We start from the raw sequence: 142,670 nt of genomic DNA on the forward strand, positions 1-142,670 counted from the left end.
ACAGGAGCTGAAGCTACAACTAAGACCATATCCTGGGCTACAGATGGTGGGGGAAGAAAGGGTGCAGGCAACCAAAAAACTGATCAACATGGAAGCTTGGAGAGGAGGAGGATGAAACACCCACATAAGATAAACCTTCAACTAAAATTTCAAAGAAAATGGGGAAAATTAACACTAGGAAACACAGCAAATAAACTTAACAACCAGAACATTAATAACTAACAAAGAATATGATGCAGCCATTAACTGTGGAAGACTATTTAACAACGTGAAAATATTCACGTGTGAAAAACGTGTTAAGGGAAGATATATGTTTTAAAGACTGGTCTGCTTGTTGGCCATTCGCTTGTGGTTGCATTTCCACATTTCTATGCTTCCCACCCCCCTCCGGAAAAACCCTGCCACTGCAGGAAGCCAGAAGTCTGTATATGCCAGTCTTTTCCACATTCCCTGGCAGAGTGGAAATGTGGAGGATTTCCCTTCTTCTGGAGGCAGCTCCCACACACAGCAGCAGCAGGTAAGCCTGAGCTCCTGACAAGCAAAAAGGTTTGAACAGGAGGGTTCCTAGAATCCTGTAACATCGGCAGGATGTTTTGTTTCATTTCATTTTTAATTTTAACTACATTCCATTTCCATCCAGGTCAAGGGACAATTGAGAAAAAGGTTCTATCCTAAATACACAACCAAGGAAGCGTAGAAGGGCTCTCGATGCCATTGTTTTGAAGTTAGCCTATCAGTAATCATGATTGAAACGTAACCCCGATGGCTTGCACAAGCGGAATAAAATGCCCCGCACTGTAGGATGTTGTAAAGGCTGCGTAGCTTCATTTCCAGTGCTGCACAACCCCCTGCTCCCTGTACATCAGCTGCAGCGGGGTTCCAGCAGCCTCAAGGCATGTGACTGTGGCTGGGGTCTGGGCAGCAGCATCTTCCTTCCTGCTTCTCCCGTCTTAGGCATGGCAGTGGCTGCCAGCAGTTACTATTGTTTAGGTAAACTTAACAGCTTCCTTTTTTTGCTCCTCCAATCTTTCCAACCACTCTTCTGCACTGTATTTCCTCTACTGGTCCTCACTGCCTGAGCGGACAATGACTGACTGTTGGCTTCACCAGCAGAATACAGATGGCATTCGGCAGTGTCATAAGTGCTGAAAAATTGGAGGAGCAATGATACTTGAGGAACTGTGAATGCCAGCAGGAACTGACCTTTTTTTCTTTTTTTTTTTTTTTTTGGCCACACCTCACAGCATGTGGGAACGTCCCTGACCAGGGATCAAACCCGCACCCCCTGCAGTGGAAGCATGGTGTCTTAACTGCAGGACTACCAGGGAACTATTATGCTAAAGAAGTAAGCAACTTACACAGTACAGCTGTTTTAGCATATCTACGGAGAGGAGGCCGGTTTTATCTGGTTAGCAGGATTACAGGTGATTTTTATGTGGCAAGAAGATCACAAATGCTGGAACCAGCCTATCTATAGACTCACATCCCAGCCCTGCCACTTTCTAGGTGTGTAGCCTTGGGCAGGATTTTTAACCTCTCTGCCTGGTTTCTCCAAATGCAAAGTGGTTGTGGTTGATATAATATCTCAAAAAGTTATTTGAAGAAAAAAAGTGGGTTAATGAAGTTGAAGAACATAGAAGAGAGCCTGACATATAGTATTACATAAGTGAATTTTAGAAATTATTTTTTTAAATTTTCTTTATTTTCCAATTTTAAAAAAGGATATATAATTGACCAGAAAACATGTCATATGTAAAAAGAAAAATGTGACATTCATAGAAAGTAAATATAAATGATCTTAAAGTTATTGTTAAATTTGTAATTTTTACCGTGTCACAGAGCTGTAGCAGCGACTCTGGCAGACTGTGGGAGGGGACTGCACAAGGGTGTGAAGGAGGCGGGGATCATTGTGGGCCATCTTGGAGACTGGCCACCGCAAATCTGGAATATGAAGACCACTGTCATGCTTATTGCCAAATTAAATTTTTCCTTGAGTCAGTTAGTAATGCATGCAGCTAGGAGTAATAGGAGTCCCAGCCAATGGTGATTTAAACAAGGAAGGGGTTTCTTTATTTCACATCACAAGGAGTCCCACAGTAGGCAGTCCGTAGCTAGTATGGTGGTCCAGGATACCTTCAAGGACCCAGGCTCCTGGCTTTTAGCTTTATCACCCTTAGTGATGACAGCAGCACTTCCAGGGCCCTTTGGCAGAAAGAGACCATGTGGCACCAGCAGCCTTCCTTCCCTTTACACGTCATTGGCCATAATCCCATCACGCAACTTCTAGCTGTAAGGCAAGCTGGGTCATTGAGTTTTTAGATATTCTAGCCTCTATAGTAGATGAAGGCAAGAAAAGCCAGGAAAACTGTACTGATGGAGGTCACAAGTTTCTAGCATGTTTCCTAAGTTCAGATTTTGAATGCTGCATTTTCTTTAGATCACGAGGTAAAAAATTATAGGAGCTACATTATGACATAAAAGAAGCACGGGGCCTTACATGTAACAGGTTCTTATTAATCATTTCTTGAGTGGATATGTTAGATAAGCATTAACCCTATACAAGCTTTTCCTGAAATTACTTTGTATTCTATTTGCATTCATTGGGAAAAATGGGTTTTCCATCACTAGGAAGTAAAAAAACACACTAATTCTATGTAGTCTACTTTTCTCTTAATTTTAGGACTTTATTTCGGGCTTTGATCTGTGCATGAAATGCTAAGCCCAGCTACACTTCAGCTCTATGCTTCCCCTGACACCCCCAGGCTTCCAAATCTTTTCTGCTACCCTACAGCCCTGTCCTCAGACATAAGTTCTTTTTCTTTAATTGTTCTTTTTGGTTCAGAATTTTCTTTCTTAAATAACATAAAAATAAAAGTGATAGGGCAAGATGATTAAATATATTCCCTTCAGAAAGACAAAATGTTTTTTTGTTTTGTTTAGGCCAAAGAAACTAACTTTGTAAATAGACAACCTGAAAAACAAACTGCATTCTGAAAAGACCATGAAAGGCCAACATAGCATTTTTGTACTTCAAAAAAATGTCTTCTACTTTCATACCAAAATTGACTCTAAAATTGAAGCTGTTAAAAATACACACTTAATTTAGTAGCTTTTAATTCACAGAGCTTTTTCATGGGTGGGGTGCAAAGTGGTGAGCTTAATTTTGCCACAGAGGAATATACTGCCTGTGTACAAGTCAGGCTGTTTACTAAGAATAGACTGTGGGCAGCTGGATAATTAAAAAGTGCTTCACATAATTGAAGTTCTGGTGAGGAAGTGATTAAAGTCATGGCCTTGCCTGCTGGGTGTATACAAACTACTTTAAAACCTGGATACTGGAATGTATGGCCTTAAAAGGATTGCATTAAGATGAAAAACATGTAAAAGGCCACTGATTAAACCATACTTTCATTTTTAAATAGAACTTGAATCACTAAAATTTTACACTGATTTTACATGAATAGTGAAACTTGCTACACCTATTAGAAATATAGAAAAACATCTTTTTAAAAAGGGTAGCTTATGCTTTTACTCAATACAAAGGAAAATAAATTGCAGACAAATTTTTACTTAGCCATTTCAGCATTAACAAACATTTTAAATATTATTCAGTAATCTCTAGCTTTGTGAGTTACTAAAATTTAAAAGTATTGAAAATTAATTTTTGTTAGTTGTAAAGGAACCAGCTACTGTTTCTTTCTTAGACTAAATTACTTAAAGAATTAGGTTATCTTTTAAAGGTTAAACAGTATGATTAGGCAACTATTATCAGTGGCTACTTTGGGGAGTGGAATCTGGGATGAGAAGCAGCTGAAGTAATACTTGTCACATCATATTCTTCGGTACCCTCTGAATTTGTTTTTAAACAAACATATATTATCTTCATAATTAAATTATTAATGATAAAATTAAGTTAAAAACTGTGTGAGACCAACAATCACTGAAGAAACTGAAAAAGAAGTCATGAAAAAGAATTACCTTGACTGAAACTTGAAAAGGAGCTTCATATATAAGAACAAGTTTCAAAACAGTAAGGTCCAACCTAGATCTAGAATTATCTTAAGACCAAACAGAAAAACTGAAATGATTTTATGTTATTTTATGTTAGTTTTTTTTTTTTTAATCTATCCTAAAAATCAAGAAGCCCCAAATTCCTTCTTACTAAATGTCAGTTTACCTGTTAACAAAAGGAAAGAGCATTTTCCTCATCTTCTTCATAGTAATTTTGAAGTCTCATTAGCATGCTTTTATTACGAGACTCAGGGTTTCCAGGCTAGGTGTGGACCCCTATGAAGTCAGTTAAAGATAAAAATATAAATTTAAATAATTATTTTACAACATTAAGTTTTATTTTTAAAGTAATTTTATATTGCACTATTATAAAACCAATAAATGATGGAGTTTACAGTCCCAGACTAAATTATCAAGGACTGAGAAGGGGAGAGGATGGGAAAAGTAGCAAATTCCTTGTTTCCATGAAAAGTCACTGAAACAAAATAAAACCAATGGAATAGGCACAATTTATCAGACAAATATGAAGAAAAAAGTATGCAGAGGTACATATTTATACCATCTAATTATAATTCAAGGCAAAAAAAGCATAAAATAAGACAATGAAGCCTATTTAAATAGTATAATCTGTAATAAAGACATAAGTCATCAACCTTGTGGCTACCCTGAAAGGATTAGAAAGTGAATGGCCTTAGCCATCATTTAACAGGCATAGATAATATCCAAATAACAACATTAAATTACATAGAATAAAAATATTTCATGCAGAAGGAAAAATGGACAGAAGTAGACATGCAGTAGAAGACTTTAATATACATCAGCATTACTCTATGACAGATAAAATGGACAAAATAAGGAAGATTTAGAAAATAAATAATGAAGTAAAAAAGATACTTAATGAATTCCCAACAGCAGAAATTACAAAGACCATATTTTTACTATAATATAAAAATGAAAGCAAGGAAATCTTTAAGAACACATATATGAAATAAGAAAAATACAAACAAGCCAAAAAATGAAAACCAGGCACACACACACACACACCCACCTACACACCTCACTCACTAGTACAGGAAATGGCCAGATATAAATTGAAAGCGTTAGAGTCTTTCATTACTTAAACAGAATAAAAATAAATTACTGCAATGGGTTAAAATAGACATATATATACATATATAATCTGTCTGTAAGAATATACTGAAGAACCCAAAATCTTATTTGTCACTTTTGGAGGCTGCTAGGCACTCACTCATTATTCTAAAAACTGAATCAAGCATTTCAGCTTTCTGTGTCAGGATAATTAAAGAGTTGACGAGGTAAAGTATTTTTTTTTTAATAGAAAAGGTGTAACGAATAAATGCAGAATAATAATAGAATTAGAAAATCACCATATTAAGATTTTCTAATAAAATAACAGACTTGTCAGTGATCATCAATGGCTGCTTAAAAGCATTTGATAAAAAGTTGATGTAATTATTTTTTAATGAATGAATCAGTCTGACATCATCTGAATCCACTGATCCATTTTAATGTTAATAATAGTAGGACAACCAGATATTACATGGCTCCTAACGTGATGCAATTGAAAGCATACAGCACCACCAATGAAGTGTTCTTGCCAAAAACACTGAAAGCTGAATTCAATCAAGATTTTGGACCTAACTACCAGTTTACAGGAAAGACAGGAGATGGAGAAACATGTTAAATAATGTCATGAGGATATAATCAGCCAAGTACAGACTGTAAGAAATTCTCTAGGGCAAATGACCCAATGTATTCCATAAATAAATGCAAATGTTCCATAAATAAATGAAAAATAAAGGAAGGGAAACTGTTATAGACTTAGGAGACATGCCCACCAAATGCAATGTGTGGATTTTGTCTGTATCCTGATATAAATAAATCATTTGTAAAAAGACATTTTAAACACAAATGATACTTAACAAAAGTACAGCGTTAAATAGTAATACTGCTAATTACAATCTTATACTGCCTATTTAGAAAAGGCAAGAGTATCAGCTGGAAAACTAACAGAATTAATTAGTAACGTGACTAAAAACAATGTAAAAATTATTACTAATAATATTCGTATATACTATTCGTCAGTAGTTAGAAGCTAACAATTCTTAATAGCTACACAAAAACTCCAAATACTTAGAAATAATTTTACAGAGAAGTATGTGTAAGCAGTTTGAAGAAAACTATAAAACTTATACTGATAGATACAAATACTTAAATTAATTGGGAACTAGGGTTAAGAAACTCCATTTTATACTCTCTCCCATTGCCTTAATAATCATTAAACATTAAATGTGCTCCATCTTACCATACACCTCATTCTTTACTCTTATCAATCCATTAATCAATAACATATGATAAGTAACTTATTCGTTTCTTTTAGTAAAAATGTCTCCCTTTACTTGGGAACCCAAAATCATTAACTGAAGTAAATGGTTACAGAATTGCCTCATTATTACCAGTTAGATAGAGAATCATAACTGGATCCTTTTGCCTTTAAGGATTTGGGGTTTGCTAATCTATTTCTGAACTATTTATTAGGAAGTTATTGCAGCCTCATAAAGCTTTATCATGGGGGCCAAAGTCTTCATTATTTCCTATGGCCTAGATTCATTAAACAGCTCTGCTTGGCTAATGCTCACAACTAACATACACACAGCAGCCCATCATTTATAATGCTCCCACCATCAGCACCAACCCCATGACTGTAAATCAGCTTAGGGAATCTTGTTGTCCTAGCCATTCCAGTTACCCCCAACTGACCATTTACGGTGAATTACTGTCTCATTATAATCTACTTATAGCAGGAATTAAAGCCATAATCATAGGCTATTGCTCTCTTTACATATTTATCAAGCCATAAAAGGACATCGCATTGAATCAATTAAACTCTAATGTGTGAATACATTCTAATAATCTTGCACATCACCAGCTATCACAGTAAACTCTCAATTTATTATTGGTTCAATTATTTATAAATTAAACACTTGTGACTAGACATAAGCTTACATTTTTAATAAAGCAAGAGGTTTTCTGAGAACTGTAGAGAGAACCTGCATTTATCAACTGTAAAATACTAAAAAAGTTATCCACAGACTTAGAATTTAAAAAGTTAATAAAATTACAAATAAGTGTAAAACTCAACCATACATATTATTTTGCTTCAATCATTTTCCCATTGCAAATGATAACTTTACCCCCGCTATTTCAAAGCCAAACCACACTGCACACCATACAATGTAAACTATGTGTTTCTCTGGAAGAGAAAAAAATATGGGAACTTCCCTGGTGGCACAGTGGATAAGACTTCACACTCCCAATGCAGGGGGCCTGGGGTTCGACCCCTGGTCTGGGAACTAGATCCCACATGCATGCCACAACTAAGAGTTCGCATGCCACAACTAAGGAACCCACAAGCACAACTAGGGAGCCCGCCTGCCACAACTAAGGAGCCCACGTGCTGCAACTAAGGAGCTAGCAAGCTGCAACTAAGACCCAGCGCAACCAAATAAATAAAATAAATAAATAAATATTAAAAAATATATGTACCATGCAGAGAGAGAACAGAGGAGAAACTGAGGTGGTAAACAGGCTAACAATACACCAATTTCTGCTTCCATATAACAGGTTATATAAGTAGTCTGGATGAGCCATGGATTAGAGAGCCTGATTGAGGAAGGGCATAGGGATTCTGGCCCACACATCTACCATCTCAGATCCAAAGGCATCTGGAGTTAGTACCAGTTCTCCCCCAAGGGGCATAAGAAGAAATTCACAGTGTCTTTCACAAGAGAAAGGCTAGAACATAAAAGCAAATACCAGCTCAGCATGAATTTCTTAAGGCAAAGGGTCCCAATCAGTGCCACAAGTGGGTTACAGATATGGAGATACTGATCTTCTCAACCCGTAAAGTGATCTCGTCAAGACCTATGTGGGCTAGAGCTCTGGGCCAGAAACTTCTGGCTATAAGCACCCTCCTCTATTTACTATAATTTCACATAAAGAATATTATTTTCCATATGTGTTATGGTTTTTAAAAGGTTAGCAAGCACCGTTGTAAGGGGAGGAAATAGGTCTTAATCATCTTTGTACGTTCAATAAGTCATATTTTCTGAGGGGGCAGTTGCCAGTGCTGGACATGGCTAGACACTGAGAATTCAGGCTTGGCCCCTGGCAGAAGACTGCTTCTGGGGGTCAGAGAAACCAGCAGAGATTTGGGTGGGTTGGTGAGAAATGGAGGAAAACACTGGAGACTTAAGGGTCTCAAACATACAGCATGTTTGCTCATAAAGCCATTTCCTGAACTCTGAAGCCTAGGTGGGGCAAACTGGCTAAAATCTTAACCTGAAAATCTGTGAAGAACAGAATTACCTGCACTCAATCAATGCTGAAGAGAAAAAGACCCAACAGATTCTTAGTTCAAAGTCCAAAAGAGACATGTCATAGAAAAAGTGATGACCAGAGGTAGACTTAGACTGAGTCTTACCAAAACAATAGCCCAGCCTTGAATCAGCTGATTGGATTAAAGCAATTGGCCTGTCCTCACTCAGTCTACTTAACAGAAAAAGGGTAGACCTTCTTTGGTGAAATATAAAGCATCTTTAGCTTCTACAGCTTTTTTAATAGAAGAAAATTTAGAATAAATGATATTTGACTGATCTAGAAGAGGAATCAAAGGAGAGAAAAAGGAACATAAAACAGGTGGGTCAAATAGAGAAAAACGATCAATATAAATCCAACTATATTGGAAATTACATTAAATGCAAATACGCTAAGATATTCAGATAGGGATTATCAAACTGATAAAGCAACAAGCAAACAAACAAAATATATTTTGTGACTTACAAAATAAAATATAAAGCCACAGAGGGGTTGAAAATAAAAGCATGGAAAAAGATACACTATGTAACCACTAAATGAACGAAAGCTGGTAGGACTACACTAATATCAGACAACACAGGCATTAGGGCAAGAAGCATTATTAGAGATCAATAAAGACATTTAATAATGATAAGAGGAGTTAACCACAGGAAAACATCACAATTCTAAATTTGTATGCATACAGTAACAAAGGTCAAAACAGAAACAGAGAAAACTGACAATTAAAATGAGAGATAGAAAAACATACAATAGTAGGAGATTTTTACACACCTTTACTATTAGAAATTTGATACAACTGGGAGACGTAGAGAAAACTGCTTTCCTGACTTACTTCCTACCCCACCTCCCAACACACAGATAAAAAGCAGAATTTGGCTGCCATAAGGAGGAAGAAAAGGAACACTGATAACCCTCCCCACCATGAGGCCCTAAAGGACTGCTGAAGACTGAGGCAGGACCAGCAAAGCGGAGACAGCCTCTTGCTTCATCACAAGCTTAGCACTGAGTAGCAAACAACAGTCTATTGGGGAAGGGACAAGAGAGTGGAGAATGACACCCTCTATGGTGCAGGTGTGCAGGGACTGCTGAAAGTTGAGAGGGGAGGGGCATACTGAGAAAAACTGTTTGGCACCCCCAAACCCCACAATAAACACAAGGTAACTGCTGAAGAGATTTGAAATTTGTGGGCTCTGAAGGTAATCACAACAAGGATACTCAAACCAAGTTAAACTACTGAGTACATTGATTCATCCCTCCACACGAATGGCATGACAGAAGAAGGGTTGTACCCAATCCTGGGCATAAATACTATGTATATGTCTACTATTTGTCTACCCACAATGTACATTGTTCAATCAAAAATTATAAGATGCAGAAAAAAGCAAGATTAAAAAAAATCCATTGTCAAGATAACAGAACTAGAGCTAGCAATGATCTAAATGTTGGCATTATTAGACAGCAACTTAAAAATAACTATGATTACTGCGTTAAAGGAACTAGTGAAAAAATGGAGACAATATGCATAAACAAATGGGAAATTTCAGCAAATGGAAACTATAAAAAAGTTAAACAGATATGCTACAAATTTAAAAAAAAGCACAACATCAGAGATAAAGAACTTCTTCAAAAGACTTATTAATAGACCAGACCCAACCAAGAAAAGAATCAGTGAACCGAAAGATAGATCAATAGAAAGTATCCAGACCAAAATGAAGAAAAAAGAGAAAGAGACAGAAAAAAGAGAGAGAGAGAGAGATGGGGGGGGGGGCGGGATGGGGGTTGGGGGAGAAAGGAAGGGAGGGAGGGAGGGAGAGAAAGAGAGGGAGAGAAAGAGAAGACAGAGCATCCAAGACCTGTGGGACAATATCAAAAGTCTAACATACATGAAATGAGAGTCCCAGAATGAGGAGAAAGAGAGAACAAAGCAGGAGAAACGTTTGAAAACGCAATGGCTAAAAATTTTCTGAAATTAATGAAAGACAAAAACCCTCCAAGATCTAAGAAGCCTAGAGAACACTAAGGATGATTTTTTAAAAATAAAATAAAAAGGAAAAATCTAGACACATCATAGTTAAACTATAGAAAATCAAAGATAAAGAGAAAATCTTGAAAGTAGCGGGGTGGGGAAAAAAAAAACAAGAATCAATGCAGAGACAAAGATAGGATTGACACTGTACTTCTTGTCAGAAGTTATGGAAATCAGAAGACAACGAATTCCATTAGAGAAATTAAAGAAAAACAAAAGTCAACCTAAAATTCTATGCAAAGTGAAAATATCTTTCAAAATGAAGACTAAATATTTTTTTCCAGAAAAAGATAAAGTGGGAGACCTTACTTCTAACAGAATTACACTGCAAAACACATTAAAGGGTTTTTCAGACATAAGGAGTATGATACCAACTGGAAAAATGGATCAAAAAAAAAGAAATAAAAAGTGCCAGAAATGGTAAGAATGAGGGTAAACATAAAACACATTTTTTCTTATTTTTAATCACTTTGAAAGATAACTGTCAAAGCAAATATAGTAACAATGTATTGTGAGGTTTATAGCAAATACAGGAGTAAAATGTTATAACAATAATAGCAAAATGGATGGGAGAGAGACAATGAAATTATACCATTTTAAAGTTCTTAGGTTATAGGTAAAGTGTTATGTTATTACGTGAAGGTAGACTGTAAGGACTTAAAGATGTATGTTTTAAACTGCTAAAACAAAAAAACAAAAAACTAATAAGCCAATAGTGGAGATACAAATTAAATAGTAAAACAATATTTAATTAATCCAAAAGATGGAAGGAAAAGAGAGAAAAAGGAAACTAAACAAATGGGACAATTAGAAAATTAACAAGATGGTAGATTTAAATTCAACCATATTATTAATTATATTAAAAGCAAATCGTCTAAACACCTCAATTAAAAAGCAGAGACTGTCATATTGCTATCTACAAGAAAATTCCTTTAAATATAAAGGCATAGATAGCCTAAAATAAAAGTATTAAAAGTAAATATAGCATGCAATCACTAATCAAAAGAAAGCTGGAGTGGCTCTATTAATACGAAACAAGGTAGACTTTAGAACAATGAATATTATCAAAGATAAAGAGGGACATTATATAATATTAACTGTCAATTCAACAAGATATAACAAGACTACTTGTATATACACTTAACAATAGAGCTTCAAAATATGTAATGCAAAAACTGATCAAACTGAAAGGAAAAACAGGCAAATTCCCAATTATAGTTGGGGACTTTAATACAACTCTTTCAGTAATTGAAACAAGTAGACAGAAAATAGCTAAGAATATAAGAAGACCTGAAAAATACTATCAACTAATTTGACCTAAAACAAATCAAAACAAACTTCAAAGGACTGAAACCATTCAAGGTACATTCTCTAACCACAAAAGAATTTAACTGGAAACCAACTATAGAAAGATATCTGAAACATCTCCATGTGTTAGGAAGTTAGAAATTAGATAAGCAGAAAATAACCAACTGCCTGGAAACTAGGATTACATTCATAAATAATCCATGGATTAAATATTAAGTCAAAATAGAAATCTAAAATTATTTTAAACTGAATGATAATGAAGATATGATATACCAAACCTTGTGGGATACAGATAACCAGTGCTTAGAGGGAAATTCCATATCCAGAGCGCATATATAAAGCAGACTGTCCTCTCCAGTGTAGGTGGGCATCATCCAATCCATTGAGGGCCAGAACAGAACAAAAACAGTGGAGGAAGGGAGGATTCATTGGCTCTTTGCCTGACTACATGAGCTGGGACATCAATCTTCTTTTGCCCTCAGCACTCTTGGCTTTCAGGCCTTTAGACTCAGACTGGAATCTATACCACTGGCTCTCAGGCCTTTGAGGAATGCCACTGGCATTCCCAGGACTCCAGCCTGCAGACAGCAGATCATGGGACTTTTCAGTCTCCATACATAATCACATGAGCCAATACCATATATATTGTTTTTCTGGAGAATACTAACACAACCTAGAATCTGTCATACAGAGTGAAGTAAGTCAGAAAGAGAAAAACAAATACCGTATGCTAACGCATATATATGGAATTTTAAAAAGCGGCACTGATGAATCTAGTGCCAGGGCAGGAATAAAGACGCACACGTAAAGAACAGACTTGAGGGCATGGCGGGGGGGGAAGGGGAACCTGGGATGAAGTGCAAGAGTAGCACTGACATATATATACTACCAAATGTAAAATGGATGGCTATTGGGAAGCTGCTGCACAGCACAGGGAGATCAGCTCAGTGCTTTGTGACGACCTAGAGGGATGGGATAGGGAGGGTGGGAGGGAGGCTCAAGAGGGAGGGGATATGGGGATATATGTATATGTATAGCTGATTCACTTTGTTGCACAGCAGAAACTAACACATTGTAAAGCATTCATACTCCCAAAAAGATGTGGGAAAAAAAATTTTAAACTCTGATTAAGAAGGACAAACTTCCAGTTACAAAATAAATGAGTCATGGGGATGGAATGTACAACATGGGGAATACAGTCAGTAATATTGTAATAATTCTGTATGGTGACAGATGGTAAGTAGACTTATTGTGGTGATCATTTTATAATGTATAGAAATATCAAATCATTATGTTGTATACCTGGAAGTAACATCGTTTATAGGTCAATTACACTTCAATTAAAAAAAAAAAATCTGGACTTCCTTGGTGGCACAGCCGTTAAGAATCCGCCCGCTAATGCAGGGAACACAGGTCTGATCCTTGGTCCAGGAAGATCCCATATGCTGCAGAACAACTAAGCTTGTGCACCACAACTACTGAGCCTGCGCTCTAGAGCCCACAAGCCACAACTACTGAGCCCACATGCCACAACTACTGAAGCTTGTGCGCCTAGAGCCCGTGCTCCGCAACGAGAAGCTGCCACAATGAAAAGCCCGCACACCATAACAAAGAGTAGCCCCCGCTTGCCGCAACTAGAGAAAGCCCGCGCACAGCAACCAAGACCCAACACAGCCATAAATAAATAAATAAATAAATAAGTAAATTTATTAAAAAAAAAAAGTTGTACACCTTAAACTAACACAATGTTAATAAAAAAAAAATCTGTTACTCAGGCAGTTCCAAAGTAAATGAAGGAGGGGGAAAAAAGAACCAGAGATATGACTAAACCCCTCATGACCACAAATATTATTGATATTTATTTTAAAAGACTGGTTAGTTAACATCTTAATAAACTTCACGTAGAATTAAAAGACCAAACAAAAATACTGATCAGCAAGTCCTAATTAAGAAAGTGAAAAAGCAATTCACAGAGAAGTAGAAACTAGTTTATATAACTCCAATGAAAATTCATATCTGGAATTCATTTTATACTAACTACAACCTAACCTGACTTTTAACAACAAAAGAAAATTTTTAATACAAATGGATAATACAATAAATAGAGATGTGGGAGAATAAACACCAGCTTCAGGTATTACTTAAACTGCTAACAACTAAATATTAGTGAAAAATAAAAATATAGCCTTCTAAAATTATGAACAAATATTAATATTTACAATTACAGAATTCCATATAATTTTCAAAGCATGTTCACATTTCTACTTGACAGTTATAACTAAATCGAGAGATGATGTGACCAAATTTATATTCATTTTAATGTCGAATGAGAAGATTTGTTTTTACTAGATGCCAGGCACTGGCTAAGCAGTGGAATGGCATAACAGAAGTAGTTCTGCCAGCATTGAATTGTTACTCCAGGACAAATGGCTAAATTGCAGATTATTGTAGCAAATGGCATGAACAATTCTGTGTTTCAAGAACCTTGAAATTTCTCATGGCATTTGATACAATAATTCACATCTGGGCATTTGTCTTAAAGTCATAACTCGATGCAGGCAATGAATTGTACATGATGATGATATTCACTGCAGAAACATGGAAACAACTATGCAACAATGGAGCAATAATTATTATGATGTATCCAGAGGTAATGGGACAGTAAGTTTATTGGTAGTGCGTGATCATTCTCATGTGACCCTATCTTGTCAATACTAGGATTACCCCTTTTAAATTATTGTAGGGAAAAAAGATTCGTTTTCATTTACAGTTCTTTACTAATAAATCTGAACATCTTGTAAAAATGTTTATTGGTCATTAGTAATTCTTATTTTATGAGTTGTCTGTTTTTATCCTTTGGCCATTTTATCTGATGGACCTTTATATTTTATTAATTTGTAACAGCTCTCTATATGTTGGGCAGGAAAAAGAAAGTATAGAAATCTTTGTGTCTGTTTTACCCTCAAGTGTTATGCTTGGAGTTTTAGCACGAATCAGATCATTAGAAATTACAATTCCTGTTTCTTAAGATGCTTCAACTTCTGATAGTTTTCACCTTCATGGATACTATCAGAAAGGTTAAAATACAATTTTTCAAGTAAGATAAGTTCAAAATAGTAAAAGCCAAGATAGACTTCTAGCATAGAAATGAAAATTTATAGTTTTAAGGTAATTAAGTGTGCTTATCTGTAGAAGTGAAAACAAATCTTTTAAAAATAAAAAAGTTTTAGGTAATATTACATTCAGGTAACATTCAAGAAGTTTTATTATTTTATTATTCAAGACGTTTAATTATTAAGATGAAATTATTTATTTTTACTTAAGGACCATTTACACATATCTTACCACCTTGGGTTTAGATGTCCTCTTTAGTTAGTTCTTTTTTTTAAGTGATAGGGAAAGATATCTATTTTACTAAAAAGCTGCAAAAAATAAACTTTAAGCTTGCCAAAAGCATTCACAGTATATAATTAAAATGTTTCTAATCAAATAATGTATGATAGTTAATCACAGGTTTACTTTTTATAGTTTTAGCAATAATCAATTGTCAATATTTTCATCTACTAATAACAAACTAGATATAAAGGGCTCCTAACAGTTCTTCCCTCCAGTGCCCACCCCAAACTATGCCTACATAAGAAGAAAAGAAGAAAGATACGAAAGTTATTTTTAAAAATAAGACTAAACTTTAACATTTTAAGGAAATCTTAAATTTCAAGGAAAATATTATTTTTAAATGTTTGTGTGTGCATTTGCGTGTGTGTGTGTTATCTGAAAGTACTGCAACTAGTTGTAATGTTAAATAAATCAAAACTACTAAGTTACACTTGGGATTTAATCAATTCCCAATTCAGTAGCATCAAAAGAAAAGAAGACAACATATGGGATTTTTAAATTAATTCTTAGACAGGAAAAAAAGAGAGAAATTCCAGTTAAATTATCTGAAGCAAACAGCTATTAAGTGAACCCATTCTATTGAATACCTTCCTGACTCCCAATACCAGCTCCCTCCCATTTTCCACTGTGGCCTCTGGAAAGCATATCTGATTATAAACAAGGTCTCTACATCCTAGTCTCTTCAGTCTCTACCTCTGCCTGAACAGAAACCTGACCCCTCACCTAGGAAACTGCTTCCCTTGCAGCCCTCAGGAATGAAAGCTACTCATTCTCCCAGACTCCATATAATTTCCCTTTAGTAGGCAAATCCCCTCTCCCTACTTTGAAGATCAGATCTAGTGGCAATATCACTAACCCATCATCTATCTGTCCATCCAACAAATACGTACTTAAGTGCCTGTTACGTGCCAGGCACTGTGTTAGCTATAGGCTACAGAACAGTAAATCCTCATAAGGGTTAAAATCTAGTGAGACAAATATGAAACATAATTACACTGAGGAGGGGGACAAGGCCTTACGGCCATGAATGTGAGGGCCAGGACACGCAGGGCCTTGAGGGTCATGTTGAGGACTCTGGATTTTATTCTAAATCCAATCAGAAACCACTGATAAGAGTTTCAAGGCTTCATTCCTCCCTGGAGTCATTACTCATCCACTCACATTTAACCAGGATGCTTGTCCTTCAGCTCTACCCAACGCCTTCTTCATCCCAGAAAGCTTCACACCCAAGGCTGCTCAGCTCAACATCCTGGACTCCAGTGACCTCCAGCTCCTCCTCAAGCAGGATTCTCTCCACTTTCTCCTTGTCCCAAATTACTCCACCTCTGAAAATCAAATTCCAGTATTCCATTCTCAGGCCATAACCTCTCACCAAGCCTACTCTTCTTCCACTCTATACCTATTATGCCTGTCCTTCAACCTTTAAATTATTATTTGACTAGAAAAAACAACTGAAATATAATCTCATCAGAATAAGTGAAAAGTTACTACTACTTCCTCCACCCCTACCAAGGCATGTAGGCTTTTCTACGCCTTCCTCCATGCCCATACCAACATATGTGAACTTATATACACAAATGGAGGGATGCTTGTTTTGATTACAAAAAGGGAATCATACCTAATACAAAATTCTGTGATTTTTTTACCCTAAAAATAAAAATCACGCACAAATCTCAGGCCAGTAGATATAGACTGAATTCATTCTTTAAAGTGCTACACATTGCTCCAGGTACAGATACTGCCTGGGGCTCCCCTCCAACGTGAACTTCACTTGTTTCTGCAACAAACTTGCTGACCCCAGAAAACCTCGAAGGAGACTCTTCAGTGGAGTAAAGTGCTTCCATTACTGGTAGTTGGAAAAACACTGATACTTGTGACTGAAAAAGTCTGGGAGCAGAATGGCTGCTCACAGCACCGCAGCAGAGGGTAAGAGGTTTCAGGCCCATGAGTATTGAAGTCATCATGCCTTTCACCACTTAGTTTGATACTGCCCCAGAAATGTGCAAGGCTGGCTGCTGGCAGGTACTGAGGGAAACACAACCATGAGCAGGCAAGGAAAATTAAAACTCACTTACGGCTCTTGCTCTCGGAAAGAAAGATGGCCAACACAACAGAAACAGGAGATGGTTGCTGAGGTAGGACCAATGGAAGAAATAAGAGAATTTTAATGAACATAGAATGGAATTACAGTGCTGAAAAACAAAAAAACGAGAAAAATCCCAACACTTACGGGAACTAAAAATCAATCCTGACTTCTTATTTAGAAATTCAGTACCCAACAGAAAAAGAGAATGACTGCCCTTGAGAACCATGTAAGTGGTTAGAAAAATCAGGTGGAAGAAATACCTCACAAGAAACCCAGTGACAGATACCCTGAGGGAAAAGGTAAGCTGTGTGGAGGTCAGATCCAGGAGACAAATCAAGGAAGAGGAAAGGAACATGTGGAGAGGTAATAATCCCATAAATAATGGAAGGAAACTTTTAGAACTTAAGAAAGTCATGAGGCCCTGAGTATCAAGGATAAAGAGAATATCCTGCCAGCCTGTTAGTGCTGTGGGAACAAGGGCTTTTTGGGATGATGGGACGTTGGAAGCAAACACTACTTGGGGACTCCAGGGGACTGACTCTGAATCTGACGCTGAGTTTGGTTCAAACGTCAGAAGAGCAGAATGTCTGTGCTTAATGTTTCACATGGAAACATTAAGCACAGAGACTGTTACAGTTCTCCTGGCTCCCACAAACTTCCTTTGTTATTCTGTGTCACTAGCATCTGAGTACTAACCTTAGGGACTTTGCAGTAAGTCTTTTCCTTCCACAGTCCAGCTGAAATATTGTGGGGACCAATTTTTAAACGTCATATGCACAAATTACTTTGATAAAAATTAAAAATATAAAAAAGAGAAAGTGTTCATCGATGAAGCAATGCATGATTGTTAAAAGAAACCATTACCTTTATTTATGAAATATACATGAAGGTAGTACAGTCATAGTTAAGAGCAGAGACTCTGGATGCCTGCTACTTACTAGCTGTGTGACCTTGTGCAAGTTACTTAACTTTTCTGTGTTTTGGTTTCCTGAAGAGTAAACCTAATTAATAGCACCTTTCTCATCAGACATAAAGATTAAATGAATTAATACATGTACTACACTCAGAACTTTGGCACAGACTAGTACTCAATAAATAACAGCAATGCTGCTGCTTATATCACAGCCACAGAAGTTAATCCCTCTATGCTTACATTTTGTCATATCTAAGGGAGGAATATGAATACCTCCCTCTCTTAACACCCATCTATCTACCTATTCACAAACATCAACTGAGTATCCATATCAGGTATTATGTGGTGGCTGAAACAGAATCATAAATAAGATACAGTTCTGCCCTTAAAGAGTTCACAGTCTAGTGGGATATACTCAAGAACCTTAGTTTTCTTTCACGTGAGTATTTCCTAAGGCTGTCTTTGCCTTAGGAGATGAAGAAAGGACCACAAGGGTCAAGCATGTGTTTTAGTACCACAAGTACTATGATTTAAAATTAAAAGGCAACTCTAATATTGTTGGCAATTGCTGGGAAAGAAATGTGGCCAGTTTCCGAAATTACTGTATTTTGCTATTTGGGTCACAGGGAAGTAAGCCCCTGCAGATGATATGGCAGTCTTAGGAGTGAGGGGACCAGAGATAAGCAGGCCCCCATTTCTGGTCAGAAGTGGATAAAACACCTTGGGGGGACTAAGCTCTGTTCATAGGCTGGACTGTGTAGTACACAACTTGCCTCTTTGAACAATCTTTTGAGACCTGAGTGTTCTTTGAATAAACAGCTCTCAAGCCTTTCTCTGAGAGGAGTCACTACTACTTGATCCCTTGTCAATTACATCCATCCCCTTTTAGAGTATCTTGCCTTGACACATAGGCTAGGAGGTTACAGAGAACATGTTCTTGGTAGCTCTTCTACGTCATCCCAATAACAAACACCTTATTCTAAAGCTTCCTGGGATTAAGAGTGTTTATTTTGATCATCCCACGTGAGTTGGCCATGGGTAGGGGTGGGACAAGTTATTCCCCTTTCATCTTTCACTTAACTCAGGGGTTTCAGAATGTCTACACTAATAATATCAGACAATCACTAACATAAGATGAAGAACAAAAGAGACTATGAATTTATAGGAGAACCTAAATGCCTACTCTTTATAAAGAAACAATGCATGCCAACATATTTTCACCTGTTACCATCAGTTGGCATTTAGTAGCCATGACTTAAAATTCTATATTTAAAACCTCACAGGAATTATAATGGCATCTCAGCATATTTGAAACAATATTAAGTACACTGAGACCTTTGGTATCTTTAGAAAGTATGCAATTATATCATTATTAAAAATAATATCCAGAATATTTTCCTTTATTATATTAATATATAAATATACAGCACCATAATGTAAAACAGTTATATACATTATTTAAAATCATGTATTTGGCTCATAATTGGCCTAGGTTTATTACAAATTCACTTGAGTGGTTGCTACAAAGAATGATTCTGGCTTCTTTTCTGTGTGTAAAATATTCCAAAAACCAAAATAAATAGATATTAATCCAGAGCTAAGTGAAGATTATCCAGCAAAAAAGGAATACTAACATGTATCTTGTTTTAAAGTTTCAACTGGATCATAAATTATGTTTCAAAAATCTTTACATAAAAACCCTAATAGGGGGCTTCCCTGGTGGCGCAGTGGTTGGGAGTCCGCCTGCCGATGCAGGGGACACGGGTTCGTGCCCCGGTGCAGGAAGATCCCACATGCCGCGGAGCGGCTGGGCCCGTGAGCCATGGCCGCTGAGCCTGCGCGTCCGGAGCCTGTGCTTCACAACGGGAGAGGCCACAGCAGTGAGAGGCCCGCGTACCGCAAAAAAAAAAAAAAAAAAAAAAAAACCCTAATAGTACCACCCATAAATCATAAAATATAGCAAGATAGTATATTTAATTTTTATCTAATTACTTTTTAGACTCATAGTAAAAACCTATTGCTTATAGAAAATAAATCCAACAATTTATCCAAACATTGTTACATAAGAAGTTTTAAGAAACTGTAAATAATTCTTAATACTCTCATTTTGATTCTCCGACTTTTCAAGACTATGCTGTATTTCTTTCAAACATACTTCCTGATGTTGTGCTTTCTAAATAAAAAAAGAAATAAAGATAATTAATAATGACATTCATATCAAAGGATAGTCATAATATAAAATTTATATACACAATAATTGAATACATGGTTTTTAATTTTTTTAAAGAATCCTAACATCTGATGTGTTGATTAACTTAGAGCTCACTTTTCTTTAAAATCTAGAATAAAGCACATACATGGTTGATCTCTACTGTGACAGAGTTTGTTGTAATACATCTTCACTTAGCCCCAAATTATTACATATTTAACATGATTAACTCAAATGAATTTTACTTAAAACTGTCACAATTAATTTCTATTACATTTAACATGACATATTTTAATACTAGTTTTTGCCATTTTCTTTGCCTAAAAGAATGACTTTTGCTATCTTAAAAACTGATAGAATTCTAGTTTTGATAACATGAATATTTTATTTTTAGAATCTTTTAAAAAATAAAATGAACTCAATATCATAGGTATTCTTTGAGGAAAAAATTTTAAATGTAATGTATTTTTAAAATATTCAGCTGCATATAAATTCCCAAGAGATCTGTTCATTGAAAATACTTTAGATAGACAGGCTGCAAATATCACCTAGCTTCCAACTAAAATGTAGGCACCTTGAGAAGAAAAAATCTTTTATATCCTTCCTATCAGGTGTTCAATGACACCCAATACCTTGTGAAACTGAGCGATGCCCCCAGGGGAAGTGTGGTGGGTGGTATGAAACAACTTGCTAGGCTGAGCTACACAAAGTCACAGAATGGATACAGTGAATCTTTGAGGAACATTGATTTTACTCAACAACTTGGGACGGAAAAATATTAATACAAACACACATACTGTAAGGTAGAAAGCAAAATATACATGGATTTTAGTATAATATATAAGACTCCAAAGACATTTCAGGCTTCTTGGTCTGAGGTAAGCTGCTGAGGGTCACCCTTGGGTCTGTGCAAGCACTCCGCCCTCCCCCGGAGCACCTGGGCAGAAAATCTGTAGAGGCCTGCCACTGTGGGCAGGGCACCCTAGAAGACACCAGCATACAATTAACTATGAGACAGCCTCTCAGGGTGCTTACGGTTCAGATGGAGCTAAGGCTTGTATACAAAACAAATACTGAATTGCCAACTAAACTGCCCCCTGGAAGGGAAAGAACTCATAAACCCATTTTCCAGCAATGTCTAAATCTATGGTTAGAATTCTAGTTTTTTACTACTGTAAAAATGATCAGGTTTAGCAAAACATCAGATCTTAAATCTACCTATTTTAGCAGCTTTAATATTCCCAAGTACTGGGAATATTATAGCAAACACACCTCATCTTAATACTTATTTTATTTTTTCATAAGTTTCAATTACACAAAGAATGTCACACATATTTTACAACAGAAAGTCTGACAGTGAGTTTAAAAAAAAAGTTTTGAAATAAAGGGAAGGCCTGTGCTAAATTAAAGATGAGAAATGTTTTGTTCTGATTAAATTGCCATGGAACTTTTGATGGCAATAAAATTAAAATATTGCACGTCAAAACTCATTTAACTTTTGAACCTTTCAGGTTTTCAATGATTTAGATGCTTGGGAATGAAAAAATAGTTTTCATGGAGTTTGGCTCCTGGAAAAAATAAAGTATTATTTCCTGTGTCACTGTTAAGTAGATAGTTTTCAAGTAATTCAGTCCCAACTAGTGCCAGCTTTCACAGTTTGTTATGTCATCTGACTGTTTCATGAATAGTTAGGAAAAAACATTAGAAGACTAATTAAACACAGCCAATTTGGTATTCTCATCTCATGGCTGAGTGGACCAAAGCATCCACTTCACATGCAGATGTAAAATGTTTACTTAACACCAACTTATAACTTTCTAAAATATAATATGCATTATTTAAGACATATCAAAATCTAACTCATAATAAGTGTTTATCTTAAAAACTGAAAAATTCATATTAGAAAGAAAATAAGTCAATGATATCTGTAACTTTCATGAAGCATTTGTCATGTAAAAGTAATATGCAGGGAAAGGGCCTGATGAGACTTCGGGGGAAATGTAATAGATGCTACCAAGGATGCAGGATAATAATTCTTTGCTCAAATGCTGACTTTTTTCTTTTTTTTTTTTTTTTTGCGGTACGTGGACCTCTCACTGGTGTGGCCTCTCCCGTTGCGGAGCACAGGCTCTGGACGCGCAGGCTCAGCAGCCACGGGCCCAGCCGCTCAGCGGCATGTGGGATCTTCCCGGACCGGGACACGAACCCGTGTCCCCTGCATCGGCAGGCAGACTCTCAACCACTGTGCCACCAGGGAAGCCCCCATTTTTATTTTTTATGATTTATATTATTTGTTATTTTTAATACTATCAGTAAAGCAATAGCCTTGATTCCCCTCACTTTGTATTTTAATTGTTTATAACTAAACTCCAAGGTAAGAATGCTAAATGCTAACTTATTTTTAATGAAAATACATTAAGCCATACTAATACTTACACTGTTCATTTTGCAAATAAGTTGATTTTGTTCTTCATTTTTCTTTCTAAGCTCAGTTTCCAGATCTAATATTTTAATTTGTAAAGCCCTTTCTCTAGATGACATTTTCTCTATTTCTTCAGAAACCTGTAATTTTAATTAAAAGAAAAAACTAAATGTGCTTTCTTTAAAATATGATTTAAAGCCTTGACATAGTTATACTGTATCGCTTCTTTCCAAACAGGTATTATTTGGATATTAGACAATTTAATTAGAAAGTGTTTAAAGATGTTCTATCTTGAGAAACGCATAGTGTAAGCATGTATTCTCCTCTTTGCTGTGTAAGTACCTGAAAAATTAGCTTGAAGTGGAAGAGGTATACGTATTTGCACTGCTCTGTGACGTTGGTAGGTTTTCCCCAATACTATATTTCTATAACCTGTTGACCAATTGCCATGTTTTACAGTATTTATATTTACCATGGTGTCTGGAGTGGTGGTGGGACATATAAAGTCCACAACCAACGCTGATTATAGACTTGGATGGACATAACTGGGGGCAGGGTAGGTGAGATTTACAACACACACACACACACACACACACACACACACGAGATTGGTCTTTCATTCATTCACTTCCAAAATGTTCTGAATTTGAGTTTTCATATTTCTCCGATGGCTTATTTTAGCAGAAAGTCTAGCTTAGCTACATTCATCCAAGGATTCAGATACTTTGGAGCCTATTTGCAGGAATGCTGGGTTGGATCCATAAGAATGACAGTGGACACAGGGACTAGTTCAGGAGCAAGGAGCTAGTAGAAAGGACTGTCCTCTAATCTCACTCCCATGGACTAAGTTCTAAGTTATTTACAAAGATTTCTTGTGCACAAATTCCAAGGGTGATTGTGAGGATAGCAGGATTTGAAGCTGTGGGAGAAAGGGCCCTCAGGACAAGTATCTGTGTCCTTTACAATGTCCAGCAGTGTAGACAATGGTGACAGTGCAGTGATGGCACTCCTCATGTGGTAGGAACTAAAGACAACCCCATATTCCATTGTAGCAGGAAAGAAAGGAGAGGGCAGACACATCTCTGGGAACTGAACTCTTGTGAGAAGGAATCTGAGAGCACCTAGCATTTCCAAAGTCCATTTAGTCTGAACCCAGGATAAAGTCACTTCTTATTTTCCTCCCAAAGGTTGGGACTGAGAAATCTGGATTACACATCTATCATTGGCAGTACATTTCACTACTTAGCTTTCATTCAATGATGTGTCTTTCAAAGTCAATTTAAATTGCTTTCCTGGAGTTAAAAAAAAAAATCAAAATATATCTATATGACACTTACAATTTAAGAGCCACATTTCAAGGATATCATATGTTATCTCACCCTTGTGGAACTGCCTTTAACAGGCTTGGGAAAGGCCATGGGTGGAAGAGAGTCTAGAGAGATAGATTCAAAATTTGGTGCTGGACATGTTAAGTTTGAGATGCCTATGTTAAGTGGAGATGTCAAATAAGAGCAGAATATATGAATTTAGATGTCAGGATAGAGAAAAGTCTGGGGCGGAGATATACTTCTGAGAGTCATCAGGGTATAGACAATCTCCTTTTGGCGTCATTCAATCCTATGAGGAAATTCATCATCCCCATTTTATCAATTAAAAAACTAAAGTTTAGAAAGTAGCTTGCCCTGGGTCAGGGTATAATGTGTCAGAGCCAGAATTCAAATCTACTTCTTGTGGATTCCAAAGCCCACCTCATGTCTTTCAAGATTACATTTTCAAATCACTTGATAAATTTACCTCTTCTTTGAGATCTTCCTGAATCATTTTCCCCCCCTCTCCAGATTGAACTAACCACACCCCCTCGGTGTACCTTGTATCTTCCCTGCATTGTAGCACCTACTTGCTGGATGACATTTGTTTGTTCACATGTTATCTCCCTACTGGACTGTGAGTGTCCTGAGAGCTGAGGCCAGGTCTTATTCATCTTTGCATCATAAGCACTAGCAGAATGCTTGACAGACAGTGAGATATTTATTAAATGCTATCCAGATGGATTTAACCGGAAATTAATTCTTGTCTGTATTTATTTATACAACAACATTTGCCAAAAGAAAAGGGAGTTGAGCTTTATAGCTCACTGAATCCTGATCAAAACCAAAAGGTTCAATAATTTGCATATTTGCTGTGGTTTCATTTAAAAAAAAAAGAGGGGGGACTTCTTTAAAGTGTTTTCCATCTCTGCTCTTTACCCTGCCACATCATCATTTATTTAGTGAAGTAACTCTGGACCAGTAATCTATCTGTTTAGCTCCAAAAGGGAAAAGCAGGTAAAAAACAAAAATGTAATTGCTCCCTTCACCCTGTCATCAGGATAAAAACAATAACTGTAGGTTTGGCAAGATGAGATACTGTCTGTTTCAAAAGATGACTCTTTGGTAAACTAATTAAAAAGGTTCTGAATAAAGGCCATCTGTACCTTTTGTCTTCCTTCTTCTACAGCAGCTTCCAGCTGTCTGGCCAATGCTCTGTATTCTGCAGATTTCTCTTTAAACTCAAGATTGGTATGCTTAAGACATCCTTCTTGGTTTGCCAGCTTCTTTTCAAGCTCTTTATTTTCTGCATCCATCTGTTCTAATTTTCTTTTTACAGAAGACATATATTTTAAAATTATACTGTGTAGAAAAAAAGGTAACACCAATTTTAAGTCAATTTAATACTTACTGTTTAAGGTTTTCACATTTCAACTGAATAAGATAATTTTCCTCTTCCAGAGAAAGCTTTGTCAGAAGATCATGATTTTCATCAACCTAAAAGAGAAAAAAGTTTTCTTGGTTATCTTCTTTATAATCAACTTCCGAAGAAATCTATATAGTTTATCATTAGAACAATTATAAAAAAGAAGAAGGTATAAATATTATTATTACTCCTATACAGAGAGACACCAAGAAATATTACATTGTTAAAATACAAGTTCTTAAATTCCTGGTTAATTTAAAAAAAACTACGTTGCCTCACGGAAAATCTACGAAAAATTTTACTGAAAGATGGCAATTAAAACATTCTGAGTAATGTTTTATTGAAAAAGAACATTTATTAAGTAAATGTGAAGATTTTAAACAGTATTCTCCTATTGTTGGATACTTAGGGTTACTCTTACAGTTTTCTGTTTCACTTACAGATAGTGATTGATAATTGAATATCTGTGAAGTTGTAACTCTGAGTAAAAACCATATTTGTGAGAAGCAAAATAAAATAGATAAGCAAATCAACCAAAGACACACCTGCCCATGCCAAGACAGAATATTCTTCCCATTGCTTCAAAAGCTATATTTAAATAGTTTAAGATGTTTTGAAAAATAAAAATAGAATTTTTCTTATAATTTCAATTAGTAATTTAGGTTATCTATGTGATCTGACATTTTCCTAGAAAGATCTCTTTTCAGGAACTTAAACTCAGCAAAGTTTTGTTTGCCTGTTTTTAAAATGAGGATGCATTTCAATATTAAATCCAGATTACATTTGAAAGATAGGGAATCCTTCCTAAAATTATTCTGCAGATAAAGAAAAAGACTTGCCACCACCTTTGAACAAGCTTCTTTGAAAAATAATTAATTAAAAAAATATTTATTGTTTACTATGTGCTAGGCATTGAGTTAAGAGATGGCTGTATGGCACCCACGATCTTTCTTCTGATCGAGTAAAAAAAGTATATGTTGAAAAAAATAATTGAGAATAATACAAATAAACTTGGTACATAATTCTAATTGAAAGAAATTCTAGTTTTTGTAAGGTAAATTACAATAATTTACCTTATCCTAACATCAAAAAATATACATGTAAACATAGCTTTGTTCCTTCACTCATGCTATTACTATGTCCTCAAATGTCTAAATACAGATTTGTATGAATAAACTAAATCAGCAAATTTAATTACCAATATTTTTAAAAATACCTTGAAAATAATATAGTATTTGCATGAAACTGACCTTTTATCAACTTATTTAGATGAGAGTAAAATAATCACCCCCTGACATGAGTGCCCTCAACTGGTGAAATTATTCCAAAGCATTTAACACATCTAGCAAAAATCAAAATGATGGCTGGACACCTGGCCCTGAAGCTCCCTAATGGCGTGTGCTTGGTCTGCACATTTCCCCTTGTGGTGCTGCAGGCTCTCCTGACACTCGTGAAGCCTCTGTTCTGCTGCTGTCAAGGAATCGCGGTCGTGCTCTAACTCCTTCAGATGAGACTCCATCTGGGCTCTCACCTGAGTTGCAGCATTAGGGAAATAAGTGCAAGATCACACATTCAGCATTAACGTTTTTACTATCTTAAATACTAGATATGATTGCAATATAGTAAATGTTTTAGGTATAATAGTTTTTTAAAAAAGATTTAACCAAATAAATAAGAATAAACTTAAGTTAGCCTCTGCTAAATAAGAATGTATGACTCAAAAGTGGGCTGGACTTCAATTAGTTTCCAAAAAGTTTGCTGAATAAACGACTATGGTAATATTAGCTTGCAGGGAGACTGTTTAAATTACTTAGGGAAGTAACCTTTTTTGAATTCTGTCATTTATATTCAAGTATGGATATTACTAAGAAAGCTGGTATGGTAGTTTTCTGCTGTCCAGCCATCAGGCTAAAGTAACTTTAGACTCTCCGTCATTCGATCTGGTAACTCAGATATTTCAATTAGAGCAGCCTTGCGGTGCTCAGCTTAGTCCAAATCAGTGGGTTTACTGTATATAAATTCAAAATAGCTAATATCATCAGTACTCAGTAGACTATAATTTCATCATTAATGTTATATGTTACTAAGAACAAATCTAACTGTATCTATATTAATCTCTTTGGCTGCTGCAATTCTTCACTGTGGCACTTTTGTGGAGATGTGACAAGAAGCAGCCCTAAAAAAATGCTTGTACTGCTAGTTAAGAAAAAATAACAAGACATAGGGCACTTAGGATGTTCATAGGGAGGGAAAACAAGAGCTAGACTCTTTCCCTGAGACAGGAAACACACAGAGCTGCTGTGCAACATCTGGCATTCTTGATCACAAAAGATAAAAGTAGAACAAAGCCTACCTCTGGGTCCCCAAACATCTAAGAGCCCATGAGAAAACCAGGAGACTTAAAACAGTAGGAAAGAAAAAGGATGCATTTCATTAGAAAAAAAAATAATAATGGCTTGTCTGGTCTAGTACCAGTAAGAAAACATTGTGACCTCACAGTATTTGAAAACCACAGGCTCCTGCCCCATTGGCCTTTTGAATAGGCTTTTTAAATAGACATTTATTTAGAGTGCTGCCTACAAAAGAGGAGACATTTGCATTGGTATGTCTCATGAGAAAAACTGATCAAGAGGTATGAAATGATTTCTTCTCTGCTCTGCTAAAAATAGGTGAAAAGTATTGATAATTCTAAGTAGTAAGTTGCACATTTGATAGGCTACCTTTATCTCTTTTAACCAGCAGAATGTCTGCTCTGGCTGACCTCTTCACATTGGTGCCTCACTCAGACGTCTCAATTCCAAGATGTGGGGACGACCCAGAGACAGTCACCTTATTACACTCAGTTGGAACTGACCAGTAACATCCCATGATGTCCCCAGCCGGGAGTCAGGGGAGTCAGCGTCCTACAACTTTTGCTGCTTCCTTACCAAAACAACGTGAAAAGACCCAAAAAGGGATGCAGTTTCATTTAAAAACTTAAAAATATTCACAAAAACATCATAACTTGCCAACACTGAACTTCCCCTCATTCTTTGGCAATAGGGTGAAAAGAAAAGTAAATGATGTTGGGTTTTTTAATGTTATTTTTCTTCCATAAAAGCATTTAGCAGAGAATATTTACTTTGCTTTTTTACACAAAAGATTTACTACCAGAATAAAAAGGTAAGATTAAAAATGAAAGGTATTCAACTTTGCATGAAGCTCAGTGACAAATAACCATTTTTTCTGCTACTTAAGTCTGCTCTTGTATCAGAAAAATTATACATTTATGTTATTTCCCAAATATTTTGGAAAAAGTAAAAAAAAATATTCACACAAACAAACATTTCAAGCCTGGACAAAACATCATGTCCTTAGAAAACAAACTGCCACAGAAATCGAGAACAGATAATTTCTAGGTCTAAACTAAAGAAAATGACCAAATTAAAGAATTTATATAAAATTCATAAAGTATAAAACATACATAAAACATTATTTTATTGTTTAAAATGTCAAACTTACCTTCTTTAATTTTTTATTTTTGTTTTTTGTTATTAGGTTATTCTCTTGTAGCAAACTTTCACATCTGCTTTCCACCATTTCAGCTGCTTCTTGCAACTTCTGTATCTGAAAATAAAATATATTATTAGAGTAAGATGCATTATTTTATTATTAGGACCACTGTATGAAATAAAAAGCTAAAAGTTTGAATTTAAATTTTAAAATTTCAATTTTAAACCCATTATCATTTTCCTATTAATACTCTCAGTATGTTTATCTAATGTTATTCCTTCTTTAAATACAGGAATCACTCAGTGCTCTACTCTAATCCACAATCCTTTTATGATTTACCTGTCTTTTCCCATCAATACTTCTAGAATCTTCACCTGAGCTCTGAATATCAGAGAGAGATCCTCATTTGCAGGTCCACGTCACTTTAAAGAATCAGTCTCTGGTCCAAACTAGCTCCCAAACCAACTATTTCACACTCCGAATCAAACTCTGCTCAAAAAATATCTGAGCACTTTATACAAGGCCCAGAGTCAAGAATATGGTAACTCATCTACAGTATTCTTGATGGGGGATTAAACCAGAACAACCAGCTGGAAGACCCAGATGACATTCCCGGTAACGCACTGCACAGTCCATCACAGCCTCCATTCTTACCTCCAGCTGGGATGACGGCAATATTCTAACTGGATGTCTCAACTCCAATTTCCTATCTAAACCATTGGGATGGAGTGCTTCCTACTTACCTACATTATGCCCCTCCTTAAGTTTTAACCTTTAGTTCATTATTCTTCAATTCAAACACTCTCTTCCAAGAAAATCAAGCTCTTTATTGACAGTTTGTTACCCATCACTCAAGGACCTACATAAGTCCCATCCTTCAAATGAAGTTTTTCTTAAACTTTCTAATACTTAAGCTTTTCTATAAATTACCAATTAACACACTCTCTATTCCATACATATTGTCATCTGTTCTTTTCCAGGTCTTTCATGTGAGTAAATCTGAATTATACTTTATTTATTTGGAAAGAGGAAATATTGTGCTTTAATGACCCTTGAAGGGAGTCATTATTCTAAATCAATACCATTAAAAATACAAGATGACAAATATAACCAAAATTAACTAACAGGATTATTATAGGTTCACATTACACCTGTGTAATTAATTTTAGATCTACTTTTAGGAATAACCAATATAAACACAGGATATTTAAATCAGGAATCAGCAGAATGATCATTTTATAAAAGTATTTGGGACCTTAAGAAATATTTGGGATGTATCATATTTTATCACAAATAATAACTCCACCTTTCTTCAGTTCTGCTTTTTTAGATCATAAACAAATGCAGTGTTTTAAATTATCTACCAGATTTAACAAACATTAAAATAAATGCAATGATCACCTGAGTTTTATAAACTTCAATAAGGGTTTTCTGTTGTTTTTCTACTTCTTGCAATTCTAAGAGCTCATTTTCAACAGAGGCAATCTCGTCCTTCAAAGCAGCTAGTGTAGCCTATTAAGGAATATATAAATAGATTTTATAAATCATTAGAATTCATTTGTACTCCAGTGCTATAGCATTAAAAAGCATAACTCATTTATCAATGAAGCTAATAAAATAATTATTTCTGATTGCATATAATTACCATCTAAAATTAGGAATTTCAGGAAGTTAGTAATATTTATGAGCAACCTTAATAAGACTTATTCAAGACCTTTTTTTTTTTTTGCGGTACGTGGGCCTCTCACTGTTGTGGCCTCTCCCGTTGCAGAGCACAGGCTCCAGACGCACAGGCTCAGCGGCCATGGCTCACGGGCCCAGCCGCTCCGCGGCATGTGGGATTTTCCCGGACCGGGGCACGAACCCGTGTCCCCTGCGTCGGCAGGCGGACTCTCAACCACTGTGCCACCAGGGAAGCCCCAAGACCTATTTTTAAACTTTAAAAATTTACTGATGAAAAAGACTTGGAAAATAGAAAGACCATGTTCCTGGAAGGGAGGACTCAATACTCTTGACATATCAGTTTTTTCCAAATCAATAAAACTTTACTGTAATTACAACCAAAAGTATAACAGTTGAGGGTAAGAGGAATATGACAAAATTAATTTAAAATTCATATGGAAAAATAAAGAGACTAATAAAAATTTTAAAAGATACTAGAGAATCTCAGTACTTATTAGATATTAAAATATATAAAGAACTAAAATTATTAAGACATTAACATAATAATATAGAGGTCTATGGAACAGAAAAAGAAAAATACACTAAGATTATATTTAGTATATGACAAATGTTGGATTTTTGAATAAATGGGGAAAATATGGATCACTATATAATGGTAATAAGACAACCATTTATTAGGAAAAAAGCAGATTTAACTATTTGCCTTCAGCAAACATGATTTTTATATTAAACAATTATATATTTATTTTAATGTATTAAATATTTAAAAGTTAAGCTTAAAGTTTTTCACAGAAGATCCAGGTAAAATTTGATTTGATTTTAAGATAGCAAAAACCTAACAGCATAAAATCAAAAGATGATATCATGAACTGTAAGAGTCTGAGATTTTATCCTCCAAGTTTACCAGTTAGCCTAGCACAGTTTCATGCATGCTAGCAGAAGACACAAGACTCCTGGGTCAGAGTCTTAATTTCTTTATTACTCAAAGCAATAGCAGTAGCCAGATATTAGCATTTGTTTTTGTTTCCAAAGCCCCACTTCCCGCAGAGCAACACCAAGAGGGCCAGATGACACCTGTACATGCGGTGGGTTGTATACAGAAGCAACTCTGAGTTTAGGGAACCCAAATCTCTTATAACAGGCAGTAATCATGCCTTTTGGTAGGAGGAAACATTGTTATCTTCCAAGGATGTTCACTATACAAACATCCTTGAAAAGACAGTCTGTATCTGGATCACAGGCAGTCAGATGTGCAGAAATGTGAGACTCCCAACAGAAGCCGAAAAGGAAAAAAAGATATAATATACACACACACAGATACGAACACACACATGCATATATATACATGCATATGTACATGTACATATATCTCCAAAATTTCATAGCCCCTCAAAAAACTAAAGAGCCTAACAAAATGTGAAAAAAGTAGAAGTTTATGACAAAAGATTAATACAGAGAGAGGTCTTATATAATAATTAGGAAAAAAGACATGTAAAGGATAATGCGTAGGTAATTCCAAAAGGCAGAAATGTAAATGATCAACAAATACATGAAAAATTATACTTACTAGTTATTAAAAAATGCTCTAGGCAATGGATAGTCTTCTAGTAGTGAACATAAGAAGCAAAAATCCCTTCCATTGTGAGCTTAATGTACTCCATGTATAGATAGACACAAATAAGGGGTATATAGACAAAAAACAAGAAGTAAAATATATCATACACAAAAGCAAGACAGTAAGGACAAGTTGGGAATGGGCCAGGGAGGCCTCCTGAGAAAGGGACTTTGGAGTAAACACCAAAAGGAAGTATGGCTCTTTGAGGGAAGAGGATTCCTGTAGAGAGAGGCAATGGTGGGAGAAAGCCTGGCCAGTTAGGGGAAAAAGCAAGAAGGCCAATGTGGCAGAAAGCAAGAAAACAAAGGGAAGCGTGGAAGGATATGAGGTCAGAGAGGTAATGGAAAGCCAGATAGTATAATGCCTTGTAGATATCTACTCTATTAATCAAGGTATCACTGAAGGGTTTTGAGCAGAGCAGTGACATGGTCTGACTTACATTTTTATAGGAACTACTTTACTGCTACACTGAATGCTGACTGCAGGGCCAGGGGCAAGGGCAGAAGCAAAGAGAAGAGGTAGGAAGTCACTATAACAACGAGACATGATGGTGGCTTGAACCAGGATGACAGGGATGCTGGTGAGAAGTGGTCAAATTCTGGATATATTTGAAGTAGATCTGCTGACAAACTGGAAGCAGGTGTGAGAGAATCCTTTCAAGTAACAGAAAGGATGACTGCCATTAACTGAGACAAGGAAAACTGTAGGATGAACCATACTGGGGAATATAGGAACTCTATTTGGGACATGATAACTTTGAGACACCTATGAAATATCCAAGTGGAGATTTCAAGTAAGCAGTAGAATACATGTCTGGAATTCAGCGGCAAGGTCTAGGCTAGAGATATAAATTTGAGAGCCCCCAGGATATAGATGGTATTTAAATCCCCAAAACTAGATAAGATCACTTATCAAATTTGGAGAGATTTGTTTTAAAATTGCCTATTACTGGAAAAAGTACAGGGACCCATTTACGATGGGTGACCTGGAAATATATAAAACTAACATTAAGAATGGGTCTTCCTTTTGACCATATAATTCCACTTGCAGACATTTATCCTAAGAAAATATACATGCAAAAAGACTAAACGTATCCACATTTTTATTTATATTATAATAGCAAAAAAAAAAAAAACCAAAACTGGAAGTAGTCCAAAATCCCCCAAATTATATATATATGCTAAAAGAGTAACTTTACTTATCTTTCAGTTGTGAGATTATAGGTGATTTTTAAATTTTTCCTTTTGTGCTTTTCTGTTTTTCAAACTTTCTATAATGAACAAATAGAACTTTGTAACCTTCCAAAAAACTTTTGTTGTTTTTAATAGAGGAGGTCACTGGGGCCCTAGAAACAGTATCAGCTAGTATCTTCTTCATTTGAAACTAAAATCTAAAATAATTGAAAGTAACAAAATACAACATCTAGGCAATTTTACATTGTACATAACATATGCCAAATATACCTAGATGTTTTTCCTTAAACAAAATTCAGAGTTAAAAATACATGTTTTTCAATTATTTATAGAATATAATATGTAAACTTTAACTCAATGATTTTTATATGTAATTTAAAATTGATTCTATTACCATGTAATTAAAAACCAGACTTAAAATTAATGAAATATCCTTCTAATCCCCTCTCTGAAGGATACCAAGGAAATTAAGAAAATAAACATAATAAATAAAATTGCTTCCTCTTCTAGAATAAAATATTTAAAGAATTAATTCAATAAATATTGAATAAGAGCTAACTATATGTCACACCTCCCCTGATTATCCTGTGCATACAAAGATGGGAGTTTATGAGGAAAGATTCATCCTAATTGAGAAGACTTTGGGAGGAAGCAGCATTTAAACTGAACTTTAAAGGAAAGGTAGGATTTATATACTGAGAAAAAACGCATTCCAAACTGTAAGAACAGTAAAACTACAGGAATAGAGGAAAACATAAACAAGTTGCAGGAAATAAGGAGTATTCGTATTTGGCTAGAGTTCAGGATAACTAGAAGGCTACATTCTCTAGTCTCCCCTGTAACTAGGTGGGGCCATATACCTAAACAAGAAGAAGAGTCGACTGGTATGGAACTTTCAGGAAGTCTCTCTAAAGAGGAGGAGATGGAGAAAAAGGGGGAGATAATTCTTTTGTTTCCTTCCATCCTGTTATCTGAATCTTGACTATAATGGATGGAGCCCCATCAGCCATTTGAATGGCAGAGTAGAGAGCTAAAAAGTAGCTAGGTTCTCTGATGCTGTATCTGGTTTTGAACTGCCAATTCTTGCCTTCTTTTCCATAAACAGATTCTTTTCTGTCTTCTATTTACTGTCCTCCAAAAACAGTATTAAGGAACAGAAAATGATGCCATCATCTTTAGTCAAGTCTCATCAGGTTACATGTATCTATGACTAGGAACTCAAATACCCTTTTCCTCAGAATGTATAAAAAGCTTCTTCCCCATCTTTACTCTGGGTACACATAAAAACCAGTCATCCCTTGGATTTGACTAAGTTGGAAAATTCTTTCCGGTTATGAAGCAGCCAAGAACATACTTTCTGGTTTCAAACGGATCATGACTGAGGCTATATCCTATTGTAACCGTGACACCTAGAAATAATCTTATGCATTAAAGTTAATGTAATTTTGGATGATTCACCTAAATGCTAAAATTGGAGAGTAAATAAACTTTTTTAGGTTGAGACAAAGAGACAGTTATTCAACTTCATAAATCTTAGTACTGCTGAAAACAACCTTTACATGTATTTGTATATACAACTATAAACAGCTAAATATCTCTATATAAGTATGTGTGCATATATGTGTACATACAGATATATAGATATAGTTTTAGAAGTTACTTATAATGATACTCTAAAACTCTGAGAAACATAAAGGAAAAAAATGATACAAGAGCACTACTCTAAACCTGCTGTTATTTCAAGTTACTTCTACCAAGTAGACTAAGTTGTCATTATACTATACATATACACATACACACATACACATAGTACCTTTAATTTTGTATTCTCAAGATTCAGAGTTTCATTTTCATATTCAATTGAGTGAAGTTTTCTAAGAATTTCTTCGCATGAATTTTTTCCATGGTCTTCCATTTTCTTCAGGTCTTCCAAAAGATTAATAATTTGCCTTTATAAAAGTCATAGAAATTTTCATTCAAACAGTGTGTTTCTGAAATTATTTTTGTAGGGTAGTTTCAAAAGTTACTAGAACTCATACAGCAAAGGAAATAGGAAGCCGTAATCTATATATAAGGTTACTACTACTGAGTAACTGATTAGAAATAATTATCCATTGATGACGCCAATGAAAAATTACACAACATTCTCTTTGCTAGTCAGTAGAACATCTAAACTATGATCCACAGGTAGGTCTGTCTTTCTATCATTCATACATGTGCACACACATACACACAATTTCAGGGAAAAGGTTAAATAAAAGGATCAAGTGAGGCAATAAATAATCTTTAGAAGCAAATCATATACACTAGTTTTCAATGATAAAACTGAAGAAAATATACAGAAAGTAAAACATTCAAAAACAAATATATAGTTATTTATTGTTAGCTTAATAATAAATTACAAAGTATAGAATATATGTATTTTTACTTCCCTGGTGGCGCAGTGGTTAAGACTCCATGCTCCCAATGCAGGAAGCCCGGGGTCGATCCCTGGTCAGGGAACTAGATCCCACGTGCATGCTGCAACTAAAAGGCCCACCCACCACAACTAAGACCCGGTGCAACCAAAAAAATAAAATAAAATAAATTAATTTAAAAACTTGCTGTTGTTGCTGATGTTGTTGTTAAAAACATTTTTAAAAATCTGCTTATATATAAAAAAATACATTATACTACATATATAAATATATGTAAATACATATATTTATAAAATATGTGCATTTTTGATTTTTCTTTGTTATGCATGTAAGACACTTAAAGGAACAATAATTTGTGAACACCAATGCAGTTTTAATGGGTAATCCTTTTTATTGTATTTTTAAAGTAGACTAAGGAAAGTTTATAAATTATAAATAGCAAAAATAGCCAAACATATAGAAAACAGCTTTACCACATGTAATCCATAAGAACCAAAGTACAAATTACTCAAGTTGGAAAGAACAGAAAACACTTCTTATGAAACAGTAAAAAGGCTCCAAATTTTTTTTCTTACTTTTTCATTGTTTCGATCTGAACTTCCAATTCAGCTTTTTCTATTACAATTTTCTCATAATGACTTTTCCAGACGTTGGAAGCTGAAACTGTTTCAGACAACTTGGCTTCCTAAAACATACATAAAGTACTCATCTTGTAATTTCATAACACTGGTTTTGTCCAGGGTCCTAAAAATAAATACATTATAAACAAGGAAACACTCATCCTATAAAGTATGGAACTTTTGTTACAGAAAATTTCAGCGTACAAATCTGAACACAGGAAAACTTTAAAGTAAATTTTAATAATGACGATAATACTATTACTTTATATGCACATAGTGGTAGTTCCAAGTTAACATATTAAGGATGTTGATGGAACTATTTTCAAAAAATGTTTCATAATTACTGAAGATAATTCCCTTTATATTTACTGAACTCTTATTTGTCTTTCTGTCTGACTTATTTCATGCAGCATAATACCCTCCAAGTCTATCCATGTTGTTGCAAATGGCAAAACTTCATTTTTTTTTATAGCTGAGTAATAGTCACCCGTGTGTGTGTGTGTGTGTGTGTGTGTGTGTGTGTGTATGTGTATACACACACACACACCACATCTTCTCTATCCATTCATCTGTTGATGGACACTTAGGTTGCTTCCATATCTTGGTAATTATAAATAATGCTGCTATGAACATTAGGGTTCATATATCTTTCTGAATTAGTGTTTTCAGTTTTTTTCGGATAAATACCCAGGAATGAAATTGCTGGGTCATATGGTAGTTCTATGCCAAGCTGTTTTGTAGAGTCACCCCATTGGCTTTCAAACACTAGTACTGTCAGCAAGAAAGTAAGAGTGGTAGTGGTTGGTTACCCACACTGAATGTGAGCTACCAGAGGTAGAAATTTTTGTCTGTTTTGTTCATTACTAGGGCTTGAACAGTGCCTGGCATAAAGCAGATTCTCAATAAATAACTGTCAAATAAATAAATAAATAAATAAATAAATAAATAAATAACTGTCAAATGAATCTACTCTTTACAAATCCACCTAGAGATCTGTAGCCATTGTACCCCTTCTCTACAATCTACAGAAAAACAAATTCACTAGAATGACAACAGTGCCAATAATTATTAATCAGAAGACTCAGAAGTAGTGATATGAACAGTTAACATTTATTGGGTGTTTCCTTCTTTCCCTCCATCATTTATGCACTCACTGAACAAGTATTTATTCAGCATCTATTATGTGCAAGACATTTGTTTATATTTTTTAAAGCAATATTTTTAATATATTGAAAAAAGACTAGTTTTCTATTTTTATATTGTATGTAAATGAATATTAAGATGCATTATAAAGTGTAAGTTGGGCAATTATATTAGAATATAAATTAAGATATTTAGAAATTTTACCTATAAAATAAGGGCTAAGAAGAAAATTTAAGACCTTGATGCAATTAATTGTTGTGGGACTACTTCTAAAGGAGTAGTCAAGGAAGGCCCCTCTGAAGAGGTGTCAAGTAAAAAGATACCAGAATGATTTTTAAAAGAATCAGCTATTATTGAGCCTGAGAAGAACATTTCAGCCACAGGCAACAGCACAAAACAATGAAACAAACACACTCCATGCATTAGAGGAATAGAAAGGAGGCCAATATGGCAAAAATGTAGTCTGGCCAGGCACTGTGCTTTGACATATATTTTCTCCTTTATTCCTCCTTACAATCATATGAGACAGGCAGTATTATTATCCCCTATTTTATCAATAAGGAAACTGAAGCTTAGAGAGGTTAAGAAGCTTACCCAAAGTCACAAGGTTAACAAATGGAGAAGTCTTCCTATACTACGATCTGGGGCATGGGTGACATGGTGCTAGTTAAACAGGAAAATCCCAAGAATGTTAATGACTCAATTAGTTTTTACCACTCAAAAATATTTTCAGGCATTCAACTAGGCCTACAGCCTTATAGATTTTGCACTTAATGCTCAATTCTTTCATCTAATTAAATTCTTCTGAATGTAGCTTAAATATTAAGAGTTTTAAAATGTTAACAGTTGAGCTTATAAAATATTAGGTTGTTTTGTTTATACAAGCATTTATGCATGTCTGTTTTCATTTCTAAAAGCCTCTGATAATTCTACAATCCACAGTGTAAGTTCTTAAGAGGTAGAACACCAGTGAGACATTAAAAAGAGTAAATATTTTATTAACTGGTAATTGAATAAATATAATTCATCAAAAACAACAAAACGCTAAGTCCGTTTTTCAACTTTGTTAATACACCCAAAGATAACTTTCACATGGTGGGTTTATGTCAGCAAATGGTTTTAAATGCATTACGGAGTTTAAGTGAAGTGAATTACTGAATGAAGTCATACGGTCTAATAACATAAATCAGCATTTCCCAATCTGGTATTCCTCAGAACCAGTTCCAAGAGTTGCTTTGTGGGTAGAACAAGAGTTCTGTGGTTAAATAAGTGGTGGAAAATTCTGAATTCAATACCCTCCTTGGCACTGCTTTATGTTTTCTGAAGGCCTTCTCAGAGCCTTTAATATTATGTTAATGTGCTTTAATTCAATGTTAATATGCTATTAGCACTGAAGTGGTGTTACCCTTAGTTGACCACAGATGCTTTGGGACTTAACATATCCTTTAAATAAAGCCCCAAGGAAATGCTGATATAATTCAATATGCAAATCTGTCATTTTACATAATCTTTCAAAATAAAGGCTAAAGCAAAAATGTATGAGTAAAGTTTTTCTAACAAAATTATTATCTTAAGCATTATGAGGTTAACTACATAAACTAAGTACATAAAACAATTCTTTAAGGAAGAATGTATATAACTTACCTGCTCTCTAATTTGGGAAGTAAGGTTTTCCACATCTCCAGTAAAATGTTTAATCCTTTGTTTGTAAATTTTAGATGCCTTTTTTAGAGCTATAGCTTTTTGCCTACTTGATTCTTTCATCGTTACAGCCTCATGCGTACTCTTTTTCAATTGCAAGTTCCATTCTGATATTTTGGTTTCTAAGCTCTAAAATAACATTAGCAGTAATTAAATTATTTTAGAATGCCAACGTTTACATAAACATTGTGAAAATATGTAAAATCTTCCACACAGAATTTATCAAAAGGATTAATCATAAGATTAATAAAAAGCAAAACGGTGAAGAAAGGTGATTTCACCAATGTTTATTTGTAACCAGTTATAGAATGCAAATTTAAAATGTATAAACCTATATAAAACTAATACTCCTCTTACTAAAGATACTAATATTGGTGATTATAGTAAAAACACTAATTTCCTTAAAACTTTTTTGATTAACTAGAATTTAAAAAAATTTTCCCATCTAGATTATACGTAGTACTAGTTACTGCAAATCGAAAAAACATAATTTAGCTGGAGACAATTCAAACAACAGGTACAAAAAGCTCAAAGGAATCAGTAGCTCCCCAAATATATTAGGACTCTTTAGTTAAAATAATAAATGCTTAAAGGATATATGATCAAAATCTATAGATCATGAAGAGTATAGATGAGATAAACATAAACTTATTTACCAAATTTTAATTTACTAGAATTAAGGAGCATGCTTTGACATTTGAAAGAGTTACATCAAGGACAATAAAAGTACTACTTTGCCTAATAAGTAGTAAGTTTGTGGAAGTTATTATTCTAAAACTACACAGGGTTCAATAAGAGTTGGGATAAAAAAGTTAGGATTAAAAAAAGGGTAAAAAGATGTTTGACGGCATGTTTCTATCCATTGAATTTGATAGTGTTAATTGACATAACTGTTTCCTTACGTATTTCTTAAGGCTATAACTAGACACAGAACATTAGGTTGGGTGAAAGATGGATATGATTTAGTGTGATAACGCTCATGTTTTCACTTCAAATTATCTTAAGACTTTCTATTTAAAAGTATTTGAGTACTATCTAAGAATTTAAAGACTTAAGATTTTAATGCCTTAACATTTTTTGAAAGTTGTGTAATTCTGAAAAGAATGTAAAATTATTACAGAATTTAAGTTTTAGTCTTCCATTCCTTGGACATTTTAATAAAAAAAAATTAAAGGACTCACAGTAAAAGATGGAGTTTCTCTACTTTTTGATCAACAAAAAGTATGCTTAATTTCCACTAAAATTGAGATTAAGAAGTACATGCAAATCAAAACTACAATGAAGTATCATCTCACACCAGTCAGAATGGCCATCATCAAAAAATCTACAAACAATAGGGCTTCCCTGGTGGCGCAGTGGTTGAGAGTCCGCCTGCCGATGCAGGGCACACGGGTTCGTGCCCCGGTCCGGGAAGATCCCACATGCTGCTGAGAGGCTGGGCCCGTGAGCCATGGCCGCTGAGCCTGCGCGTCTGGAGCCTGTGCTCCGCACCGGGAGAGGCCACGACAGTGAGAGGCCCGCGTACCGCAAAAAAAAAAAAAAAAAAAAAAAAAAAAAACTACAAACAATAAATGCTGGAGAGGGTGTGGAGAAAAGGGAACCCTCTTGCACTGTTGGTGGGAATGTAAATTGATACATCCACTATGGGGAACAGTATGAAGATTCTGTAAAAAACTAAAAATAGAACTACCATATGACCCAGCAATCCCACCACTGGGCATATGCCCTGCGAACACCATAATTCGAAAAGATACATGTACCCCAATGTTCACTGTAGCACTATTTACAATAGCCAGGACATGGAAGCAACCTAAGCGCCCATCGACCGATGAATGGATAAAGAAGATGTGGCACATATATACAATGGAATATTACTCAACCATAAAAAGAAACAAAATTGCGTTATTTGTAGTGAGGTGGATGGACCTAGAGTCTGTCCTACAGAGTGAAGTCAGTCAGAAAGAAAAAAACAAATACCATATACTAACACATATACATGGAATCTAAAAAGAAGGTTCTGAAGAACCTAGGGGCAGGGCAGGAATAAAGATGCAGATGTAGAGAATGGACTTGAGGACACGGGGCGGGAGAAGGGTAAGCTGGGACGAAGTGAGAGAGTGGCATGGACATATATACACTACCAAATGTAAAATAGATAGCTAGTGGGAAGCAGCTGCATAGCACAGGGAGATCAGCTCAGTGCTTTGTGACCACCTAGAGGGGTGGGATAGGGAGGGTGGGAGGGAGATGCAAGAGGGAGGAGATATGGGGATACATGTATATGTATAGCTGATTCACTTTGTTATAAAGCAGAAACTAACACAGCATTGTAAAGCAATTATACTCCAATAAAGATGTTAAAAAAGTAAAATTTAATTTAAAAAAAAGAAGTACATCTTAAACAAGATCTAAAGATTTGATCTCTTTGAAAAGTAACTTGGTAGACTAAGAGAAGAAGCAAAACATTCCTAAATTGTCTTTAAAAATCTATCTAAACTGAAAAATCCCACGAAACGTTTTAATACGTAGTTGGGGAAAACATTTTAAATAAGTATAAAAAGTCTACTTAAGAGAAGCGAAGAACCCTCTCCACCAACCCAAGAAATACAGCTGTCATTCCTCTAAAAAACCGCAGGGTGTCACCATCACATCATGAATAACAGCTACGCTTTCAGTTGAAAAACCTTTATCACTAAAGGTGAAATAAAATTTTTTGAACAAGGTTCCAGTAAAGACTTTCCCACTAGATTTATCAAATTCCATGCCTGAACACTATTAGGAAGTGTGCTGAAACTACCAAATTATTTTTATAGTTTCAAAATAACCCCTTCACAGTCATTTGCCAAACGAATGGACGTATATTTAGAGTCAACTATTTGCCTTTTCCTATTTCCTAAGAATTATATTTGCAGCATATTATAAAGATAATTATTCTCTGTCTCTTCTAAAATGTGAAAATATTCTAACTCTAATTACTATAGTTTAAAGATCTAGGAAGAAAAATGAGTTCAAAGTACCTTTGGGGTAGTTCTCAGAGAATTATAATGTAATTAAAAATTTTAAAAGACCCAATACAATTTTTGAGTCATCAACAATACTAAAAAAATGAAATTTATATTGCTAAACTGAGTTCGTTCATTGTGTTTGTAGTCTTAAAGAAAAAAAAAAAAACTTGTTAAACCTAAATAAATTCCAAAACTGTGTGTTAGAAGGAATGTAAAAAAATCCATGACCTAACGCAACTTCTTCTAATCATTTCTAAACAGTAGCGTTTTGTAAGGGGATGTGAACTCAAAGTATTAGACGGGTGAATATCATGGCAAAACTTAGGATTTTAGCCTTATATTCACTCTCCTAATTATCTAAAAAGGAACTGTTAAACTTAACTTTAAAAAGTTATTTAATATTTTATTTTTAAACTGAAGAAAGTATTTTCAAGAACTTCCCCAACTTCTATTTGAGGACAAAATTAAAAATTGTGTAAGTAAGATAAACTGAAGTATATGATCTGAGATGTTAAATTACATGTATTCTCTTGTATTTACCATGACAGAGCAAGACAATTTCAACTTTAGTTCATCTGCAGTGCCCTAGGACACCGATGCAAAAAACACAGGGAATCTTTGGGGGAAAGTGCTTAAAAGCACCTGTAGGCAGACAAAAGACAAAATTTATATCCCACATAAGCCTGCTTAATGTCCCTTTGATGGGCAAAAGCTTTTTGCCATTGAAGAAAAAATAAACAATCCCCCATATGCAGTCTTGAAACATGTGCCTGGACTGCAGACATCTGCCATGATTCAGGAGGATAAAAGCAAACAGAAATTTAACACAGAAGTCCTCACGCTCAGTGAGGTTTGTCTTTACACACTTCTTCCAAAAGTGAGAACACACTTCTTCCAAAAGCGAGAACACTGCTTCTTTTCCGTTGACAAAAATAACGACAGTAGATCCAGTTAGCTTGTGTCATACCACAGCAACCTCAAACTCTCATCTCAAAGTGACTGTGAGACTTCCACAAGAATATTTAAACTGCTCAGTTTAAACCAGAAAATTCCTCTTAATTAACCTGCTAAACTGTGTAACAAGGAGGTTACTCAATTATCTAAACACCAAGGCAAGGTTAACTGATCTTAACGTTATTACCATTAGTATATTGTCTGCTTACTAAATATGGGTGAGAGTACGTATGTATATGTATAGATGCATAAAAGACTAAATACTATATACCAAATATTAATGGTTTCAGTATTTTAATTTTCTTTTATATTTAACAAATTTTCCAAATTAATTTTCCAAGTTAATATAAATTAACTGATAATAGGAGAGATTTTTAAAGTAATTCGAACTTTATAAATCCTTCCCAGATTGGTACTAAAAAGTCACAGCATTTTTCTTTTTTTTATATTGGTATTTGGAGCCAAATCTTTAGACAGAGCAGAAATCTTAAGATTTACCTCAAATATGTACTTCCCATGGTAACACTTAAATTGAATTCTTTCAAAACCACTAAATTCCAGAATTAAGCAAAGACTTTATTGTTGTCCATTAGTTTTATCAATTAAACTATAAAAATGGGTGAATATTTATAACCTTTATGTGTTCTTTTAATTTATCATTCTCTGCTTCCTTTTTATGAATTTGGAACTGTAGTCGTTCATGTACTACTTTTACTGATTGTGACAAACGGCTTGCTTTCAAAGCATTTGCCTGTAAGAGAAAACAAAACAAAGCAAAAATGTGTTATTTGATGTATTTTTTCACAATATTAAACTTTACCGTACTTAGACATGATCTAAAAAGTTGCTAAAGAGCAAAGTACAACACTTCCCCAATTACAAATGGATTTTATATAAAACCAGGGGGATGTTTTCTCCTCCCCTTTTTTATTTAATAACTCCTAATTATCTTTTTTTAAAAGTTCCTGTCTATCCTTCAAAGTAAAATTATGGGTATGTCTAAAATGCTCCTACAAACACAGAAATTCCTTAATTTATACTAAAATTGAAATATATATTTATACATAGGTCCCTGACTTAGGCCAAGTACCCTGAATGAAATACCACAAAAATCTAAAAAGAAAAAAAAAACTCTAAAAAATTAAGATATTATATTTGATGCATAAACTTGTAAAAATGTCCAAATAATCTAAAAATATTTCTATATGTATTTATGAGGATATGGGGGCCAGGATGGAAAGAAGAGAAAGGGGGAGTCAATATTAAGAAGATTTGATGAATTAGCTCAAATTTTGCTTACCTTTTCATTCTGAAACAAACAAGAAAGTTCTTGGATACAGGTCTCCTTTTCAAGTACCTTCGTCTTAAGAGTCTTCAGCAAATATAATGTAAAAGTTAGAAATATCACAACTTGGATAATGTTGGCTAATTTTATAAAACCAACCAGCATACAAACAAAAAATTTCAGAAAAATAGACACCAAGTCTAAAAAGACTTACAGTGTTTTCACTTTCTTTATCAGCTAGCTTCTCTAACAAGTTGGATAAACTGTCCCCTCTCTGTGGAAAAAAGAAGTTGTAAATCAGTGTTCACAAACTATATTTCTCTACATAAAAAAGTAGAAAATGGAATAAGCATCACCTAAGAAATTAATATGGACAACTACTATGCATAGTTCAGTTTTTTTAAAAGTTAACCATCAGTTAGAGGAAAACATAGGCAGAACACTCTATGACATAAATCACAGCAAGATCCTTTCTGACCCACCTCCTAGAGTAATGGAAATAAAAACAAAAATAAACAAATGGGACCTAATGAAACTTCAAAGCTTTTGCACAGCAAAGGAAACCATAACCAAGACCAAAAGACAACCCTCAGAATGGGAGAAAATATTTGCAAATGAAGCAACTGACAAAGGATTAATCTCCAAAATTTACAAGCAGCTCATGCAGCTCAATAACAAAAAAACAAACAACCCCATCCAAAAATGGGCAGAAGACCTAAATAGACATTTCTCCAAAGAAGATATACAGAATGCCAACAAACACATGAAAGAATGCTCAACATCATTAATCATTAGAGAAATGCAAATCAAAACTACAATGAGATATCATCTCACACCAGTCAGAATGGCCATCATCAAAAAATCTAGAAACAATAAATGCTGGAGAGGGTGTGGAGCAAAGGGAACACTCTTGCACTGCTGGTGGGAATGTGAATTGGTTCAGCCACTACGGAGAACAGTATGGAGGTTCCTTAAAAAACTACAAATAGAATTACCATATGACCCAGCAATCCCACTACTGGGCATATACCCTGAGAAAACCAAAATTCAAAAAGAGTCATGTACCAAAATGTTCATTGCAGCTCTATTTACAATAGCCCGGAGATGGAAACAACCTAAGCGCCCATCATCGGATGAATGGATAAGGAAGATGTGGCACATATACACAATGGAATATTACTCAGCCTTAAAAAGAAATGAAATTGAGCTATTTGTAATGAGATGGATAGACCTAGAGTCTGTCATACAGAGTGAAGTAAGTCAGAAAGAAAAAGACAAATACTGTATGCTAACACATATATATGGAATTTAAGGGGAAAAAAATGTCATGAAGAACCTAGGGGTAAGACAGGAATAAAGACACAGACCTAATGGAGAACGGACTTGAGGATATGGGGGGGGGAAGGGTGAGCTTTCACAGGGCGAGAGAGAGTCATGGACATATACACACTAACAAACGTAGTAAGGTAGATAGCTAGTGGGAAGCAGCCGCATGGCACAGGGATATTAGCTCGGTGCTTTGTGACAGCCTGGAGGGGTGGGATAGGGAGAGTGGGAGGGAGGGAGACGCAAGAGGGAAGACATATGGGAACATATGTATATGTATAACTGATTCACTTTGTTATAAAGCAGAAACTGACACACCATTGTAGGGCAATTATACCCCAATAAAGATGTTAAAAAAAAAAAAAAGGTAACCATCAGAAAGATTTTTGCTTAAGTGTTCCAAATCAATTTTTAATCCATAATTTATGGAATCAGTTAATTTACTAAATTAATTTCTAAGTAATGACTCATAAAGTACAAGCCAATGAAATAAAAATCTTGTATACAAAGGAGGCTCACAATGCTGATTGTAAACGGGTAAAAATTATAAACAGCCTAAAGTCTAGCAAAACGAAATGTTTTAAAGAATTACAGCAGGGGGCTTCCCTGGTGGCACAGTGGTTGAGAATCTGCCTGCCAATGCAGGGGACACGGGTTCGAGCCCTGGTCTGGGAAGATCCCACATGCTGCGGAGCAACTAGGCCCGTGAGCCACAACTACTGAGCCTGCGCATCTGGAGCCTGTGCTCCGCAACAAGAGAGGCCACGACAGTGAGAGGCCCGCGCACCGCGATGAAGAGTGGCCCCCGCTTGCCGCAACTAGAGAAAGCCCTCGCACAGAAACGAAGACCCAACACAGCCAAAAATAAATAAATAAAATAAAAAATTTTTTTTAAATTACAGCAAATCAATAACAGAATTCCATGTAGATATTTTAAATGAGAATGAAAAATGTTTATTCATTTTGAGGGTCATACATACTGTATGACTTCATTTATATGAAATATCTGAAATCAGCAAATTCATAGAGAAAAAGTAGATAATGGGCTAAAGAGGGGTAGTGGGGATGGGAAGTAAAATTCTAAAGGGCAATGGGTTTCTTTTTGTAGTGATGAAAATGCTCTAAGGTTGACAGTGGTGATGGCTACACAATTCTGTGAATATACTAAAAATCACTGAATTGCATACTTTAAACCGGTGAACTGTACGGTATGTGAATTATATCTCAGTGAAACTGTTAAAAAAGGAATATATGAATGCATAAATACAATGTACACAAGGGCTTAAATTCTAAGAGTATTTTATTGTAATCAATTGAAATGAAGTGTAACAAATGAAAGTTTTTGAGCTTGAAAATAAAAATATATTTTCTATAAAAATATGCTGCTTTCATGTAAAACTATTTATGAAACATTGAAAGTGGGGGTTAATGACTGCCATTTCAAACAAAAATTCAAGAATCATTTCCATTTCAAATATACCAATATTTTAATTTCAAGAAATAATATACCCTTCAAGCGAGAAATATCGCTATTAAAATAGTGCTTAGTATTTCTTACCTGTTGGTGTTCTGTCTTTCTAAGAAGATGTTCCAAAGTTTGTTTTAAATGTTTAAAAGAGTCTAATTCTTTTCTTAATATTTCCTTCTGTTTAGAAATCTTCAAATTGGATGCAGAAAGATCAGTCTGACAAAATATAAGAAGCACATACACATTTTAAGACATAGCATTAAGACACTCTAAAATATAATACTACTATTATCAAAGAATACTTTTCCTAGTAATAAAATCATTCTTTTGCACATAGAAGTAGTAAGATATGCCAGGTTTTTCAGCAGTAAATAGTATATGTTACATGGCTCTAAAGTAAAATGAAATCAAAATGAGGGCTTAAACCCTAAAGTATTTCAGGCATTTATATTAATAAAACTAATAGAATACAATCTATTTTTTTTGTCCTTAACTCAAACTTTAGTACACTGAACTTTTAGAATAGAGGTTTCTATTCCACACAATACTATAGAAAATATATTTCATTTCTCAAGAGTGAAAGTGAAGAGTGAGAGTGAAGAATATTTTAAATTCACTCTTGAGAAAAGCTGACTCTAGTTCAACTCAGGTAAGGCAAGCATCAAGGTACTTTCTAGTCAAGCACCAAGGTACTTTCTAGCTTAGCGTCTCATCAAATACATGCCTGAGATTATCTTTGAGAAAAATAATTGCAATTAATGACACAGGAATGAAGAACACTAATAAACCTGCATTTTTTATATCAAATACCAGTATGTGAGCATAAGATATGAGACCTCAGTTAATGAATTCTGAGTATCATCCTAGCTTCTCATTTTATTACACGTTCACTAGGCAAGTACTCACATTTTCAAAACTAATCTCTTCAATGGTGTCCTTAAATAATGGCAAAAGTAATTCTACAGAACAAGTTGCTAACTCGGCTTCCTTAAATGTTGCTTCCAATTTGGTCTTCTCAAATAGGATGTCCTGCTTTAGGCTAATTAGATATGCACAAATAAAATTTAATTTAAAGCCGTTACATAAACTAGTTATGCTTTTAATGCAAAGCATGATTAAATACTACAGTTCCATAAACTGCTCTGCAAAGTATAACAGTAAATTTTCACTGAAAATGAATTTTTTCTGTACTTCCATATTTTTTCTACACTTAACTATACATGGAAAGACAGTTTTTAAAATGTTAAGATATGTAAAACACAAAGACTACCAACAGCAATTATCCCTGTGCTATTTGATAATTATTGAACATCTCCTCTCCTGTTTGTAAAATGATTTGTGTGAATGTGTTCGTGTCTTTTTTTCTTCCCTTACTCCAAAGCCAAAAGATTTGTCTTCCTAGACCTTATTCCAAAACGCTTTCTTGAAACCTACTGTTTTTCACAAAAAAAATTCCTCCAGAGAAATGTGTATGCTAAACAAATGGAACACAAAAAACTAAACCTATCCAAATATCTAAAAATCCTTCACATTTGGCTTTATAAAACATTATTATCATTCAAAACAAAACTGATAATATTTGCTTTCTTGATTACGTTTTACACAGACATTACTGTGTATCACTGTAAGATACATCTTTGGGTATGGGGGCTCACATTTTTACATCCCGAAATTGGGATGCTTCTTACAATCTCTGTCAGTCTGGAAGCAAGTCCTTAGCTGTCTTTCCTGTACAGGTCCAGAACTTACAGAATGAGCATCCAATGTTTTGAAGAACATCCCAGAGATGGGGTACAGCACTTTTTTAACACGTAACAGCAAAGGGTCATAGAGAGGGATTGGAGGAGTTGTTGATGTAGGAATGTTTAGCAACATTCTAGAAGCAAGACCCCAAGGTAGGCTTGCTGTATATTGTAAGAGCCCATCACCAATAAATTTCATTTCAGTTTTAGATGCTCCTAAGAAATACCAGTACATATCACCAATACTCTTAATAGCAAGGATAACTCTGAGTCAAAAAGTAACTCATAAGAGTTGGGCTTTGAGTATAAAGAAGTTTTGAGAATACCTTACCTACTTTATTTCATTCACATTTTATTTTTATATAAGTGCAGAGTTATTTGGACTAAAAATCTATGTATAAGTTTGAAGGAGTTTCTTCAATATTTATAAATAAAATTCCAAGCCATAAGAAAGCATTGTGTCTTTCTTTAATTGACACCTTTTTTCTTTTATGGAACATAATGTAATGGCTCAGCAACAATGAATGGCATCTTAGAGGCTATGTCTCTAAGAAGTAGACTGTATTCTTAAGCACCACTTAAGATGTCTTAAAATGATGGGCCCAGTGAAGATGGTTGCTACAAAAGACAGTTATCATTATTAAAAACCATGTACAGAAAGTCAAGAATGATTATATATGACCAAACATCATTTTCATTTAAGCTAAACTAGAAGTTGGACTATAGTATCCACAGCAACAAGCATGGTATTTTAAGACTTATTTTGGGGAGCAATGAGTCATACAAATAACAAGTGCACTCTCCATACTAAAGAAGCAAAATATGACAGGTATTTGTTAGATAGCAATATCCCAAATGACAGTGAAGTAGTACTCATTAACTATATTTCCAATATTCCATAGTATTTATATTTTCATTTACATTAGTTAGAAAGATATATACTTTACAAATTTTTTTATAGGTAAGGTTTTCATTTTTAATTGCTTTCACTAAAATTCCAAAATAACTAGGCAAATTCTGCTAAATGAGTACATCTGTAATCAGATTAAATAAATATAAATTACTAGGCTGTTAGATGATATTCTTGAAAGAATGCTGTATTTGATTCAAATAATTTACAGTATGGACAAAACATGAAACCCTGAAATCAAAAAATTAAGCTATCCCCTGCTATTGTTGAGAATACCAGCTGAGATGACTTTCACTGGCATGCCGTGGTAAATGTTCTTTCTCTGGTATACTTTTAAAATGGGAAAAGAGTTCTTCTGAATGACTTCCATCATTTATAGGCTTCTCCATAAATTCGGTAAATGGATTTATAGGTGGCTTCCGCAACAAGTTCTCCACATAAGCTGAAATCTAGGAAATATTTTAATTATTAAACATCATTTCAGTAGATTCTTTTTTTCTGCTATTACCCAATAAGATAAAAATCCTAAAGACCTGTAAAAGAATAATACTTCACAGACAAACTTGAAATTAAAACTGCTACTCATTGTGATACTAATTCAAAATAGTATCAAAATTGCATAGCATAATCATCCAACTTCCATACACAGTTTCCGAAAGGCCCACTATTTTCTACATACTCACAAGAATGTATAAATTACTATTAGTCTATTTCTTGAAGTATTATAATAATATCCTAATCCAATCAGACTAGAAAAGGGATATAAAAACCACAGAATATCATTCTCAGTTGCATTAGATTTATCCAATAGGAAATGTATGTTATTCATGCCTGTAACAGTAAAAATTTAAGATACTTTTGAAAGTATTTGGCAACAATAGCTACAAAGAAGTTATTTTCTTAAAGTAGACTTTTCAATATTAAATTCATTTATTCCTATAAATAAATCATATTTTTTAAAAAAGCTCAATCTAAGTTATTCTTTGGTAATAATGAATGGACAGATGACATTACTTCTAAGTTTTACTAAATAATCTCATTGTTTTCTCTCAAACTTGGAGATGTCATTTTTAAAATGTGAATATTTATGAATTTCTTCAAAATGATTCCATTTTAAGTAATGAGTTAGTGCTTTGGCAATCATTAAGGCTGTAGTTTTTCAAATCTAATATATGGAAATGTGTCTCCCTAACTTTGTTTATACAAAATCAAATTGTCATATTTAAGGTTTTCTGCATTTTTTCAGGGATATTTTACCTCTTTGTAATTTATTTTTATTTATCTGTATCATAAAATACATATGTTCAAGAATTTTCAATACTTTAAGTAGACGTGAAATTAAAGGTTGAAAATTATTCACTATATTTAATTAGCAATTCAGAAATCCTTTCAAATGTCTGTAAAAATTTATCTATTTTTTTTGTCCAAAGGTTCTGTATACCAGAAAGATAAATATTTAGGATACAGGCCAGTGAAAAGCATCCTCATATTTTTTCAATACTAGAAACTCACGTCAAAATGGAAATGTTGAATAAGATACATATAGTCTAAGATGATCTACCTGAATGCTGCAAACATGCATCTGTTATTAGGACATAACAACATTTTGAGCTATTGGTAGCCCAGAAAAATTAAAAACATATGGATACACAAAATCAAATGAAAACCCAAACCTAAAGGTGAAGAAGAATATGCTTGGATAAGTCACTGCCATCAAGAAAATTATCATCTACTGATTTGTTCAGTTTTGGTACTTAACTTTTGTCCATTCACTTGTTTAAATATTCGTCTCTCTGTACAATGGAATCTCAAAAAAGAACGTCTTATTTATTGGAATTCTCAGCACCTATAAGCCTTGTAAAAGCTAAGCAATATTTCAAGGAGAGGACTCAAGGCTTAGGGCAATTAATGAATAAGATGAATAAAGACTGCTGCTTTTTTACTTATCTTTTCAGGGATCATTAAAAGAAAAATAGTTCATATATTTAAAATAAAAGTTCACAAATCAGTGTAAGAGGGTAGAGATCTTCAATTTATTGAAAACATTTTATGAGGTAAGATTCAGTTTGGTATCAGTACTTTAGTTCTTGCTTGGCTCTGTGGGCTATTGGCAGCTATTTATATCATTTTTCTATAAGTTTTGTCACATGACAAAATCATACAACATAAGTAATTGTATCTTATCGTAAAGGGTAAACAAATAAAACTAACATATTACAAAAATAGGGATTTTTAGAATGACTTTTAGCCCAACATTCTAAAATGTATCTTCATTACTGATTTCTCAAAATGTGAAACAGAGAACTGGGTATGTCTCAAATATTTGCACAGAAATTATCAACTATCATATTCTCACAATCTAGAAATGAATATAGGATAAATATTGTCGAGAGGTTCCAAGGTACTCCACTATTTTTGTGTTGTGACAATACTTTAACCAAAAACATATGTGTGCTGAACAATGTAATAATTTTCTTTAGCAAAAAAAATCCTGCCTTTATAAAAAATGCTATCATTTTGGGAGACCAAATGTGTTCTTGAGTGGAAAAGCAGACATTTCACAAGAAAATGTTTTCAATTATGTAGAATAAACTGCCAATTTACAAATGTAATATACTTTTGTATAACTTGTTAGTGGTGAAACAAAGACACATATTCTGCACACATACTTAATGATCAAATCCCTAAAGAATAGCAATTTAAAATATTTTTAATGTTTAAAGAATTAAATTTCCTATACAGAAATGACTTTATCAGTCCCCTACCCAAAAGGCATGTCCTTAAAGCTTCTTCCAGGTGTGGTCATGGGTTTATGCTGATCCAGCTACACTCATTTAACTATGTTCCATTTTGGCCAGCAACAAGCATTTGAGGGATGGCTGTTCAGGGACCATGATGCTGGCCATGGTAAGAGAAAAGAAAGATCAGTCCATGACCTTCCGCAGCACCTAGATTGTTCTACATAAACTAACCAGCTCCAAGTATGTATTCAAAACTAATCTCTCTAAAGAGACTACCATATGAATCTTGCAGATTTCAATTTGTTTTGCCAAACACTAATCCTTGGAAAACTAGCTCCCACTGGCTTCAAACAAAAGCACACAGCTTATACTGAAAAATTCACTATGAAATATTCAGCAAAGAATACCAAGTAGATACAGGAATGTTGCTAATTTCCCACACTAAACACTAGTCAAAAGTCTACTAGAGAAGTAACTGTATGCCTTTTTGGACTCCATTGTGAGAAAAAAAAAAGGTATACGAAATTTGGAAGTAGGCAGAGTAAAAATAACCAGAAGTGGAAAACTGAACTTATCAGTAAAGGCTATCAAAACTGGAAGAAACATTTTCTGATATAGAGAGATTAACTTTGAAAAGTAATTAGCTAATGCTTCTGTCCAATGAATAAAGGAATTTAAAAGTAAAAGCGTTGCAGATTGGATAATACGGGGGAAAAAAGTTGACAGGAAGAGTGACTGATTTGTAAATAAAGGATACATACATACTTTCAAGGCCCAAGTCCTCCCTCCTTCTCAAAATGTTCCTCTGACTGATCCAGCCCACCAAGAATCCTAAACATCTAATAATACTCTCAGAATCATACAGTTTAGAATTTAATTGCTCCATAAATGGTAATATTTTAGTTCTTCTTTAAACTTGCTACTAAATCTGTGAGGGCAAATATACCTATCACCATCTACCCTCAAAAATTAATCAGTGAGAGGCATAGGTTAGGTTCCAATATACAAGTTAGGGTCACCAAATAATTTATTGTTCAAACTGAAACACTTTTGAGAGGAAGCCCCACAGAGAACCCAATTATCCAGAAGAAGGGACCAAAGATGTTCAGAACATTGTCTAACCCCAAACAGTCAGCATCCTTTATCAGATAAACATAAAACATTTTCCTTCCCTTCAACAAAAGAACAGCATGAGGACATGCTGCCATTTATTAACAGCATTCACTGACCAAAAACCTACACTGTTGCTATTATCATCTAAAGGCTACTCATTGAAGAAACCAAGTTTTAGAAAACAGCTTGACCAAGATTACAAGTAAGAAAGTGGTGGAACTCAGTTTTGAATGAAAGCCATCAGGTACTGAAATATAAATATAAAAATCTACACAGGGGGGACCTTGAAGATGGCGGAAGAGTAAGACGCGGAGATCGCCTTCCTCCCCACGGATACACCAGAAATACATCCACACGTGGAACAACTCCTACAGAACTCCTACTGAAGGCTGGCAGAAGACCTCAGACCTCCCAAAAGGCAAGAAACTCCCCACGTAACTGGGTAGGGCAAAAGAAAAAACAGAGACAAAAGAATAAGGACGGCACCTGCAGTGGGAGGGAGCTGTGAAGGAGGAAAAGTTTCCACACACTAGGAAGCCCCTCCGCGGGCGGAGACTGCGGGAGGCAGAGGGGGGAGTTTCGGGACCGCGGAGTAGTGCACAGCGACGGGTGCGGAGGGCAAAGCGGGGAGATTCCTGCACAGACGATCGGTGCTGACCGGCACTCACCAGCCCGAGTGGCTTGTCTGCTCACCCGCCGGGGCGGGCGGGGCTGCGAGCTGAGGCTCGGGTTTTGGTTTTGGACGGAGCTCAGGGAGAGGACTGGGGTTGGCGGCTTGAACATAGCCTGAAGGGGTTAGTGCACCACGACTAGCCGGGAGGGAGTTCGGGGAAAAGCCTGCACCGGCCGAAGAGGCAAGAGACTTTTTCTTCCCTCTTTGTTTCCTGGTGCGCGAGGAGAGGGGTTTAAGAGCGCTGCTTAAAGGAACTCCAGAGACGGGCGCGAGCCGCGGCTAAAAGCGCGAACCCCAGAGACGGGCGCGAGCCGCGGCTGAGGGCGCGAGCCCCCGAGACGGGCGCGACCCGCGGCTGAAAGCGCAAACCCCAGAGACGGGCGCGAGCCGCGGCTAAAACCGCGGACCCCAGAGACGGGCGGGAGACGCTAAGGCTGCTGCTGCCGCCACCAAGGGGCCTGTGTGCGAGCACAGGTCACTCTCCACACCCCTCTTCCGCGGAGCCTGTGCAGCCCGCCACTGCCAGGTTCCCGGGATCCAGGGACAACTTCCCCGGGAGTACGCACGGCGGGTCTCAGGCTGGTGCAACGTCACGCTGCCTCTGCAGCCGCAGGCCCGCCCCGCACGTAGTGCCCCTCCTACCCCCATCCCCCAACCCCCGGCCTGAGTGAGCCGGAGGCCCCGAATCAGCGGCTCCTTTAACCCCGTCCTGTCTGAGCGAAAAAACAGACGCCCTCCAGCGACCTACACGCAGAGGCAGGGCCAAATCCAAAGCTGAGCTCCTGTGAGCTGTGAGAACAAAGAAGAGAAAGGGAAATCTCTCCCAGCAGCCACAGAAGCAGCGGATTAAAGCTCCACAATCAACTTGATATACCCTGCATCTGTGGAATACCTGAATAGACAAGGAATGATCCCAAATTGAAGAGGTGGAATTTAGGAGCGAGATCTATGATTTTTTCCCTTTTCCTCTTTTTGTGAATGTGTACGTGTATGCTTCTGTGTGAGATCCTGTCTGTATACTCTTGCTTCCACCATTTGTCCTAGGGCTCTATCCGTCCATGACTTTTTTTTTAAAATTCTTTTTCTTAATAATTAAGTTTAATTGTAATAACTTTATTATACTTTACCTTCGTTCTTTCTTTCTTTCCTTCCTTCCTTCCCTCCTTTAGACAACGAATCACCCCAAATTGAGGAGGTGGTCTCAGGGAGCAGGATTTATGATTTTTCCCCCTTTACCTCTTTTTGTGAAGGTGTATGTGTATGCTTCTGTGTAAGATTTTCTCTGTATAGCTTTGCTTCCAACATTTGTCCTAAGGTTCTATCCGTCCCTTTTTTTTTTTTTTTCTAAATATTTTTTAATTCAATAACTATATTATACTTTATTTTATTTTTACTGTATCATCTTTCTTTCTGTCTTTTTTCCTTCTTTCCCTCCTTCCTTCCTTCCTCCCTCCCTCCCTCCCTCCCTCCTTTCCTTCTTTGCTTCTTTCTTCCTTCCTTCCTTTCCTCCTTTCCTTCTTTCTTTACTCATACTTCTACTAATTCTCCCTACTTTTTCTCCCTTTTATTCTGAGCTGTGTGGATGAAAGGCTCTTGGTGCTCCAGCCAGGAGTCAAGGCTCTGCCTCTGAGGTAGGAGAGCCAACTTCAGGACACTGGTCAACAAGAGACCTCCCAGCTCCACATAATATTAAACGGTGGAAATATCCCAGAGACCTCCATCTTAACACCAGCACCCAGCTTCACTCAACGACCAGCAAGCCACAGTGCTGGACAACCTATGCCAAACAACTAGCAAAACAGGAACACAACCCCACCCATTAGCAGAGAGGCTGCCTAAAATCATAATAAGGCCACAGACACCCCAAAACACACCACCAGACGTGAACCTGCCCACTAGAGAGACAAGATCCAGCCTCATCCAGCACAACACAGGCACTAGTCCCCTCCACCAGGAAGCCTACACAACCCACTGAAACAACCTTAGCCACTGGAGACAGACATCAAAAACAACGGGAACTACGAAAGTGCAGCCTGCAAAAAGGAGACCCCAAACACAGTTAAGATAAGCAAAATGAGAAGACAGAAAAACACACAGCAGATGAAGGAGCAAGATAAAAACCCACCAGACCTAACAAATGAAGAGGAAATAGGCAATCTACCTGAAAAAGAATTCAGAATAATGATAGTAAGGATGATCCGAAATCTTGGAAGTAGAATGGACAAAATGCAAGAAACAGTTAACAAGGACCTACAAGAACTAAAGATGAAACAAGCAACGATGAACAATGCAATAAATGAAATTAAAATCACTCTAGATAGGATCAATAGCAGAATAACTGAGGCAGAAGAACGGATAAGTGACCTGGAAGATAAAGTAGTGGAAATAACTACTGCAGAGCAGCATAAAGAAAAAAGAATGAAAAGAACTGAGGACAGTCTCAGAGACCTCTGGGACAACATGAAACGCACCAACATTCGAATTATAGGGGTTCCAGAAGAAGAAGAAAGAAAGAAAGGGACTGAGAAAATATTTGAAGAGATTATAGTTGAAAACTTCCCTAATATGGGAAAGGAAATAGTTAATCAAGTCCAGGAAGCACAGAGGGTCCCATACAGGATAAATACAAGGAGAAACACGCCAAGACACATATTAATCAAACTGTCAAAAATTAAATACAAAGAAAGCATATTAAAAGCAGCAAGGGAAAAACAACAAATAACACACAAGGGAATCCCCATAAGGTTAACAGCTGATCTCTCAGCAGAAACCCTACAAGCCAGAAGGGAGTGGCAGGACATACTGAAAGTGATGAAGGAGAATAGCCTGAAACCAAGACTACTCTACCCAGCAAGGATCTCATTCACATTTGATGGAGAAATTAAAACCTTTACAGACAAGCAAAAGCTGAGAGAGTTCAGCACCACCAAACCAGCTTTACAACAAATGCTAAAGGAACTTCTCTAGACACGAAACACAAGAGAAGGAAATGACCTATAGTAGCGAACCCAAAACAATATATAAAATGGAAATAGGAACATACATATCGATAATTACCTTAAATGTAAATGGACTAAATGCTCCCACCAAAAGACACAGATTGGCTGAATGGATACAAAAACAAGACCCTTATATATGCTGTCTACAAGAGACCCACTTCAGAACTAGAGACACATACAGACTGAAAGTAAGGGGATGGAAAAAGATATTCCATGCAAATGGAAACCAAAAGAAAGCTGGAGTAGCAATTCTCATATCAGACAAAATAGACTTTAAAATAAGGACTATTAAAAGGGACAAAGAAGGACACTACATAATGATCAAGGGATCGATCCAAGAAGAAGATATAACAATTGTAAATATTTATGCACCCAACATAGGAGCACCTCAATACATAAGGCAAATACTAACAACCATAAAAGGGGAGATCAACAGTAACACATTCATAGTAGGGGACTTTAACACCCCACTTTCACCCATGGACAGATCATCCAAAATGAAAATAAATAAGGAAACACAAGCTTTAAATGATACATTAAACAAGATGGACTTAATTGATATTTATAGGACACTCCATCCAAAAACAACAGAATACACATTTTTCTCAAGTGCTCATGGAACATTCTCCAGGATAGATCATATCTTGGGTCGCAAATCAAGCCTTGGTAAATTTAAGAAAACTGAAATTGTATCAAGTATCTTTTCCGACCACAACGCCATGAGACTAGATATCAATTACAGGAAAAGATCTGTAAAAAATACAAACACATGGAGGCTAAACAATACACTACTTAATAATGAAGTGATCACTGAAGAAATCAAAGAGGAAATCAAAAAATACCTAGAAACAAATGACAATGGAGACACAACGACCCAAAACCTATGGGATGCAGCAAAAGCAGTTCTAAGGGGGAAGTTTATAGCAATACAAGCCCACCTTAAGAAGCAGGAAACATCTCGAATAAACAGCCTAACCTTGCACCTCAAGCAATTAGAGAAAGAAGAACAAAAAAACCCCAAAGCTAGCAGAAGGAAAGAAATCATAAAAATCAGATCAGAAATAAATGAAAAAGAAATGAAGGAAACAATAGCAAAGATCAATAAAACTAAAAGCTGGTTCTTTGAGAAGATAAACAAAATAGATAAACCACTAGCCAGACTCATCAAGAAAAAAAGGGAGAAGACTCAAATCAATAGAATTAGAAATGAAAAAGGAGAAGTAACAACTGACACTGCAGAAATAAAAAAAAATCATGAGAGATTACTACAAGCAACTCTATGCCAATAAAATGGACAATCTGGAAGAAATGGACAAATTCTTAGAAATGCACAACCTGCCAAGACTGAATCAGGAAGAAATAGAAAATATGAACAGACCAATCACAAGCACTGAAATTGAAACTGTGATTAAAAACCTTCCAACAAACAAAAGCCCAGGACCAGATGGCTTCACAGGTGAATTCTATCAAACGTTTAGAGAAGAGCTAACACCTATCCTTCTCAAACTCTTCCAAAATATAGCAGAGGGAGGAACACTCCCAAATTCCTTCTACGAAGCCACCATCACCTTGATACCAAAACCAGACAAGGATGTCACAAAGAAAGAAAACTACAGGCCAATATCACTGATGAACATAGATGCAAAAATCCTCAACAAAATACTAGCAAACAGAATCCAAAAGCACATTAAAAGGATCATACACCATGATCAAGTGGGGTTTATTCCAGGAATGCAAGGATTCTTCAATATACGCAAATCTATCAATGTGATAAACCATATTAACAAATTGAAGGAGAAAAACCATATGATCATCTCAATAGATGCAGAGAAAGCTTTTGACAAAATTCAACACCCATTTATGATAAAAACCCTCCAGAAAGTAGGCATAGAGGGAACTTTCCTAAACATAATAAAAGCCATATATGACAAGCCCACAGCAAACATCATCCTCAATGGTGAAAAACTGAAAGCATTTCCACTAAGATCAGGAACAAGACAAGGTTGCCCACTCTCACCACTCTTATTCAACATAGTTTTGGAAGTTTTAGCCACAGCAATCAGAGAAGAAAAGGAAATAAAAGGAATCCAAATCGGAAAAGAAGAAGTAAAGCTGTCACTGTTTGCAGATGACATGATACTATACATAGAGAATCCTAAAGATGCTACCAGAAAACTACTAGAGCTAATCAATGAATTTGGTAAAGTAGCAGGATACAAAATTAATGCACAGAAATCTCTGGCATTCCTATATACTAATGATGAAAAATCTGAAAGTGAAATCAAGAAAACACTCCCATTTACCATTGCAACAAAAAGAATAAAATATCTAGGAATAAACCTACCTAAGGATACGAAAGACCTGTATGCAGAAAATTATAAGACACTGATGAAAGAAATTAAAGATGATACAAATAGATGGAGAGATATACCATGTTCTTGGATGGGAAGAATCAACATTGTGAAAATGACTCTGCTACCCAAAGCAATCTACAGATTCAATGCAATCCCTATCAAACTACCACTGGCATTTTTCACAGAACTAGAACAAAAAATTTCGCAATTTGTATGGAAACACAAAAGACCCCGAATAGCCAAAGCAATCTTGAGAACGAAAAAAGGAGCTGGAGGAATAAGGCTCCCTGACTTCAGACTATATTACAAAGCAACAGTAATCAAGACAGTATGGTACTGGCACAAAAACAGAAAGATAGATCAGTGGAACAGGATAGAAAGCCCAGAGATAAACCCACGCACATATGGACACCTTATCTTTGATAAAGGAGGCAGGAATGTACAGTGGAGAAAGGACAGCCTCTTCAATAAATGGTGCTGGGAAAACTGGACAGGTACATGTAAAAGTATGAGATTAGATCACTCCCTAACACCATACACAAAAATAAGCTCAAAATGGATTAAAGACCTAAATGTAAGGCCAGAAACTATCAAACTCTTAGAAGAAAACATAGGAAGAACACTCTATGACATAAATCACAGCAAGATCCTTTCTGACCCACCTCCTAGAGTAATGGAAATAAAAACAAAAATAAACAAATGGGACCTAATGAAACTTCAAAGCTTTTGCACAGCAAAGGAAACCATCACCAAGACCAAAAGACAACCCTCAGAATGGGAGAAAATATTTGCAAATGAAGCAACTGACAAAGGATTAATCTCCAAAATTTACAAGCAGCTCATGCAGCTCAATAACAAAAAAACAAACAACCCCATCCAAAAATGGGCAGAAGACCTAAATAGACATTTCTCCAAAGAAGATATACAGAATGCCAACAAACACATGAAAGAATGCTCAACATCATTAATCATTAGAGAAATGCAAATCAAAACTACAATGAGATATCATCTCACACCAGTCAGAATGGCCATCATCAAAAAATCTAGAAACAATAAATGCTGGAGAGGGTGTGGAGAAAAGGGGACACTCTTGCACTGCTGGTGGGAATGTGAATTGGTTCAGCCACTGTGGAGAACAGTATGGAGGTTCCTTAAAAAACTACAAATAGAATTACCATATGACCCAGCAATCCCACTACTTGGCATATACCCTGAGAAAACCAAAATTCAAAAAGAGTCATGTACCAAAATGTTCGTTGCAGCTCTATTTACAATAGCCAGGACATGGAAACAACCTAAGCGCCCATCATCGGATGAATGGATAAAGAAGATGTGGCACATATACACAATGGAATATTACTCAGCCTTATAAAGAAATGAAATTGAGCTATTTGTAATGAGATGGATAGACCTAGAGTCTGTCATACAGAGTGAAGTAAGTCAGAAAGAAAAAGACAAATACCGTATGCTAACACATATATATGGAATTTAAGGGAAAAAAATGTCATGAAGAACCTAGGGGTAAGATAGGAATAAAGACGCAGACCTACTGGAGAACGGACTTGAGGGTATGGGGAGGGGGAGGGGTGAGTTTTGACAGGGCGAGAGAGAGTCATGGACATATACACACTAACAAACGTAGTAAGGTAGATAGCTGGGGGGAAGCAGCCGCAAGGCACAGGGATATTAGCTCGGTGCTTTGTGACAGCCTGGAAGGGTGGGATGGGGAGAGTGGGAGGGAGGGAGACGCAAGAGGGAAGACATATGGGAACATCTGTATATGTATAGCTGATTCACTTTGTTATAAAGCAGAAACTAACACACCATTGTAAAGCAATTATACCCCAATAAAGATGTTTAATTAAAAAAAAAAAAAAAAATCATAATAAAAAATCGTAAGAGTAAAACAAATTAGAGATATTAAAAAGATTTTACACGAGGAAGTGGAACTGAAGAGATGTTTGTCTGAAAAGTTTTGTTATTTTTCACTAGGAGGCTATCAGTATTATTTTTTCTATGTGTATGTATGTAATACAAAATTAATACATACATATGTATGCTTATTAAACAAAATTAGTAAAGAAAAAAGCAAAACAAAAAAAAAGAATCTACACAGCTGAAAGTAACATACAAACTTCCCTTTTATAAGAGTGTTTTAGCACTCTTATAAATTCAGTTTATATTAAAAAAAAAGAAAATTGTTCTGTACAAGGAAATGAAGGATGAATAAGATTGAGCTCCTTGAAGGCACAGACTACAAGTCTAAAGAGAGAGCAGTGAGCAGACCACTAAAATCCAGTGTTCTAAAGACTATGACGGGGACTCATCAGGTACCGCAAAAGCAACTGGCAGGATCCTGGGAGACTTCCCAGAGATGGATCCTCAGTAGAGTCCAGCAGAACAAGTCTGAGCTTCGCAAAAGGGAACAGAAAACAGGCATTCCGGATAGAGGGTAAAGTACCAGCAAGAACAAGGAATCATGACGGAACATGATTTGAAAGGGCACGTGGCAAAAGATGAGACTGGACACATGAAAGTAGACACTGTATACCAAGCTCAAGAGCTTGAATTTTTTCCTAAAGGGTAAGACAGACCATTAAATAATTTTAAGCAGGAGAATGACAGATCAGAAGTGCATCTTTAAAAGGTAAGTACAGGGCTTCCCTGGTGGCGCAGTGGTGGAGAGTCTGCCTGCCAATGCGGGGGACGCGGGTTCGTGCCCCGGTCCAGGAGGATCCCACATGCCGCGGAGCGGCTGGGTCCGTGGGCCATGGCCGCTGAGCCTGCGCGTCCGGAGCCTGTGCTCCTCAACGGGAGAGGCCGCAACATTGAGAGGCCCGCGTACCGCAAAAATAAAATAAAATAAAATAAATAAAAGGTAAGTACAGTGGTGTTTTGGAAAATGGACTCAGCATATGGAGGAGACGAGAGAAGCAGTGATCAGGTTATTAGGGTCCCAAGAGAGATGAAATTCCAACATTCTTTTCCAACAAAAATTTTTGAAGAAATCAAAAGTTGTTGCCACTGGTGATTTAAAAAAAAAAAAAAGGAAAACAATGAAGGAATTAGAATACAGGAATAGCAAGAGATCAGTATGGAAAGAAATGATCAAATGTAACCCCTCATTTACCCATGACCATCTGAATGGATTGCTCCACATCTAAGTTGCAGGAAATGATTACTTATCCTTTTAAATACAAAATTAATTTAGACCAGTTTGAAGAAAATCTTTTAAAAGTATGTATTATTTCTTCCTTCTCAGAGTACAGATAGACTGAACATAATTTAACCATTCCTGATGACCCAGAGGCAGCATATTAAAAAGAAAGAACACTGGGCCAGATTCATCAGTTCACAGTCCTTATGAGCCACCTGACACAGACAACCCTTAGCTTCAACAGCCCTTTGGTTCTCTCTCCTACAAAATGAGAATAAGCTTTGCCAGCCAAAGCTGTCATGAGGTTTGAACAGAATGAAGTAGAAACACTTACAGGTGGGGAGTTTTGTTTGTTTAATTTAGGACCCCTTTGGTCACTCTGTTGGGGCTGCTTTCCCACCAGGCCTTCTCCTTAATTTTTTTCATCTTAAAAAAAAAAAAAAATCGTCCTGAGTCATTCACCATTCCTGAAATTACTTGCAGGCCTGAGTTATCTGTATAGAACCAACTCTTAACTTCAAAACAATCCTTTCAAAATCTATTCTTTGCAGAATTATTACAAGTCATTTTCAATGTAGTCAAAAATTGACTGAGTTCTATTAAACCAGAGCCCAGGAGAACAATTATTGACTTCCAACAGAACTGTGCCCAAGGGGACAGATGTTCTGTCAGCCTCATTGCTATACCCAGATACTTGGGTCTCAGTCACTTGCACAAACTAAGCAGTGATTAGTAGCAATATAAACAAAGCCATTTTCTCATACCTCTGGGTGTTTGAGATGCAAAAACTATCCTATTAATACACATCAATTGTGAAATTAGAAGCAAATGAGAAGCAAAAAATGGATACCTGGCTGTTAAGGGCCATGACAAACATTGCCGTGACAATCTTATTAATGCAGAAAGGTATCAAACACATTTTAAAAGCCGACAGGCTTACCGCAGTCTATTCCTTTAAGCATAACTAACCAAGTGGTGCTTAAAACTACTCCAAGAACCTCATTCATTCAAAAACACCTGAAACCTTACTATGTGTGAGATGATAGGGAAACTTCGTCTCTGCAATAGACTTCATCCCAACACCAGCCAAAGTCTGGCTATGATTTCCTCACTAAACAAGCACCACTTACTGACCACCTACTCAAAACCTGGCACTGGTTAACTTAATCTCTTTTATTACGACCACTCTAAAGTGACTTATCCTCATTTTACAGAAAAGGAAGCTGAAGGCAGTAACGTTAGTGACCTGCCCAAACCACACACTTAAAGGAATTGAGGCTGCACTCTAGGACCCTGGAGAACGAATTATTTCCCCGAGGCCTGGAGTATTCTTTACTTAAGGAGCCCCGGAGCTTACCAGAGTCTGGCACATTATATGGTGGGCATTTAAAAACCAGCCGTATACGTAAGAGAGCACTATTTCGGTGAGCAACGATGCAGTGCCCGGGGCCGGCCGGGTCAGGGCTCCGTCCTGGACAAGCCCACCTCGGCTAAGAGCTGTCCTGCTGTCCCAGGGACCACACACTTCCTCGCTGCCTTTCCCAAGCCCAGGCTGTCTGTCTGCGGGGAGAGGACGGTGTAGGCAGAAAGCGGCTGAGCTCAGTTTTGGGTGGACGCGAGGGCCTCTCACTTCCGTGACCCACCTTGGCCACCGCCCCGCCCCCAGAGCTGCCCGCGGTAACTAAGCCCCGGCCAGGCAAGCCGAGGAAGCTTGCTTCCCCCTCCAAAAGCACGCCGACGTCCCTACCGCTGCGTCAGTACGTCGCCGTGACGTCAGCCCGCCGCTGCTCCGCTGTGAAAGGGGTCCGCCAGGGCCGCCAAGGCTGATGCTCGGCGAACGTTAGTGTAAGCCGCCCGTGAGCATACCTGTGTTCTCCAGCCCTGGGTCGGCTAGAACGGAGCGGGACGCGGGGGGCAGTGCAGCGGGTGAGAGCTAGGAAGGTAAGGACTCGACGCGGGAAGCAGGCGACCTCCTAGAACGGCTCGCGGTGGCAGAACGCCCAACAAGGTGCAAGCGGGACAAAGCGGAGTTGGTAACCAGCAAATGGCTTCTCTGGCAACGGCCGCTCCGCCCCTTCCGTCGGGCTCGCAGCGGCGCAGCCAATTGGCCGAGCTCGGGAAAGCGAGCGCCGGCGTCTGGTGCTATTGGCAGGAGTGAGGGGGAGGAGCCCGGGAGAGCAGCTTTGTCTTTCTGTTGGTTCTCCCAGTGAACTCCCCCGACCCCGCGACCGTTTGTTTTCCGAGAAGGGTAGCGTTTGTGTGTAGTTACTAAAAAAATCTTAACTGAGTTCAACCAGAAAGGGAAGTAAGGCCGATGGATTCCAAATTTTCTGACACTTGGCCTGCAAGTGTCCTGCTTTTGCTTTTTAAAGGAGGAGATTTGAAAAAACCAAGGCAACCGCGACTGGTAAAAAGCTCGTTATAAATGTAAACAGCTAAAATCTGTTTATTTGAGATCATTCCCTGGGCCTATTTTCTCCTGTTAAATGAGGGAACCGGACGGTGATCTCGAAGGCATCTTTCAGGTCACAGATTACTTGTATCTGTGCTACAGCCAGCTGGTATGGTTTATAAACTGAACAAGGCCAGATTCTATTTGGAAAAGTAAAAAAAAAAAAAAAAGTTATCTAATGCCTCAACCTAACGTTCAAAATCGTAGGCTATCACATTAGGTTCACAAATAGAGCCACTATCAACTGAGCAGTTTAACCATGGCGTACGTCTTATTGGTTTCACTAAAGAATATATTCCACTAATGATTCCAGCAATGCTTCCCCGCCCCCCGCCGCCCCCCCTCCCCCAGCGCTATGATTGTCCAGCAAAAAGTTCGCCAACCAGATTATCTCTTGTAAAAATAAAATACAGTGTGTGTGTGTGTGTGTGTGTGTGTGTGTGTGTGTGTGAAAAAACACATTAGCTTCCCCTACACATTAGCTTCCATATATGCAAATGTTAATAAGCACGGAGAACTGCGGATATACGTACCTACTCTCTCACTGATGGATCATAACCTTCGGCAAGTCAACTAGCTTCTCTGGGCTAGTCCTCTCATCTGCAAAAATAAAAAAGAAAAGAGGAAGAGGACAGGTAGAGTTGGGGGCAAGGAACATAATTCTTGGGATTTTTCTAGCACTAAGCTAGGATTCTAGCTAACCTTGCTAACTTGCCATAATTAGAAAAATAATTGTACACAGATGTTAGGCTGCTGTTAAGAAAAATACTTATTTTAATTAAATTGCATTGGTATTATAAGTTACCACCTGTGTAAGACATTCAAGAGGAAACATTCACAAAATCTCAAAATGATTACATAAGATTCTCAAATTGACTTATTTAACTGAATTGTCCAGGTAAAGTAAATATGGCATCCCTCAACCTCTAAATCTAATCTGTTGCTAAAATCTTGTTGGATAGTGAACTTCTGGATAGAAAGATCCCTTATTCCATTTTTTTGTTTGTTTTTTGTTTTCTTTTTGTTTGTTTTTGGGGTTTTTTTTTTTTGCGGTACACGGGCCTCTGGCCTCTCCCGTTGCGGAGCACAGGCTCTGGACGCGCAGGCTCAGCGGCCATGGCTCACGGCCTAGCCGCTCGGCGGCATGTGGGATCTTCCCGGACCGGGGCAAGAACTCGTGTCCCCTGCATCGGCAGGTGAACTCACAACCACTGCACCACCAGGGAAGCCCCCCTTACTCCATTTTTACATAAATGGGAAAATAACAGTTCATTCCAGCGCATTCAAAACCCCCAATTTCCCCAAATATCATTAAACACTTGACCACCTGTGAAACATTCCACCAAGGATTTCTGCATAATTTAAAGCAGAGACCAGCATGCTTTTTCTATAAAGGGTCACACATTAAATATTTTAAATTCTGTGGGTTATACAGCCTCTGTCATACTTAACTCTGCCACTGTTGCTTAAAAGGTGCCATAGAGGATACATAAATACATGGCTTGGCTGTGCTCCAATAAAACTTTTTGTTAAAATAAATTTATTTATTTATTTTTGGCTGCACTGGGTCTTCGTTGCTGCGTGTGGGCTTTCTCTAGTTGCCGTGAGCGGGGGCTACTCTGTTGCAGTGCGTGGGCTTCTCATTGCAGTGGCTTCACTTGTTGCGGAGCATGGGCTGTAGGCGTGTGGTCTTCAGTACTTAGGGCATGCTGCCTCAGTAGTTGTGGCTCACAGCCTCTAGAGCGCAGGCTCAATAGTTGTGGCACACGGACTTAGTTGCTCCATGGTGTGTGGGATCTTCCCAGACCGGGGCTCAAACCCGTGTCCCCTGCATTAACAGGCAGTGGTTAAGACCACTGTGCCACCAGGGAAGTCCCTGTGCTCCAGTAAAACTTTATTTACAAAAATAAGTAATAAATAGGATAGATTTGGCCCACAGGACATGGTGTGCAAACTTCTGATATAAAGCATTTAAAATATCAAGTGCCTGAAATCATTAAACTCATTAGTGGGACATTTGTATGTAATATGCAACAATGCAGTGTTGCATGAAAATTGTGTTTTTCTTCTTCATGACAACAAATGTATGTTATAATGTAAAAATTGCAAACAATGAAATAAAAAGTTAAAAGTTACAGGATGAATAGCAATACTTAGCAAAATAAAAACGCAATTTAAAAAAGTTTGGTGGTGTAATAAACTGTTTCCAAAATGGCATACAAACAATTCTTCTCATCCCTGTACACAAATCACAAGTGGAGTCTGTTTCCCCTCCACTTGAATTTGAACAATAGAATGTAGTGAAAGTGATCCTAGACCAGTTCCCGACCTAGGCCTTGAGAGACCTAGCACGTTCTGCTTTCCTCTCTTGGAAACCAGGTACTATATAAGAAATCCAATTACCCTGCTGCAGAGGGAAACCCATCCAGATCCCAGCTGTTTGAGCCACTCACCTGAGGTGGTAGACCTGTGAGCCAGTTGACTTTCAAGGCACAGCCTTGTTCCCTGAATGCAGCTGTATAAGTGACCCTAGCCAACATTGTGATCCAAGGGGATGCAAGTTGAAACAACTTTAATATTGAGGGGGTAACCTAATATATCCCAGACCACTGGGCCCAAGAAATTTTAGTAAGGTAGCAGAACCCTGAATTGTCATTTTCCCACTCTGAATTGCATGTGTTCTTTCCAGTATGTTTTGGTTTCCTTTTATTTTATCGAACTTAGTGGATTGAAACAAAAACTGTTTTATTTGTTCTGAACTTCTTTCAGAAGTTCAGGCAGGGTTCAGCTGGGTGGTTTTTTTGGTTCATGTGGCAATAGCTGGGGTCTCTCACCAAGCTGAAACCAGATTGCTGCTGAAGCTGGACTAACCAAGATGATTTTATTTATGTCTGGTGACTTGGTGGGTTCACTCAGGAGGCCAGGACCTCTTCCATTCTATCTATTGGTTCTCCATGTGACCGAACTGAGCTTTTTTCATGGCAGCTTCATCCCAAGAGTAAGTGTTCCAAGCAACAAATGCAGAAGCTGTAGCTCTATGGCCACAGAAGTTACACAGAATCACTTATGCTGCATTTTGTTACCTAAAATAAAATAGAGAGTCAGCCCAAATCTGAGGGAAAGAGTAAAACATTCCACCTCTGAATGGGACAGTGTCAAGGTCCATAGAATCTATGGGAAAGACAATTTACTACACAAGGCATCTATGGTATGTGCTATTTCCTGATCATTATGTCCTATCAGCACAATATCATAAATGTAGTAGACAAAAGTGATGTCCCATAAGTTGAGGAAATCATCACTGTTCCTGCACACTAAATTATGACAGGGAGCTAAAGAATTAACAAAGCCCTTACATAAAGCAATAAATTCTCCCCCATTCTCTCACTTCCAAATGAAAGTGAATGACTTCAGTTGTTTCATGCATATTAGGATGAATAAAAGACATTTTTTAGTGATCTGAACGTTAGGTGTTAAGAATTGTGCTTATTCACCTAATAAAAAGACTACATCTGGATGTAGACCAATTCATCTTAGGCGACCCATTCATCTTCTACACAGGCCAAATGGTAGGTTAAATGCTAGTGTGTTGAGAATCATCACCCTGCATTTTTCGAGTCTTTGATGGTGGCACTAATCACTAGAATTTCCCCAGGTATATGGTATTGCCTTGGCTTACTATTTCTGTAGAAAACACACTTCTAGGGGCTACCAACTGGTGGTCCTATTTTAATAGCCATGAGTTAAGAAGCCAATGACAAGATATTGTAGGTCCCCACTAAGGTAATGAAGTTTAGGTCTCTCTTTATCAGATCTATCAACTTTTCATTATACAGATCAATTAGGATCTTGGCAGATTGTCCGTCCATTTCATTGTAGGGATATCATGATCAATTATCCACTGTTAAAAATCCTTCTTAGGGGCTTCCCTAGTGGCGCACTGGTTGAGAGTCCGCCTGCCGATGCAGGGGACACGGGTTCGTGCCCTGGTCCAGGAGGATCCCACATGCCGCAGAGCGGCTGGGCTCGTGAGCCATGGCCGCTGAGGCTGCACGTCTGGAGCCTGTGCTCCGCAGCGGGAGAGGCCACAGCAGTGAGATGCCCGCGTACCGCAGAAAAAAAAAAAAAAAGATCCCTCTTAGTCAAATGACTATGATTACTACTCTGGCACTCCTGTCCATTATGGTAACCACCACTACCTCATCTCTGATGGTTAAATGCAGTCATTTGGTCTCTGCCACTTTTGGATTCTATTATGTCCACTAGGGAATTGGGGATCCCTTTCAATGGCATAATCTCCTAATTTCATCCCTGTGCTTAGAGGACAGAAGCTACAGTAATTTCAAAGGATTTTGGCATTCTCCTCACTATTTTCTCAGTGCATTAGTGAAGAGAAGGTCTTCTGGGCCTTCTCAGGACATATTTGGAGATAGGTGACTGGGTCATGATGATTAACTGACCTAATGAATAGGTGACTGGAATGATAAATCCATTCCAAGCATCCTATCTCCCTAAGTCTTTTAAATCAATCCTCTAAAATGTATCGAGAGATTTCTAGCATCTCAACTTTATTTAGTGCAGGCCACCACTGAGTCCAGGTTTCAACCAACCAACTAAGAAAACCTTTAGAACAACTCCCAGATGCTCAGGCAAGCATGATGAATCCAAGGCCTCTGATAATTATATCCATATTAAAGATTTTTGCCTCATCAAAAATTATATTCTTTCATGCCCGTTCTAACACCCTTGAATTCATTATCATATTCCATAGGTTTCTGCCAATATGAATAAGCAAAATCTTGCCTATTTTTTAGTGTGAAAGCTTTTTCCTAGGCCAGACTTTTTACTTATGCCCTGGAATATACCGGGGCATAATATACTGGGTAGGAACATCTACCAACTCTGTAGATCTATACCAGTGGTTCTTGACATTCTTTTTTGGAGTCAAAACTGGAGGTATGCGTTGGTGGGGGGGGGGGTACTACAAGCATCTAGTGGGTAGAGGCCAAGGATGCTGCTAAACAGCCTACAATGCACAGGACAGCCCACACATAAAAAGAATTATTCAGTCTAAATGTCGATAGTGATGATATTAAGAAACCCTGGTCCGATATGGAGAATACCGAGGTCACTAGCCACCTATGGCTATTGAACATTTAAAATGTGACTAGTTCAAACTGAGATATACTTTAAGTGCAAAATACACACTGATGTTGCATATGAAAAAGGAATGTAGAATACATTAATAATTTTTATATTGGATACATGTTGAAATGATAGTATTTTGAATATATTGAGTTAAATACGATATATTATTAAAATTTAATTTTAACCATTTTTTTTTACTATCTTTAATGTGGCTACTAGAAAATTTTAAATTACATATGTGGCTCACATTATATTTCTACTGGATGGTGCTGGTCTAGAGGTATAAAGAAATGATAACAGTGAGTTATGAGAAGGTAAATTCCTCAGATGAAGTTATTTCAGAATCTTCAAAGAAGACAAGACCAGCCTTATAAGACAGGTAAGGAGGAGTTTTTCAGAAAGCAAAAAGCCCTCTAGGGTCTATCAAGATGATAGAATTATCTAAGTGTACTCAAACAGCTTCACGACAATTCTCAAGATCCAACTCCTTCTCAGTCATTGCCTGATCTTTTCTCCTAGTCAGTCTGTTTATTCAACTTACCTTGTAAGTCAGCTCTTCACAGCATTAATATTTGATTTAGATAAGTCATCCTAGCAACGTATAGACGCGGGCCTCTCACTGTTGTGGCCTCTCCCGTTGCGGAGCACAGGCTCCGGACGCGCAGGCGCAGCGGCCATGGCTCACGGGCCCAGCAGCTCCGCGGCATGTGGGATCTTCCTGGAGCGGGGCACGAACCTGCGTTCCCTGCATCGTCAGGCAGACTCTCAACCACTGCGCCACCAGGGAAGACCTAGAGGTATGTTTTTAAGGCAATCATAGAAGCTCTCCTGACCTCTGAGCTCATCACATTTTTCTTTGAACCTCTTAATACAGTAGTAAAGAGCAAACCCACCCCACAATCTTTGTATTCTTCATTTCTGCCATTCTCAGCAAAGGCTTGCCTTCAATAACTACTTATTTCCTGATCACTACAGGCTGCTTTTAAATTGTTATAATTTACATTCAATAAAATGCACAAATACTAAATGTTTAGAATATGAGTTTTGACAGTTATATCCACCCACGAAGCCACTACCTAAAACAAAGATATAGAACATTTACATCAACCTAGAAAGTTTATTTGTATTCCTTTCCAGTCCATCAGCCAAAACTACTTTTACCCCCTCTCACACACATACGTGCACACCGAGATAACCACCTTCTATTTTCTGTCACTAGAGGTTAATTTGCCTATTCTTGATCTTCATATAAATGCAATCATACATTCTAATTAATTTTGGGTCTAGCTTCTTTCACTCAATATATATATGTCTTTTAGATTCAGTCATGTTGTTCCATATTTTAGTACTTCGTTCCCTTTTATTCCTGAGTAGTATTCAGTTATATGAATATATCACAATTTATCAATTCTCCTGTTGATATTTTGGTAGTTTGCATTTTTTGGTTATTATGAATGAGGCTGATACAAACATTCTTGTAAAAGGCATTTTATAAACACATTTTTTCATTTGTTTACCTAGAAGTGGAATTGCTGGGTCATGGGATATATATATCTTTAAGTTTATAAGAAAATGTCATATCCATCTTCAAAGTGCTTGTACCAGCAATGTATTAGGGTTCCAATTGCCTCACATCCTTGCCAACATTTATTATGGCAACCTTTTTATTTTAACTGTTCTAGTGGGTGTGAAGTGGCATCTCACTGTAATTTTAATTTGCATTTCCCTGATAACTAACGATTTTGTTGAGCACCTTTTTAATAGTTATGGGCCATATGTATATCCCTTTTTTTTTTTTTTTCTTTTTTTTTTGGTATGTGGGCTTCTCACTGTTGTGGCCTCTCCCATTGCAGAGCACAGGCTCTGGACGCGCAGCCTCAGCAGCCATGGCTCATGGGCCTAGCCGCTCCGCGGCATGTGGGATCTTCCCGGACTGGGGCACGAACCCTTGTCCCCTGCATCGGCAGGCGGACTCTCAACCACTGCGCCACCAGGGAAGCCCAAAAAGCTTTATTTTTTTAAAGCATTTTTAGGTTCATAGCAAAATTAAGAGGAAGGAACAGAGCTATACTATATATTTTCCACCCCACACGTGCATAGACTCTTCCATCAGCAACATCTCCTACCAGATGAAACATTTGTGACAACTGATGAACCTAGATTGACACATCATTATCACCCGGAGTCCATAGCTTATATTAGGTTTCACTCTTGGTGTTGTGCATTCTATGGGTTTGGACAAATATATGACGTACTCACCATTATAGTACCATACAGAGTATTTTCACTGCCCTAAAAATCCCCTATACTCTGCCTATTCATCCCCACCTCCAAACCCTTAGCAACCACTGATCTTTTTACTGTCTCCACAGTTTTGCCTTTTTATATATTTGGAATCATACAGTATGTAGCCTTTTCAGATTGGTTTCTTTCATTTTGTAATATGCCTTTAAGTTTCCTCCATGTTTTTTCATGGCTTGATAGCTCATTTCTTTTTAGTGTTGAATAATATTCCATTGTTTGAATGTACCATAGATGATTTATACATTCACCTACTGAAGAACATCTCAGTTGCTTCCAAGTTTTGCCAGTTAGGAATAAAGCTACTCTAAACTTCCACGTGCAGGTTTTTATGTGGACATAAGTTTTCAACTCCTTTGGGTAAATACCAAGAAGTGAGTTTGCTGGATCTGATTATCGCTTTTCATCCAGATATTGTCCACAGAAATTGGAGACTTCAAACATGAACTTTCTTTTAAAAAAAGGTAATAGAATATGTTAATCTACTTTTCCCTCTAAGCTATGAATGACTCCAGTAATTACCATAACCTGCAAAAATCCAGAATGTTTGACGAGTTAACACTGTCAAATTTAGCCCAAGTTTCAGCGTACACTACAGAAAATTAGTTCATGTATGGAACATTTAATATATTGTATTCCATAGACAAAATGTTTTTTTTTTTTTTTTTCGGTATGTGGGCCTCTCACTGTTTTGGCCTCTCCCGTTGCGGAGCACAGGCTCCGGACACGCAGGCTCAACGGCCATGGCTCACGGGCCCAGCCGCTCCGCGGCATGTGGGATCTTCCCGGACCGGGGCACGAACCCGTGTCCCCTGCATCGGCAGGCGGACTCTCAACCACTGCGCCACCAGGGAAGCCCCCATAGCCAATTTTTAAATCAGAAGTTTATTTTGATGTCATTCAGAAAATAACACTGCTTATTCTTATATTTTAAGCTCAATATTCTATCCTCTGAACATCAGCATTTCTTTGGCTGACCAAGGGAAAATGATGCAAAAGCATGAAATTTCCTTTTTAAAATATATTATTGTTTGGCTCTGATTAGGTATTAAAGGCTTTAAGAATAAGTGTAAGCAACTGAAGTCTGGCATAAAGATGTGGTCATAGAGAGTACAGACACGATTTTATTAATTTTGTATTATTTAAAAATCTACGAATATAATTACAAATTAGAGACTTAGTTAACTATTTCAAGAACACTCAGAAAATAAAGGATCCCCAGGTGTCAAATATGAAGAAAAATATTCATAAGAAGATAGAATGTGGAGACAAAAGATTAATAATTCAGGGACACAAATATGAAACTGGCATACTTAGCATATTATGGTTAGTATACACTTTAAGAAAAGCTTAAGAAAGCTAAAGGACTAGCTTTGCTATTTGCTTTTTAAAAAATTATTTTATTTTAGGCTTATCTGCTTTGGATGGGCATTTTTTAATAGGTCTTCCCATTGTTAGGTTATTGAAGCTAAGCATGATCCTTTTGTACAGAAAAGAAAATTGCTTGGTCAAAATTTTGCCAAGGAAATGAATATAATATTACTTCGTTCATAAAAATATCATACATTTATATACTAAACCACTTACTGTACATGTTTTCAAACATTGACTGGCACTTTTTAGAAATGCCAGTGCTATTTTCTAAAGTACATTTAGCACTTACAAGAGTTTTGGTGGGAAGTAACTGGATACCTAACTAATGGTTGCTTAAAGAATCAGAGTTTACTTTACACAGTAAGAAGTCTGGAGTTTGGTACTCCCCCGTTGGCTCAGCTGTCACCAGTGTCATCGGTGACACAGGCTCTTTCTACCTTTCAGCTCTACTACCGTTCACTTTTTGGCTGACCTCCTCACCTTCCATCTAATGGCCACAGAGGCTCCCCCAGCCTCTGGCACCCTTATAGGAAAGAGGGGTAGGCTTTTCTTAGACATTTCTCTTTTTTTCAGGGAGAAAAATCTTTTCTGTGAACGATCCGCACACCACCACCTCCTTCTCCTTCATCTCTCTCTTGCTAAGAGACTACTCCTTAGATTATCAGCTAGCGTCGGGTTACATAGTGCCCCAGTATGAGGGAGGCTTGGAAAAATGAGCATCAGACATTTCCGACCTCTGTCGTGGGTGGAAGACAGGTTCGGCCAGCAAGAAAGAAAAGGAGGCTGACTATTGGGTGTGCAACTAACAGTGCCCAAGCAGGTGCCACACACCAGAGAAAGGCCATAATTAATATGGATTAATATTTATTAAACTCTTACTCTGACCTAGACACAGTTTTAATCACTATATGTACTATTCAAATTTTACAGATGTAGAACCTGAGGCACGGAGATGTTTAATAACTTACCTAAGGCCATGCAGCCAGTAAAAACTTTGCTTTTTACTGGAATTCAGGAAGCCTAACTTCAAAGCCCAATCACTTAACCATTTAACCACTGCTTCTACATAATTATTGCAATACAGGATTAAAGGAGAATGCCAAAAAAAATTTATAATTGAAAACAGAAGTAAGAGAACATTTTAACATATTCTTAAACTCTGGAATTTTAATATTTTGGCTTGATCCCCTGCTTAATAAGCAATCTACAATGTGTGACTTATTGCTATAATCTATATCATGATAACTCATCCACATGGAAATAAAACATGTATGTGATATGACATTGAAGATAAACAATGACACTAGAGAAATTCTCTTATCCTTGGCTAAAACAGATGAAATCCTTCCTGAAAAGTTTCTTTTAAAAAATTTGTGTTTCTTATAATCATTGCTTGAAAAATGCTCTTAATACTTTTATAATATGAGCATTTGATCTTAGTTAAAAATGTATCATCTATTGTACATTTTGTTCTTAAAATTACTGTATTTTAGTGACCAATTATAGTATTATATTAAAGAATTGATTGATTTTTCCTCTTTTCCTAGTTATATGACTCTAAAGAATCCCTGGTCAAAAAGATCCCATTATTTTCTAATAGAGAAAAAAAATTAAAAAAAAATTACTATGTAGTAAAAGATACATAGTACTAATTTTTAAAAAAAGTTAATCCCTAGCCTTTTTGGAGAAGAATAGAAAAGGGCAGAGAAGACAGTAGTCATATGGGAGACACAAAAAGAATTGGTAAGCAATAAGAAATAAAGGAGATCTCAGTTTAAGCAGGGCCTTCACTGGAATTTTCAAGCAAGCCATAGCCAAAACTCTTGAAATAATTACAGTGGGAGGTTATTCATGAAAACGTGGATCAAGGTAGGTTGCTAGGAATTGTGGGATATGGGATGAACTCTGAGACCTTAGCTATGCCCAGCTAGTTAAAGAGAAAAGAGCAAATTTAGGGAATAGAAATGACATGTCACAGGAAAAGTAATGGTATAAGAATAAATGCTTTGACTTTGAACTTAGAGAAGAAGCAGAGACAATCTGGAGTGGTTTTTGAAGCCATCCAGAAAGACAAGTGCTTAAGCCATAATTGTGTTTAAAAATTCTTATTTCCCTGAATCCCTCATGGGGAGAACACTATAAATGTCTGTGGTTGAAGGGGAGCCCTCCTAATCTTCCCACTGTACCTGGTTTCTGGATGGTCCCAAGGATTCAGAGGAGCAGGGCAATGGCTCTGTATGAGGCCAGGCGGGGATTTTGTTTCTACTGATTAGTTGGTTTTCCTTTTGAACGTAAGAAAAAGAGAGAAAGGAAGAGAGATGAAGATCCTTCATAATAGAAAGAGGCTGAGGCAACCTGGGCACCAGGTTGCTCCATAGTTATAGGAAACTATTTTTAAAATGCTGATGCCTTCAGTGATGTAAAAGCTTTGTTTTATTTTTTCTGTGACATAAATACTTCCTTAGCTTCCCCATGAATTCTTCAATAAAATTTAAATTGCTCCAAATACAACACATACATATTTCTTTGGAAAACTCAGAAACACTACACTTAAACAATGTGAAGCACAGAAGCAACATGTGTGGCTCTAGGAAAAAGGAGTTTTAAGAAGTCAAGAGTTGTCTCCATCTTGGTGCAATTTCGGATCATCTCAAGCCAGAGCAGCTTCAGCCTGCCCTTACATGCACTGCCAACAAATTTCTTTCCATTATTTTTAAAGGGACACCATGATCAGCAGACTCCTGAACTGGACATTCCCCTGGTCAACAGAGAACAAAACAAGCAGCTGATGCATGAGGATCCACAGCCTTGCGAGTCCTCTATGCATACTATTAGGTGGATAGGAGCTGGGGAAGCTGTGTGGCTGACAGGGTCTTGGTGATCTTGCCAGGTGTCAGGCCTGAGCCTCTGAGGTGGGAGAGCCAAGTTCAGGACATTGGTCCACCAGAGACCTCCTGGCTCCACATAATATCAAATGGTGAAAGCTCTCCCAGAGATCTCCATTTCAATGTGAAGACCCAGCTACACTCAACAAACAGCAAGCTACAGTGCTGGACACCCTATACCAAACAACTAGCAAGACAGGAATACAACCCCACCCATTAGCAGAGAGGCTGCCTAAAAATCACAATAAGGTCACAGACAACCCAAAACACACCACCGGACATGGTCCTGTCCACCAGAAACAGAGATCCAGGCTCAACCACCAGAACAGAGGGACCAGTTCCTTCCATCAGGAAGCCTACACAACCACTGAACCAACCTTAGCCACTAGGGGCAGACACCATAAACAATGGGAACTATGAACCTGCAGCCTGTGAAAAGGAGATGCCAAACACATTAAGCTAAACAAAATGAGAGGACAGAGAGATATGCAGCAGATGAAGGATCAAAGTAAAAACCCACCAGACAAAACAAATGAAGAGGAAGTAGGCAGTCTACCCGAAAAAGAATTCAGAGTAATTATAGTAAAGATGATCCGAAATCTTGGAAATAGAATGGAGAAAATGCAAGAAACATTCAACAAGAAACTAGAAGAACTAAAGAGCAAACAAACAATGATTAACAACACAATACATGAAATAAAAATTCTCTAAAGGAATCAATAGCAAAATAACTGAGGCAGAAGAACACATAAGTGACCTGAAAGATAAAATAGTGGAAATAACTACCACAGAGAAGAATAAAAAAAAAGAATGAAAAGAACTAACGACAGTCCCAGAGACCTCTGGTACAACATTAAATGCACCAACATTTGAATTATAGGGGTCCCAGAAGAAGAACAGAAAAAGAAATGGACTGAGAAAATATTTGAAGAGATTATAGTTGAAATCTTCCCTAATATGGGAAAGGAAATAGTCAATCAAGTCCAGGAAGTGCAGAGAGTCCCATATAGGATAAATCCAAGGTGAAACATGCCAAGACACATATTAATCTAACTATCATAAATTAAATACAAAGAAAAAATATTAAAAGCAGCAAGGGAAAAGCAACAAATAACACACAAGGGAATCCCCATAAGGTTAACAGCTGATCTTTCAGCAGAAACTCTGCAAGCCAGAAGGGAGTGGCAGGACCTATTTAAAGTGATGAAAAGGAAAAGCCTACAACCAAGATTACTCTACCCAGCAAGGATCTCATTCAGATTCGACAGAGAAATTAAAGCCTTTACAGACAAGCAAAAGCTAAGAGAATTCAGCACCACCAAACCAGCTTTACAACAAATGTTAAAGGAACTTCTCTAGGCAGGAAACACAGAAGTAGGAAAAGACCTACAGTAACAAACTCAAAACAAGAAAATGGTAATAGGAACATACATATCAATAACTACCTTAAATGTAAATGGATTAAATGCTCCAAACAAAAGCCATAAAGTGGCTGAATGGATGCAAAAACAAATTCCATATATATGCTGTCTAAAGAGACCCACTTCAGACCTAGGGAACACATACAGACTGAAAGTGAGGGGATGGAAAAAGATATTCCATGCAAATGGAAATCAAAAGAGAGCTGGGTAGCAATTCTCATATCAGACAAAATAGACTTTAAAATAAAGACTATTACAAAAGACAAAGAAGGACACTACATAATGATCAAGGGATCGATCCAAGAAGAAGATATAACAATTGTAAATATTTATGCACCCAACATAGGAGCACCTCAATACATAAGGCAAATGCTAATAGCCATAAAAGGGAAATTTTCAGTAACACAATCATAGTAGGGGATTTTAACACCCCACTTTCACCAATGGACAGATCATCCGAAATGAAAATAAATAAGGAAACACAAGCTTTAAATGATACATTAAACAAGATGGACTTAATTGACATTTATAGGACATTCCATCCAAAAACAACAGAATACACTTTCTTCTCAAGTGCTCACGGAACATTCTCCAGGATAGATCATATTGTGGGTCACAAATCAAGCCTTGGTAAATTTTAGAAAATTGCAATCGTACCACATATCTTTTCTGATGACAACGCTCTAAGTCTAGATATCTATTATAGGAAAAAACTGTTGCAAATACAAACACATGTCAGCTAAACAATACACTACAAAATAACCAAGAGATCACTGAGGAAATCAAAGAGGAAAACAAAAAATACCTAGAAACAAATGACAATGAAAACACGATGACCCAAAACCTATGGGACAAAGCAAAAGCAGTTCTAACAGGAAAGTTTACAGCAATACAATCCTACCTCAGGAAACAAGAAACATCTCAAATAAACAACCTAAACTTACACCTAAATCAATTAGAGAAAGAAGAACCACAAAAACCCAAAGTTAGCAGAAGGAAAGAAATCATAAAGATCAGATCAGAAATAAATGAAAAAGAAATGAGGAAAACGATAGCAAAGATCAATAAAACTAAAAGCTGGTTCTTTGAGAAGATAAACAAAATTGATAAACCATTAGCCAGACTCATAAAGAAAAAAGGGAGAAGACTCAAATCAATAGAATTAGAAATGAAAAAGGAGAAGTAACAACTGACACTGCAGAAATACAAAGGATCATGAGAGATTACTACAAGAAACTATATGCCAATAAAATGGACAACCTGTAAGAAATGGACAAATTCTTAGAAATGCACAACCTTCCTAGACTGAACAAGGAAGAAATAGAAAATATAAACAGACCAATCACAAGCACTGAGATAGAGACTATGATTAAAAATCTTCCAACAGGGTTTCCCTGGTGGCGCAGTGGTTGAGAGTCCGCCTGCCGATGCAGGGGACATGGGTTCGTGCCCTGGTCCAGGAAGATCCCACATGTCACAGAGCAGCTGGGCCCGTGAGCCATGGCCGCTGAGCCTGCACGTCTGGAGCCTGTGCTCCACGGCAGGAGAGGCCACAATGGCGAGAGGCCTGTGTACTGCAAAAAAAAAAAAAAAAAAATCTTCCAACAAACCAAAGCTCAGGACCAGATGGCTTCATAGGCGAATACTATCAAACATTTAGAGAAGAGCTAACATCTATCCTTCTCAAACTCTTCCAAAATATAGCAGAGGGAGGAACATTCCCAAACTCATTCTACGAGGCCACCATCACCCTGATACCAAAACCAGATAAAGATGTCACAAAAAAAGAAAACTACAGGCCAATATCACTGACGAACACAGACACAAAAATCCTCAACCAAATACTAGCAAACAGAATCCAACAACACATTAAAAGGATCATACACCATAATCAAGTGGGGTTTATCCCAGGAATGCAAGGATTCTTCAATATACGCAAATCAATCAATGTAATAAACCATATTAACAGATTGAAGGAAAAAAGCCATATGATCATCTCAATAGATGCAGAAAAGGCTTTCGACAAAATTCAACACCTTTTATGATAAAAACTCTCCAGAAAGTAGGCATGGAGGGAAACTACCTCAACATAATAAAGGCCATATACAAAAAAACCACAGCCAACATCATTCTCAACAGTGAAAAGCTGATAGCGTTTTCTCTAAGATCAGGAAGAAGACAAGGTTGCCCACTCTCACCACTATTATTCAACATATTTTTGGAGGTTTTAGCCAAAGCAATCAGAAAAGAAAAAGAAATAAAAGGAATCCAAATTGAAAAAGAAGAAGTATAGCTGTCCCTGTTTGCAGATGACCTGATACTATACACAGAGAATCCCAAAGATGCTACCAGAAAACTTCTAGAGCTAATCAATGAATTTGGTAAAGTAGCAGGATACAAAATTAATGCACAGAAATCTCTGGCATTCCTATACACTAATGATGAAAAATCTGAAAGAGAAATCAATAAAACACTCCCATTTACCATTGCAACAAAAAGAATAAAATACCTAGGAATAAACCTACCTAAGGAGACAAAAGACCTGTATGTAGAAAACTATAAGACACTGATGAAAGAAATTAAAGATGATACAAACAGCTGGAGAGATATACCATGTTCTTGGATTGGAAGAATCAACACTGTGAAAATGACTACGCTACCCAAAGCAAGCTAGATTCAATGTAATCCCTATCAAACTACAATGGCATTTTTCACAGAACTAGAACAAAAAATTTCACAATTTGTGTGGAAACATAAAAGACCCCGAATAGCCAAAGCAGTCTTGAGAAAGAAAAACAGAGCTGGAGGAATCAGGCTCCTGGACTTCAGACTATACTACAAAGCTATAGTAATCAAGACAGTATGGTACTGGCACAAAAACAGAAATATAGATCAATGGAACAGGATAGAAAGGCCAGAGATAAACCCATGCACATATGGTCACCTTATTTTTGATAAAAGGAGGCAAGAATATACAATGTAAAAAAGACAGCCTCTTCAATATGTGGTGCTGGGGAAACTGGACAGCTAAATGTAAAAGAATGAAATTAGAACATTCCCTAACACCATACACAAAAATAAACTCAAAATGGATTAAAGACCTAAATGAACAGCCAGACACTCTAAAATTCTTAGAGGAAAACATAGGCAGAACACTCTATGACATAAATCACAGCAAGATCCTTTTTGACCCACCTCCTAGAGAAATGGAAATAAAAACAAAAATAAACAAATGGGACCTAATGTTACTTAAAAGCTTTTGCACAGCAAAGGAAACCATAAACAAGATGAAAAGACAACCCTCTGAATGGGAGAATATATTTGCAAACAAAGGATTAATCTCCAAATTTACAAGCAGCTCATGCAGCTCAATATCAAAAAAAACAAACAACCCAATCCAAAAATGGGCGGAAGACCTAAATAGACACTTCTCTAAAGAAGATATACAGATTGCCAACAAACACTTGAAAGGATGCTCAACATCACTAATCATTAGAGAAATGTAAATCAAAACTACAATGAGGTATCACCTCACACCAGTCAGAATGGCCATCATCAAAAAATCTACAAACAACAAATGCTGGAGAGGGTGTGCAGAAAAGGGAACCCTCTTGCACTGTTGGTGGGAATGTATATTGATACAGCCACTATGGAGAACTGTATGGCGGTTCTTTAAAAAACTAAAAATAGAACTATCATATGACCCAGCAATCCCACTATTGGGCATATACCATAATTCAAAAAGAGACATGGGGTCTTCCCTGGTGGCGCAGTGGTTAAGAATCTGCCTGCCAATGCAGGGGACACAGGTTCGAGCCCTGGTCTGGGAAGATCCCACATGCCGCAGAGCAACTAGGCCTGTGAGCCACAACTACTGAGCCTGCGCGTCTGGAGCCTGTGCTCCACAACATGAGAGGCCACAAGAGTGAGAGGCCTGCGCACCGCGATGAAGAGTAGCCCCCGCTTGCTGCAACTAGAGAAAGCCCTCATACAGAAACGAAGACCCAACACAGGCAAAAATAAAAATAAATAAATAAGTAAATAAAAAACAGAAAAACAAAAATACATGTACCATAATGTTCACTGCTGCACTAGTCACAATAGCCAGCACATGGAAGCAACCTAAGTGTCCACTGACAGATGAATGGATAAAGAAGATGTAGCACATATATACAATGGAATATTACTCAGCCTCGGAAGAAAACGAAACGAAATTGAGTTATTTGTAGTGAGGTGGTAGGACCTAGAGTCTGTCATTCAGCGTGAAGTAAGTCAGAAAGAGAAAAACAAATACCATATGCTAACACATATATATGGAATCTAAAAGAGAAAAGAAAATGGGTCTGAAGAACCTAGGGGCAGGACAGGAATAAAGATGCCGACGTAGAGAATGGACTTGAGGAAACGGGGAGGGGAAGGGTAAGCTGGGACGAAGCGAGAGAGCGGCATGGACATATATACACTACCAAATGTAAAAATAGATAGCTAGTGGGAAACAGCCGCAAAGCACAGGGAGATCCGCTTGGTGCTTTGTGTCCTCCTAGAGGGGTGGGATAGGGAGGGTGGGAGGGAGACACAAGAGGGAGGAGATGTGGGGATTTATTTATATGTATAGCTGATTCACTTTGTTATACAGCAGAAACTAACAAAGCATTGTAAATCAATCATACTCCAATAAAGAGGTTTAAAAAAAAAAAAAGAAGTCAAGTGTCCAAGCAGTTGCAGAAGTGTAGGAGGGGGGCTTGATCTTCCATAAGCCATGGGATTGACATAGAAACAACCAATTACATATAGGTCTCTGAGGAGTAAGGGGACTCCAGCTGACAATAACTGAGAATTATATTGATAACAACAACTATAGCTACCATTTACAGAGCACTTATGGACAAAGCATCAAGAACCATAGCCTTATGTTATAAACTTGGAGTATATTTTTATGTCATTTAACTACAGGTAACTACAGATCTCAGATTCTTTTCAGGTCATTGTTTCTCATTTTATATCTTCTGTTGGCAGTTAGCGTCATGTTCGTCACTTCTGGGCAATGAAGCATTCCTTGATTCCTCTCTTGATAAGCTTATAAGCTGAAGGGCTTTTATTTTACCTTCATAGCAAGAATATTCAATGGCGGGTGAAAAGGAGACTCCTAGAAAGCTGAAGGAAGGCTAAAGGAAGACAACCGAAATTGTTGTCTGGGCTCTGTCCGTTTCACCTGCATTCAGCAATAACCCCCTTGCTGGCCGCTGCTTCCACCTTTGGCCTCCTCACAAAACATGTGAAAGTCAGATCACGTCACTCCTCCACATCCACCACTGATTTCCCCTTTCATGGGTAAACTCCAGTTTTCCCATGAGCTCTGGTTGACCAAATAGACTACCAGGTATTTCTCCAAAAAAGATGGGTTGATTTGGGATCGGCAGAGAATTACAACTTGGGATCTCCAACCGTGGTGAGTCACTTGCAAGTCCCCCACAGTAAGGGAAGGAGAGACTCTGTAGAGAGGAAAGGGAAGTTGGGAAAGTTAGAGTAAACCCAGAATCCATGGCTTTTCATTGGCTGAGTCCTCATAAAAAGAAGAGCAGTCTTTCTTTTTCCTGTTGGGCTCAGCTATCATCTCAGGACATGAGAGCTCCCCCTTCTGGTCTCCAAACTTTATTTAATTGAGGTTTCTGTTTCTTAAATTTTACAGTTGCAAGCCTTATGTGATCTGTGCTCTAGACAGAGCTCCCTCCAGTTCACGGCATGTCTCACTGCTCTCTCCTGTGTTCATTTCACTCCAAGCACCCTCCAGCCTCAGGACCTTCCCACTTGCCCATCTGTCAGCCTGCACTACTTCTCTCTCAAGTGGTTGAATGTTTCCTTCCGTCACTCCTAACAATATTACCTGTGAGGCTTTGCCCAGCCACCTGATACAAAATAACAAAACTCTCTCATTGCCTCTTCCCCTTTACCTGATTTCTTATTCTTCATAACACTTTCACTAGGTATCCCATTATATTTGTTTGTTGTCTCTCTCTCTCCTCTAGTGTAAACTCCCTGAAGACAGGGACTTGGTCCATTTCATTCATTTTACATCCAGCACTTAGAACAGTGCCTGACATCTAGTAGAAACACAGTTTATGTTTTCAACAGGCTTATTAGGATATATTTGACACAATCTTATTTTTGAGTGAATAAATGAATGAATGAATAAATGAGAAAGGGAAAAAAGAGAAATAAAAGTTAAGGAAGCAGTTCTTTGTTTAAATAAGGTACCTTCTTGGGAGTTACTGCTTGAGGCTAGATATCTATCAGAGGTCATTAAAACAATCTTATCAAGACTCACCTAATCATCAAAAAGAAAACAGACTGAATTTGAGGCAAGGGCTTTAATAATAGAGAGATGATTATGGCTTTTGAGAATCTAAAACCCACTTATTGGTGTTGTTATTTTTAACTCTGTACTCTGTAGTTGTTTCTTTCCAAAGAATAAACAATGGTGTCACTGTAAAATCCATAATTAATGCAATATTTTTTTTTCCTGAGTTCTGAAGAAAACACAGGCCTTTCCCAAAAGAAAATTTAAAAATATATTTAAGGACTACATAGACTGCCTTTTTCTAGTGTGAAGGCTGTAATCATGAAGTAAATCCGTGGATATTCCCCCGGAACTCTTGATATAAAGACTGCTCCAGTTGCCCACTCTCACCACTCTTATTCAACATAGTTTTGGAAGTTTTAGCCACAGCAATCAGAGAAGAAAAGGAAATAAAAGGAATCCAAATCGGAAAAGAAGAAGTAAAGCTGTCACTGTTTGCAGATGACATGATACTATACATAGAGAATCCTAAAGATGCTACCAGAAAACTACTAGAGCTAAGCAATGAATTTGGTAAAGTAGCAGGATACAAAATTAATGCACAGAAATCTCTGGCATTCCTATATACTAATGATGAAAAATCTGAAAGTGAAATCAAGAAAACACTCCCATTTACCATTGCAACAAAAGGAATAAAATATCTAGGAATAAACCTACCTAAGGAGACGAAAGACCTGTATGCAGAAAATTATAAGACACTGATGAAAGAAATTAAAGATGATACAAATAGATGGAGAGATACACCATGTTCTTGGATGGGAAGAATCAACATTGTGAAAATGACTCTACTACCCAAAGCAATCTACAGATTCAATGCAATCCCTATCAAACTACCACTGGCATTTTTCACAGAACTAGAACAAAAAATTTTGCAATTTGTATGGAAACACAAAAGACCCCGAATAGCCAAAGCAATCTTGAGAACGAAAAAAGGAGCTGGAGGAATCAGGCTCCCTGACTTCAGACTATATTACAAAGCAACAGTAATCAAGACAGTGTGGTACTGGCACAAAAACAGAAAGATAGATCAGTGGAACAGGATAGAAAGCCCAGAGATAAACCCACGCACATATGGACACCTTATCTTTGATAAAGGAGGCAGGAATGTACAGTGGAGAAAGGACAGCCTCTTCAATAAATGGTGCTGGGAAAACTGGACAGGTACATGTAAAAGTATGAGATTAGATCACTCCCTAACACCATACACAAAAATAAGCTCAAAATGGATTAAAGACCTAAATGTAAGGCCAGAAACTATCAAACTCTTAGAAGAAAACATAGGAAGAACACTCTATGACATAAATCACAGCAAGATCCTTTCTGACCCACCTCCTAGAGTAATGGAAATAAAAACAAAAATAAACAAATGGGACCTAATGAAACTTCAAAGCTTTTGCACAGCAAAGGAAACCATAACCAAGACCAAAAGACAACCCTCAGAATGGGAGAAAACATTTGCAAATGAAGCAACTGACAAAGGATTAATCTCCAAAATTTACAAGCAGCTCATGCAGCTCAATAACAAAAAAACAAACAACCCCATCCAAAAATGGGCAGAAGACCTAAATAGACATTTCTCCAAAGAAGATATACAGAATGCCAACAAACACATGAAAGAATGCTCAACATCATTAATCATTAGAGAAATGCAAATCAAAACTACAATGAGATATCATCTCACACCAGTCAGAATGGCCATCATCAAAAAATCTAGAAACAATAAATGCTGGAGAGGGTGTGGAGAAAAGGGGACACTCTTGCACTGCTGGTGGGAATGTGAAATGGTTCAGCCACTATGGAGAACAGTATGGAGGTTCCTTAAAAAACTACAAATAGAATTACCATATGACCCAGCAATCCCACTACTGGGCATATACCCTGAGAAAACCAAAATTCAAAAAGAGTCATGTACCAAAATGTTCATTGCAGCTCTATTTACAATAGCCTGGAGATGGAAACAACCTAAGCGCCCATCATCGGATGAATGGATAAAGAAGATGTGGCACATATACACAATGGAATATTACTCAGCCTTAAAAAGAAATGAAATTGAGCTATTTGTAATGAGATGGATAGACCTAGAGTCTGTCATACAGAGTGAAGTAAGTCAGAAAGAAAAAGACAAATACCGTATGCTAACACATATATATGGAATTTAAGGGAAAAAAATGTCATGAAGAACCTAGGGGTAAGACAGGAATAAAGACACAGACCTACTGGAGAACGGACTTGAGGATATGGGGAGGGGGAAGGGTGAGTTTTGACAGGGCGAGAGAGAGTCGTGGACATATACACACTAACAAACGTAGTAAGGTAGATAGCGGGGGGGGGGGGGGGGGGGGAAGCAGCCGCAAGGCACAGGGATATTAGCTCGGTGCTTTGTGACAGCCTGGAAGGGTGGGATGGGGAGAGTGGGAGGGAGGGAGACGCAAGAGGGAAGACATATGGGAACATATGTATATGTATAGCTGATTCACATTGTTATAAAGCAGAAACTAACACACCATTGTAAAGCAATTATACCCCAATAAAGATGTTTAAAAAAAAAAAAAAAAAAAAAAAAGACTGCTCCAAGCGGGGCTCAAAGACCAGCAGCCTCAGCATCACGTGGGAGCTTGATAAGAGTGCAGAATATGGGCCTTTCCTTGACCTCTAGAGTCGAAATCTGCATTTGAACAGGTGATTCTTAGGGATATTTAAGTTTGAAAAGCACTACTCTAAGTAGCTTTTGCTGTAGTCTAGAAGGAGGTCCCTGCGGGCTAATTCTGTTTGCTGAGAGTTTTGTCTGGGAATTCAGAGCCCCATGTACCTACACCCCAAAAACAGAAGGGGGAGCCCTAATCCCCCCAATTGCCAGATCTAATTGGAGTTGCTTCCTGTTCTTTGCAGGGCTGGCGGGGTTAAATGGACTAGTAGAAGCTGCATAAGGAGAGAAGGAAAACCAAAAAACCTGCTGCCCCCTGTTTGTGGGAATGGAGGAAGCCAGGGAATCTGGCAGAGCCCTGGGCCTCAGAGAGGTACTGAGGACAGAATCGGAGCAGGAAGAAAACAGAAAGGGAAACAGAGTCAGGATTTTATACTAATACTTCTGTTTCTTGTTCTCTGAGTCTCTCTGGTTATTTTCATCTCTTTACAACATTTCCCCTACATTTCTGCTTTCTCTTTTTTTCTTCTCTGGAAAAATAATGATAGTAATAATGATAATACCTTATACATACCATGATACTATACACTATCTGGTTCATAATGGATAGAACAATATTTTATAGAATGCAATTTTATAGAATTTTTTGCAAATGAGGAATATTCCATAACTTTCTCACATTTTCTTTATTGGCTTATCATTAAAAGTAGTTCTTGCTTCCATTCATTTTGGCAAATTTTGGAGGTTTCTCTGGTGCACAAAGTCATCTTTGTTATTGCCACCATGAGGGTGGGGAGGAGGCTTATTAGCAAAATCCCGGAGGTGAAAGACTGCAGAGGGAGAATTCAAGAAACTAGAAACGAAGTGTAAGCGCTCAATGCTTTGGCATGGTGGTGACTCACCAAACACAAATGACTTCCCAGACCCTATCTGCACCATCCACTTCACTCCTTTGCCTTGAAAATGAGTATAACTATAAAGAAAATGGGATAAGGGAGGTATAAAATGTGCCATCTGGGTCCTTAGCAAGCTCCATGTTTTATTCAAATTCTTAGTCTACAATTTTTTTCACCTTCTATTTTGATTTATTTCATAAACATTGCAAAACGGAAGTGGCCCATCAGCTTTGCAGCCAAGCCACACACTGGATTATACTTTCCTCTTCTAAATGGGTTTGCTGATGAGTTGAAACAAAAGCCTGAAAGAAAATAATCCAAAACTTTCTTGGACTCCTCAAGATGTCAAATCTCCTGATTCTCTGACACCAACTGCATGTTTAACTCACTTTGATTTTGGGTCTCAACCTACAGACTCCATGAAAAAAAAGAAAAATAGAGAGGCCTTCTGGGTTCAGGTTGAACTGCAGATTCAGACAATGAACAAAGATGTGCTTTAGATTCTTCAGTTACTGAAATTGAATAACTCTTATTTTCTTGAAAGCAGATAAAAACAGACCAGATTCCTAGAATTTATATAATATTGAAATAAATGCTTGAACATTATGTTCCCATATTTCTTCACTTTACGTATGTTTCATTTCTCAGATATCATAAAATCTATAGGCAGAAGCAGTGAGTTTTTTTGAGCGAAAGGATAAGGTGGGTTTTTTGACAAAGTCTCACACTTTATCAGAAGTGGACACTCTGCTCAGGAATGCCTTTAAGTTATTGAGTTAAGTCAGTTTTTGCCAGCTTTTTAGTTTTGTCTCCTGTAGGGTCAGCCTGATCAGAAGAGAAGGCAGGAAGAAGAGATCCTCAGCTAGCCTGACCCCAGGCCTGGTTACTGAGAGCAGAAAGGGTTCTCAGGGTAGGTCAGAACAGAGGTGGTAGGAAAGGGCTTTCAGGAGTGAATATGACTCCCAAGACATAGTGAAAAAATGGGTCAGTGACTGGGAATCTGTAAAGACAGGTGCCAGCCAAGTGGCCAGACCCAGGGATTAGGTTCCAGAACCAAGGAACCAAAAAGTAGATAGACAGGAATGGATGTCATGCCTGGACTCTCAGCCCAGGGTGAGCAAAGCCCGACTGTGCCTGTTCAGGTTTTAACCCAAGTGAAGTTGGACAAGATTATTGATTTATGGCTGTTCTTTATAAAGCTGCATGCATTCTCTACCCCTCATTCTAAGGGAGCCATTGTAACTGTTGACAAGAACAAGTAGAGAGAGAGCTGGATGTCAGTGCTCAGTGGCCCCCTCAGCCAGTTAACTTATATAAGTGTGCACGGTGGTAAGAAGAAACATCCCTGATTGTGGTGAAAAGCTACTCTCCTGGTGTGGCTTATGAGTTTAATTTTTTAGTATATTGCTTTGCTGATGGGAATGTTTTTCTTAAAAGCACAACAGATTAGTGTAAGAAAATAAACCGTCAAGGAAAGCTGAAAGTAAAGTGCATTGTTCTGTCCAATGAGTCACAGTTCCAGGCAAAGCCTTTGGAGTTGCCACGCCTTGAAGCTTCCACTCTGTAGACACAGCGTGAGCGAGGGGAAAAAACCCACGGCTGGGAATCAGCCCGAGAAGACAAGACAGCTAAACTGACCTCTGAGCTGTAGGATGAGCAACTCTGGCAGTCACGTGGTGACCAGCGATATTCTATTCTCCAACACCCCCAGGGGAACAACCAAAACCCAAGCAACTTCCTTCAAGAGGGATGAAGAGGGAAACTGCTCCAGAGCAGAAGCAATACCTTCTAGAACTGATACTTTCAAAGTTGGGGAGATCATTTTCACACTCTAATCCAGGGCTTCTTCGTAATCTGCTTTAATTTACTTCACTGATTCTGTTCATTCATTCATTCAACAAATATTTATTGAGTGTTTACTGATCTAGGCGCTGAGGAGGTAGTGATAAAAACAGACAGGGTCCTTCTCGCATAAGCCCTTCAGCGTGAAGGAGACAACCAATTACACAACATGAACGTGACATTGTAGGCGTGATCATGCTTCAAAGGAGAGGTATCTGATGCACTGAAAGCATGAAAGGGGATTTGAGCTAGGTAGGGAGCTCGGCTCAGGCTTCCAGGACAGAACAGGAATTTGAAGGAAAACAGGTGAGAAGCAGTGGGAGAAAAGGTTCCAAACAGAAGGACAGTAAGAAAAACTCCCTTCAATATCCCTCAACATTTCAGCTCTTCACACTTCGTTTCTAGTTTCTTGAGAACATGAGAGACACGATACATTGAAAAACAATGGAACTTGGAATCAGTTGGTTTCATTCTAGCCCTATGACAATACTCACACAGCCTTGAACAAGTTACTTAGATTTTCTGAGCCTTAGTTTTGTCACCCATAAGATAGGAAGGATAAAGTCCAGCACACAATAAAAGTTAGCACCTTTCCCCACTGGCTAATTTTCATAATCTTTCTGAGACTCAGTGTCTTCATTGAAAAATAGAAATAAAAAAATTATACCTGTATCTGGGAATTCACATTTAGGTGGGTTCATTTGTAAGCTCTAAAGCATTATAAAATTATCAGGTAATATTATTAATCACTCATAAAATATTTGTGAGGCCTGCTATATTCCAGATCCTGTGATAGTTACTGCAGAAATGGAAGTTTTTTTTTTTAATCTTTGGCTGCGTTGGGTTTTCGTTGTTGCATGCGGGCTTTCTCTAGTTGTGGCGAGCAAGGGCTACTCTTCTTTTCGGTGCACAGGCTTCTCACTGCAGTGGCTTCTCTTGTTGTGGAGCACGGACTCTAGGCACGCGGGCTTCAGGAGTTGTGGCTCATGGGCTCTAGAGTGCAGGCTCAGTAGTTGTGGCGCATGGACTTAGCTGCTCCGTGGCATGTGGGATCTTCGCAGACCAGGGATTGAACATGTGTCCCCTGCACTGGCAGGCCCTGCACCACCAGGGAAGCCTGGAAGTGGAAGATTGATGGAGGCATAGCCTTGCTCTCAGGAGAGAGGTGCTGAAAGAGAAATTCATCCTTTTCCTTGATCAAGAGAGAAAAGGCAGCAAGGACAGAAGGAAAGGCCTCTGTGGCCTGCACAGACATCCAAGTTCCTGGCACTTGGCCCTCTCTGGGGGATATCTGATACCTTCCCCCCACCAGCCATCAGCTGAGAGCTCTCCCAGACTACCTGATGCAAGGCCCCAGGGACAGGGCTGCAGGATGGATTTCCAAATCTTCAAAATAAGCAGACAAAGGAATCTTACATCAAACAAAAATTGACGAGTGCAGTAGGGAAGGAATTGCTCTGAACGATGGAGGAGGTTGTCAAGGATTTCAAGATTTCTGTGCTTCTACTGCAAGTGGATGGAAAAACCCAGATTCTCTGATTTTCAGCCCAGCCAGCCAGGCTTCCCTCTTTTAAGCTCCTTTTGTCTTATTTCCATTTGAGAAGACATAAAATGAGTAAGGGGTGGAAGATTTCTTGCCAAACCATGATTCAGGAGGAAGCTCAGCCACAGAACATGCAAGTGTGGCATCGCCCAGAGAAAAAAGACTTGTAGAGACAGGTCTCCGAAAGATCCACCCCAGATTTTGCAAAGAAGGCACCTCCTTCATCACAAGCTCTAAGCCCTTCCAAGTTCAGGAAGAAACTACCTGCTCCGCCATTGACAGCTTGGCACAATGTGCCCAGCAGGACCAGTGTGAGTAAAGCAGACGGTTTTCTGCAACATGACCCACGGGGACAGTGCAGGTCCTGTTTGCAGCCTGAAGTTTGTGACTCTCCTGGTGGTCCTAGGTCCGGAACTCCTATTCCTGGGAGCCGGAGTGCAGCTTCAAGAAAATGGGTATAATGGATTACTTGTTGCAATCAATCCTCAGGTAACCGAGGATCAGAAACTCATCCTAAACATTAAGGTGAGTGGCAAGTATGAAGTCAAAACCATTATCCTATTCGAGCAGACCTGTAGCCTTCTTTAAGGAGTTGCCTGGTTTGTATTTGAGCAGTAAGGAAAGTGATGTTTCTCAAAAATAGCAACAAAAATTACAATTAACAGCCAAGCCAGTTTGTTCACCTAATTCTGTGTAGTCTCAGCTCACAGACTGTTGATCTAGCCCTCTTTTATTTGTTGTTGCTGGTTACTACTAATTTTAGCTTTTGTGTTTAACTACATGGCTGTTTTTGGGGTAGCAACTTAAAAAATAATCCATTGTGGCAACAAAGACCAGATGTTTGACTGATGAATAAGCATGATTGTGCCTATTAAAATTATGTTGTTGGGTTCCATCCTGAGGATGGGAATTCTCAGACAGAAAGAGTGAGAGTTTGAACGGAGTGCCAAAGAGCAACATTCTTTCTTTTCACCTGAATGTTCTGTAAAGCAGTTGACTATTTTCACCTTGATATGGTAAGGCAGGCCCATAGCTCCATTACTTGAGTCTCCCTTTGGTATTGCTTTAGTGAAATCAGTATTGTCATAAGGTGTGGTCTTGGAAAGGTGTGCCGTGAAAAGGATTTGCTCGGTAAAAGCTTAGAAGTCTTTCACAAAATTTGGAAAATTATATAGGCAAACCCAGATGCACAATTAGTGTCCTAAAATCTCTTCCAGATAACCATTTGAAGTTTATTTATTTTGCTCCTAGGTTTTCCCAAAAATCTAACACTGTCTCTAATAGAAATGGGCTCCTTCAAAATACCTTCATTATTTTTATTACTGCTTATTCAAGTATAACCAGAAAACTAAAACATTAAGAATTTATAAGTGATAAAATAAGCTTTTCTTTTATTTGGTTACAGGAAATGATAACTGAAGCTTCTTATTACCTATTCAATGCTACCAAGAGAAGAGTGTTTTTCAGAAATATAAAGATTTTAATACCTGCCACATGGAAAGCTAATAATTACAGCAAAGTAAAACAAGAATCATATGAAAAGGTAATTCAAGATTTCATTAAATGTGCTTAACTCAAGAAAAAAATATAATGTGTTCAAACTTTAAAAGTGAGAACTTAGACAAAAACAAATTAATATTAATACACAAACAATATTATTGAAAAGACTGCTATGTGCAAAATGTATGGAAATGTAATAAATGAGTGAAAATTATGGAGTAAAAAATAAGCAAAATGCCATTGCCCAAGCGGCCTCTCAGAAGATCTCTTTACTATGTAACTTACAGAGTCCTTTCTGAAATTTTTGGTTAAGGACCAAGAACTAGTTTTATTCTACTGAGTATGAGCTGTAAAGGGAATAATTTCAATTATGACTATCCCCATTTTCCACCCTGTCAGAGACAGTAAACATACATGTACAGACAGAAACCTAAGCCACCCATGCATATAAAAATATGACTTTCTTGTCCTGCAAGAGTGCAAATTAGCAGAATTTCACATTAGCCCAAGTCCAGGACACTGTTTTTGAGGAGTATGTTGATAAGAAGCAAGGCAGAAAGCAGGGAAGAGAGGCATGGCTACCTTTTTTTTTTCCAGCCAAAAAAAGAACCTTCAAAGGACTCTCATAAGCTGTAGATTATAATTAAGCATCCGTGATAATGTCTGGCACATACTGGTATGCATGCTATAAATAAATGTTAAATAAATTTGGCAAATGACTGTTTGAAATTACTGTGATCAAGAGTCCTAGCAGCTACCGGAAAGGGCAGGAGCAGAGGCATTGAGAATATAGCTCAGGGCTTCAGCAATGGAGTGGGTTCAAGATCTGTAATTACAGCTCGGATAGAAGGGCTGAGACTGTGGTAGTTTCTCCTTTTCCTTATTTGTGTCACTTGGTATGAATTTTCCTAAGATTGTGTTAATTCTTAGATCTCCTTTGAAGTTATTAAATGATATAGCAATCTCAAAGGCACCCCAGTGTCCTGAAGAAGTTAAAGGGGTCCTTAAAATGATCTGATTTATGACCAGGTGAAAGCATTTGATGATCGGGCTTGGAGATAGGAGTGATATGGGATAAACTGGGAACAGAGCTATTGTTTATTAAACTGCAACTAAATGCTAGGCATTCTGTATATATTGCTTAATTCTCAGACACCTAAAATTAGTTGCTGTTATCGCAAATTAGGAAACTGAGGCTCAAATATGGTAAGGATTTTATCCCAAGTCAAACAGCTGGTAAATTAAAGAGCAATTTGAATTCATGCCTGTTTGATTCCAAAACCTATGCTCTTTGCTCTAAGCTATACTGTCTCTAGCCACCTTACATAGTTGTCATTAATCAATCTGGCCTTTAGTGGGACAAAAACTCTTGGAGATAACCAACACCAAACCCAGGTGCTACTCCTCATTCTAATGAAGAAGAGAGAAATAAATAACTAAAGCAAAAATGATTGAACAGGGCTTCCCTGGTGGCGCAGTGGTTGAGAGTCCGCCTGCCGATGCAGGGGACACGGGTTCGTGCCCTGGTCCGGGAAGATCCCACATGTCGCAGAGCGGCTGGGCCCATGAGCCACGGCCGCTGAGCCTGCACATCTGGAGCCTGTGCTCCGCAACGGGAGAGGCCACAACAGTGAGAGGCCCGTGTACTGCAATAAAAACAAAAACAAAAACAAATGACTGAACAGAAAGATTAAAGGAAAGAGTTACTGAAGCCTGTTCATATATCTGCTACATACCAACTCTTTTAACCTCATAATGTCAATCAAGCAAACACTTAGCAAATGATCATTACATACAGGAACCATGTTAGGCATGGCAGAGGACACAAGGAAAAGCAAGATAGTTCCTCTCCTTGTGACTCTATAGTCTAATGTAGGTGGGACGCAGGGGAGGGGGGGAGGGGTAGGAAAAAAGTACATAAAAGCTGTATTACTATGGTCTGTAAGGTAGTATATAACCCCAAACAGCCTGAGTATTCTATCCCATACAGTGTACTCTTTCCTTTTTGTTTCAGGACAACTTTCCAGACATAGAAATGAGGTTTTGTCCAAGTAAAGACTATTCAAGGGCATGATGCCTGTAGCCCTTTTCACAGGTGTTGCCTTGCAAAGTCCTTGGCTTGAATTCTTATCTTTCTAAAAAAAATGCTAATTATTATAAAAATAATTCATGCTTGTTGCAAAAAGACAATGTAGAAATATGGACAATAAAAAGAAATTATTACCTTCCACTATTCCTCAGCGGTGTGTACACCCCCCCACACACACACCAATACACATGTAGTACATATAGTGATTGTTATATATATATTTATAAGATCATATTAGATCTATTGTTCCATAATCAACTTTAAAAAAAATTAACAACATACTTAACTTCTAAGGGCAAGTCTTGAGACAACATATTATCTTTATTCCTCAAAATAAAAGGAACAATGTTGTATATAAAACTGTGTTCTCTAGATGGTTATTTGAATAGATATTTACTTTAGCTTCTGACTTAAAATATTGTGTTTTATAAATAGTAATTGAAATGGTAAGGGTACAGTATGAAATATAACTTCAATAGAATTGTTTTGCTGATCTGATTGGTTATGGGAATAAAAGGACAAGGCTTAAAAGAAACATATCCTATTGTCTTGCACTGATGAAAGAACCCACAGAAAGTTGTTCACAAAAGGCTATAACATTTTACAGTACAGCTCTGAATGATGTGTAAATGCTCTTAAAATTTCTTCAAACTTTTAAATTACTTTTTATCGTGATTTATAATGTCAGAATTTTACAGTGTTGACTTTTGAGAAAATTTTAATCTGGAAAATGGGAAGGTCAAATGAAAGTAATGAAGCTCCATGGAAATTTGATAAGCTTTTAAAATATATACGCTTTTGAAAGTGACATATAGTTTTGTTGATATTTAGTTGTGAATGAATTTTAAACTCCATCTAAAGGCATTTATTTTTTTAATCTGTTTTAAAATTGGGATACAATCCATATAGAAAAATGGACACATATCTTAAATGTACACTTCAAAGTGTTTTAACAAATGTAGATATTTATGTCACCAACACTACAGTTGCGATGTAGAGTATTACAAGGCATTTCTTTTAATTTAGGCAAATGTCATAGTGACTGACTGGTATGGGGCACATGGAGATGATCCATATACCTTGCAATACAGAGGATGTGGAAAAGAGGGAAAATACATTCATTTCACACTTGACTTTCTACTAAATGATGACTTAACAGCCGTCTACGGATCACGAGGTAAGTTTGACCAATCAAGAAATAGACAATGGACAGCACTATTTACAGTATTCTGTGCTTAATGCTAAAAGGGACTCAGAGAGCCTGAAACCTGCCAAGGACTTACCATTGGGATGAGGAGTTAGGCCACGTGCCCATGAAAAGATGAGGGACAAAGTGAGCCAGAAAGGGTTAAGCGCCAGATTAGTGGTCCAGACAGGGCATGCTATAAGAATTCAGTGAAGAGGGAGAGCATTTTGAGCTAAAGGTTGTCAGAAAAGGCCTCACAAAGAAGAGGATCTTAAGGTTGAATATAATTTTGATAAATGGAAAAAAGGGAGAGAGAGTGGGAAAAGTATGAATAAAACTGTGGCAGCAGAAGAATCTAGGGCATATTTGAGAGATGGGCACAGTAGACCTCACTGATGGTGCAGAAAAACTATGGGAAGTGAATAGTGGGAGAAAATGCTGAAATGCACATGGGTTAGGTGATGGAGAGCCTCAAATGCCCAAATTAGCAAGTCACAACTTAAGGTTTATAAACATAGGAGTGAAACCATCCAAGCAGGGTTTTCAGAAGCTGAATCTGGCTGTGAGGATAATCTGACTCCCTCAGATCAATGAGGGAGAAACTGGATATCAGGAGAATAACTAGAAGTCCAGGTATGAGGCCATGAGACTTGAGTAAGATCGAAGGCAGTGAGATGGGAAGGACAAGAAAGAGAGTAACAAGAACAAGAGAATTTTCTACGTGCCAAGTGCTGTGCTATTTGCTTTTCAAATGTTATCTTATTTAATCCTAACAACTCTAAGTAATGAGAGATATTCCAGAGGGGAAACAGTATGAAACAGAGGCCAGAACTGCTTCAGAGTGAAAGGCAAGGAGTGTGTGTGTGGGCAGCATTAAGTAACACACCAGGTTTTGGGCAGAAATAGAAGGGACCAGTTTAAAGGGGAAATCCACAAGTCTGGATTTAGGCAAGTGATTGTGAGGAAAGTGGACTATGCTGGTGGAAAGACCCAGCCTGTGGCGGAAAAAGGATGACTAGAGTTTGACAGTGAAGCCAGTGTCATAGGTTTGGAGACTGGCATTTAGTGGATGAGATCTGAGAAAGAAACTGCGATGAGAAAAAAATGAGTAGGTCAAGGGCTAACTATCCAATTCTTAATTTTTTGTTTTTGATTTTAACGTACAGCAGTGCCTTTCAAATGATGTTTTCACTTTTACCTCCATTTAAATCTAAATAGATTTTATTACCCTCTGAATAACTAGCAGGAAGTGGAGCCACACACTCTATAAAACACACTTTATAAAACACTTTATAAAACTTTATAAAAATGGCTTTTTTTCCTGGTAACTCTGAGGTGCTGATAATCTCTGCACAAATATATGACTTCACAGCACTTCTAAATTCCATGAGTAGGCAGAAACTTTTCCTTAGCACTTTCAGCTTAGACTGTTCCCCTCCCTTCCTATGTTCCAAGGTCCAAAAAATGCATAATATGCCACAGCCTGAGTCAACTCAGCAAACATTTCCTGGGTTCCCAGATCTTAAAAGAATTCAGAAAGAAAAGTGTTCTTGGGGAGGGGAGTTAATCTGGAAAATTTCTATTGGGGAGAAGTCAGTTTTTAGCTGAACATTGAAGAAAATACAAGATTTAGAGAGGTAGAGATAAACTTATAAAGGATTTGATGCTGACAATGAGGATTTTCATGAGCTAAGATTTGAAGATAAACATGGAGAATCAGGAATAAAATGAAAGAGAAAGGACCACCCAAGCTGGAGAGGAGGTTCTATGATCCTTTTTGCTCCTTCTTCCCTCCCTGGCCCCAGGGTTTCAATCATTGCTGTAGACAGGAGAATTATCTATAGGAAAAAAAAGTGGCAGGCATGCCTGGATAACACAAACTGAAGAATAGGAAAGCTTTATTTGCTGGCTTGATGTCTTAGTCGATTTGGGTTACTATAACAAAATAGCATACACTGGGAGGCTTATGCACAACAGAACTTTCTCACAGTTCTGGGGACTGGAAGTCCAAGATCAAGGCACCAGCCAAACTGGTTTCTGTGAAGGCCCACTTCCTGGTTCATAGACAGCCATCTTCTCACTGTGTCCTCACATGACAGAAAGAAGGAAACTCTCTGGGGTCTTTTTATAAGGGCACTCATCCCATTTATGAAGGCCCCACCCTCACGATCTAATAATCACTCCCAAAGGCCTCACCTCCTAACACCTTCACATTGTGGGTCAGGATTTCAACATATGAATTCTGGGGAGATATACACATTCAGTCCATTGAATTGAACATTCAGTCCATATGCTTCTTTTCCTTTCCCAGAATCCTGAACTTATAGGCATGTATAAAGCTAAATAGAAACCCTTAGGCAGCCTCCTTAGGGAAATGAGAGAATGTGAGACTCCTCACTAATTTCAAACATATATGCAACAGGTAAGTCACTGGTTTGCACTTCCAGGACTAAACATATTTTCACACTGCCTCTTTTACAATGGTGGGGGTAAAGCAGAAGGAGATGGGAACGGGGTGGGAAAGAGGAAAGTGGAAGCAAGAATTGCATGTCAACCCTTCAGAATGAGTATATATAGTCAGGTGATGTTACGTATTCACTGATTAGCAAGGTCTATTGCTGAAATTTTAGGAACTCAAAACAAAAACTCTCTCTTCCACAGGCAGAGTGTTTGTTCACGAATGGGCTCATCTCCGTTGGGGTGTGTTTGATGAATATAACAATGAGAAACCTTTCTACGTAAATGGGCAAAATCAAATTAAAGTAACAAGGTTAGTGTTTTTTTTTGCATGTTTAAAATTCACTGTTTATTTTTTTTACTCTAAAATAGAGTTTATAATGGCTGCAAAACTTAACTGACAATTTTCAGTTTTATTGGATTTTTTAAAAAAATTGGTAAGTATTTATGTGGTCAAAAGCCAAAACAATATAAAAAGTTATACTCTTATATAGCATACTCCCACCACTCTCTTCACCCTGTTCCCTTTCATCTCCTCTAGATCACCATTTTTATTAGTTTCTCATTTATTTTTTCTGTGTTTCTTCAGGAAAATTCAAATAAATATGAATATATATTTTTCCTCACTCTTCTTTCTTTTAATTGCATAGTGTTCCATTGTATGGATATACCATAATTTTTCAACCAGTCCCTTATTGTTGAACAAATGAGTTGTTCACCATATTTTGTTATTACTACAAGTCATAATGCTATAAATAAGTTATTCCCATTATATGCAGGCAGATCTGTATATCTATTGAATAGCTTCCAAGAATTACCAGGTCATAGGGTAATTTTAGCTGTAGTTTTGGTAGATATTGACTGATTCTTCTCCCAAAATTTAGATGGCTTTTTATCCCATTGACAGCATTTGAGACTGCTTATATAGGAAGGAATCCTTTTAAATATCATCATTAGATGTTCATTCTCTTCTTCCTCTGATGTCCAATGGCAATGAACTCAAAGGAGCCCTGATTCAGGATACCACCATTCATGACCTTCCTCGGGCCTCCAAAAGTTCATGTTGATTTCTTGGTGAATTTTGCTTTGACCCTGTTTAGCTGGTAAAGCCCTTGGCGATACAGAGCCTCTCATCAAAATCAAATGCTTTAAAATCAAGTGGAGTGCATTTGTAAATTAATGACCTTTCTTAATAGTTTTTAAAATGTCTTCTGTGTATCTAGCAATCTGCGATCCTAGAAACAAATTATTTTATGAGCCAATAAGAAAGAAACATAAGCATTTCTAAAACAGACCCAATGTCTCTTCCTATTTCAGGTGTTCATCTGACATCACAGGCATTTTCTTGTGTGAAAGAGGCCCTTGCCCCCAAGAAAACTGTATCATTAGCAAGATTTTCAAAGAAGGATGCATGTTTATATACAATAGCACCCAAAATGCAACTGCATCGATAATGTTCATGCAAAGTTTATCTTCTGTAAGTATGGCCTTAGAATAACAAACTCTTACAAGATTCCATCTTTTCCCAAGATAGACTGATATGTTTTAAGTATTTAAACAAAAAGACAATTAAGATTCACTACATTTGGGACTTCCCTGGTGGTCCAGTGGTAAAGAATCCACCTTCCAATGCAGGAGAGGAGGGTTCAATCCCTGGTCAGGGAACTAAGATCCCACATACCGAGGGGCAACTAAGCCCGTGAGCCACAACTACTGAAGCCCACACTCCTAGAGCCCGTGCTCCGCAACAAGAGAAGCCACTGCAATAAGCCTGCGTGCCACAACTACTGAGCCCATGTGCCTCAACTAGAGAGCCCATGTGCTGCAAACTACAGAGCCCATGTGCTCTGGAGCCCGCACACCATAACTAGAGAGAGAAAACCTGCATGCCAAACTAGAGAAAGAGAAGCCTGTGCGCTGCAATGAAAGATCCCGTGTGCCACAACTAAGACCCGATGTAGTCAAAAAAAAAAAAAAAAAAGAAAAGAAAAGAAAAAAGATTCACTACGTTTTAGAGCTTGGGGAACCTTAGAGTTTTCATCTAGTTTTTACTTTACAGATTAAAAAAAAAAACCTCAGTGCCCCCCTCGACAGTCCAAGCTGATCAGTAAAAATTGTTTCCTTTAGAAAAGTGATTATTTGCTCTCCAGGGAAGGTGATTTAACAAGGGGAAACCTGGAGTCTTCAAAATAAATTGCTCGTATGGTGGTGCTTCTATACCCTTTCACAGGAAAGTGTACCGGGTTAATGACAGGGATGTAACGTATGATTATATTTCTTCATTTAAGACAGCAAACCACTCTTATTTTAATGGAATTCCCTAATTCTCTTTCCCTTGTTTTGCATATTCTAGAACTTAAAAAGAAAAGTCAGGTGTTACCAAGGGAAGTCAACTAACCCTTAGCTTTGCAGGTTCAGAAACTCAATTTTGTCAGTATTCCACGCTAACTGACAAGAGACTTGTGTAGGAATCCAGAACACATTTTTAAAATTATTTAAAAAGAGTACTCTGTCATGGAGATCTGACATTCGCATTCTCTAGCCAGTTCATTTTCTCTCTGACAGAAGCAGCACGGAACAGCCAAATTCTACCCAGAGGCCTATTTTGAGAGTGTGGAATCAGAAAGGAGGGAGTTAGGAGATGCAGAGATTTAGTCACATCAGCCCCCCTAACCTGATACATTTTTCCAACTTCATCACATCTGTGGGTCACGTCCTCTTCATTGAGCTGGGAACACTGTGGGCAGTGTCTCTGTGAAGTTTTCTGTTTCTATGACTAACCCAATGTTCCTTGGATTGACACATTCTTTTTTTAGATAATTTTTTTTTTCTTCAGTCCGGTTTTAGTCAAGGCTAAGAGTCATCTGTAACTTTAAGGTGCTTTTTCATATTTCTTGTCCAATTCATTATGGTTTTAATTTAATTTACAGCTTTAATATCTGAAGCCAAGCTAATTCCATGTTATTTCATCCACATTGTTTGTGGCTAGGTATTATCTTTCTGGTCATTTGAAACACCTACTCATTAATATCCAGTCAGAAAACTTTTACCATCTCCTAACCATAGTCATGAAATATAAAGAAAAGAGTTAAAAACAAACATACAGACAAAAAAAACAAAACAGGTTCTATCATATCTCCCCATCCTACTAAGAAACTCATGTTCTTATGCAATTACTAACTTTTTGAAGCTTCAGCTTCCTTTTCTAAGAAATTAGAGTTGGGGCTAGAGAATCTGTAAGATTTCTTTTACCTCTAAGCTTCCATAGCTCTGTTAGCAGGAAGCATCTACTGTTTGCAGGAATATAGCCACTGGGAAGTAGATAACACATTACTTTGCAATGCAAATCATGCCTTTAAAAGAGGTGCTGCCTAGGTTTAGTATTATTGTATGAATAATGGGGAGAGAGATCAGGAAGTAGATTTAAGTTGGTTTTCTCCTTATCCTAGTCTTACAGAGGTCAATATTTGAACTAGCTCAATATAGATTTATTGATCAATAGATAAAGGTGCAGTGGTTATTAAATATGATTCCAAACAATAGGCTGATCAAGATAAGATAGCATCTCCTGGGGTGTTTCCTTTAACACATTATTATGCTAAGGAAGATGAAAGTTTGTTTTATTTTTTTAAAGCCTAAGATATTTATACTCGGTCTACTCTCTGTTACCTAAGCGCAAGAAAACTTTAATAGAGGTTGACCTCAGTACCACATGCGTGCCAGAGTTTCAAGCAAAGGGTGCCAAGGTTTATCTGTAAATTCAATGGTATTCTTGAAGTAAAGAAGGACATAGCTGTAAGCACTTCTGATTTCTCATGTTTCAGCTCACCTTTCCTCTTACCTTTAGTTGTTTGAGAATGAGAAGTATGTCTAGTGTGAGAAGAGTACTTTTATTTTCTGATTATTTTCTGAGTACTTTTATTTTATTCTCTTTCAAGGTGGTTGAATTCTGTAATGCAAGTACCCACAACCAAGAGGCTCCAAACCTGCAGAACCAAATGTGCAGCCTCAGAAGTACGTGGGATGTAATCACAGACTCTGAAGACTTTAATAACAGTTTTCCCATGAAAGGGACTGAGCTTCCGCCTCCTCCCATGTTCTCTCTCATACAGGCTGGCGACAAAGTGGTCTGTTTAGTGCTGGATGTGTCCAGCAAGATGGCAAAGGTAACATTTGAACCAAAATAGTTGTAAAACATCACTTTTTTCTATCAGTTTTTAATTCTTTTTCTTTTCAGAGGGTAAGGGAAGGGAAGGGTGAGGCCAAACGTTTGGAATAGTCATGGGCATCATCTCTTCTCGGGTATGAGAGAAACAAATTCAGAATGTGGCCCAGATATTGAGATAACACAGATAAATGAAATCCACAGGTAATTCCCAGGCCTCATTATTGTTACTAATTGCAACCTTTTCCAACCAAAACCCTTTCCAAAACTCTGACATGTAGCGGAAGTCTCCTTTCTGACCACATTCCACTCACTGGTAAACAACCATGGCCGAGGCAATAGACTGAGTTTGCAGTGAGTGTGCATATCCATTATGTGTGTATTTTCCATGTCACTATGTACAGAGAAACATATCTCACTCATCTGGCAATCTGGCAGCCTTCTAGAAACCCATTCTCCAAAGCTCCAGAATTCTTAGACAGTAATTAGAGGTTTAGTCTCTGGAATCAGGCAGATGTGCTTTAAGTCCTGGCTCCTTCATTTACTGTCTGTGTAATCAAGAGCAAATAACCTCTCTGAAGCTCAGTTTTCTCATCTGTAAAACAGAGATAACAATACCTATTTCATTGTTGTGACAGAGACAGTTCATACTGGCTCACAGGAGTCAATTGTTAAATTTTCAGGAAATTTGCAAGCCAGTTGTAAATATAGCCATTATTAAAAAATATACTATGTAGAGTTATAATTAAATAAAATATATTGAAATAAGCATAATAAATGCTCAAAACTCATTACTTCCTAATTTTTTTTCTACTATTCTTACTATTATCTATGCCCAGAGTCAGTAACTACCTGCTTTTGCATAGCCTGCAAATTAAGAATGGGTTTAGAAAAAAATCAAGAGAATAATAAAATTTCAGGACACATGAAAATTATATGAAATTCAAATTTTAGCATCCATAAGTAAAATTTTATTGAGAGAGAGCAATGCTCATTTGTTTACATATTATCTATGGCTGCTTCAGTACTAAAATAGCAGAGTTAAGTAGTTGCAAAAGACAATATATGTCCCACCAAGCCTAAAATATTTACTATTGGATCCTTTACAGAAAATGTCTGCTGATCCCAGATCTAGGCTCCTGAGGTTATTTCTGGTCTATCATCTCTATGACTCTGCTCCTACATATCTCTTGCCAACTTTGCACTCAGCGATGTCAGGTTGACAGCTTAAATCAGCCACAGTGAGAATATTTACCCCATAGAAACTGCAACAAATCCAGGGTTCTCCCTCTTTCTCTTTTTACCAGAAAGCCAGTTTTTAAACTTTTACCAGCGCACCACTAACTACTTCATAGTGTTGCTGAAGGGGAAAATGAGATACTGAATATGAAGTTTTTGGTTTATAAGTGACAACTGTTATTTTATTATAGTACTTGTCCTAAGGGAGAGTTTATCCTCTTGTATTCTCTGGATCAGTAGTCCTGGAAAATTTGCCTTTTTTGGCTCGTCTCTAAAATATGAGAATACCACTAATACATTCAGCATCTAGATAATTTTGTGATCTTGCCTACCTGCAGTTGACTAGGGTATGATCTTCGAATATGATCTCAGAGTAATTAATATTGACTATCTGCCTCTGTTGAGCAAGGACAGATGGAGTGAAAGGGAAAGATAGTTTGTACTTGAAAGAAGACCTGAGAGAAGTAGAAGAGAAATGAGCCTAAAGTAGCAAGCTCATGGCAAAGAAAACTTCTCTCCCTTTTCCTGTCAATAGTGTCACTGAACCATTAGGACCATCCATTCATTTATCAGGTGCCTATACTGTGCTGGCTTGGGGGATACAGAGATGACAGAATAGAGTCTGCTCTGAAATGCTCACAATCTGATGAGGGAGACAACACACACATGTGAATAAACACAATACGATGTGACAAGGCTCCACAGAGGTGTGAATTGCTGTGGAGGCATTGGCAGCTTCTGGGTTATAGGAGAGTGACTGAGGAAGACTTCACTGAGAGGATGAACTTGGAGTTGAGTCTTGAAGCGTAAGTAGATATTTGCCAGTTGGATGAGGTGAGGGGAGGCATTCCAGTGAAGAGAATAGTGTAGGCAGGTGGCTGAGAGGCAAAATTAGTAGAATTTTTTTCAGGGGAAGTACATCAATTGGTATGGATATAACTAACAGTGGCTTGGGCTAGAAAAATGACAGATAAAATGAAAATGAATGATGAAATGAATGATGGTATGAATTTGAGAGAAATTTAAGACGTATTGATATGACTTGTTCAAGGATATGGAGGCTGGTAACACAGGAGTAACAAAAGAGAGTTCCAGGTTTCTGGCTTCACTAGTTAGGAGTAGAGGTCATGACCATGTTGTTAGCAATACTTAGTATTTACTAAGTACTTACTATGTACCCATTTTGCAGGTGAGAAAACCGAAGCTAAAAGAGATAAGTAATTTCTCTATGGTCACATTACCAGTAAAAGTTGAAGGCAGGATTCAAAGTCCTTGTTTTATCCACTCTACTGATTTACCTCTTAATATTGTAAGAGAAACAATATTTGGGAAGGGGGGCAATGAATTCAAAGTGTGTAGAGTTTGAGATACCTGTGAGAGGTTAAATTGGTGGTGTTTCCTAAGCAGTGTGAAATGCAGGTCCAGATGTTAAGGGAGATGTCTAGGTTGGAGATAGAGACCACAATCATCACTGAACAGGTGGTCATTGAAGCTCAGCTTGCTGCTCCCACATCCTTCAAAACAAGTGACCCTAATGAGTTTATCACTAGTATCACCTGCCCAAATGTGGTCACTGACATTACTTTATATTTATTCAAGGTGTAACTATTGTCATATACATATCTCAGTTGATCCTCACAGTAATTCTATTTTAGCAAGTAAGAAAGATTATTATTACCCTCACTTTACAGATGGAATGCCCAGCCTAAGATAAACATGATAACAGAGAGTAGTGCCAGGATAGATGCCTGACTGCTGTTCCTCTCTACCATAAGATCTTTGCAATGTTTCCTCTTACCCAGGATGAATTTTAAAAGAAGCAATTACAAACCAAGTCTCTGTTGGTTCTACAGATCTTTGAATCAGGTAGGAGAGAAATAGTGGATGTATGTGTTCTTATGGAATGGCAAATCATGAACAGCTTCTTAGGGGCAGAGTTCCAAACCAACCCCCACCCCGCCGAAAAGCATTCATTTTTGAGCCTGCATTTAATCAAACAATATTCTAGCATAGTGTCAATCTTTACAACTCAAAAAATCAGAGTCTGACATCTCTAAAGAATTAGCAGAGATATTTGCTAATTGAGTTACTTAGTTATACTTTTGTCTACCAACCAAATGTTGTTACCTTTCTTTTTTCCTTTCTGCAACATAGGCTGACAGACTCCTTCAACTGCAACAAGCAGCAGAATTTTACTTGATGCAGATTGTTGAAATTCATACCTTTGTGGGCATTGCTAGTTTTAATAGCAAAGGGACAATCAGAGCCCAGATGCACCAAATTAACAATGATGATGACCGAAAGCTGCTGGTTTCCTATCTGCCTACCACTGTGTCAGCTGAAGCAGAAACCAGCATCTGCTCAGGGCTGAAGAAGGGATTTGAGGTACAGTAGAGCACCCCAAGCCTCACCATCACTTTCCTTTCCCATCACTTTCCTTTCCCTCACTTTGTATCTGAGGCTGCTTCTGATTTGGGGCAATCTGTTACAATATGGTCATGAGTCTCAAGTATAGGAAAGTAATGATGGATTATCTTTAAGGTCAGGGACCACGACTTTCTCACCACTGAATCCCCTGTGCCTAGTAAAGGGCATGTAATATTTGCTTAAGAAAAATTTCTTGAAGGAATGGGTAAATAATTGAATACAATTATTCACTTATAGGCTGGGGGACTTCAGCATCATCAGAAAAATTTCTAACACTGTCCCTATCCATCTGGGACTGTTCCATCTGTGGCTGTTGTTACCCTTGGGTTTTCCAATCAAAATCAGCATGTCTGGCCTCCTGCCTATAGTCATACTAGACCTCAAGCATATGAATATCAGTTAAGGTCAGAGGTATGTTTCAAGAATAACGGAGTTCACCTAAATCAGCATAAGTGTGGATTCGACACTGAGGATACAGCCATGTGTTAAACATCTGGTAGCAGGCAGAACACAATTGCAACTGTTACTTTCTACAGCCAAGAGTTTCTCAACGTTGGCTGCGCATTGAAATCAGCTGGGGATTCAAAAATTCCAATGCCTGCATCTCACCCCCAGAGATTCTGATTTAATTGATCTTGGGTGTGAGCTGCCCATTAAAAAATTTTAAAGTTCTCATCCAATTCCAGTGTATAGCCAAGGTTGAGAAACACTGCTCAAGGTCCTTTTATTGGCCACTTATTGGATCTCAGAAGCAAGGATCTCACATAATAATGTTCTCCCACATCCTCTATGATAGACACTATTCTAAACTAGGGGTATCTCATAGTGATTTGAACAGGAAGAAGTCCTATCCATGAGTAAGCAGGCAATGGCATGTAGGGTGACAAGTGCTGTGATGGGGTGAGGTGAGGACTGAGTGGAGATGGGCATGGAGAGTGTGGGAAGTTAGAAAGGACCTGGAAGAGGAATATGCCCCCCTGGTGGGGAATTTGGAATGAGAGTGAATTCTCCTGCTCGATAAGGCAATCTGAATCACATTTCCTTCCAAATGAATGATACCCTGTGTTCAGATGGTTGAAAAACTGAATGGAAAAGCCTTCGGCTCTGTGATGATACTAGTGACCAGTGGAGATGATGAGCATGTCACCAACTGCTTCCTCACTGTGCTCAGCAGTGGTTCAACTATTCATACCATTGCCCTGGGTTCATCTGCAGTCAAAAACCTGGAGGAATTATCACATCTTACAGGTAGGTAAATTTCTAGCAACATATTTTAGAGCATTTCCTTTCAACTTGAATATTCAAAGAACCACCATGAAACTCAGATTATGTCAACAGAATACATGGCTTAATTGAAAAAACTATGAACAGTTTTCTTAAGAAAAAAACACAAAACAGAGTCATTGCTAAATTCTGTCAAAAATTTGCTTTTTTATAGTTTCCTTAGAAAGTGCCAATTATATACATCTACTGAAAATATTATTATTACTTCTTTGTTAAACCAGCCTGAGCATGTATAATTATGGAGCTAAAAGTATATTTAAATGCACTAACTTCTATGATAAGGAGACATACAATATTACACACATATCTTTTTTTGTTCTAAATGAGGCACAGAATAATTTTATCTTATATTCCTCACATTGAATAAAAAATGCATATGCTAACTTGAAAACTGAAAACTAGGTTTTATTGAATTATGTTTGAAAATAATGTTTTCAGAATGTAAATATATAGCAATATAAATGGGTAGCAATTAACCTAGATTGTCTAGGAATTACCTTAATTAAATATTTATTGATTTCAATAAATATTTATTGAGTTTTTATCACATACTGGGTAGAGTTCTAGACCCTACAATTACAGCCGTGAATAGAACAAAGAAAACCACTGCCTTGGGGTGCCTGCTCACCATGTGGTCATATAGGATGCTGTGCAAAGCAAGTCAAGCACAGCTCCTGCTTTCCCCAAACTCACCCTCTTAAGCAAAGGAAGTTTGTTAGAAAAGGCCTATCACTTTATCTTTTGTTTTACTTTATACATTTTAATAGCTAACATCCCAATTGTGTATTTCAGGAGGTTTAAAGTTCTTTGTTCCAGATAAATCCAACTCCAATAACATGCTTGATGCTTTCAGTAGAATTTCCTCTGGAACCGGAGACATTTTTCAACAACATATTCAGGTCAGAATTTCCTCAATATTATATTTACAGATAGGGGAGAGGGGAGAGGGAGCAAGGAAAATAGATGAATTGTGCTGTCTCATTAACCTTATTTGAATATGTAACAGTCCTTGTTACATTAAAAGAAGGCTTTTAGTGAGCTTCTTGACATCACCAGAACCAGGCTTCATCTTTACCTGATGTCTACTTCTCAGCCCTAGGAGTCATTTTCTGTAATTGCTACTTCAGCTTTTCAAGGTCTATAGCAGAGTTTGCTCCTTCCTTGTGGCTCAAAATGGGGTTGGGGGTGGGACATGGGGTAGATGTAAGGTCCAGAATTAAAATAAGAATCAGTGGCTTTAGTTTTAGTTCAAACTTGCCATCAATCAGAATCCATTTTACTTTGCTTCTTTAAAAACTTCCTTGAAGCTCCTCCCTAATATAAAAAGTATCAACTATTTCGTTCAATTCTAGAAATTCCTAAAGATCTCTCCAACTACCACAATTTATTTGATTTTGCTCACAAAATCTTCCTTTAATCAAGCCATTTTTTTCAAAGGGCCAATTTCTTTTTCTTTCAAAGTACTTTAAAGATATTTTGAATATAATTGAATAATGTTTTGAATAAAATTTCACCTGCTGTTTCCTCACAGATGGTAAGTGAACCTGCCAAGTTAATGGCTTGATGGGAGCAATGAAATCAGTAAATTATTCTTAGAAAATATTTAACATGAAGATTATATGTACAGAGTAAAGGCAATAACCACAATTCTGTCATTAGAAGTAGAAAGAGGTGAATTTTAAGTGATAATGTATATTTTAGATTAGACTACAATTGGCTCTTCTGAATAATCTTTCTACCCTTGATTTTCTCTTTAATAATATGAAATAAAAAGAAATGTCTAAAAAAGTAAAACAAATTTAGCAAAACATTATTCATATGACTCAAATTGTTTCCCAGACTTGGCCACCTCTCCCCAGTTATTTGCATGTCATTAGCCCCTCTAGACTGTGGGCAGAAACTACATCTAATCCCCTTCAACAGCTCAGAGCCCGGCATGGAACGTGGCACAGTAATCAGCAGTCCACGGACACTTGTTCAATTGAGTTGAACAAATAATCTGCAATGTCTTTGCTGTCATCCACCAACAGAATTTTACATTCTTTACAAGTCTGAGCAATTTTACAGTGTTGCTAATGTCTTTATTTAATAAATATGATTTTTCAAAGTTACTTATAAACTGGTATTCTTTGTGAATACACAGCGATTAAACGCAGGGGTTCTGGTGTCAGCCAGCCTGGGCTCTATGCCTGTTTCACCTCCTTGCTCTGTGACCTTGGACAGCTTACTTCCCTAAGCCTGTCATTTCATCTGGGAAATGTGGGTAACAATAGCACTTATCTCAGAGGGTTTTCATAAGGATTGGGTTAGATAATACATGTAAAGCATTTAGCACAGTGCCCGGCATCTGTATGCACTTGGTGCATGTTACACACACACACACAAAGTGCACATACAGCTTATTTAAGTGCATACAGCTTAAATCATGACTAAATGATTTTTTTAAATGTACTAAACCCCACTGAAACCCAATGTCTGATTTCTTATTAAAATACATAAAGGTATCTGGACAGATTATACACAAATTAATTAGAGCACATTCACAAAAAAAGTCCAAAAAAAAAGCTTGTTTTAATTGCTGCTCCGAGGCTAATGTTGATTTGGATAAGAGAGAAGTATGAGAACAGCTAAAATCTCTTGATAAAGATTAATGAAGAGACATGTACTAGCTATAACAAAATATTTTATATCTACTGTACTTATAATACTTTGCTTAAGCAAAGTATGTTTACATGAAAAACAATTTATGTAAATATAGGACATGTCCAAGTTAAATAGTTTTTTTATTTTTGCCAATCCATTTTTATTTGTCATAAAAATAAAGGAAAAATGGAATGATTATGCATATGCTAGAAACTTTCACATGTATATTCTCTCGAACAGCTTGAAAGTATAGGTGAATATGTTAAACCTCACCATCAACTGAAAAACACTGTGACTGTGGATCACAGTGTGGGCAATGACACTACCTTTCTAGTCACATGGCAGACCAGTGGTCCCCCTGAGATTGTATTATTTGATCCTAATGGAAGAAAATACTACACAGATGATTTTACCACCAATCTAGCTTTTCGGACTGCTCGCCTCTGGATTCCAGGAACTGCTAAGGTAGGTATTGTAAGCTTGTTCGTAATGACAACGTTTAGTCAACTACGTGACTTTCAGATGGATCACAGAATTAAATGCATTGTGTAAAGGAAATCCTATTCTGATATATCAAAATTTTACTTTAAATTTATGAGGGGATTTTTGAATGTTCAAAATTTAAGAGGAACTACTAAGGTATGTTCAAAACTTTAAATAATGGACACCAAAGGCTTCTCACTTCAACAGTGGAAATTAGTATTTATGTAGTACAAATAATTTCTTTTTGCTTACTTCCTTCTTTACAAAATCTGTATCGAATACTTAGAAAAAACCCTCTACTTAGAATTTATAATATAAATACATGGAATATATATGTTTTTGAGCACCTACTATGTGCAGGGTCTTGTTCTAGGTGCTTTACAATAAAGTGCCATAATAAGAATAAGAACAGGGTACTCAGAGCACACAGGGGGCATGTGCAGGCAGTGGGGGAAGGAGAATGCTTCCTGGAAGTGAAGACATCAAAATGGAAATGTGGAGGCCTAAGGGGCCAGAGGTATGAATAACATTCTGGACCAAAGAAACAGCACACAGGAAGGCTGTGCATTGCCTGAATGCAATCCCTCTTCAGGTCTGTTGGCCCTCCCCCCCCCCCCACCCCCGCCACCCCCCGGATCACTGTTGATAGCCTCTGCTTGGCCTTCCTTCCTCTGGTCTAGCATCCTTCTCTTCAAACACCTTTATCAGAGTGATCCTTCTGAAGCAAAATCTGATCAAACCTGTCTCCTACTCAAAACTCTTTGACGGTCTCCGGATAAAATCCATGTGGTTATTAGTATATACTAAGCCCTTCACGTTCTGGCTTCTGCCCAAACTTAGCTCTTTTTAAAAATTATTTTTAATTTAGAAAAACTTTATTTTTATATAATTTTTAAAGGTTACTTTCCATTTATAGTTTTTACAAAAGAATGGCTACATTCCCCATGTTGTACAATACATCCTTAAGCCTATCTTACACCCTAGTTTGTACCTCTTACTCCCCAACCCCAAACTTATCTCCTAACCCTACTCCCAAACACCCTGTGCTCTGCCCCTACTTAACTTTTCTCCAAACGCATCATGTTCCTTTCACACCTGTGCACAAGGACCAGGAACACTTTACCTACTTCTTGCTGCTTTTGCCTGACCTCTTTGTCTGGATTAGGTGCTCTGTATCAAAACACTTCTTACACCCACAGAGGAGTTTTCATGTGGAGGTTTCTGCCACGTGTCTGTTACTAATGTTATGATTACAAAAAAACAAAACAAAACCAAGCAGAAAAAACCCAGATAGATAGATAATCTTGATGCTTGAATTGTGACTTCACTGGAAAATGGTAAAGCACATGAATCCCAGGAAGAAGACTGGATAGGGTGTGGCATCTTAACTTTCCAGAGTCAAATCTTAACCCACTGATTTCTCTCTTCTTCAGTCTGCTTGATTGTGTTCCTCCTGCTACTTCCACGATTTAAGAAGGAGCAGCAGCAGGAATTAGGAAAAAAGGAATACTTATGTACAATTTTATCAAAAGAACAAATTTCTGCTGCACTGTAGTTTAAGCTTTTTTCTTTCAGACATTCGTTTCCAGGTTTCCCCCAGGCAGCCCAGACAGATAAGGAGAATGGCATTCAGCAATACTTCTATAAATTACTCAACATAGACATTGTGCAATCCTGATCTATTAAAAATAGTGTTCCTTTTCTTGGTCCCTAATAGCGTATGTGGGTTTTTTTTTTCCGTTCTATTATTTTTTTTAATTTTTTTTTTTGCGGTAGGCAGGCCTCTCACTATTGTGGCCTCTCCCATTGCGGAGCACACGCTCCGGACGCGCAGGCTCAGCGGCCATGGCTCACGGGCCCAGCTGCTCTGCGGCATGTGGGATCCTCCCGGACTGGGGCACGAACCCGCGTCTCCTGCATTGGCAGGCGGACTCCCAACCACTGCGCCACCAGGGAAGCCCGTGTACGTGGATTTTGTTGCTTGAGATTTCTGGGCATAGGAGCATTAAAGGAAGTGGAGGGCAGGAAGGATACTGTTGCCTTTTATTCCAGGTTATCCACATAAATCATAATTGTCCACTTAATTTGCTGTAATTTTCTCCATTATATAAAAGGAATAAAAACGTTGAACCTCCTGTAGGGTGAAGGGGCTCAGATTAATATTTGCCAAGTACTTTGAAGCTGGACACATTGTTATCCTCTAAAAATGTGAATCAAGATGTGTCCTTCCCCCAAAATAAATTCAGGGTCTAATTCCCTAAAGAGTTACCTAACAATGAAAGTGGGTTGTACAGTGAAAGCCATGTAAATACTGAATTTAGTTATCTCTTAACCAACATTACTCTTCCTGATATTCTTTTGTAGTGTTTTAGAAAATGCAATATCAACAAAACAAGAACAAAAAACCCTACAAGGTTAAGTTTACACTTTAAAATGAGGGTTGATTTTTTTCTTCACACTTGACAAACGAAGTCTTTGTTTTGCAGCCTGGGCTATGGACTTACACACTGAACAATACCCATCATTCTCCTCAAGCCTTGAAAGTGACAGTGACCTCTGGTGCCTCCCGCTCAGCCGTGCCCCCTGCCACTGTGGAAGCCTTTGTGGAAAGAGACAGCACCCATTTTCCCCATCCTGTGACAATTTATGCAATTGTGAGAAAGGGGTTTTATCCCATTCTCAATGCCACTGTAACTGCTACAATTGAGTCAGAGACTGCAGATCCTGTTACGCTGAAACTTTTTGATGATGGAGCAGGTAACAAGGAATATCATGTAATTTTTCATGTTCTCAAGAGCTGTTCTGATGCCGCAGTATCAATATTAAGTTTATCTTTAAAATTCTTCCAATTCAATTATTTTCCTCACCCAATCTTATGAGGATCTCAAATTCTCATGGACTCACTGACATACTAAGTAGCTACAGGTCTCCACCTGCACAGGGAAAGCAAATGTGAACTTGGGAAAAGAGAGTCTCCTTGAGGCTCCTCAGAGTGGCTGTGTGTGAGCAGAATGGAGGGAGGAAGTCGCCCGACACCTAGGTCTTGGCTTCCACTTGTCCAGTGACACTGACCACACTTAGTAAGGCCACTTGGGAACAGGCATGCCCACATTCCTTTAGGATTCACCAGTTTTCCTATTCACTGAAATAATCATATTGGACAATTAAAATAGCAAATGAAAACCCCAAAAGGGAGATGCAATGACAGTTAATCCATTTCTTCTTCTTTTGCCCTGCTGTTAAAGAGAAAATTGGAAATTGAGTTGACCATAGACTGTTCTTTAGCCAAGTAGCTGGGTTGATGAGAGAGCAGAGCCATGGCCTTTTACATGTGTTATTTGGAGAAGACCAGGCCAGAAAGCTTAGTGGAATCACGATAGAGATTTCCCCACCACTGGGAAAACAAAGTCAAACAAAACAAAACCCTACTTCAAAGCAGTCATTCTGCACAGAGAGAGTTCAGAACTTCATCATCATACCTCACAGACACCACAGCATCAATCTGGGCAACGAGCAGCACTTGGACTTTTTCTGACTAACTTGTTTTAACTTTTAAAAACAAACTCCTTTATTGTTTTATCTTTTCTGTTCTGTCCTTTTCCTAAACTAAATTCTCAGAATGACAATAGACCTCAAAGTTTATGTCGGCAGCCCCAATGTTTGATCTACCAGTAAAATCATATTCCTTCTCTTTGTTGTTTCAAAGATAAAAATTTTTTAAGAGTCTTATGTTTGTTTAAAACAAGACAATTTATGTGAAAAATCTCTGTAGGCTATTTTGCTGTGATTCTCCTGAGCCCATAACTTCAGGCAGAATTTTGTTCTGAGGTGCTTTAATGTGGTCTGCCCTACGTGTAGGCTATGAGGCAATGCGTTGTTTGTAGAGAATAATAAATAGATTAAAGAAATAAATGTATATACCAATTAAGTATAAGCAATTATAATAATAAACCAATTAAAAGTTAAAAAAAAAAGAGTCTTATGTTTGGCAACCCATTAGTATCTTGCCATGGCGATCTTGTATGACATTTATGAAACAAAAGTTCATTTAAAGGATTTTAGTTCAAGGCCACCTCAGAGGATACTAGACAAGTCCTCTTATTTTGCCTACTGGAATGGATCCAAACAAACTTCTCAGACTCTGATTGCTTATCCCTGGCCACACCTTTCACTTTTTGTATATAGTCCAAAAATACACTTTGCAGAATGTTCCTCCCTAGCCCCAGCCTGTGGGCTGGCCTGGGAACAGATCCTGCTGTCTTAGGAAAGAGCACCTCAATAGGCTTTTATATTTATTCCCTGGAACCATTCTGTTTGTTTGATGTCAAAATTTATATCCTGATGAAAGAAACAATGAAAAGGTTGTTTAAAATTGAAGTGTAAATCTAGATTTTTTCCCCTGTACTTAACACATAGTTGTCTAATACTTATGTTTATAATGGAAATAGTACTTATCTGCTAATAAAATTAATGAACAATATAAAATGCTTTATAATTTTAAATATACTTTCTCATGCACACTCTCAAATAATCATCACAACCACCCTGTGAGATGTTATCCCCATTTTATAGATGAGAAAACTGAGGCTCAGAGGGATTGTTTCACAGCTACTGTGGCAGATCCAGACCTTAAAACAAGTCCCCTGACACCCAAGCCAGTGTTCTTTCCCATTTCTTTCTGACTCAATGATTAAAAGAGGTGGCAGTGGTAACCGTGGCAGGAAGAGATTTTTCTTTATCATTTCTCAACAAAGATAGACCTTATCAATCATTAAACCACTAAATATCAAGATCTGATTTCTTTCCAGTAGATAAAAAAGGTTTCTAAAACTACTGTGATCATAAGGTGCTTAGCGTTTTTTATTTTAATAAAATATACTCCTATTTTTCTCATGTTAAGGAGCAGACCTGCCTCTCTAGTGAGGATTCTAGAGCACTTTAGTGATGATGCAATGCTAGAGAACAGGGCTGGGTGTGAGGTGTGAGAAGTGAATTGACCGTAGACTAGGACAAGCTGCTTGCCCTATGTGGCCACTTGCACTTGAACAGTGAATGTGATCTGCACTTGGGCTAAGCTGCACCTCCCATGGCTGCCCTGGAATCTAGGCCCTGCTGCCATTCAGTCATGGGCTTGGTTTGGAACTGAATGACTCTCTGAGGACCAATGCAAAAGGAAAGAAGTCTAGCACTGGGCAAGATTTTAGAATGCCTCCTGAAGCAAGGCACGTCCTCCTGAAGTGGACAGAACCAAAGCCTGTCAAACTCCAAGTCAATGAGCACCTTCGAATCTAGAACAACCCACGTATCCTCTAATGAGGAAATTAATTTCACACTATTATATCAACTACCAAAGTTTTTTTTTTTCTCATCAGGGCTTCAGGGTGTTCATAAACCCCTTGAAATTGCATGAAAGTATGTATATGTACATATATATTTATTCACTGGGAGCAGAGTAGCTTTTATCTCAAAAGGGTGTGTGACTATAAATAAGCTTAAGAATGTGCTTGGTTTCTGTGAAAACCTAGTATTACTTTCAGTGATAGGAAGGAGAGCGCTAAAGGTGATTATTAAATGCTTTATTAGCACTGAAGCAGGTACAACTCATTCACCTTTAGAAAATAATTTTTCAGAGGTTAAGGAATCACAAGGAGAAATTATGGAGCCATTGGAAGTTTAATCACCTGATAATATCAAAAGTAGCTATGAGCATAACAGCATATGCTAAAATTAGAAGAACAAGGGGAATAAATCTTATTTTTAATGATTTAATTAAATATTAGTAATCAACTGTGATAAGTATTGACATTGAGTTTTTTTTATATTAACAGGTGCTGATGTTATAAAAAATGATGGAATTTACTCGAGGTATTTTTTCTCCTTTGCTGTAAATGGTAGATATAGCTTGAAAGTGCATGTCAATCATTCTTCCAGCATAAGTGCCCTAGCCCACTCTATTCCAGGAAGTCATGCTATGTACGTACCAGGTTACATAACAAACGGTAAGAATCATTAGCACTGTTATTTGAATAACATCATTTAATGTGTATATTTCTGATGAGTGTGTGTGTGTATGTATCAGAGAGAGGTGAATTTCAAAACCCTTTTATATAAGTCAATGCATAATTTGTTGATTATCTCTTTAATCCTCAGTGATTCATGATAGTAGACAACAGGAAGGCAGTAGGTAATTCCCACAGATTTCTCCTACCCTCGTTTTAGTCATTATTTTGACCTCTTTCTTGTGACTGTTTCATCAGAGTTACTACCAGGCAAAGAGATTTATTGAGTTTTCTCCTGTATAGCTCCTGTACTTCCTCTACAGAGGAAAGAGGAAGAGGCAAAAAGTTGTTAGCAGTTTAAAGAAGGAAGCAAATAGCCCAAACAATCCACACAGGAAATGAGTTCCTGAAAAAATGTGAGTGTGGATATTACAGGAAACTGAGGGCTTCCTGAAGATGTTCTGTCTTCCTTCAAGATAAAAGTGCCAAACACATAGAAGATACACATATTTTTTAAACACCATTATTATAATAGTTCCTGATGGGAAGCAGTGGTTAAAGTATAACAAACAGAAATATGCTGTAGTCTTTAAATATAATCTCAAAAAATGTTTCTAATCATTCTTATTTGAAAAACTGCAGAATCTTTATGAATACTTTTCATGTATTTTAGCAGCTATAACTAATCATTTGGACCATACCATAACATGATTCTATATTTTTGTACTATATGTACTTTTCAGTAGAAAACAATAACGATGCTATGGTGGATTTGCATCTCCTGATATTTTTAGTGTTGCCTAGAACACAATTTACTCTCACCTATATTTAAAATAATTTGGATTATTTCAAAACCAATATAAATCAATTTGCAAGGTAACACAGTTTTACTACAAAGATATGATTTTGTATCTAGATGTAATACTTCATTTCTAAGTAGATATTCCCTCTTTCATTTATACATCGAACATTTTTGAAGGCCTCCTAGGTGACAGGCTTAGTCCTAAGAACTTGGGATACCAGGTAGAATAAGACTTGATTCCTATCATGGAGCTTGCAGGCTACTGACGGGTCTAGTATCTTTTTTAAAGCCATGAATTTAAAGGATGCAAACATCAACATCAAGTGTACACTGAGAATAGAAAAGTCATATTCAACTCTGCTTTTATCTGTGTACATCATATAGGCCCTTGATAGCACAGAAAGAAAAATTTAGATTTCCCTAGGCATGCCTACCTCACATAACATTCGTTTATCAGCTCATTTTCAGGTGATGACCTTGAGAGTACACTGCATTGAAAAATGTGAGCTGCTCTGTTTTCACACCACCAAATCTCTGGGCACAGCAGCATCTACTTCCTTCCTCTCCTCCCTAGTGCCTCTGTTGGATCTGCTCTGGATTCCACCCAGCCTGCTTATCAAGGGTCCTTGAGAGCTCTCCCTTGCATGTCCTCTGAAGAGCATTCAAGCATGATTTATTACTTCCCATATTTAAAAAAAATTTTGGTGGTTCCCCTTTAAGCTACTGTCCACCTGTCTACTCCCTGTCATCCAGTTCTTTGAAATTAAATCTAAATCTGCTGACTGTACCTTCTCACCTCCAGTTTACTGCTCTGCTCACTGCAAGCAGACCTCCACCCACATCACTCCACTGGAACTGCTCTGGCCTTAGTCACCAATGACTACCTGCTCTTATATCCAAAGGATGCATTTCAGTCCTCATTTTACCTGACTCAGCAGTACCTGACACAGCTGATTGATTTCTCCTTTGCCATTTCCTGGTTTCTATGATACCACACTCTCCTGCTTACCTCTTATTCTCTGGAATTTTTATTCTCAGGCTCTTTTTCCAGCTTCTCTTTTTCTACCAAGCCTCTAAGTGTTGGCAATGATCAAAGCTTGGTCTTAACCTTCTCTTTTCACTCTTCTTTCTGGAGCCACATTACCAGGGTTTGGAACCTAGTTCCTCCATTTACTAGCTGTGTGACTTTGGGCAAGTTACTTAGCCTCTGTGTGCTTCAGTTTCATCATCTGTAAAAATGGGGGCAATAATTGTACTCTCCTCATAGCATTGCTGAAAAATCAAATAGTTGATAATACAAGGTACTTTAAAAAGTGCCTGACACATAGCAAGCACTTAGTAAAATACTTTTTATTTTTATAGCTGCAATTCTTATTAGGTAATCTTATTAACCTGTATGGCTTTAATAACATCTATAAGCCTATAACTTCCTAATTCATAGGTTCAAAATGATTAAATCTAGCTAAAACCTCTTCTTTGAGCTTAAAATCCATATCTAACTGGCTCCTTGACATCGTCAATTAGATGTTTTACAGGAATCACAAACCTTGTAACTTAAATAGTTAGTCTCCTCCCCATAGCCTGTTTCTCTTCCCATTTGCTCATTTTAGGAACCTGGGAGCTATTCTTTTTGTTCACCAACTTTCCCTTCTTCATCATTCCATATTCAAATCCAACACCAGCTTTTGCTGATTTTCTCTCCAAAATGCATCTCAAAATGCCTACTAGCCTCCTCTCCACTGCTATCACCCAACCCAAGCTACCATCTTCTCCTATCTGGACTGTTGCAGTGGCCTCATTGCTTCCTGTGCTAAAATCCATTCTCCACTGACAGCAGCCAGAGTGACCTGTCAGAGAGCAAATGTGATCATATCACTGCCCTGCTTCCCCACAGCATGTTTAAGATTAAACTCTAAAACCACTACAATGGCCCACGAGGTCCTACTTGAACTTCTCTCTCCTGTCTCATCTCAAACTATTCTCCTCCTGGCTTTAATTAAATTTTTCTAATTTGCAAAGCTCTTCTCCACCCTTCAGAAGTTTTTACACAACCTCTTCCCTCTGCCGGGGATATTCTTAACCTCCGCTCTTTATCTGGCTGACTTCTATTCATCCTTTAGGAAATTGTTAAATGTTACTCCCTTGATACCACTCTAAATTATATTACTGTGTTATTTACTTTCATAGTACCCTTCTTTTTTTCCTTCTTACATTTATTACAATTTATAAATATATGTTTATAAATATGACTGTAAATTCCATGAGCAATAATACTGTTTTGTCTGCGATTGCTGGCATAGCATATGCCCTAAAAATATTTATTGAATGAATGAATGGATGAATGAATTGTTGAATAAACAAACTGTTATTCTAAAGATGTAGCAAAGGAAAAAAAAGTCTTAAAATGTCTCTCAATAATCTGCAAAAGCAAGCTATTCAGGAGATGGTAACTTGTTGTTTTGGCTATTCTTTTCTTTGGTGTCACAGGTAATATTCAGATGAATGCCCCAAGAAAATCAGTGGGCAGGAGAGAGGAAGAGCAAAAGTGGGGCTTTAGCCGAATAAGCTCAGGGGGTTCTTTCTTTGTGCTGGGCGTTCCAGCTGACCCACATCCTGATGTGTTTCCGCCATGCAAAATTATTGACCTGGAAGCTGTAAAATCAGAAGAAGAGGTGACTTTATCTTGGACAGCACCTGGAGAAGACTTTGATCAGGGCCAGGGTAGGTTTCTTGCTTTCATTACCTATTTTTCTACAAGGTGGCATTTCCAATAACTATGTCAGGGGTTAGTTGGGTAAAAAATAGCTTTGGGGGCTTACAGATGACAAAGCTGTAGAGGATTGCATGGCAAGCTTTGAGTTGCTGATAAGGCCCTGTATCCTGGAGTCTAGGAAGAGAATGTATCAGCTCCCCCAGGATTGACGAGGCCCTGGTAAACTGACTGACACTAATACAGAAACCTTTGTTGGAAACATAAATACCACATGTAACAGTGGTCTACTCAGAAGCAATGGGTTCTGCTTTACAGAGCATGGACTTTCAAATACTGAAGGTGATTAGTTTTCTGAAGATTAGATGGTGTTTTTTCAAGGGCTTACAAGTCAAGTTTAAGGGAATAGTTCCCACAAGTCATGAAATACTTGGTGCATTGTCCTCTCCTACTTCTGGTCATCATTTTTGTTAGGGAGGCTGGGACCAGTTCCCTGATTTGAAGCTTTCTAACCCTTGCTTGGGCATTGATGAGTTCCTTCGCTACTTTCCTTTTTCTAATGCTTTTATGCCAGCCTTCAGGCTTCCACCTACCTCATCTCTTGATCCCCACAGCAACTCAACAGAAAAAGTTTTCTAAAAGAATAACCTTTCCAACATCTTTGCCATTACCAGAACATGATTATCATTGATTACACTTTAAATGGTTTATTTCCTGATGCGTCTGATTGAGATTTCTGTAGGAACCAACCTTCTCTATTGAGAGCTAATTCATCAATATTGGTCAATAACAGTGACCACCTTGGGCCTTTCCCAGTCTTGCTTTCAACCTGGATCATCTTTTTTGGCTTATAATTCTGTTTACTACTCTCTCCAGAAGACATCTTAATTACAAATAATTATGCACTGCTGAGAAACAGTCAATGTTGTAGTTTTGTCTTGAAATTCTGTTATCACAATCTACCTCTTCTTGCCAGATAGGAAGGAAGTGAAACATTTTACATTCTAAATTAAGGATTTTCCTAATTTAAAGTTTGGAGATGTGAAACGATTGAAACTGTGGGATGGGCATATCACTTGTATAATGGAAACAGCTGTAACTTAACTTTAGAAAAAATGTAGTTCCCACTCTGGCTATAAGTCCAGCCGTTGCTTAAACTCTATTACCCTCAGTTGCATATGTGGAAAATAGGACTAAAACTATCTATTCCATAAAGTATTGTAAAGATGAACTGAGATGACATATAAAATAAAAAATGGAAGAGAAAGTGGGCCCAGTAAGTTTTCTGGGCTCCTGGTTTGCACTACTAGAGAGTTCTCTAGCTTCTTATTTGAAGTAAGGAGCCACCAATACTCATTCCCATCTTTATGTAAAAGTAAGCATGGTGCCACCCAGTATTTTTCCTCTTTCCTCACTGCCTCAGAAGCACAGTTGTGTGTTAAAAGAGACAAACACAAGCTCAGACTCCCATTACTACTGGGAACTGTTTTTTTCAAGATCTCTGGTGGTTTCAACTACACCACTGAATGAAGAGTAGAAAGAAAGTGAATGTGCAGTATCAGTGGTTATGAATGGCTTGAAAGGAAGAAATACAACCAAATGGGACTTTAGTTTAGAATTGGTACTACAAAGGGTTTTAGAAGGGAAGAGAGGATTTCATACCTTCACATACATGGCCCTGATGAGCAGTATGACTGAAGCAGATCAAGCTTGTTATAATGTGAAACCTCAAGTGACAAAAGATTGGGAGGCGGGGAATGGCTGGATGTGTATTAAGTTGATGACATCACTCAGTCATAATTGACTTGATGACCCAGCAATGGCAAAATTGACCAATTAGCTATGAGTATACCAACTAGCAAGTAGGTGTCTGTTTAACTCATAAACATGTGCTTTCATCACCTCTTTTTTTTTTACAAATTGTTGTCTAGGAAGGTGTTATACTCTCCTCTATGGCCAGAGTTAGAAACAATAAGGGTATGTCTCTGGCTTTACAATTATGAAAAATTTGACTATTCTTAAAAACCTTATTAGTAGTAAATGAACATCTCATATATGCACAAGCATATCAATGTATATCCAGTTCCAACTCTTCACCATATACAATATATGGTAAAAGATGACAAAGTACATGGAATAAGCAAAATATTACCAGATCATTATTATGTTTGGGAATGTATTTAGACAAGGCATTATGGAAATGGGTTATTTCCTTAGGTTTTCATTAAGAGTGTGGGTAAAATAACTTTTAAAACTGAGTACCAGGCATAATCTGTATTTCTGCTATAAAGTTAATTTCCTTTGTGTTTTCTCCAGAAATTAAAGTGAAAATATATTATTTACTAAGGAACTATTATGTGCCCAGCACAGTGCTAAACATTATATAACAGTAATTTAAGATGGTATCACACTCCAAGAACTTATAATCCTAGGCTAAGAGAGAAAAGGCATAAAATGGTCAAAAAACTATTTTATGTATTACACAGTGCCATTTGTATAATTCAGACTTTGGGAGCTACAGGTATTAAAAGGTTGTAGAGTGGGTGGAAGCAGAGCAAAGGCCAGTTTCTAATGCCAGGGGCCTGGGTAGAGCCTTTGGAGTAGTGACAGACCACAAAAAGCACCAATCTTGGGCCTCCTTCCTTGCACTCAGTAGCTTCCCTACGTGTCTAACAGCCTGACTTTCACACTGTTTCCTCTGATATCTTTTCATCTTGTTATACAACTGTCATTGAACATATTATCTTTACAAATTGTTGAAAATTTGCTGCTTCTGAAAAAGCTGTTCAATGACAGCAATTTTTTCCCATTTCCCCCACCCCCAACCCTCAGTTACGCTTATTGGATGGAAGAAGGCTCAATGTAGGAGAAATCTATAATAATCCTTAGGGGCTGGTTTGGATTTCAAATGAAGAGAGGAAGTGGGAACTGTTCCCACTGGTAAAGATGGGGTCAAGTCTTTGATTCCCTCTGCATGTCCTCAATCCAAGCCCAGGGCTTTCCGTACTAGAAATTTATTGGTAAAGATGCTAAGGAAAGTGTAAACCTTGGTAACTGGAAAAGTAGCAATTATTGGGAAATAGGAGACAGTGTAGCCTAATAGAAGGCTATAGAGCATAGTGTTAGGGTATTAAACTCTGGAATCAGACAGACCACGTTTTATCTGTGTAACTTAGGCAAGTTACTTAATTTCTCTAAACGTCTGGTTTCTAATCTGCAAAAGCAGATAGTGAGAGTACCCATCTCAGAGGGTTGTTGAGAGAATTGAATGAGAAAAGGCACAGAGAGGGATTAAAACAGTGTCTGGTCCATACTAAGTGCTCAGTAAATATCAGCATTTATAACATTTTGGAGCCTGAAGGGGTCTTAAAGACACACTAGTCTGACTCCCTTGTTTTAAATGTAAGGGAATGGCCCTGAGAAGTTAAGTGTCTTGCCCATGGCCTTAGAGCTACTTTCATGGCTGAAATATACTGGGAGTATAGAGGTAGAGGTCAAAACTAGAGATATAGCTAAGAGGTCAAAGATGCAGAACCAGCCCATTTTCTTTTTCACAGGGAGAAGGGGAAGACCACAACTATTGTAAATGGAAGGAAACCTTTCATGAATGTATGAGCTGAATTAGTTTGGAGTCTTTGTAGTTACACAGTTGTCCTGCATCATTTTTAATAGTTGTTCACAGTAGGAAGTATATGACATTTGGAGTTAGAAGAAATGAGTTCATTTCCCGCACTACAGCTTCCTAACTTGACCATGGACGTCACATTTAACCTCCTGAGTCCCAGTCTCTTTTATTTTAAAATGGGATGGTCAACTTCACAGAGGGAGAGCTATGTATGTAGAAAATCTTTGTAAATGCTAAGGCTTATGGGATATTGTTTCATTATCCAGGAGACGACTCAGGGAGAGCCCCGTGGGGAGGGCTTCCTCCATAGAGAACAAGGGACATGGGAACAATGGACATGTTCCATTGTGAGTGTAGAGCAGGTGGTCAGCCTAGCTTCTCATCCATATCTGTCCCATCATATTTGAACCACAGTATAAAGCAACTCAAGTGGGTTCACTCAGAGGAAATTGGCTGATTGATAAATTTGAATATGAAGGTTATTTTGTTTTGACAACCTTCTTTAAGGGTGCTTTACTCTAATTACTACTCAGGAATAGAAAGAGTCTCATTATTAAAACTTATTATAGATTTGGAAAATTCTCAAAACCTAGTCACTAGAATATTTTATTGTTTAATTAAAACTCAGGATGTCTCATGGTTTTTATTCCTGAGAACAAAATCCTCCTTTGGAGCTGCTCCGTTCATTGTTGAATCTATTTTTAGCCATTTTAGATACGATTTATGATATTATTAGAGTGGGTTAGTACTACAGGTGGCTTTCTTTTTGCATCTAGCAATTATTTGTTACCAATAATTTTGTTTTTGAGTTGATAATACATTAATACAGTTTGAAAGCTCACAGCACCACAATATGAATGTACTTAACACTGCTGGTAAATTTTGTTATACGTATTTTGCCATAATTTTAAAGGTTCAAAACAGTATAAGGAAAATCAAAACAAAATTCTGCCCTCATCTACTCCAAATTTTGCAGTTCTGTAACATGCATTTTTCTTAATTTATCACAATCTGCCTTGAATTAATGTTATACCACTTCACATATAATGTGAGAATCTTTCAAAAGTATAATTCCATTTACCCTTCTGCCAACCTTTGTGGTCTTGCTGTCATATATTTTACCTCTACATTTGTTATAAGCCCCACATTGCATTGTTATGGCTTTAGTTTTAAACAATCAATCTTTGCCCAAGACAAAGAAACTTGCCTTTTAAAGAAATTTTAAAGAGGAAAAGAATTATCCTTTTTAGTTACCTGTATAGTATAGTCACCATATCTAGTCCTCTTCTTTTCTTCCTGGAGATCAGAATTTTTATCTAGCATCATTTCCTTTGTAGTTGAGGTCTTTGAGTAACAATTCTCTCAATATTAATTTTTCTGAAACATGTCCCTTAATTTTTAAAACACAGTTTCACTAGATGTAGCATTCTAGGGCAACAAGTGTTTCTTTCAGCACTTTAAATATATCATTTCATTGTCCTCTGGCCCCAGTTTTTTTCTCATAAGTTAGCTATCATTCTTACTGTTGTTTTTCTGAGTATAAAGTGTCTTTTTTCCCTTCTGGCTGCTTTAAATTATTTTTCTTCATCTTTGGCGTTTAGCAGATTGACCATGATGTGACTCAGTGTGCTTTTCTGATGCTTATTCTGTTGGGGATCACTGAACTCTTTGAGTCTGTGGAGTGTCCTTTTAATCAAATTTAGAATATTTTCAGCTGATACATCTTCAAAAAATGTCTGCTCTAGTTTTATTCTTCTTTTCTTCCTGGGTAATATTTATATTATATAATATTATAGTACAGTATAGTATAGTATATCATATCATATCATATCATCATACACACACACTAAGTGGATATATCAGTGGATCTTAAGGGTCACTGAGATTCTGTTCAATTTTTCTACCTATTTTTTAGCCCTTCAGTTTGGATGATATTTTTTAATTTTCAAAAAATTAATTTATTAATTTATTTATTTTTGGCTGCATCGGGTCGTCGTTGCTGTGCGCAGGCTCTCTCTAGTTGCAGCAAGCAGGGGCTACTCTTCATTGTGGTGCGCGGGCTTCTCATTGTGGTGGCCTCTCTTGTTGCAGAGCACAGGCTCCAGGTACACGGGCTTCAGTAGTTGTGGCATGTGGGCTTCAGTAGCTGTGGCTCATGGGCTCTAGAGTGCAGGCTCAGTAGTTGTGGCGCATGGGCCCATTTGCTCTGCAGCATGTGGGAAATTCCCAGACAAGGGCTCGAACCCATGTCCCCAGAATTGGCAGGTAGATTCTTAACCACTGAGCCACCAAGGAAGTTCCTGTTTGGATGATTTTAATGGATGTGTCTTCAAGGTTACAAATTCTTTCTTCCATTGTGTCCAATCTGATATTAATCCTCTCAAATGAATTTTTTCATTGCATTTTTTTTCAATTCTAGGATTTCTGTTTGCTTCCTTTTTAAAGTTTCCATATCTCTCCTCAAATTTTCCATCTCTTCATTCACTATATCCAGCTTGTCTTGTGTGTAGACCATTAACATACTCATCATGGTTATTTTAAGGTCCTTGTCTATTAATTTCAAATCTCAGTCATTTGTGACTGTTTTAATTTGCTGATATTTTTCTTGACTATATATCACATTTTCTGTTTCTTCACATGTCTAGTAACTTTTTATTGTATATTGGACATGTGGTAGTAAATTATAGACTCTGGACTTTGTTATATTCCCCTGAAGAGGTTTGAAATTTTCTAGTAGTTACCTTGGATCACGTGGAATTTGAGGAGGCTTTGTTTTACTTTTGTCTAGGGTTTGTCTATTTCAGTTTTGCTCTTAATCCTAGGGCATATCCCTTAATTCTGGGACACAATCTTTTTTCCTAAGGCACAGCTTTTCTAGTGTTTTAATGGACATCTCAAGATATTTACCACACTCCTCTGATGTGGCAAGACTCACACTCCAAACTCTATATCTCCCCTGTGGTGGGCACTGGCCTAAAACTCTGCTCCATTTTTCAGCTGTCTAGCTGCTGTTTTCCCCTTGAGCCCTTGATTTTTCACCCACACATGTACAATTCAGAGGTCTTCCAATGATTTGAGAGAAGTTAATACACAGAGTTGGGGCTCATCCCTCTCTGGCTCCCTCAATTTTCAGCCACTCGGCAATCCCACACTCAGTCATCTGATTTTTAGAACCAAGAAGATAGTGGCTTTCTGTATTAGTTCCAGCTATCTGTACTGAAGTGGAAAGTGCCCTCGGAGGAAAAACTGTATAAACATGAATCAGTCACAGCCTGGTTCTCTTCTTTTATGCGTTGTAACTCCTCTGGCTCCAGTTTGTTTTTATTCCCTTTCCTTTCTTCAGAGTTTATACTTGTTACCTGCTGGTGAGTTAGTCCAATAGAAACCACTCAACCATTACCAGAACTAAACTTTATCTTTGACTTAAGTTACAAATATTTTTGTCACTTAACATATATGTTTATATTTTGCTTAGGAGATTTTTCCCATGTAGAAAATTTTCATTTTATGTATATAAATTTATGGATTTTTATGTTTATGGCTTGTGAATTTTGAGTCTTAATTAGAGGGTCCTTTTCCACTTCAAGTTTATAAAGAAATTCATTCATTGTTTCCTACTCCTTAATAGGATTTTTTTACATCAAACTTTTTATTTACTTTGGAGTTTATCCTGAAGAATAAAGGTTTGCAGTATGGATCCTATTTTTTCCAGCTTTTTACCCAATTGTCATAACACCATCATCAAGAAATTTTTACTTTCCCCTATTAATTTGGGTTCTACCTCTATCATATACGAAATTCCTAAATGTATTTTGGTCTACTTTTATACATGAATCTATTCATGCACCAGTACTGCAGTTTTTCAGTTACTGAAGCATTACAGTATTTTGACATCTGATAAAGTCAGTCCTTCCACTAAAAATTTGTTATTTTTTAACCTTATATGGCTAATCTTGCTGATTTATTTTCTATTTAAACTTTACAATAAGCTTGTTAAAATAGAAACTAGAGGCACTTTTAATAAAACCATGTAAAATTTACAAAATAACTTAGGGAAAAATAACATCTTTATTGTGTTGAATCTTGGTATTCAAAAACATAATAAAACTTTCCTCTTATTCAGGTTTTAGTATGAGTTCTTATGTAGTGTCTTAAAGTTTTGTTCACATTCATATTTCTTGCTTTGTTTATTCATAGGTATTTTGACTTTTTTGTTGCTATTGTCATTAAGCCATTTCTAATAAACTAGAAAGCTCACTCAAAATCACTTAACTTCCCATTTGTATTTTTTAATTTCAGCCAACAGCTATGAAATAAGAGTGAGTAGAAGTCTACAGAATATTCAAGATGACTTTAACAATGCCATTTTAGTGAATACATCAAAGTTAAATCCTCAGCAAGCTGGTACCAAGGAGATATTTACATTCTCATCAGAGCTTTTCACAAATGGACTTGAACATCAACCTGATGGAGAGACACAAAAAAGTCACAGAATTTATGTGGCAATACGAGCAGTAGATAGGAACTCCTTAAAGTCTGCTGTATCTAATGTTGCTCAGGCATCTCTGTTGATTCCCCCAAATTCTGCTCCTGTATTTGCCAGAGATGATTTTATGTTGAAAGGAGTTTTGACAGCAATGGGTTTTATAGGAATCATTTGCCTCATCATAGTTGTAACACACTGTGTTTTAAACAGGAAAAAGAGAGCAGACAAGAAAGAGAATGAAACAAAATTATTATGAACAAATGTGCAGAGTACTTTCCTTCTTAAATATAAGACCCATGGCTTTTGCACTTTACAAAAACAAGGCAATAAAGTCAAATTAACATCAGATTATTAAAAATGCTTTGAGTTTTTGTGTAGTATGGATCAGATTTTTACACGGTAAATAGACAAAAAAATCTTTTATAACACTAATGGAGGCAGAAGGGAATTAGAAAACCTTTAAGCTTTGGCTATGGACAAAAAAATAAAAGTTATTCTCTAAGGTAATGTGTTTAAAGGCAAAGGTAATGGCAAAATTGAATCAGAGTCAATAAAAGCTTGTCTTATTGAAGACAAAAAATAACCCACGTAGAGAAAAGGATGTTAGGCCTGAATGATATAGTATAACTATCTATGTGAAGCAATTGTTTAGTTGTATGATTAATTTTTAATTCCCCTTTATCTGTTCAGAACAGGTGGCTTGTTAATGACTAAAGATCAACCTGTATTTTACATATGAAGTGCCTATTGTAAAGTTCTTTACCTCTTTTCATTTGGTTAACTATACTACAGATAGACCCCACTGATAATGCTCAAAGAGATGTTGGTTCACTATAAGAGTTAACCTTAAAATGTAGGTATTATCCTTGTCCCCTGACACTGGTTTTATAACAGAGGCCTATTGAATTTATTGTTTATAACTTTCTAATCTTATCAAAGCAGCTTTCCAAGTTATTTGCCTTGAGTGGTATTCAAGGAAAATGGTTATAGTTCTCATAAGACTTCAGGTAAAGAATGAAAGACATAGTTCTGAGCTTATTTTAACACATATCAATATACAGACTATATAATTTTATTCAAACAAAGAAGAGGTCACAGGGAGAGACTGACCTTTGGAAATTTTTAACTGATTCCGTTTTTTTTGTTTAAATAAGACTCCAGGAATCCTTTTCCCACAAAGGGTGATTTACCTACAGGTATTAACTTACAGGGGTGGAGGGTGACTAGAGAGAGGCAAGCACATGTCACAAGGAAATAAAAATTATCTTTTATTTAATTTTGCTCTTATTTTTTAAAGATTACTGAGCAATAAAATCACATGTTTTGCATATTACAGAACTTAAAACTTTATTGGGTAAATACAAACAACAATGTGGAATAGAGCTGCTTTATAACTAGGACCAACTAAGAATGACAATTAGCTTAAGTTTTGGGGGGTGGGGAGGGAATTGTGGGGAGTTGGACCAAGAATGAAAAGAGGGCATGAAACCTTGAGGAAGAGACTCAGAGCAGTGCTGGGGAGTAAAATGACCAGCAAATACCTCTACCTAGGCTGCCTCCTTGCTGTTCATACTACATCCCAGGTCTGGCCTGTAACATGCTGAGTCTGGTAGTGCCTAAATTTTCACAGATTGGAACTTCAAGTTCCCACTTGGCAGTCAGTCCCTCCTCCCTCTGTTGCCACTGAGCCTGCTGGCGTGGGATCTGCTTCTCTGTAGCTTCAATGGGCTGGTAAAATATTGAGATGGGGTGTGGTGGGCTTTAAGTCTTCAGATGTTTTCCTCATTTTATAGACAGGAAAATGGAGAACTAACGGAGTAATCTAAAGCGTTGTGCTGGCTAAAGGCAGAGTATATAGGAGTAGAGTCAGGTTGTCATAATGCTCCTTCACTTCTGTCTATTTAAGAAGGTGTGGAAAGATGCCAGGGATTATGCCTAGAAATATTTAAATCTTCAAGGTTAATAATCAGGAGAACAGGTCTAGGCTGAAGGAACAGGGCTTTTTTTTTCTTTTCCTCCAATTTTGTCAGTATAGAAATGAACAAATGGCTTTAAGTCCAGAAATCAGTAAATTGGAAGAGGTAAGACTGAGATTAAGGATGTTAAAGTGATAAACTAAAATATATTATAGCAGAGTTGAAAGGGTGATCTCATCAAGTGAATAGGGTAAACAAGCTTCAGTGGTTGTGAGGGATTGAAGCATTAGACAACAAGAAATATGTGGTAAATGTGGGAAGATAACTGATTTCGAGATCCCAGAAATCGTCAGTAGAACAGAGCCATTGGAAAGGAGGTGACATTGATCCTGAGCAAATGATAAGGAATAGAAATAGACAAGAGTTGGGTCAAAGAGAACGAGGAACTGTGAAGCACTGGTCACTAGTGGAATACCACATGAATAGTGACATCACTGAAGATTTGATCCAAGATTGCAAGAGGAGGAAAAAATATGAGACAAGATGCTCAGTTATCTGGTAGAGGAAAGAGAAGTCTAGGGATTGAAAGTGACACAGGCAAGTATTATATTATCTTCACATGCCAGGATGGTTGTTGTTATCAGTATATAGAAATTTGTTCTGAAAATTGAGGACAATATCCCTTCCATTTTTACCCTATTCTTTTTATGGATGGTAAAAGAAAGTTAAATCTCAGTGGGAGAGAGAAGATTTTTAGGAGATGAATTCACTGAGCAGATTGCTGTTTATGTGTGCAATGCTGACTGCTCCAAAAGTATGTTTGCACCTGCATGTTAGTACTAGAAAGCCTAGCCAAAATTATTTTATTTGCTTTAGGCTTTGCCTTCTGCTATAATGTAATTATTTTGGAAGAGTTGGTCCCTAACTATATCATTTATTTAAAACCATGTGATCAATCCAATTGCACTAATGGCAGAGTTGCTCATATCAAACTAATCTTCTTGCTGATAACGGTAATAACTCTGTAAAAAATATAAAACACAGCTCTTTGAAGGCACTGGACACCAAGAAAAGCAATTAGAACCTGGAGGAGTTATGACCCTTGAAAAAAGGAAAGCAATCTAGGTGAGATCCACATTTAACCAGCTTTTCCCCCAGAAGGCATTCCCAGTTTGCTCAGAGCATCTGGAAAGAGCTCAAGCAGAAAGCAGCTGTCTTACTGGGTTGAAAAGCCAGAAGTAAGAGTTCTGGGTTGCTAAAGCAGTGGAATATTGAGGGAGGAAATCCGAGGAAGGAAGTAACTACAAGAGGGAAGTTCCCAAATCTGCATCCTCTCAATCCTTGGATGAGTCCTAAACTGCAAAGGAATTTAATGGAAAATAAGAGCTTAGCACCTAAAAGAGCTGAACAGAGAGTTCAGCAACTGCCCAGTCCTGAGGAGAGAAAATTTAAGGTTCAATGTCACCCAAGTTTTTTTTTTTGGTTTTAAATTTTTTTATTGAAGTATAACATATATACAGACATGCACAAACTGTAAGTGTAATTATCACAAGTGAATATTCTCTGGTAATTACACCAAAATCAAGAAATAGAATATTGCCAGAATCTCAGAAACTTATATCTTAACCTCTTCCTGCAACTACCTCCTCCCCAATGTTTACCACAGAATGACTTTCTAGCACCATGGCTTAGTTTTTGCCTGCTTTGAACTTCAGATAAATTCAATCATTTGGTATGTATTCTTTTGTGTCTGGCTCCTTTCATTCAACATTACATTAATGATATTCATCCACATTTCGTATACCAGTAGATATTATTCTTTATTGCTGTGTAATATTCCATTGCTTGGCTATACCAACATATTCATCCTTTCTACTATTGACAGGCTTTTGAGTAATAGCCAATTTGGAATATGATGAATAATTCTCCTGTGAACATTTTGTTACATATCTATTGGTATTGTGATTTCATTTTCTAAATCAAAGGTTAAAATTGGTTGCACCAAAATACAACCTCGCCCAAGTTAGAGGGGGTGTTTGTGTTTCCATTGAAACTCCAGATTAGGGGTAAGTATCATACCCACAGACTAAGTGTTATGCCCTAGAACCAAGGGCAAAACTGAAATAGATCTGCTCTGAAAAAGTCTAAAACCAAGTCTCTAGAGAATCAAGATTATATTCACCAATAATTAAGCTATTGCTAGAACATAACTCAGAGAAAGATAACATAATACAAAGCCTCTACAACATATCATCCACTATATAATAAAACATTAATAGACAGGCTGACAAGCAGGAAATGTGTCCCATAATTAATAAGAATAAAAATCTGTCAATAAAAGATGATCCAAAAATGATCCATATTTGGAATTAGCAGATAATTAGTTTATAATAACATTATAAACAAGATAAAGAAATTACAGGAAAAGATAAATATAAGTGATGAATAGAGGAAGAAGTTCAGGAAAGATGTGAAAGTCTTTAAAATGAAGCAAGTGAGAATCCTAAAAACTGAAAAATACAATGTATGTAAAAAAATTTGGAATGGATTAACAACAGACTGGTACTACAGAAGAAAGGATCATATGACTTGAAGATGTGAAAATAGAAAGCATCTAAACTGAAGCATTTCATTAAAAGAAAAGAAAAAGCCCAAATGACCTGTGTGATATTACATGTAAATGATTCCCAGAAGTAGAGGGAGGGACGATAAGGCATAAAAATATTCAAAGAAATATTGGATGAAATTTTTCCAAATTTGATTTAAACTACCAACCCACAGGTCTAAAATGCTCAATGAACCTAAAATAGGATCTATACAAAGAAAATAACACCTAGGTATACCATAGGAAAGATGACTAACTACTCATAAGAAACAATTGAGGCCAGAAAACAGTAAAATGACATCTTAGAGTGCTAAAAGAAACCAAGACAGAACTCTATATTGAGCAAAGATATCTTTTAAAATGTAGGCAGATAAATAAAAGCTGAAATAATTTTCACCAGCAAGAAGTACCAAAGAAATGTCTTTAAGCTGAAGGAAAATGATGTCTGGTGTAAATACAGATCTACAGCATGAAAGGAAGATCACTGGAAATGATAAATATATAGGTAACTATAATACATTATTGGTTTTCTTTACTTAATGCCTTTAAAAGATGATAAATTATTTAAAGTAAAAATAAAAACAATGTATTATGGTATAAATAACATAAAGAAGTAAGATATATGACAACAAGAGCAGAATGGAAAGAAAGGTGACAAATGGAATTATCCTGTTTAAAGGTACTTACATCATACATACGATATTAATTCAAGGTAGACATAAATTAAGGATGCATATTATAACCCCTTTTGGCACCTATTAGTAACAGGGAAGGGTATATCTAAAAGGCTAATAAATGTGATAAAATGGAACATTAAGACTACCCAATTAATACAAAAGAAGATAAGGAAAGAGCAAGGAACAAAGAACAGAGGGGAATACAAAAAGCATATAGTAAGATGGTAGACTTAAAGCAGCTAAATTAATAATTATATTAAATATAAATGGACTAAACTCTTCAACTAAAAAGAGATTTTCAGACTTGATAATAAAGCAAGACCCAACTATATAGAATTTACAACAGATGAACTTTAAATATAAATACACAGAAATTGAAAGTGGGAAAAAGGAAAGTGGTATATCATGCAAACACCAAGCATAAAAAAGCTGGTGTTAGTATATTATTATAGGACAGAATAGACCTCAAAAAAGGAGAGAAAAAGGAATCATTTCAACATAATAAAAAATTTCATCAAGAAGATATAGCAATCCTAAATGTGCATGTAACTATTAATAGAGCTTCAAAATACCAGAAACAAAAACTGCCAGAATTAAGGGAGAAATAGACAAATCAACAAGCAAACTTGGAGATTTAAATCTCCCACTGTCAATCGTAGAGTAACTAGACAGAAAAATTCAGTAAGAATGGAGAATATGTGAACAACATTATCAACCAATTTGACCTTGACGTTTAAAAATACTACAAGCAACTAGTGCAGAATACATATCATTTTTAAGTGCTCATGTTTATGCTAGGCATAAAACACATCCCAGCATGCAGAGTCCAGAAATAGACTGACACACATATGGTCAATAGATTTTCCATAAAGCCATGTGCAAATCAATGGGTAAAGGCAAGTCAATGGGTAAAGAAGAGTTTTTTTTTAATAAATGATGTTGGAACAACTAGACATATGTTTGGGAAAGCAATTTTACTTGTAAAATATAAATACCTTGTAAAAATATATATTCATGATGGATTATAGATATAAATATGAGTTAAGATATCAACTTCTAGAAAAAATATAAGAAAATATATTTACAAGTATAGTGTAGAAAGATTTCTTAGAACAGAGAAAACACTAAGCATAAGACAAAATAATAAGTTGGACTGCATCAAAACTAAATATCTGTGCTAATCAAAGGGCACCATTAATAATAAAAAGTTTAGCTACAGTGGAAGAAAATATTCACAACAAATATATCTAACAAAGAAGTTATATTCAGAACATATAAAAATGTTATAAATCAGTTTTAAAAAGACAAAGAACCCAATAAAAATGGGCAAAGGACTTAGACACTTGACGAGAGAATATATAAATAGCCAATAAGCACATACAAAGGCAATCAACACCTGAAACTAATATTGTAAATCAACTATACTTCAATTTATAAAAAAGCAATCAACACCATCAGTTATCAACAAATTGAAAATGATACCTATAAATGAAATACATCTTCATTCCCACTAGAACAACTAGATTATAAATACTGGCACTAAGAAATGTTGACAAGGATGTGAAGCAACTGTAATTTTTTTATACTGGTGAGTGTGCAACAACTTTGGAATACTGCCTGGCAGTTTCTTAAAAGTTATGCATATATCTAAACCATGACCCAGTTATTCCACTTCAAGAGAGATGAAAAGATATGTCCATCAAAAGGCTTGCTCAAGAATTTTTATAGCCACTTTATTCAAAATAGCCCCAAGCTGTAAAAAAACAGAAGTTTCTATGAAAAGAATGGATAAAACAAAATTTTGCTATTTGTATGAATCCACAGTGGCACACCACTCAGCAACAAAAAGAAATGAACAACTGATACATGCAACAGCATACCTGAAATCCCAAAAGCATTATGTTGAGCTAAAGAAGTCAGACTCAAAAGAGCACAGACTGTATGATTCCATTCATTAAAAGTTCAAGAACAATACTAATCTCTGGATATAGAAATCATAACAGTGGTTGTCTCATGCAAACGTGTGAGCATTCACTGGAAAGCTTTCTGGAGCAATGAAAGTGCTATAGGGATTGATTGCAATAGTGGTTGACTGGGTATGTATACCTTTGTCAAAATTCATTTACCTATTTGCAATTGATCTGTTCATTTTATTGCATTTACATGTTCCATCAAAAGAAACACTATGAATGAATTTATTGTATCTTTCCCTTTTAGCAAGCAATGGTTTCTAGACCAGGAGTAATTTTACTCTCTCGGGTGACATTTGGCAATGGCAGCTGACTACTTTGATTATCATAGTTTGGGGTACGATCTAGTGGGTAGAGGCCAGGGATGCTGCTAAACATCCTACCTGGCACCAGACAGCCCCCACAACAAAGAATTAGCCAAAAATGTCAATAGTGCCAAGATTGAGAAACCTTGCCTTATAGGGAGGAAGAGAAAGGCATCATTCATAAGGACATTTGACACCTGAATACAAGAAAAAGTGGCCTTAGCGAAGGGGAAAGGGGGAACAAAACTGAACCAGATTTAAATGAAGTAGAGAAGACAAAAAGAATAGAAAAAAATAGTTTAAATAAAGTGAAGATGGTCTATGTTAGAGGATTGAATTCATAAGGCTCGTAGAAAATCTAACTGATGAAAAATAAAGAAGGGGGATGGATATAAAGTTGGGAGGATGCTGCATTATGTGTTAAGATCTGTGTTATGATCTGTGAATGTAAAATACAGGGAAACAGGGAATAGAAGCAGAGGGGAAGTGAGATAAATAGTGGGCTCTGAAGAAATGAGAATCTGATTTAGTTTGCATTTACCATAGGAAGTAGAAAAAGCACAGCTCAGGCACAAAGAGAGAGACAAAATAAGATATGAAAGTTAGGGATACAATTATAGAGTACATGATGATAGAGAGACAAGTACTCAAAGGCACAGAAACAGAAGCTCATATGCATGGAGGTAATTAGAGCTTGTCCCTAAAGATCAAAAGAAATGCACCCTTCCATAAATCCCTCCTGCACTTAGACTACACAGCTCTTATTAGCAAGATGATAGCCTGGATGGGTGGAGAGTGACCCAGATGGTGGTCAATTTTATTTCTTACTTCCTCTAAGCTACCTGCTGCTAAGTCTTATCGAAAAGCTGCTTTCTGGGAACACCTGTCTCGAGGGCACAAGAAGGAGGAAGCTATTCAGTACAGTGGGCAATTGCTTTGGATAGAAAGATATCCTTGGCTTATGAAGCGGAAGCAATATAAATTAGCAAACATCCAAAAGGAACATTTAAAAAATTGGTATAACCTTACATCACACCAGTATAGGAAAGAAGAAGCAAGAGCATGAAGAAGATAAAAGAAAAAGAGTGTGAAATGCAAGAGTAAAGAAAATTAGAAATTAAGAGTAGAAATTAAGAGTAGAAAAGACAGAACTACCGCTCCAATGCTGACATGTTAGGATTTCCAAATGATAGTCTTTAGTCCAATAGTTTAGTTTTATGTATAAATTTATTTCAATTACAAAAGTAATTCATGCTATTATTAAAACTACAGATGTTTAAGTAAGAAGTGATAAACAAAATAGATGTTAAACAAATAAGCTTAATTATTCCTTTATTAATGGACATTTAGGTAGTTCTACTTCTTGCTATTATAAAGTATGCTTTGAGGGACAAATTATATTACCCTTGTACATATACTCTTATGCACCTGTGTGAGTTGTTCTTTGTATATATAATCTAGTGCACCTGTGTGAATCTATCTGCAGGGTAAATTCCTAGCATGGAGCTGCTATGTTGAAAGATACACACACTTAAATTTTGATGCATAGTTCCTTCCAAAGCATTTATACCAATTTTTATGTCATCAAAAATGTATGACTACCTGTTTCCTTATGGCCTTATTACCATTACTAAAGTAGGTAATGAACTAGGGGGTGGAAACAGGAGTCATATTGAAGTATTACATGGCAGAGAGCTTAAAACTACCTCTTAAACATCAATATCCTACAAATATACCTTGGTCATTCTTACTTGATGCCATCTAATGCAAAGCCCTGGCTTTCTCCATCTTGTTGGCTCCTCTCCAATTTTTCCCTTCAAGGCTAAGGTTTGGGTAAGTGGGAGTGAAGAAGAAGTGTAAAGATAAGATACTTTATTGAATAAATTCCATGTGCCAGGCATTGTGCTGTGTTATATTAGTTTTTTTTTTTAATTTTTCAATATTCAAAATACCAGTATACCATAGCTAATATCAATGAAAGTAGATTTGATGCAAGAGGTATTATTAGGGATAGAAAAAATTTTTGTGATGATAATCATATAACAATCCTAAATTTGCCTGCACCAAGAACATAGCTTTAAAATATATAAAGCAGAAGTTGATAGAACTGAATAAAGGAAACAGAAATAGACAAATTCACAATTATAATTGGAGACTTTAACACACCTCTTTCAGCAACTAAAAGAACAAGCAGCCAAGAAATTGGTAAGAAAAGAGACAATTTGAATAACATGATTAACTAACTTGGCCTAACATATATAAAACACTGTAACCCAACAACTACAGAATAAATATTTTTCTTGAAAGCACATGGAACGTTTTACCAAAATAGATCATAAGCTGAGGCAAACAATAAGACTCAACCAATTTCAAATGATTTAAATCTTAGGGTATTCTTTCTGACTCTAGTGGAATTAAACTAGAAATCTATAATAGATTAACTAGAGACTCCCCAAGTGTCTGGAAATTAAGCAACACACTTCTTTTTATATAGCACATAAATAAATAAATTCAAGAATTTATTCTAGGAATGTAAGAGGGATTTAACATTGAAAACTCAATCAATGTAATTCCCCATATTAACAGAATAAAGAAAAAAATCATATATGGTATATCATATGTGGTATATGGTATATAGTAATCTCAATAGATGCATAAAAAGCACTTGATAAAATTTAAAACCTATTTATGATTTTTAAAAAGAAAACTCTTAGCAAACTAGGAATACAAGGAGACTTTCTTAGTCTGATAAAGATACCTACAAAATATCTCTAGATAATATCATACTTAATGGCCAAATATAGGATGCTTTTTCACTTGGGATTTCCACCTGTATTCAACGTTGTACTGGGGGGTCCTAGCTAGTGTAATAAGAGAAGGAAACAAAATAAAAGATATAAGATTGGAAAGGAAGAAGTAAACATGTTATTATTCACAGATGGCATAATTATAAACACAAAATCCAAAAGAATCTACAAACTATCTGAAATAAATGAATTTAGCAAGCTCCATGGATGAAAGGTCAGTACATAAAAATCTAATATATTTCTATATACCAGCAATAAACAATCAGAAAATGAAATTTTATAAAAATACCATTTATAATAGCACCCCCCAAACTTTTAAAAACCACGGAAATAAATTTAATGAAAGGTGCAAAAGACTTTTACCCTTAAAACTATAAAACATGGTTGAGATCAAGTAAATAAACTTAAAATGAAGAGATATGCCAGGTCCATGGATTGAAAGACTCAATATTATAAACAAGTCAATTCTTTCCAAACTGATGTATAATTTTTTTTTTTTTTTTTTTTTAGGTAAGAAGTGGACTTACTTAGAGAGATACATATTCCATAGAATGCAGTCCATCTCAAAAAGGCTAGAATGACCTTGGGAGAAATAAATACACTCTACCGACAGAGTGTGGGCCATCTCAGAAGGTGAGAGGTCCCGAAATATGAGGTGGTTAGTTTTTACGGGCTGGGTAATTGCATAGGCTAATGAGTGGAGGATTATTCCAACTATTTTGGAGAAGGGGTAGAGATTTCCAGGAACTGCGCCACCGCCCACTTTTTGGCCTTTTAATGGTTGACCTCAGAACTGTCATGGCACTGATGGGTGTGTCATTTAGCTAACGTATTACAATGAGCATATAAATTTAATGTGATCCAGTCAAATCCAGGAGTTTTTTTCTGGTAGAATTTCCAAGCTGATCCTAAATTTTATATTTAAATGCAAAGGACTAAAAATAGCCAAAATAATCTTGAAATAAGAAAAACAAATCTGGAGCGTTTATATTACCAGATATCAAGACTTACAAACCAGCAGTAACTAAGACAATATGGTATTGAGGTAAGCCTGGTCATATAGACCAATGGAACAGAATAGAGTCCAGAAACAGACGTGCACACTTGCAGTCAACTCACTCACAACAAAAGCACAACTGCAATTCAGTGGGGGGGAATGATGGTCCTTTCAATAAATGATCTGCATGTATTGCTATCCAGAGAGGAAAACAAAACAAAAATCTTGAATTTTACCTCACACTATACACACAAAAATAATTTGAGATAGATCACCGACCTAATTGTGAAAGATAAGACAATAAACCTCTAGAATAGAATATTGTATAACATCTTCATGAACTTGGGAAAGCTGTCTTAAATATGACCCCAAAAACAATACCCATAAAATAAAAAATTAAATTGAATTCCATTAAAGTTAAGAACCTTTGTTCATCCAAGAGACCCATTAAGGCAAGCCACCTACTGGGAAAAGATATTTGCAATACATACATCCAATAAAGAACTCAATACCCAGAACATATAAAGAATTCCTCTAGATCAACAAGGAAAATACTAACCTGATTAAAAACTGGGCAAAAAGACTTGGACAGGCACTTCATAACAGAGGATATCCAAATGACCAGTAATTATATGAAAAGGTATATAACAAAATTGGTTATCAGGGAAAATGCAAATTAAAATCACAGTACTATATGATTATACCCCACGCAGAGTGGACAAAATTGTAAAGAGCAGCAGTACCCTGTACTGGTAGAAATGTGGATCAATACAACAATTTTGAAAAGTATTTGGCCGATCGACAATGGCTAGACATACATATACCGTGTGACCCAGCAATTCCACTCTTGGTATGTACCCAACTGAAGTCAATGCTTATGTCTATGGCAGTGTTATTTAAAATAGCCCCAAACAGGAAATAATCCAAATGTTCATCAAAGGCAGTAAGTAAATTGTGGTATATTTTTACAAAGAAATACAATGGAAAAAGAACATATTACTGCTACACACAACAACATGGCTGAATTTCACACAGAAAATGTTACGTGAAAGTAGCCAAACACAAGAGGGCATACTTATATTTCTGTTTATATAAAGTACACAAACAGGTAAAATTAATCAGCGTGGCGTTGGAGGTCAGTATCGCAATTACCATTTGGAGGTTTTTGACTAGAAGGGAATACAACAAAGACTTCTGGGATGCTGGAAATATAAACTTTGGTGAAAGTTTGTCTCTCAGGGTGCTAACTCCCTGCACCTCTGGTTTGTGTCATTTGGCCCATCTGCACTGCCTCTGACAAAGTCAGATCCCAGGTGCCATGGGGTGATGCTTTATGTGAGCCAAAGCCTCTGTGAATCTGTTTAGGCTGAACTTGGGCACCAGAGAGAGTGGGGCTGCCACCACACCCTGTCCAGTGGAGGCCATGCTAAACTCCGCCCTCTTCCTGGGGAAGCAAAGAGCCAGTGGTGTTAGGAGATAAGGCAACCGAGGCAGCAGCAAGGACTCTCCATTGAGGGAGCAGCCAAGGCCCAGCCAGCAGGGAAGGCCACACAAAATATGAGGAGGCACCTAATCTGGATCTGTCATACCGGTGACCCCTGTCATAGGCACCTGCACCAGCCACAGCCCAGCAAGGGCAAGGCAACTAAAGGCTCAGACCGCTCAGTAAGGAAAGGCTGGGTTATACCAACAGGAAAAAAACCAAACAAACACAGATCAGTCAAAATGCTGGCTAAAAATGAGGGAAACTGGTGATGAAGGAAGGAGATAATACATATCTATAATGGCCTTGAGACCAGCTATAGCAGCAGGCACTGTGATTTATTTCAATAACTCTGTCGCTTTGGGTATTTTAGGAGATTGCAATTGGCCAGCACTTCGAAGGAGATTCTATGAATGATTCTGTAAGAGGGCTTGTACCCTCTCTCAGGGAAAAAGTGAGACAGCTTGTGCCCCTGCCCCCAATTCCAGCCTTAACTTATAATATCGGAGCTAGATAGAATGAAAGGACGTGAGTGGATCTGAGCAGTTCAAGAAGTAAATTGTATTGGACTCATCTTATTGAAGCTCCTTAGGGTTGTTTGGCCCCACCTGTCCGCTTGACCCAATGGGCACTTACTCCTCCTCAGTCACTACCTACTCCTTGTAGGCCCAAGTGGTTCTACTGCCAGAGGTCAACAGGCACCACCTGGAATCTTTGGCTCTTTATACACCACAGGGCGTAGGATTTTCTTTCCAAGCAGCTGCTGAATGGGCTGGGTGACACAGCCAGAAGGGTGATCACCTGCAGGAGATCACCTGTAGGAGATGAGAAGGGGCCAAACACTTTTCCTTCCTCCTA

At 37.1% G+C, this 142,670-nt stretch overlaps 2 protein-coding genes across 6 annotated transcripts; one reads left to right on the forward strand and one right to left on the reverse strand.

The window, feature by feature from the left end:
- Positions 1–1,717: 1,717 nt before the first annotated feature.
- ODF2L (outer dense fiber of sperm tails 2 like) lies at positions 1,718–65,152 on the reverse strand. 5 transcript variants are annotated; one of them, XM_032603462.1, is made up of 19 exons: positions 64,960–65,152; positions 50,333–50,505; positions 48,311–48,443; positions 47,495–47,620; positions 44,825–44,884; positions 44,626–44,697; positions 43,960–44,076; positions 39,310–39,495; positions 36,478–36,587; positions 35,299–35,434; positions 30,396–30,506; positions 29,004–29,108; positions 26,875–27,033; positions 25,488–25,573; positions 25,243–25,405; positions 22,784–22,909; positions 17,215–17,269; positions 4,178–4,287; positions 1,718–1,941 (listed from the first exon to the last, which is right to left on the reverse strand). In XM_032603462.1, exons 2-18 carry the CDS (start codon positions 50,443–50,445, stop codon positions 4,274–4,276), a joined length of 1,872 nt encoding a protein of 623 aa, XP_032459353.1. In that variant the 5' UTR covers positions 50,446–50,505; positions 64,960–65,152; the 3' UTR covers positions 1,718–1,941; positions 4,178–4,273. The 5 variants fall into 5 exon arrangements, with proteins under 5 accessions (XP_032459353.1, XP_032459378.1, XP_032459343.1 ...); XM_032603487.1 differs by lacking the exons at positions 17,215–17,269; positions 22,784–22,909; XM_032603452.1 differs by lacking the exons at positions 1,718–1,941; positions 4,178–4,287; positions 17,215–17,269 and adding an exon at positions 20,070–20,311.
- Positions 65,153–92,296: 27,144 nt separating this feature from the next.
- Positions 92,297–129,314, forward strand: CLCA2 (chloride channel accessory 2). Its single transcript, XM_032642951.1, has 14 exons — positions 92,297–92,482; positions 93,363–93,500; positions 96,573–96,723; positions 99,394–99,502; positions 100,507–100,666; positions 103,128–103,355; positions 106,748–106,978; positions 108,091–108,268; positions 109,097–109,203; positions 111,188–111,412; positions 113,917–114,187; positions 117,259–117,429; positions 120,719–120,952; positions 128,866–129,314. The coding sequence occupies exons 1-14, from the start codon at positions 92,297–92,299 to the stop codon at positions 129,306–129,308; spliced, it is 2,832 nt and encodes a 943-aa protein (XP_032498842.1). The 3' UTR covers positions 129,309–129,314.
- The last annotated feature ends 13,356 nt before the right edge of the window (positions 129,315–142,670 follow it).

Source organism: Phocoena sinus, chromosome 1 (assembly GCF_008692025.1).
Source record: "Phocoena sinus isolate mPhoSin1 chromosome 1, mPhoSin1.pri, whole genome shotgun sequence".
NCBI classification, from domain to species: domain Eukaryota; kingdom Metazoa; phylum Chordata; class Mammalia; order Artiodactyla; family Phocoenidae; genus Phocoena; species Phocoena sinus.

Excerpts from the sequence above, each read along its gene's own strand:
- CLCA2 (XM_032642951.1), top strand. The coding sequence starts at position 92,297 with ATGACCCACGGGGACAGTGCAGGTCCTGTTTGCAGCCTGAAGTTTGTG. Across the intron at positions 103,356-106,747 it reads TGTCCAGCAAGATGGCAAAG|GCTGACAGACTCCTTCAACT; the intron begins GTAACATTTGAA and ends TCTGCAACATAG. Across the intron at positions 108,269-109,096 it reads GGAATTATCACATCTTACAG|GAGGTTTAAAGTTCTTTGTT; the intron begins GTAGGTAAATTT and ends TGTGTATTTCAG.
- ODF2L (XM_032603452.1), bottom strand. The coding sequence starts at position 50,445 with ATGGAGAAGCCTATAAATGATGGAAGTCATTCAGAAGAACTCTTTTCC. Across the intron at positions 44,885-47,494 it reads GAAAGACAGAACACCAACAG|AGAGGGGACAGTTTATCCAA; the intron begins GTAAGAAATACT and ends TTTTTTCCACAG. Across the intron at positions 25,574-26,874 it reads TTAGGGAGCTTCAGGGCCAG|GTTGATGAAAATCATGATCT; the intron begins GTGTCCAGCCAT and ends TTTCTCTTTTAG.